At 48.5% G+C, this 121896-nt stretch overlaps 5 protein-coding genes and 2 non-coding genes across 13 annotated transcripts; 6 read left to right on the forward strand and 1 right to left on the reverse strand.

Annotated features, from left to right (window-relative positions):
• The first annotated feature begins 25135 nt into the window (after positions 1 to 25135).
• MSI1 (musashi RNA binding protein 1) lies at positions 25136 to 53779 on the forward strand. 2 transcript variants are annotated; one of them, XM_054288882.1, is made up of 15 exons: positions 25136 to 25316; positions 25580 to 25620; positions 25746 to 25827; positions 25941 to 26025; positions 30682 to 30723; positions 32358 to 32450; positions 42437 to 42485; positions 44467 to 44549; positions 45166 to 45283; positions 46845 to 46925; positions 48173 to 48229; positions 51012 to 51080; positions 51184 to 51356; positions 51804 to 51869; positions 52818 to 53779. In XM_054288882.1, the coding sequence occupies exons 1-14, from the start codon at positions 25258 to 25260 to the stop codon at positions 51843 to 51845; spliced, it is 1074 nt and encodes a 357-aa protein (XP_054144857.1). In that variant the 5' UTR covers positions 25136 to 25257; the 3' UTR covers positions 51846 to 51869; positions 52818 to 53779. The 2 variants fall into 2 exon arrangements, with proteins under 2 accessions (XP_054144857.1, XP_054144858.1); XM_054288883.1 differs by having other exon boundaries at positions 51202 to 51356.
• Positions 53780 to 57740: 3961 nt separating this feature from the next.
• Positions 57741 to 59607, forward strand: PLA2G1B (phospholipase A2 group IB). The gene is made up of 4 exons (XM_054289028.1): positions 57741 to 57774; positions 57862 to 58024; positions 58740 to 58867; positions 59486 to 59607. Exons 1-4 carry the CDS (start codon positions 57741 to 57743, stop codon positions 59605 to 59607), a joined length of 447 nt encoding a protein of 148 aa, XP_054145003.1.
• A 2986-nt stretch (positions 59608 to 62593) lies between these two features.
• SIRT4 (sirtuin 4) lies at positions 62594 to 70453 on the reverse strand. Of its 4 annotated transcripts, XM_054288715.1 has the most exons (6): positions 70153 to 70421; positions 67662 to 68167; positions 66778 to 67072; positions 65481 to 65684; positions 64876 to 65046; positions 62594 to 62694 (listed from the first exon to the last, which is right to left on the reverse strand). In XM_054288715.1, the coding sequence occupies exons 2-4, from the start codon at positions 68159 to 68161 to the stop codon at positions 65532 to 65534; spliced, it is 948 nt and encodes a 315-aa protein (XP_054144690.1). In that variant the 5' UTR covers positions 68162 to 68167; positions 70153 to 70421; the 3' UTR covers positions 62594 to 62694; positions 64876 to 65046; positions 65481 to 65531. The 4 variants fall into 4 exon arrangements, with proteins under 4 accessions (XP_054144690.1, XP_054144689.1, XP_054144688.1 ...); XM_054288714.1 differs by lacking the exon at positions 62594 to 62694 and having other exon boundaries at positions 63051 to 65046; positions 70406 to 70453; XM_054288713.1 differs by lacking the exon at positions 62594 to 62694 and having other exon boundaries at positions 63051 to 65046.
• Positions 70454 to 71797: 1344 nt separating this feature from the next.
• Positions 71798 to 71938, forward strand: LOC128945375 (U4 spliceosomal RNA). Its single transcript, XR_008483870.1, has one exon. It is a non-coding gene; the product is annotated as a U4 spliceosomal RNA (small nuclear RNA).
• Positions 71939 to 72600: 662 nt separating this feature from the next.
• LOC128945373 (U4 spliceosomal RNA) lies at positions 72601 to 72741 on the forward strand. The gene has a single exon (XR_008483869.1). It is a non-coding gene; the product is annotated as a U4 spliceosomal RNA (small nuclear RNA).
• A 4265-nt stretch (positions 72742 to 77006) lies between these two features.
• PXN (paxillin) lies at positions 77007 to 118946 on the forward strand. 3 transcript variants are annotated; one of them, XM_054288805.1, is made up of 12 exons: positions 77007 to 77069; positions 100881 to 101107; positions 101580 to 101695; positions 103581 to 103720; positions 104097 to 104298; positions 104763 to 104898; positions 112635 to 112715; positions 114833 to 115003; positions 115348 to 115521; positions 116064 to 116145; positions 116506 to 116654; positions 118585 to 118946. In XM_054288805.1, exons 1-12 carry the CDS (start codon positions 77057 to 77059, stop codon positions 118849 to 118851), a joined length of 1758 nt encoding a protein of 585 aa, XP_054144780.1. In that variant the 5' UTR covers positions 77007 to 77056; the 3' UTR covers positions 118852 to 118946. The 3 variants fall into 3 exon arrangements, with proteins under 3 accessions (XP_054144780.1, XP_054144781.1, XP_054144779.1); XM_054288806.1 differs by lacking the exon at positions 112635 to 112715; XM_054288804.1 differs by lacking the exons at positions 112635 to 112715; positions 114833 to 115003; positions 115348 to 115521; ... (1 more) ...; positions 116506 to 116654; positions 118585 to 118946 and adding an exon at positions 109013 to 110082.
• Positions 110898 to 112446, forward strand: LOC128945154 (uncharacterized). The gene is made up of 2 exons (XM_054288807.1): positions 110898 to 111116; positions 111642 to 112446. The coding sequence occupies exons 1-2, from the start codon at positions 110898 to 110900 to the stop codon at positions 112110 to 112112; spliced, it is 690 nt and encodes a 229-aa protein (XP_054144782.1). The 3' UTR covers positions 112113 to 112446.
• Positions 118947 to 121896: the final 2950 nt, after the last annotated feature.

Raw genomic sequence — 121896 nt, forward strand, 5'->3', positions numbered from 1 at the left:
CAAACACCTTGCCCTAATTTCCTTCCAAAACTAAGAGTGTTAATTTCTTAAGAAACTTCTGCTAATTGTAAAGTAAGCAGTCTGGGGAGAGGGGTAGACTCAGCTGTATCAGAAAGAAGATCCAGTTCTGCTTGTACAGAATAATGAAGATTTGGCTGTGTCAAAACCCTGCTCCCAAATTTTCTCTGGTGTTTTTGGGAAAGACTGCGCTGCTGTGGGAAGCACTGTTGGCCTGGGTGAGTTCCTGGCATAAAGCTGTTGATAAAAAATGCACTCTGTGCCATTGCCTGGGTAAAGAACATTTCATTTTCTAGTGGGCATGAGGAGTTGTCAGTGTCATTGAAATTTTGTAGCTCTGAATAGTTGCTGTAAATTTCATCTGGGCAATATCCCCAATTGTGTTAGATATAATTACATTCAAAGTTCTTTTTAATCATTTATTTGGAACATGTCCCAAGATTCAGCAGTTTTGGACTGGGACAGAAATTGAATTATTTATTATCAATTAGAGGTTGTCAGAGCCTTTGACACCACGTTGAGCTGGCATTGTTTGGTATCTGTATTAATGATCGTATAGATAAAAGCATGAAATTATTGGTTGGAAAGCTTTTATTCTAGGCTGAGGAGGCTAGTTTGCATACTTGGCTGGATGCTTCCTTACACTCACTGTCATTATGGCTCTGTTTAATCAAGTCAACGTTGCCTGTGGAATTGCTTGCCCATAAATTGATGTATTGACTGTAAGAATAATTCCCCCTAGATTGAACCCAGTTGTGACTTCCCCTGCCATCCCAGCCCAGCACATTTAGACTCTTCTGCTTTGGCTGTGGTCTGCTACAGACCCTGGAACAATCTTTGTCACATCTGTTCTTTTCTTAGAAGAGCAATTTATTGATGGCTGCTAGTGTTATGGCAATGCTGGGTGCTGAGCTTTTGTTCCCCCAGGTGAGGGGATGGAGCCCACAACCTCACAGGTGTTCCTGGCCTCTCTCACAGCTCTCTTGTGCACCCTTCTCTCATCCATGTCAGTCTTAACAATCATTTTTCTTATTGTGCTTTGGCACTTTGCAAGAAACCTCAGCTTAAGAGGGAGATCACATTGCAGAGCAGCATAGTGTGCTCCCAGAAACATCACTGCAGAAAGGGAAAGTGTCATGGAATCAGAGGAAAGGAGCATGGAGAAGATGCCACTTGTCTCCTTGAGTGGCTAAGGAGAGAGGGTGCTCATGTGAAATTGTCTCATCCCCATATCTTCTCAATTTTGTTGCCAAGGTTAGTATAGCCTTAGTGGGAAAAAGAAGGGGGGGAATCCCTTCTGAGGACAAACTTGCACCGTTTTTTGTAGCAAATAAGTTTTGTTTCTGCCTGCACTCTGAGCTGCTGGAAGCTGTGTGCATTAACCCTGTACTGAGACTGATCCAGCATATTACAGGGTGTGATTTGAGCAAGGTTATAAGAAGTTACATGCTAGATCTGCAGAGAGAGTGGGAACTTTTCATATGATAACAACAAAAATTCATAATTCCCTCACCAGTTCTACTCCCCATTGGAGTCAGTTTCCAGTGTCTTCTGAGAATTCCAGTTTCTTGAAATTTATGTAAATTCCTCAGTGGGATCACTGATCTGGGGTTTTTCTTCTTCTGATTTTCTTTTTCCTGCTTCACAACACACTTATCAAAAGCAGGGTTGTTCTACTGTCACAAGGAAATTTTTTGCATACACAACTTTTCCACTTATTTCATTGCAGTAAAGGAAACTGGGATTAAAGAAAGAGAGTTCTCATTTTACTGGGAAATTTTGAGATTTCAAAATAATTCCAGAGTGTATCACATTTTGATTCAAACTTTCTTACAAAATTCAACTCTGGAAACATTATCTTCTTTTAATCAGAACAGTTCCTCTGATTTCAGTGTCTTTGAACTGAAAAAAAAAAAGCCTAGCTTTTTATATAATTGTATATAATTTTTTTTATTTTGGAAAGCTTTCCTCAAATATGTGCAGTACATCAAAAATGCCAAAATAGGCCTTTTTGACATTATTTAAATACCACATTAATTTTGTTAAACAGAGAAATCATAAAGTTTTTCAAAACAGTTGGGCTTCAACAAATTTTTTCCTTTAGCATTCATCCACGCACAAACACTCATTATCTAGACAAATATTTTAATACTATGTAACTCTCATTCTTTTCAAATGGGTGACTGTGTGTTAAGAAGTTCCTCTTGCAGTGATCTCACTTGGAAAAGCCGAGGCTGCGTGTATCCAACCTCTCAGGTCAGTACTGATTTCCACAAAGGAAAGTATGCAACTGGAATTCCTGGAACAGACCTCTCTTGCAGTATGTGCTTTGTATCAAAGACGCTATTTCTCAAGGAAAAAATAAAATAAAACAAAGCCCAAGCCAACCAAAACCCAGCCCATAACAACAAATCAACAAAAGTAAAACCACTTTTGTTATAAATCAGTTTTTGTCTTGACTTGCAGAAGGTGCAATGGCTCCTTCATCTGCTCAAATCCTTCTGCTTGGAAAAAAAAAAGTGGAAATGGAGAATGTGGCCTGTCGAGCTGCGGTGTAATGCGCCTCAGACGCTACCAGCAAGCCTTGTTTCACAATCTGGTAGTGATGTTTCTGTCTCCCCGCCTCCCTCTCCAGAAGGTGACAAGCAGCAGCAACTCTCAACTGAGGCAGACTTGGGAAATGACTAATTAAACAATGATTGCAGGATTGCTTCCTGCCCTGGGTATCAGACCACAAGGGTGAAGCTTCATAAAGATGGAGTGAGTGCAGGAAGCGGGGCTGTGCATACTTCCACAATGGGGGCATTATGGAGACATGCCCCGGAGGCTGCCGGAGACCTCGCTGAATGGATCCTGATACCATCGGGGAATGGAGTACCTGCTAGTTCAAAGCGAGCCTGAATGCAGGTTTTAATCCTTTCTGACAATTGTTGAGAGGAAATGGCCTTTCCTCTGACCTTATCGTTGTAAACAACAACTAGTCATCAGGTTTGTCCTGCCGAGGGAATAGTCAAGGTCTATGCAAGGATTTGACTTCATATTTTTTTCTTCTCTGATTACAATGGTTTAATTCTCTAGACCTGAAATGCATTCTCACCCCTTAATATACTGACTTCATGTACATTCTTTCTTAATTATTGAGTCCATGCAGCTCGGCCTGGTTCAAATTAGCTCCTTGGAGCTGTGGGCAGACATCCCATGGTCGGTTTCGGTACTCAGCCCTGTGGTTGTTTTTATGATGGGCTGTTGAGAGATGCCTTTTCCATACACCAGTATCCCCAGAACCGGGTGTGAGACAAGCTGACAAACTCCTCTAGCATGACAGAGTTATTTTCACATTGGCCAAGAGGCAGGATGGGGATTTGCTGCGAGGCACCATTAGTGTGGCAGTTTTAGTATGATAGAGGGATGCAAACACTTCTGGAATTGCAGAGATGGGTGGATTTGTCTCTGTGGGTTCACATGGCTTTTAGAACTAAGACAATACAGATGACAGAGGAAATAACACAGTGGCTTTTCTGCTCCTGGAGTTCAAGCCAGCTGTCTGTAAACAGCTGGACAGAGTGACAATGCAGAAGAGGGCTCACCTGCTGCACTGACACAGTTTCGGAGTGATGAAATCCACTTCCCCCCAGATCTGGGCAGGATTTGCCTCTGGCAGGGCCCCGGTATTGAGATGCACATCGCACATCACGGTGGCCTGTAAGCATCCCCTTCCGGGTTGCTGCTCATCAGGTGCTAAGTGCTGTAACAGATCAGCTGTCAGAGCCTTTCTGAAGGGGAATTTGCAGAGCCATTAGGAAGGCACTTCTGTGCCTGGCCATAGACCTTGGCAGGGTATAGGAGGGTACTGATGCCTTTGTACGAGTGGCTTTTTATTTCAGTGGAGTTTATGGATAGCACTCACATGTCTGCTCTTTGGTCCCCTGTTCTAAGACAGAGAGCAAACCAGAAGAGATTCCTCCCTTGCACTGCACTGCCTGGCTGATCACTGCAAAATGAGGCATGGGCTACATAAGTCAGTGTGCCTAAACTCTCTGCAACTCTCAGGTTTTTTTACTGGAACTGAGGAGCATTCCTTTCCTGAGTAAAGAGGATGAATTGTAATCTTTTCTTGTTGTCCTGGTTGACCCAGCTTAATATCTGCTCCTCCAGCTTGTAAAGATTCTTGCTACATGTTTGACAACAGAAATGTGGTGTATTTGCAGCAGGCTGGAAGTCACTGTGTGTAGGTCCAGATTTCTAGGGAAAATCTTGTAAGGGTCTGCAAATGAGAACAGGTTAAAAGCCACTTTCCTTGGGTTTGTAGGAATGTCTGAGCGGGCTGTGGTAGGCTAAAGGGAAACTGATGGATTTTCATAGAGAAGATGTTTGGTTTTCACAACTGTGAAAACCTGGTGTAACTTTAGGCTGTGTTTTGTGTAACATATTTGTGAGCAAAGAGAAAAGCCTGAACACTGCAAAGAGCAACCTCTGAGCACCACATGCATCCTCTGCCAAGGAAATGATCAAGGTCAGGGTCTCAAGTGGTGAAGTAAACAGGCCTGGATCTGCCCTGTGCTTTGTCTCTGGCACCCACATGTGCTGTGGCCAAGAACAGGCTGTACCCAAGGCATGGGTTTCTCTGATTTTCAGCAGGATGTGGGGCTGTGGGTGGAAGAGGGTGTTATAGTAAACATTTGCAGTTTGTCCTGTAGCCACGTGAAGTTGTTTTTCTTGCTCCATACCAAAATGAGTTGGAATAATTTTGCTTCCAGTTTTGTTCAGAAAACAACTATGCAAGGCTGTGGCACATGTGTGCCAGTGGGATTGAGACTTAAATAAGTGGGAAGGATCTCAAGAAGATCTGATGTGATATGCCCGAAGGAATTTCCTTTCCTGGGGGCTGACCCCTGTGGCAAGGTTGTGTAATTAGACTGCTGGGAGATTGGTCACTGGGTGTGGTGTGTACTCTGTAACCTGCAGGAGGCCAGCAGGTTGGTGGGGCTGTCCCACCATCCCAGGTATCTTGTGTGTGCTCTCTCCATCACCTGTGCACTGTCTGCATCGGGGTCACATTGTCACAAAACTGAAAGAAAGGCTATTAGAGGAAGTATTCCCCTTTCAGTTGGGATGAGCACAGTATTTTATGAGAGAAATGCTCTCTGTCCATCCCACTCCTTCTCCCCTCTGAGATTTGTTTGTTTATGTGGTTGCAGGAGGTAGCTCTTTGCCTTGTTGTGGTATTACCTGTGCTAAGGAGGATCATAAAAAGCTCAAGCACTTATTGATTCAGTAGTGGGAGCTGTGTCAACAGTGATAAAATGGTGCCTCTCCCTCAGTTATGGAATACCTGTCAGGTTTTCTCTTTCCACCCTGAGGTTCCCTTTAAGACTTTTTGAATTATTTCCTCTGCTTTATAGAGCTGTAACAAAGGATGAGTGGCTGGATCACTGTGCCAGCTTTACCTGAGTAAAAGGGGCCACAGACAGGCTGAAAGGGCTCCTGTCAGCAGGCTACTAATTGCATGTGTCCATCAGCAGGTTGTCCTTCTATCAAAGAATGCTATCTTGAGATGAATCCATAGGCAGCACAGAAGGATCTTGTTGAGAGAGGCAGAGCAGGGAGCTGTAGAGTGCTGCTACTTATTGGGATGGTGTCTTCACAGCAGGTGCAGGAGTGAAAGAGCAGCACCAGCTCTGCAAGACCCGCTCTGCCTTGCAGTGATCGTGTTAAAAGGGAGTACACTTTGCTTTTCTTCCTCACAAGGGACCACTTGCATTTGTTTTGCACTGCTTTGCAATATTTCTGTAAGTCTGCAGTAACTGCTTGGAATTCTGTGGGGAATTAATGCTGCTTTTCCTTCTTGTTTTGTCCACACACGTTACACCATGCACTGGGTGTAAAGAAGAGCAATCTCTGTTTTGGAGCTTAATGAATGCTATAATGGACTGTCTTGGCAGCCTGCATACCTGAGGATTTTTTGGTTTTTTCCTGCATAGTAGTAGCCCAGTTTGCAGTTCTGCACAACTCCAGTTATGGACTTGTCTAAGTTTTCTTGTACAGTTCAAATGTTACCTGTGGCCTGTCTTGAAAGCCTCTCACTGAGGCCAGGGAAAAGGGCAATTACTTTAAAATATTTGCACGTGGTTAGACTTTTTTCTGATCTACTGAGAAATAATCACAATCACTTCCAGATTCTTTGACTCAAAGAAAGCATCACCAGAGCTGACAAGGTCTCATTCTCAATGTGTTATACATTGTAATTAGGATGTATATTGCCATCAGCACCCTGAGACCACAGGAGAACATGAGCTGAGGATTTTGCTTGTCTGCCCTTACTGAATGCATGTGAGTCTCATGAATATTTTTGAAGCAGGTCAAATAGTTGCTATTGCAAATCTACTGAGGCCTTAATGAAAGCAATCCTTTGGGCAGAAGTGAAGGTGAATTTCTCCCTCCTTACAAAAATGCTCAAGGAACACCAGAATAAGTTTGAAGGTGATGTCTGTGGAGTTAGTTTTCTCTCTGAAGTTGTGGAGGGGAGGCTCCCATTCATTCATCTGCAGATTGGCACTTAGCACATGTCTGGGGGCAGTGGAAGAGCCAGGCAGCACTGGGACAACAATGATAAAGTCCCTATGGAAATTGAGACACCTCCCAAAAGCAAGTTTGCTGATTATATGGCAGCAAACAAATTGGTGTTAAGGGGTAGGGTAGAATCCTATTTTTAAGTAATTGTAATTATTATTATTTAGAGGCAATTACATTGTTAAATGAACAAACATTATTAGCCATCAAAGCATTACATGTGATGCTGTGGGAAGGTGGGGAAAACAGTGAAACTGAGGCATGACACCCCCTTGATACCTCCAGAATGAGGCAGAAGAAACCCCAGCACTGCTGAAATTCAGCTTTTGTGGAAAAATGGTTTGTGGGATTCTCCTTAACCTGCCTATATGGATGTGCCTGAACCCCCAAAGGAGAGGGCTGGGCAGAGAATCAGTGTGTGAGGTGCAATTCAGGTGGAGTGATGATGGAAGCAGATAAGGCTATGCATCCTGTCCTTATCACTTCAGATCCTGCCTGCCAAAATGTCTGGTCCAATATTGGTCCCACTGATTGAGTGAGACACAAGACTACTAAAGATCCAAAAGGTCCTGAGCTCAGTGTAATTCCTGGGAATAGAAAGAGGTGTTGACAGAAGAACTTGCTGTCCTCCTGGACAGTCTGGACCATCTGCCCATGAGGACTGGAAGCCTGTATTTAGCTATTTGTGTCTTTGGATGTTGCAAATGGGCAGGAATTTTCCTGTGCTGTTGAACCAAGGCTACATCCATGATTAGGACCAAGGTTCATTCCATTTCCTTGAGCTCATGCTGCCATTCACTGACTTATACTGCTGGAGCTCATTTTCATGGTTTGGTGGCAGCTCGATGCTAACTCTGAGAAAAAGCCTGGTGAGATCCCAGATGTTGCCATGATCATTAAAGAAATTCCCTCCTCCTAAGGCACATGCAGGATCACAGTCCTTTTCCTGCACTCATGATGCTCAGGGGGCTGGAGCTGAGCTGCTGCAGCCCTGTCTGCTTGGGGATGGAGTTGTTTACAGGAGGGGCAAACCTGTGTTTTTGTGCAGGTGTGGAGGAGGCAGATGTCCTGCCTCCTGTTCTTCAGCAATCAGGTGGTTTCTCTATTCTTCAGGGCTACATACATTCAGCTGGACTTCTTTTTAAAAAAGTGACCTAATAACCTCTCCTCTGGACTCGATGGAGGAAAGCTTACCCCCAAAACTCTCTGTCCTGCTACTTTGCTTGGTGATGCCTTCGAGCCAGGGAGGACCTTTCCTGTAAACTCCTGCACAAGAGGAGGCCTGTTGCTGTGAACTCTTGCATAGTAATTAGAGGAAACAACTTTGGGCTCCCACCACTAGTTATGCAACAGGACTGGATTGTTTGTCACCACACAACCCAGCACCAACACGCTGGTGCCTCTGTTCTGACACCCCTCGTTTGCCTCCATCCATTCTCTAAGCATCTGCTTTGCAGATTGAGGAGTTTCTGTTCCACAGTCAGCTCCCAGGTAAATCCTGTCTGGGACATTTCGAGGGAAATCGTAGCTCCGCAGCAGAAATGGCCCCAGTTTCCAAGGCAACTGTCCCCTCACCCTGTTTTGAACTGCCTGGTTCCCATAGAAAGTTGCCCGTTAGTCTGGTCAGCAGCTGCTGCAGGAGCACGCCACCTCCAGAGGAGTTGTCCTGGCTGGACTCTTTATTTCCGTAATGAGCAGGCAGGGGGCCACGGGTGGCCTGAGCTGCAGCCCCGAGCAGGGCCTGGCAGCGCTTGGGCAGGGCAGCGCATCCAGGGGCTGCTCTTGAGTGGGTGAGGGGGTGATGGTTGTGCCTTTCTGCCTTCCCAGGGAGAAAGTGGTGCTTGGGGCTCCTGGGAGGTGAATGGAGCTGGAGGCTGAGGTGCTGATGGGGCTGCTTTTGGGGGTTTTTTGGCGAGCCTGAAGGTGACAAGTGAATAAGAGGGACACGGCATTTTATTTAATTAGAAAAACCAAACTCCCTAAAACTAGCCTCCGAAGGGCCTCCGTTGTCATCAGCCGCACAAAGAGCTGTGACAAATGAAAGGAACTGAGCAGAGAAAAGGCTGCTTTCTCTTTGTGTCTCTTTCCCAGCTTCTGTTTGCTTTGCTGTCTCCCTTGCTCCCATTGATCAGGCATGTGGAAACATTCCTCCTCCTGCACTCCCATTGTGGCCGCCCGGTTGCCAGGCTGCCGTTGGCTTGAATAACTTCACTAAGCCAGGCCTCTCCAAAACCATGCCATCCGGCGTGCTGGGTGCAGAGCCAGACACTGCCCTCCCATCCTCCTCCCCTCCCTCCCCCTCCCCAGCAGCGCAGGGGTGCAGTGAGAAAATGTGCCAAAGAACAAGGGAGGTAACGCGGAGCCCCAGCTGTCCCGATGCGGGGGAGAAGCACAAGCTTGCCCTAAGAAAATAGGGGCAAAAGGAGGGGACAATGGCCAGCCTGGGCTGCTGCCTTAAAAAGAGGGTGGGTGGTGGTGGTGAGGGCTGTTAGCCCAAAGTTTCTGAGCAGAGAGGAGACAAAATGCTACGTTTCCCAGGGATACAAGCTAGTAAAGTGCAGTGAGGTAAACCCTCCCCGTGGAGGGGAGAGGTGGAGAGGACAAAACAGGAGGCAGCAGGCAGCCGGCTGGGAGCAATTCATGGCCAACTCTCACTGGCTGTGCCACAAACATGTCCTTACTGCACACGGGGCACCTTGGGCCAAGCTTGCCACTGCTGCTGGCTTGTGCAGCACTTCTTGTTGAGGTGACACCACTGTCTGGTGCAGGTGACAGCTCTGGCACACAGTGTGGCTGCATTCCTGAGGAGAGTTCAGGGGCAGGCTGGAGGCTGTACCCCCAGGACTTGCTCCAGGGATTAACTTGGGGTGGTTCTGGTGCTGAAGACATTGGACTGGAGCACCTACCCAGTGGCCCAGGGACCCGGGGGGCTTGTGCTGTTGTTGCAGAGGGACTGACACCCGCCTGCAGTCCTGCTGCCTACAGCCATTATTATGCCGAATACGAATCTGGCCTATTGTTCTTAAGGCTGTTTTTCATCAGTGAAGTAGCAGTAAGCAATCTGTGCTTTCAGACATGCTTTTGACTCAGCACTGCTGGGGTTGGATGCTCCGATGGTGCAAAGCAGCCCTGGCCCATCAGCTCACAGCATCACCTGTGACCCCGTTCAATGGTCCCACCGCTGGCAGTTATGTCCCTGCTCTGGGTCAGAGGAGCTGTATGCCCACGGGCTGAGGCTGTGGCCAGGCAGAGGATCCTCTCCAGGTGCCACCAGGCCTGTTCACAGGGGTGGCTCCTACATCCCAGGCGTTGGAGGGAGATGTCGTGGGGCAGCTGAAGCCTGAGCCAGGCTGGGTTTGCTTTGCAGAGAGGTCCTGGGTTTGCTCCGGGTTTGTGCTTGTTTGAAGGGCAGGGACTGCTGAGCTCAGGTGATTAACATAACAATCCCGGAGCTCTGCCTTCATCCTGCGGCTAAAGCCTGGTTTGCTCAATCCAATTTCCAGCCTCTGCCCTTTCTTTAGCAGGCTAATTACAGCGGCAGGACAGTGGAAATGACCTTCTTAAAGTCACAGTGCCCCTCATCTACTTACCTGTCAAAACACAGGAGACACAGCACTGGTGTCATTCAGAGAAATAACATGTTTAGCTACAATGAGTGAATGTACCAAAGTGCAGAGCTCTTCCCTGAAGTTCCCAGTGGAAACTTGTGTGTTGTTACCAATAGTGATGTGCATTTGTAAAGCTCTTTCCAAGCAAGGTCCACTGACCAGCAGAGCAATGGAGGTGCAGGTTTGTTCAAATTTAAGGAAGAGTAAGTGTGCACTATCACACTGATAAATGTGCAAATGCTATCATCTCACACAGAAACCTGTGAGGGCACTGGGCTGGAAAGCTTCTGCAGTGCTGGCTTCTCTCATTAGTCATCCTAGCCTCATTCTGTCTGTAACACAGAGTGCCTGGCTCCAGTGCAGCTCTCCCTTCCTCCTGCACAAACTTGGATGTGGCCTGTGGGCCCAGAGAAGCTGTGAGTGCCCTGGTGGTTGGTCCTGCAGGTACTACAGCCCTGGCATGGGCTGGAGCAGGAGCCTGTGTATGGAGCCTGCCTGAGGACTGGAGCTTCAAATGAAGCAGCGTGAGAAGCTGCAATCTGCAGCAAATCCTTGGGCTCAGCACACGATGCTGATGTGGCCCTTGACAGAGCAAAGGATGGGTGCTCCCAGTGTCCTTCCAAGGGCTTGTCCAGTGGAGCAGAAACAAGTGATTTCCAAGGATGGCAGGGCTTGTTTTGGTTTGAACATTCTGAGCAGCTTTATAAAGACCTGTGCTGTACATGGCCTTCATATTCTTGAAACTGCCAGCAGCCACAGAAATCAGCCCCTTCACAGAGGATAACAGAAAGAAAAAGTTTGTGCCTGACCAGTAGCTTGGCACAGGATATTTCTGTTGTGGTCCTGCTGAAATTGTCAGTGATACCTTGTTAAGGCTAAGTTTTGCTTAAGATTGGTCTCATTTGGTGGTTTTAGTACTCAAAAAGAAAGAGGCAATCTCCTGGTTGCAGGAGGACCTGTGAGGTGAAGCCAGTCTAATCGTGGAGCAGCCGTAGCTAAACTGCTTCTGGAGCTGAAAGGATGGTTTTGCTATCTCTCCTGCCTGGAAAGGAGGAAATATGGTGAGCATCGTGAGGCTTAATGTAATGAAACGGGCCAGGAATAAAATTAACAGGATAGCTGATACAGATGTGTCAGTCACACTTTGCCCCAAAGCCACTGCTGATTACTGAGATACCTGTCCCATCAGGCACTGAGAAGAGGTAGCAAAAAAATTTTCAATTCATGGCAGTCTTGGAGACCTGCTGCACACAGCAAATTTGATGCTGTGATAACTGACACTGTTTGTGACAGACAAATCTGTGGCTTGTGTAGTGAAGCAGTTCAGAAGTGCCTGCTGTCGCATACCAAGAGGTTGTGGAAATGGTTCTTGCTAGGAAATATGTTGCAAGAGGATCCCAACTACCAAAGGCATCTACTGAAGGCCATAGGAGAGCAATGAGATATTTGAGAGTACTGGGAGATTTTTTTTCCCCTGTTATTTTTCTTTCCAAAGGCATAAATAGTCTGATTCTATTGAGAGCTACAAAATAGGGGATTCTTGAGAAACAAGGTGAAATCATGAAAACTAATATTCCAGCACTGAAGTATAAACTAAACATATCTGAAAAAGAAGAAAACAATTACAGGAAAGGCTGTTACTAGCAAACTGCTGGAAGGAGGGCAAATGCATCCAGGGCAACAAGTCTAGGATAAATATAAGGAAGAGTCTTGGAGGCATGACCTTGCCCATCCTTACTACAACAGCCTTTTCCTACATTTTGCTGCTGGGAAGATTCTAACAGGAGTTGTTCTATCTCTAGTGTGGAATGCAGGGTTGTAGGAAAACAGTACAATTGCTCAGTCCTGTGTAGAGTGATGTGGCTTTCCAACAGGGCAGGGATCTATGCACAATGAGATGGACTCACCCATGTTACTGTTGTTGATGGGGAGCAGCTAGTTGCTTCAAGTGAGTCAGATATGATTTGAAATTATGCCTGGAATTATATGAAGTATTTAAAACCCCTAAGATAAAAACTGAAATAAATCTGTTATCCGTAGTACAGGTGTACTCTGAGAAGAGACAAGCTGAAGCACACAGGAAACATTTATTGAAAAGGAAAAATAATGTCTGCAATAGGAATTTTTTTGTTTGTATTTTCCTATGTGAGCTGTCCAAAGGAGACTTCCTTGTTGGAGGAAAGCCCTCCTGCTGCTGAAGGGCAGGGCTCTCGTGGGTTGTCACTGGTCAAGTGGTGACAGTAGGCAGCTTGGCAGAGTCTGCATGTAGACTTTGGAGTACTAAAAATCAAGGCAAGTGCTGTTAGCTCTTCTCCATGTGTGGTTAAATGCTTTCTCTGTAGCTGGTGCCAGGCACTGTCATGGCCCACTGCTCACAAATGCCTTTGCCAGGTGGAGACCACGTCTGCTTTTAGCTGGAGTTAAGGACCAAATGAGATTTTGTTTTCTGTGGCACTTCTAAATGATTCTTAGGCTCCTCTTTCAGGTAGGAGGTTTAGAAAATTGAGTCCTATGACACTTTCAATGGGGGAATTCACCAATCACTCTTTTTTCCCCGTGCTCTGAAATACATGAATAACCAAAGTGTATGAGAGCTGCTCTGTACCACAGCTATGTCAGTGGAGCATCTTGTGTTTCCTTCATATTTCACAACACAGTAAGTTACTTGGATCAGTCTCTCAGAGAGAAGCCACCATGGGAATGCTGTTTTCAGCATCCCACACTGTCCTTGAACACAAGTCAGAGACCTCCCATTTGAGTTTTATAGTAATTGGTTGCTGTGCCACTGTTTTAGTGCCATGCTGTCTACAAGCAGAGATCGTGCAGTCTAATTTTGTAATGAAGAATTATAATAAAACAGTAGGCAGTGCTTCCTGCAAAAAATATCTCCTGCGTGTGGCTTTTTACAGGATAAACTGTCTGGCTTAAATATAGAAACAGTGTTCTTCTGTCAGGAACTCTAAATGAAAATGCATTTGAGTTGGTGTTTGCTGGCAGTGCATTTGGTATGTCATTCACTTACCTATCTAAATTCCAAGTGTAGTAGTTAAATCAACATTAATTCATTCTCCTATGATGTATTGGGCTGATGGAAATCATTACACATTTGGGAGATGTGTGTTCCACATCACAGCACAGCAGTTGTCTGTCAGGTCTGGCTCGCAGGTACCCAGGGTCCCTTCTGTGCACCAGGCAGAGTCCTGAGCCTCCTGCAGCGTTGGCTGTTCGATCTCCTCAGCTCATGATTACTCTCTTTTTTTCACTCACAAGGACCTTGAGTCAGCTATGTCTGTGGCAGGCTCTCAGTAACAAAACTTGTGTTTGAAAAGTGCTATGTCTGGCAAAACAAGCAGCAGCTCTTGTGAGGTCTTTCCAAGCAGGTTTCCCTCACTGCTGTCATTCCCCTTGCACATGCACCATGCTCCCCATACCCATCCCAGGATTTGCTTGCTTCCTTCTGGTGATTGACTCTGTTATTTTGAAGCACAGGCTTACAGAGCCAAGAGAGAGGATCTCCAAGGGAAGTTTTAAGTGTTCAATAAAGGAAGGAATGCAGGGAGAAAAGAAAGCACCGACTGGAATGGCATCATTCTCTTTCCAGCATCCCTTTGAGGTTCTCCTGTCTTCCCTGCCTGCCTGTGACCTCCCTCCTCTTCCAACCAGGCTCTTTCTTTTTTCAGTCTTCCTCCTGCCCCTCACCCTCCTCATTCATTGATCTCCCTTTAGGCTTTATTAGTGACTCTCCCTCCCACCCTTTCTCTCCCTCAGTTTTTCTGATTCTCTAACATGAGACAATTGAATGAGGCCAGACTCCTAAGCCGAAGCTGGGGGTGAGAGGGAAGAGGCGTTAAGATTTAATGATATTGCCTCTTTAAGGAATCCCTAATTCCTAACACCCATCTCCTCCCCCACCTGAGAACCAATTAAAACTCAATGAATTCAAGTGGAGGCTTTTGTGCATCACATGTGCTTGACTAACAAAGCCTTCTCCATGCTGGAATAAAAGCTTCTATTCAGCAGCCAGTTTGTTCTAATTCAAATCACTTCCACTCCAGCATCCTCTCCTTCCTTGCTGCTCCTGAGTTCCCAGGCTGGGCTGCCACCCGCACAGCCCTGCCCAGAGCTTCATGCTTCACCTTGCAGAGTCCTGCTGCAGTGAGGCAGAGGATGGGAGATGGCCTCCATATGGTTAACTGGGCAGTCCATGCCCATTGTGTCCCTGTTCCCAGGAGCCTCCTAGGCTGGGGATGAGCCCACGTGGTGCCCTGCAGGAGCTCCAGCCCTGGGAACTGTCTGCAAAGGATCTCTTGCTGTGCCCTTGGGAAACAGCTCCTATGTGCAGAGTCCTCTGTGTGTAGACAGAAAATTGCCCTGTCTGTGGCCAGAGCTCAGCCTTCCTTGAAATGAGTGAAAACCCTCTCTTTTTTCCTGTCACTGTGGGGGTCATGCCGATGCAGTGACACCTGAAGTAGCAGGGAAGTCCAAAAGCACACAAAGTCTGTGTGAATCCATGTAGTTTGTACTTTCATCTTCCTCAGGGTATAAATTGCACTACCTGGGAACCTGAGGGTAACTTCTGTCCTTTATTGTGCCCTGAAAGTGAGCTTGGATAAGGTCATCTGGGGGAGAATACACTTCATGTTCATGCTATTCTACTTCCAAATTTAAAAACCTCACTCAAAAGCTTTGCAGCTGCAGATCTGGAGCTTGGGTGGCTTTAAGTAGGGAGGTAATTCTCTGTCCAGATGTTAGCCAGGTAATCTTCCAGGTGTAAAACAGGCTCTGCTCAGAGCTTCTGCCTGTCCGTTACTGATCAGGGCTGCCTGAGCTGGTAGCAAAGCTGTGTGCATGACATTAACTGGGTTATCTTTTCTCTGTTCCTGCAGCCTCCTATTTGTAGAGATACTTTTGGATTTTTTTTTTGCTCTTGTGAGAAATCTCTGGTAGAAGCAGGTTGAGTGCTTTGCTGTGATGGCAATGAGGTTTTTACTGCCTCTAATCTCTCCTGGGAGTGAGCTCCTCCACTGCAGGCCAGCTGCCAAGGAAGCTATCTGCTCTGCTCCAGAGCCTTGTTCTGCTGGATGGCAGCTCCATTGCTCCTGGAACACGTGGTTCTCTCAGGGAGCCAGGAAGGAGAGAGCCAGCTCTTGGGTAGCTGAGACCTGTCCCACAAAGAGCTCTGGCAACTGAGATGAGCTCTTGGAAGCTGGTTTCATGTTTCTAGAGGCACCAATGCTTAGAGCTAACTGTACAGGCAGTTAGGGAATTGTGATGTCTGACAACAGAAATATTGCATTTTGTACTCATCTGTAGTTTGTGGTGCTGGTAACTCTTCCTGCCACGCTGCTTTCAGCCGTCCAGCATAGCAGGGAACAAGTGTTAATGTACCTCAAGGTGTGTTGCAGTCTTCTAGTCAACTTTTATGAAAGAAAGATTTGAACACCCCCTAGAAGTCCTGTTCCTTGCTATAGCTGTGGTTGCTCACATCTTACCAACAACCCCAACTCTGGCCATCAACTAGAGCTGAATATATTTTACTGTTTCCACAAAGCATGTTTGGGTCTATACTTGTCTGTTTCACTCATGTATTTATAGATTTGGACATGGAACCTTCTTTTGATGTCAAAAACCTCTTACTATTTTGTAAATTGGCACCAATTTTTCATCCAGATTTTTTTTTCTTTAAGTTGGCCTCTTGTTGCAGTGATGTGCAGAGTTAAAAGTAAAGAAAATGTGCTGTGGATGGATTATCCCTTAGCAAACCCAGCCCTATATCTACATAAAAGCAAAAGAACAATGTCTGACAACATGCAAAATGCTTGAGGTGCTCAGACAAAGACATAAATTGTAAAGAACTGTTCATTAAATAACAAGTTAATTTCAGGTAATGCCATGTGGTGTCATGACAGTAGAATCTTTCCATCAGTATGGTGAACAGGAAGAAGATCAGAATAAAAATCTGTTTTTCTGTTGAAAAAATACTACTTTCCCTTGAGTTAGAGAGGGCTGATTATTTGGAGAAGATAAAAAGTATTTCCCTTTCCAGCTTTGAGTTATTTTCTGCAGTATGTTCTCTCTGAAGATCTTGAAATTTTTTTTTTTGAGGTAGGGCAAAATCCCCTTGGTTTTCAAGTAGAAAAAGAGAATCTTCTTGGCCCAAATCACCTGGACAATTTGTGAGAAAGAGGTAGGAGCAGCACAAACAACTTATGACTTCACTGAAGAGCTCGCTCCTCTGGAGCCTCCTGTGAGATGGAGCAGCCCTGGAGCAGTGAGCAGTGCTCCAAGTGGGGTCTGACACTGCTGTTGCCTGCCCAGGGCCTGGCACGGCTTGGTTGGTCCCTAGGCCTGTGTGTAATAAACTCACTTAATTGGAGAGAGCAGGAGATCTGAGCTGCCGTGGTTGTGAGGCTCAGTGGGCAGAACAGCCCCTTCCTTCATGATGCAGCTGAACTCTCCCTGTGTCAAACACTGACCTCCATCTCAGGGGCCCTGCACTTTGTTCCTGTTTCTTGTTAGTGAAATGAGTTTGATGGTCTCAGACTTACTAGTAAATGGTCTCTACTTCAAAACAAAGTGCAGTTGGTTTGGCAGGAGAGTCCCAGGTCTGACCTGAAACTAAATTACAGCTGACCCTGAGACAGTGAGGCCCCTCCAGGTCAGGGACAAGGGCATTGTCAGGACACTGGGAGCTTGCACTGTAATTAGCAGCAAAGGTATCAAATACCTCTGTTTCCAGCATTCCTGTCCTTAAAGCAACACAGGCATAAAATCTTAAATTTTTTCCTACTGCAGCCTCACTAAAAACAAACCAAAAGGGAAGTAAGGCTCAACAAACTTCCATTGATTTGCTTTTTCTCTGTAAATCCCTCTCCATCTTACATTGTCTCCCACAATCCCTTGTTCTCCCAGCATCTGGGAGTGACCTTGCCACACACTGCATTGTTTTCAAGACTCCAGAATGACCAACACACTTGAGCATGCTCTGCCTGACAGCAGGAGTGTGTAAGAGCAGCTTTCCTGCTTCAAAAACTTGTTTTACTCCAGAGCTGCTCTGCTAGCAGCTGTCTGTTCTATTCCCAGGTTTCTTCAAACACCAGAGAGGCCCTTTTAGATTCACCCTTGAAAATGTGATTTAAATACACTTTCTGTTACAGGAACATTGTAGCATTTGAGAGAGCAAAACATTCCTACTGATTTCCTGGGTGTCCAGCAGAGTGGCAGTAAACAGAGCCAGGATGCCTGGCAGATAAAACCATGGAGAGGGTGTAAATTACTGAGCCTTGTGCTTTCAGCCTGGTCACCTGTGCCACTAACAATCCCAGACCTTGTGTGTGCACCAAGGGACACCACGAGCTTGTTTTGCAGAAAATGCTTTATGCTGAGAGCTTTCCCAGGCCTTCTTTGGAAGAGGAATGTTTACTCTTTCCCAGCTTCTTTCAAACATTTAAAATCAGTGGGAAGTTTTGGAAGACGCCTCACTGTTTCCATCCATCACAAGTGGGCAGGTTCCAAAGCCCAGGGTGTCTGTGAAGGAGTGCACGTGGTTACCTCCAGAAGGGAAAGGCTAGAGCAGGGCAGGACATACTGCACAGGGATTCCAAAACCACCCATATAATCAGATTACAAGCCCAGTGAGTCAAGATGTCTTAAACCAGAGTATGATCCCTCTATTTCACGTGTAACTCTTGGGAGTCCTTTCTTCTGATGTCTCTAAAAAGGCACTGATCATTCCTGCAAAAAGGAGTGAATAATTGGGAATATGGCATGGAGATGGAACTAAAATCTTAAACACATTTTTGTCTGAGCCTTAAGCATTTCTTAATGTTACTATACTAATATTACTTAAATATTTAACATTACTATTCTCCATTTTGATTAATGTATCTGTCAGAAGCTTTGAATTGTAGAGGTTATACTTTTACTAAAGGGATGGTTTCAGTATACATTTCACACCTCCACTGTGACAGGTTTCCTGCTGCTCCTCTGTGTCCCTGCTTTTGAAGGAGTATCTCCATGTTGTCTGTCCTAGCTTTGTGCTAAATAATGCCTTGGCCAGCTCCTTTGGAGGGGGCTGGTCCTTAGCACTGTTGCAGTGCCTTGGCCACCAGCCAGCTGGGAGCTCTGAGGAACAGTTTGTGAATCACTGCTTACTCCTGGTGGGAAAAGGGTCAGTGACTCAGTTTACTTCAGCTCATGGAACTGCATGGGCATGAGGTAGGTGGGGAAATTTCTGCCTGGAACCAAAAAAACCCCAACAAACCAAAAACCCAACAAACCTCCAAACATTCCCCCACACACAAAAAAACCAACCAACAAACCGCCCCCCCCTTCCCCCCCAAAAAACCCAAACCAAACAAAAAAAACCCAGATAAAAGAAAATGGCATAAGGACCCTAAGGCAGCAAAATCAGCCTTGAGGGAAATCCACAGCAGGCAAAGGCGTGAAAAGATAAATGCTTTAAGGCTGTGAAAAGTGAGAAAAAGATGGGCAAGGATGGACAAGTAGCAGCATGAGCAAAGTATTTCCCACTAGACTTTGAGCAGTGCAGAATGAGAGATTCTCTTCAGTTAGAGGTCAGCTCACAGGGTGTGTGGGCACGGGAGTCGCTGTGTCTTGGGACCAAAGAACAGATCTTGAGCCTTTTCTAGTTCCAAACACATTTAAAAGCTTGTGAAGGTTGCTGAAACTAGAGTGTTTAGTAACAGCCATCTCATTTCACATTCCCTAGCCTGGAAGGATTGGGAGCCTGTAAGCCTGAGTAAAGATGTGCCCTGGGGTGAGGGAAGCCCTTCCTCTCTGGTGGACACCACTCCTGCTCCAGAGCATCTGTGCTGGGTGCACTGGTGTAGAAAACCAGTTCTGAGTATAGCACACGCTGGGTGAGTTGTGCCTTGCAGTAGCCTGTTCTACAGCAAACAGGAGAGTGACCAGAGACAACTGACCACGAGTGCACCTGGACCCTGGCAGGCTCTCGCCTCCTTTCCCCTCCAGCAGGGAGGAGGCTCAGGCAGCAGTGACGTGTACACAGCAGCTAAGCCTCTCCTGCAATCTGAGCATGGCAGCTTTGCCTGGGAAGACACTGGTGTCCGTCTTGATTAGGATGTGTTGCCTGATGGAAGTCATGTGACAAGTACAAACAAAATACCTTGGCAAAACCTTGAGGAACCAGGACAGGCTGAGCTGCTTAGGAAGATTTACAGTGTGTATTTCTGTCCTGTATGCTTGCCTTGGTCTGAACCTTTCTCATCTCAGGAGCTCCAGCATGCACCCTGGATTTTAAAGATACTCTTTTCTGTTCTTTCCTCCAAATAATCTGCAAACCTTCTCAATGGTGTGCTGTTAAGTTTAACAGTTACTCAGCCCCAGTTACTTAACACCATCATAGAACCTGGATGCTATAATGTCATCCTCTGAGAAGTGCCATTGGGATTTGTGGAGCAGAGGTCCCATAATCTTAGATTAGAAAATAAGTCTTGAAGAAATGGGAGAGTTAAAAGCCAGTGCGAGTGCTGTAGCAGAGTAGGAAATCGATTATATCCTGAAAGAGAGGGGATGAAGAAACAGCTTCTGCTTGCTCAGCTCCTGTTCATGTGTTCAGCCAAAAGTTCTCTGTTTGCTCCTCTGAGTGCTTCCTTCTGGTGCTGCTCTGGGACAGTGCCAGGACCCAGATTTCTGCCTCCTGCAAGCATCTCAGCAGGGAATCCAGCCCTTCCCTTGAGTCCTGTTCTCCCCTTGTTCCTCTATTCCTTTGGACTCGACCTTCTTTAAGGCAGATTTTAGAGGTCCCTGACATGGTGCTGACTCCATGCCCAGATTAATAATTCACACACACGTCAGACCTGCAGAGATGTGCAGGTGCAGGGTAGTGCAGCATCCCTGCCTGGGGAGCTGCTGCTGGAGCCCAGCACCCCGGGCAGCCGGGCACAGCCCTGTCCCTGCAAGGAGACAAACGTGTCCCTGCAAATGTGTGCTGGCTGTGCTGGCGTCTTTGGGGCTCACCCTGCCCCTCTTCCACTGGGATACAGGATTTTATTTTAAATTCAGAACTTTAACAGAACTTTAACTTTAACTTTGAAATGTTAATATGGAAATCCCTTTTGTATAAGGTGTCTGGCATCTCTCAAACCTGACTCAGAACTTTTTCTGTTACCCCTCTTCACCCAGCTCTTTCCCAAATGTCTTCTCAGTCTGGTGGTATTTGGTCAGCCTGGCCCCATGCTGCACTGTCACTTGCCCTGGTATGAACCCATGGACCAAAGTCCTTAAATTTCTCTGTTATTCCTCTTCTCTAGGCACCATCTATGCATGTAATGTGCAAGAACAAAACAGGATATAATCACCAAACTGACATTTGTTTAATTTATTCTTCAAAATTTTATGAATGGGAATTCCCTGGCCTTCCTGGCTCCCCTCTCCCATCTTTAGCCATCCTAATAGTTGCTAGTTTCTCCTGATATGTAACATTTATCTCTTTCTGTGTCAACTAAACCCATTGCCTTACCTTCACTGAGCATTAGAAACAATTTAATCAATCTTCTTTAAAAGAGTCCATCACATCTGGTGGATTTTGCTTGCATCCATCCTCATCTCTCTTTTCTAAGGGTGGGGAAATGAGTCCCTGTGTATCCCACCATGGGAAGCTCTGAGCTTCCAGGTGAGGAGGGGAAGAATGGGAAGCAATGCTCTGCTTCTCAGCTGGGGAAGAGCTTCCTGACAGTGGATGCTCTAAGATAGGCCCCTTTCCATAGGAAGTGAAGACTGGGAAGGGGTTAGGTAGGAGAAAGGACAGAGCAGAAAGCAGTGCCTGATGGAAGGCTGGGACAAACTCTAAAAGCTTAGAGGGAATGTGGAGCTCAGGGCACTTTCAAGGAGAGAGGTCTCATTTTTCAAATCTGTTGTTGCTTTCTGTCACTTTATAGCAGTCTTTGGAGTATCTAAAAAAATAAATTAATGTGAAATGAAAATGTTTCCACCTGCTCCTTGGGGAGGGGGGTCCTTTGCAGGCTGCTGCAGGAGGTGGGATCTGGCTGCTGGGCACACTCCATGCATGGAACAGCTCCTGTGTTACAGCTCAGCAGCCAGGGCTTCCTCCCTCTTTGCTGGACTGATTTAGATAGGATCATGGAGACTAGACGCCACGTAGTAGTTTTTAGAGTTTGTAGAGAGGGAGAATAGCAGGCAGGGCTCTCTGATTTTTCCCTTAGCCATCATTTCCAGGACAGCGGGTGGAAGCCTGCAATCTCCTACTGTCCTTCAGAGACCTCTCTCTGGGTTTGCTGTTTTATGCTGAATCCCTACACTGAATTTACTACTCTGCAAGTTCTCTTGATGGTTTATTTTTCATCTCCTGCAGACTTCTTTCCTTTTTTCCCCCTGGTGAGGCTCCAATTCCTCTTGCTGCTTTGTGGTAATTGGGGTGGTCTCCTCCTTCCTTCCTCACTCCTTTTCCAGTTATCCCAGTTGTCTCTATTTACTCGTGCTATCCCCTTTCTCCTGCTCTTTATTAACACCTATGTTTCTCTTGCATGCCACCCTGTTCCTCTTCTGTATTCCCACCCATCCTGTTCTTCAGTGCTCTGCACCATGTAAACCTCCATGAATCTTGCTCCCTGAGGTTTCTTATATGAATTAAAGAAGTCCTTGGTGCATTTGCAGTCATTTGCCTCTTCCTATTGCTGACTCTGTCCCTCCCCCCACCTGAGTGGAATCTAAATAATTTAATTTCCCTAAATAGCTTCTCTCTGCCTGTGTGCCTGACTCTTGCCCCAAGCCAGCTCCTGCCAGGCAGGTAGCTGCTGGAGCAGTGAGTTCCCCTCCAGGTAGACACCTCTGGCTGCCTCATGCATGGACTGGCAGGGTTTTGCCATCAGCCCTTCCAGAGGGTCAGCATCCTTCCTAAAGCAGGCATGAGAACCACCAGAAGGCACTGCCAGAGCCAGGCAATGCCCCCAGGCTGCCCATGGTGCCACAGTTAACACCTTCCAGGTTTGCATCTTCAGCACTGTAATGCGAGTGTTACAAAAAACATTTCAATTCCAGTTCAAATTTGTTTATTAACTGTCCAAATGAAACGAAAAGCAAAACTTTTTGTGGTTCCTGACTGCCAAAATCTCCCAGCAAGAGACAGGTCTCCAAAACAATCTCTCCTCTCTCTCCTTATATGATGAGGGAGGAAAAGAGGCGGCTGCTCTCCCTGACCCTCCCCTAACCTCCAGTTTTTGGAACCTCCCTCTCACCATGAATAACTCCAGTGTCTGCCACTGGTGCTGGGCAGAGCTTTGCCAATCATCCTCCTCAGCAGGAAGTGGACATGATTTTGATAGTGTCACTCTACCACACATGAGACACTGAATAGCAGCAAGAAAACTGAGCAGTTTTGTTAATCTCGCTGGTGTTTGGCAACCTCTCAGCAGCAGCCACAGAGGCACTACAGCTGTCTGTCTGCAGCCCCAGGAACACAATGCTGCATTATTTTATATTCGGCAGATCATCTTTCCAATCATAAGGTCTGGAATGTTTTATATGTTTACTTCTCTGTGAGCAAAGCTTCCTACTGTCACTAATCAGCAGATTTTTCAAGACCCACTGTCCTGTGCATTACAGAGATAAATGAATTGATACTTACAAAGCACTTGGGGGTCCTAAGGTGGAAATACAAAATATCATGTGTATGTTTTGGAAACAACCTTGGAATAAGTTACATGGTAGGTTACTGTGTCATTGCCAGTGATGCAAGTCCAACCACATCCTCCACCCAAATCTTCCTGAAGGCTCATTTTTTTCTCTCTGGTCTTCACAGATGTTAACTCACGTTGATCCTGTTCTCCCCTCTCCAATATTATTTTGGTGGAGAAAAAGTAAATAAAATAATAAACATTAAAAAAAAAATGAAGCATTTTAACAGTGTCCCTCAGAGTGTTCAACTTGTACTGCTTTAAAAATAACACATTTAAAATTATAGTAATGCACTGGTAGCAAACCAAGACCAAGAGATGTTATCCTTTAGTGAGTCCAACACTGAGCTCTTGTTTCTTTTTTTTTTTCTCTTGTTTTTAATTAGCATTAGTAGTGTGCCTAGGTTGGGCAATAATGAAACATAAAACCGGTGCCAGGTGACTTGAAATTTTTAGTTAGCTCCCCCTTTAAAGTATTTGCCCTCCAAATGGGAGAGAGCAGGTGCTGGGAAGGAGCAAAACACCCCTGAGTTTGGGCAGTGTGGCAGGTGGCTCTGGTAGCCCAGCTTTGTCCAGGTTTCTCAGGAGGTGCAGGGGGAGATGGCTGGGGTGCTGCCCCAGCACCGCTGCTTCCACTGGCTCTGCACTGCTGCAGTACCACCTCTGCATGTCATTATTTATATTTCCCTGCTGCACCAGCCCTGCTGCCTCCCAGGGCACCTCCACCCAAAGTGATGACTTCAGCCCTGTGGAATGAAGAGTGGGTTATTCTGGAGAAGCAGCTCAGCCTGGACCGGTGGCAGCAGGAGCTGGGATGCTGCATAGCTCAGTTCCCGGGGGCAGCTACCTAGGCTCTGGTGCTGGGTGCGTTGCTGTGCCCAAGCACAGGGCCAGGACACAGGACAGGATCCTGAACCAGCTCAGGACATGGGGTGGGTGAATGGTGGTTTGGCAGAGCTAATGGGCAGAGGAGGAATTTAACTCAGAGTTGCGGCCCGTGTAACAAAAGATACTGTTGCAAAGTATTGCTATAACAAAGGTGTAGTGGTTCCTCTCGGGGAAGGAGAGGATGTGTACTGGGACGTGGAAAACAGTCATGAGAGAAGGGGAAGAATGGTCAAACGAGGATGGCACTGACCTGAGCTGTCAGTACCTTGCTCTAGGCAGTGAGAGGGTACAGGGGGGACCCATGCTGGAAGGAGCAGAGCCAGGGATGCCTGTGGGAAGTATTTGGCATCACAGTAGCATATGCCTGGAATCCAGTGATACCCTCTTGGCACGAGAAGGGGTCACAGCACTGTGACCAGAGGTTTTGAGCACTGCTCTGTTCTGATTTGCCACAGATGCAAACAAGTGCCTTCTCCCAGAGATGCTTGGTACAGTCAGGCAAAGTTTCGGCTCTCTTCTTGACTCCAACTTCACAGGTATTTCATTTGTTCCTTGCTGAGCTGCTCCAGCCACCCAGGCAAGGTTGCCCAAGAGCAGAGGCAGAGTGCACAGACCTGCTCGAGAAGCAGCATGTGAATGAACTTGTGTGGCAGTGGAACTCGAATGGAGCTCGGCACGAGTCTGTCAGCCTGAATGAGTAAGAAAGTGCGCGGTGCCTTGGGGACCAGCCTACCCCCTTCCCAGTGAGCCGCGGGCAGAGAAGAGCGGCCGGGCTGTGCATACCTGGTGCTGCGGGGCTCTACGGGGCTCCGCGGTGCCCGGCAGCAGCTCTGCCCCGGGTCCTGCAGCCTGGGCACTGCCGTGCGGGGCAGCGAGCGGCGAGGCTGGGAAGCCCCTGACCCCTGCCGGGTCCCCGCGGGCTGCCAGGGGACACGGAGGTACCAGGGCTCCGAGAAGGCGCCTCGACTCCCCGCTGCCCGGTCGGGATCCCGGGGTGAGCAGGGCAGTCCTGGTCCCGACCTGGAAGCGCCCTCGGCAGCGGCGAAACACCGGGAGGAGCAGGGCCGGGGTCTCCGGGGTCCGCCGCAGCGAGCCCGAGCGCACCGGGTCGGGCCTGGCTCCGTCGCCCTTTGTCCACCGCCCCGGGGCAGGTGCGGGCAGCGCGGCCGGGGACAAAGCGGCTGCGAGCTCCGGGGCTGCTCCTGCCGCCGCCGAGCCCGGAGACGGGCGCTCTCCCCCAGCGCGGTGCGGGCGCGGCTCCCGGCACTCGGCCCCGGTGCCGCCGGCGGGTTTTATGCGCAGGGCGGCCGGCGGGCCGGCGGGGGTGGGAGGAGCCGGGCAGGTTGTGCCCGCCGGGCCCTCCTCCCTCGCTCCCTCCCCGCCCGGCGGAGAGGGGTCGGGGGAGGGGGCAGCATGGCCTGTCCGTCCGGCCCCTTTTCCAGCGCTCATCTGCCCCGGGAGTGCGGCGCCGCTCCTCGCAGGGAGAAGAGGTCCGAATGGAGACAGACGGCAGCCAGCCCGGCCTCGCCTCCCCGGACTCCCCGCACGACCCCTGGTACCTCCGCAGCGGCCGCCACCGGCCACCCCCACCGCCCCCCCCCCCGGTCCGGCCGCGGCCGCCCCCTCCCCCGGCCCCGGCCGCCCGGCCCGGGCAGGCGCGGCGGCGGCGGAGGCAGCGGCGGCGGCGGTGCCGCTGCCAACATGGCCGATCCGCGCCCTCCCCTCCCCGCGCGGCCCCGCTGCCGCTGCCGCCACCCCCGCGGGGTGCCGCGGCCCCCCGGCGCGGCCCCGCTCACGGCTCTCCCCTTCCTCCCGCAGCAAAATGTTCATCGGGGGACTGAGCTGGCAGACCACGCAAGGTGAGCGTCGCGGGGCCCCGCACCTGCCGCCGGGGCCGGGGGTGGCGGAGCTGGGGCTGAGCCCGGGGGGGGTGCGGCGAGGCCGGGACGGGACGGGACACCCACGGTGGGTGCTGTACTTGCAGAGGGCTTGCGGGAGTACTTCAGCCAGTTCGGCGAGGTGAAGGAGTGCCTGGTGATGCGGGACCCGCTGACAAAGAGATCCAGGTGAGAGGCCGGGCCCGCGCCTCCCTTCGCCCCCGCCGCGGCCCGACCGCCACTTTAACCAACTTTCTCTCTTCTCTCCGCATCCCCTCTTCTGCCCGGGCTGCGGGGCTCAGGGGCTTCGGGTTCGTCACGTTCATGGACCAGGCTGGCGTCGACAAGGTCCTGGCCCAATCCAGACATGAACTGGACTCCAAGACGGTGAGATGACTTCTCTCATCTCAGGGGTGCATTTACCGGCGGAACGGCTGTGCTCGGAGCAGCAGTCGATTGTAGTGTTTGATTTCCAGTTAGAGGTTGTAAACTATTGATTCCTGATACGGATCGATCGTTCCCTTCTCTGTCCCACTTGCCGGCGGGTAGCCTAGCTGCCGCCCGAGCACAGGGCTCACCGTCTGCCGATTCCTGGTGTGGGTCTGTGGATCCTGGTGATGGTTTTCTTCTCGCTCGTTGGTTGTAAGGCCCATCTCGAGGCCCATCCCGGCAGTGACTGTAGCTCTCTTGAAGCTGGGACACCTGAACACGTTTGGGATGAGGATTTGCCCGGGAAATAAGACGTGGCTGCATTCCGAGAGAGGGAAGCCGCCCTTTCATCCTGTGTGCTGCTGAGCACTGATCCCTCCTCAGGGGTGCTGTTCCCCAGTGCCCAGGCCCTGCTTCCCTGGCCATGGTGGCCTGTGCATTCCCCCTTCCCAGCAGAGCCCTCATTCTGTGCACCCCAGAGACTCTCTTGTGGTTTCTCCAGGTGAAGTTTTTGTAGTAGTCATGGAGGTTCAGGACTTTATTGTCTCTAAGTGTGGCCAGTGTCTGCCCGTGTGGGCTACCACCAGCTTCTTGGAGTGGCTGTGGCTCCAGCCCTCACTCTGCAAGTCTGGGTGATGAGGACCCCCAGGTGGGTCAGCAGAAAGATTTGGTGGCTCACTGGACTAGTGGCGCAAGGTGGTGGGCCCTGCCTTATGAATCTGTGGTGCTCAGGAGATGTGCAGACTGTTTTGAGGGGTGGGGGTGAGATGTCTGAGTGGGAGGTCCCTTCTCTTTAGTTTCAGTGACTGGCCTTCCCCTGAATTCCTTTTCCTTATTGCTGCCCTGGGGTGAAGGTGAGGGTAGGGATAGGGGAGTGGCGGGGTCTGCAAGGGGATGACATGGTGAGGGGGCATGTTCTGGCTCCAGGCAAGGGCTGCTGAGGAGTCCAACTGCAGAGTTTTATTTCTTGCACTGCGTGGCCCAGGCGTCCTAGTCTTTATCTTGGCAGAAGGAGAGGGCGGGAGAGCGAGACCCTCTTTCTTAGGGTTTACGGTGTGAGTTGCAGCAAGATTTATGTCTGTTCCTGTTTAACTGCCTGGATCGCTCCCTTTGATGTGCACAGGTCCTTCCTCCCCACGGGAGCTCCTGGTTAAACCCACCCCAGCCTTCCTGGCTGAGGCTTGGTCCCCAGGACTCCCAGCCCTCCTCCTTCCAGGAGTGATGTGAATTTTGCTCTGGGGGGTGGGTTTACAGTAATGTTTTTTTGAGGAGGGCCCAGGGTTTTCCTTTTCTCTTTTTTTTTTTTTTTTCTCATTAGCCTGTGTAAACACAGTCTCTGATCAGCTAGTCCTGTCATGAGTCTGTGGGCTGGCATAGACCCCTCTTGCAAAGGCAAGTGATGGATGTTGGTTGTAGCACTAATCCTGGAAGTGTTTCAGGGCTGGGAGCGAGCTGAAACCCACGCCATCCATTCTCCTCCCCAGGCTGCCGCTGGCGGGCTGTGCGGCCCCGGGTGCAGCCCAGGCAGGCAGGGAGGGACGGTGGGCGCTGCAGGAGAACAGAAGGGCCTCGTGGCCATTGAAATTCCCTGCTGCATCTGCTCCGCTCGCCCCGGCACGCACAGAGAATGGGGACAGTTTCACCAGGGCCTTCTTTGTTAGGAACTTTGGTCCTCTTCCCCCTTCGTTCCTATTTTTTGTTTGGTGCACTTTTCAGCTGGGTCAGATGTTTTGGGGTGTTTTGCCTCATGAGAGGTTGATCTTATGGGAGCACATGAAACCTCCATATGCCTTTTCCCTGCTGAAGTGAAAGGCTTTGCTGTGAGTCCTGGTTAAATGACACAAACTCATCTAAACCTTAATTTAGAGTTTTATGAAACTTTGCAGGAAAAAGTCTGGTGTCCTGTAAGGACAGCCTTCTCATGGGGCTTGGTGTCTCTTGGCAAACAACATTTGATAGACAGTGTCTGCTCAACTTGTTGCTTCATTGTCTTCTGATTCTTCCTACCCTAATGAAGGCAGTTGGCCCAATTCTTCGGGGCAGCCTTGTTCTCTTCAGACTCCTCTTTGTTTGTAAGCTAGATAGCAGACTACAGGGTTATTTTTGAAAATATTTGATATGAGAATTGCCTTTACAATCTCAAGGTAAAAGATTTGCGTGACTTTGTAAAGCTGCAGCTGGCCGCTGCCTTGAGCTGCTTCTTTACGTGCTCTGGGAAGAGCACTTGGCAGTGCTGGGTCATCCCGTCGTTTCTTTGTTGCCGTTGTTGAGTTTTTGCTGGGTTTGTCTTTTGTGGTGGAGGGAGTGATCTGCAGCTCCCCTGCAGTGCAGACCAGCAGGGCAGAGGTAGTGACAGAGGTACAATGAAAGAACAAACCCGGACCTGATATCTGGCAGGTCCTTCCCAGCCTTCCCTGTGCTTTGGGACACTGGTACCAGCTAGGCGAACACAGCACTTACGAGATCCGAGCTATGAAATGGGGCTCTAGGTGGCCTGAAGAGCATTACTAAGGACCTGGCTGGCCTGTTGGTACACCTGCAACTTCAGTGGGATTCCTCATTACCAAAGTCTTGTGGGGTGAACTGGAAGCAGTTTGAGCTCAGGTGACTTCCATTCACTGCAGCCTGATCTGGGGTTTTGTTTTTTGGATACAATCTGAGCAGTTCTGAATGCTCTTAGCAGATTTCTATCTGGGTTTGTAAAAAGGATCCATTACGTCAGTGGGTGACACTGAAACACAACTCCTCCAGGGCTATTTGTTTTAACACCAGAAATGAGGGAATAAGGTACCGGTGCCTTTGCTTTAATTAGGAAAGACTCCAGCAGCCAAGGAGCAGTCCAGTTTGAGTAACTTGAGTCCGGCACCGAACTCGCTTCCCTCTGCGTGTTCCCAGGGCTGCGCCTGCAATCAGTCACCCCAGCCTCCCTCTACCTGCAACAATAGCTGGTTGTGCAGAAGAATTTGTGAAATGACTGCCTGCTCTCTCCAGCCAGGAGGACACGTTATCTCTGCCCAGTTGATCACACTCAGGGTAATGAGAAAATGAGGCTGAGCTTAGCATTGCTGAGTATGAAAGCATCTTATTGGCAGGAGCTGAATGACACTGGCTGAGAAGTAAAAGACAGTAGATTATTGTTTTTGCTTATTATCTGCCATCAACCTCCTGGTCTCCTGCCGTCCCCTGTCCTAAGAATTCGCTGTGGGTGTCTGCACTAGCCAGGAAGCAGTGGGGAGGGGAGGGCCTGGATGGTTCTGATGCCCCAGGGAGGCACCGGAGGGTATGCTAATCTGCCGGCGCTTGGAGCTTGGGGAGAGAGGTTTATTTTTGAATTTATTTGTGCTGTTCAGTTTTGCCTGTGTTTACCTACGTGCTGAGTTTATTTATGTTGTAAGCTGTGAGTCAGGATGGAGGTGGGGAAGGCAGTGAGAGGAGCCGGTGGAAGGGCACAGGGGGGCCAAGCTCCGGGGCTGTGAGACAAGTAAAAGGATGCGGGACGGGAGGGCAGCCAGGCTGGAAAGCTGAACAAAGCAGTGAGAGGAGCTGGAGAAACACAGCTTCCTTTTGGGCTGTTGGAGCTGCTGGGCTGATGGGACAATGCTCCAGGCTGCCCTCCCAGCTGCAGCCTGTCCAAGTGTGGGGATGAGCCAAACCTGCCTTTACCACAGGTCTTTGTAAGCTGATTTGTAGGTCTGGATCATCCCCGATGTGATGTAACTTTACAGGAGTTACTGTAAAAATAGGCTATAAAGAAAGAAGTGGTGGCTGAGGAGGAGAGAAGGCTTTGTGGGTGTTTGGTTTGCAGCTGCATTGGTGTTGTCCCAGCTTTGTGGTGGTGCTGCTGGTGGTGTGAGGCCGATGTGGGCAGGCGCTCATCCGTGCTGAGCCCGGCAGAACACGCGGCACCTGGATGGCGGCGCGGGCCCGGCTGCTCCGGCCAGCAGCAGGTTTATAGGGAAGCTGAACAGGCACAATGGAGGCTCAGCCCGGCGAGGGAGGGAGGGAGAGAGGGAGGGAGGCATCACGGCTTTGTGTGCAGCGCGGCCTGGGGAGAGGGGCAGCGCGATCCCTGCGGCCGCAGCCTCCGCAGCCGCCTGGCCTGGGCTCCTCGGGTTAATTTGTGCCATCCTGTCTGCTCTTTTATTGCTTCTTTTTGTCTGCCCTTCAGTCTGTGTTTGAAGGGATGAAATGTTTGGGGGTTTAGGCACTGCTTCTTTTCTGTCTTGTTACTACCCAGATGAACTCTGTAGTTGTAGGAAGAGTGAAGGGTGAGAGCAAAAAAGGCAAAAGAAATCACTTTTAATATGAGGCTGGTGATGCAAGGCACCCAGGGGCTGGCCAAGCGGGAGGGTGCAGCCCAGCCTGTTAATCCCAGCATGTGATGGGCTCTCAGTGCATCTGCCCAGTGCTCAGCTGGAGATGGACCGCTGCATGCTGGGACTTGTAGTCTCCCTGGGTTACACCTCATCAAGAGGGAAAGATGTCTGCAGCCAGCTTCATTTTATGAACCTCAGGTAGATTCTTTGTGTTTTTAGCAAGGTGCCACATGGGCAGAGACAGCTGCACCCAGGCAGGAAAAATGTGTTCACCTGTTCTTCTCCACATCTCTTTCAGATTGACCCGAAGGTAGCGTTCCCTCGCCGAGCACAGCCCAAGGTAAGCACTGTGGGCAGCCCTTGTGCCACAAGGGGCACAATTTGTGGTGGTGAACCTTGTCCTTCTGTGCAAGGTGGCAATGCATGCAATGGAGCTGCTCGCTGGGGTTTGCTCAGGAGTCACCTGGAGCACAGTGCTGGGAGTTTGCGTGGCACTGAAGGAACCAGGAGAACCCTTGGTTGTACTTCAGGATGCACTAGATAGAGCTGGTGGATTAAATGCTGCCCAGGGTGACCTTAGTCCTTCTGAGGCTGCAGTTCCAGGCCCTTGGAGATATGGAACAGCTCCATGCTGTGATGTAACACAGGTGGCAGAGTGTTGTGTGTGTGCACCTGTGTGTGATGAATAGGTGTGTGGCAGAGAAGGGGAGAAGGATTTCACTTTGTGAAATGCCCTTGTGTTCTTCGGCACTGGAAAAGGCAAAAGGAGTTTGGTGTTGGATCTTACCTACAAGAGGCTCTGGCATTAAAATGCACAGTGGCAGGAACTTTGTCTAGGTGTGCAGCTAGAAACTTTTAGCTAAGGAGCCAGCAGCATGCTGGAGACTGCCTTTAGACTTTGGGTTTCCTTTAACTTGGCTCTTGGATGTGAGTTTTAAAGTTTAGAGTCTGTATTCCAAGTGCTGTTAGGGGTGAAAGAGCTGGGGAGAAGCTGTCTTGAGAAGCAGAGAGGAAAGAGGAGACTGGTGCTGGGAGGGAAGTAAGGGGTTCAGGCACTGAGAACAATTGGTGAGCAGGTATCCCAAGTAACTGGAGCCAGGAAGCACATGGTAGGAATTGGGTTAATTCCATTAAGCAGTTTGGTGACAGAAGGTGCTTTAGTGTTAGAACGGGCTGCTCTCCAAGGCAGGGAATTGCTGCGGATTAGCCCTGTGCTCCTTGGGGTAATTAGGACCATGTGTTCCTCTGAGAGCAGGGGTGTAGCCAAGCAGCTAAGGGGAGGATGCAGCTGGAGAGCTGGTTCAAAGGATGTCGGTGTGCCTCAGCCTGGCAGCCATGGCCCCTCTCAGGGTAGTTAGTTTTCTTCCTTGTCCCAGCTGTATCAGTGACAAGTGGCACAGGGATCTTGGCTTTACCTTCTTGCAGAGGCAAAAGAGATTTAACTGGGTGTTGACTGGGCTCCACTGAGGTGCCTGGAGAATGGGAGTGAACTGAGGCTTGTTCCATTTCAGACTGGAAGGCTGTGCAATTTGTGGGGTGGGAGGGCAAAGCCTGGGGAACCTGCCTGTGATGGCTTCCTGCCACCCTGGGAGCAGAGCAGGCACCTCTGGGGCTGCCTGGAGGAGGCTGCCTGTGCAAAGTGGCAGGGCTGGGGAGGGGACAGCTGTGCCCCACACATTTGGGGTGGTATCACAGTGCCAAGGGAGTGGTGGCAGGTTGGTGAGGGAAGAGGATGGTAATTGTCTGACGAGGAGGTGGTGGCTGGGTGCTGGCACGTGTGGTGGGCTCTGTGAAGACAAGAGCAAGAATTTGGTGTGGGACAGATCTGCCAGCTGTGTTTGGCCAGAGGGCTTCAAGAGTTGGAAGCCCTTCAGCAAAGGGAAAAGCACTTCCCAGCAGCAGAGGGGAGTTTTGAGTCTCGTTCTCTGCTCGCTCTGGGTTTATTTGGTGAATTCCTGTCCTTCCCTTTTCCAGATGGTGACCCGAACGAAGAAGATATTTGTGGGTGGTCTGTCTGTGAACACTACTGTGGAGGATGTGAAACAATATTTCGAGCAGTTTGGGAAGGTAAGTCTCTTGAGTGATTTTGGATCAAAGCTGTTGCTTCTGGGGGAAAAGGAGTTTTCTGAACTTTTGTGGGGGCGGGATTAGAAGCTTGAGTCTTTTGCAAGGGTTAAGTAGATTAAAGGTCAGTTACAGATGCTGGCTGGCTGTAATGTCCTTGTAGGGGCTACAGCCAGTGACTCCTGCCCTGTGGTGATTTGAAACAGAGTTTATCCTTGTTCCCAGAGTTGCTAGGACCTCAGCTATGGGAAATTTTTCCCTATCCAGAAGCCTCTTTTGGCTCACAGATTTGCAGTTTGTTCAAATGCTGTAGACACTCCTAACAGAGTGGCTGCTTTATCAAACCTCTGATTTTGGCCTGTTTCTAACTCAAAACCTTGTGATTTATTTTTCAATAATCCTTTGTTAAAAATAAGTCTTTAGGTCCTGAAACTTCTGCTGAGTCTTGGGCAAGTGGTGGTGTAAGTTTTGTATATTGAAGAAAGTTTGGCACTAAGGCTGTCCCTTGTGTTGGTTTGGCTCTTCTGTGGATGGTGGTGGCTCAGGGAAGGGTGGGCTACTGTGGCTGGAAGTCACTTGTGCCATGGTCCATGACAGCCAGGTGTGTGAATTGTGAGACTGGACCAAATCTGAGCATTGAAGGGAGCTCAGTTGTGTCCTTTCAGCTGAGGAGGTTGTCAGCATCTCCAGGAGTGCTATCAGCAGGATTAGATTGAAGGATCCCAAGATTTTTAATGGGATTAGGAACTGAAGGGGATCATCGTACCCAAGGAGTGTGGTCACCTCTGTGGGCAGGACATTGTCACTGTTTCACTGTTGTTCAGTGGAGTTATGCATAGGTTTGCTCTTTGGGGCAGGAAATGTTGGATTCTGCAGCTCTTGGAACCTTTCCTGCCCAGTCAGGAGGGAAGAACATGGTTTGGTGGGTGGTGACCCAGCCAGAACGTTTCTGGTGGAATCATGGTCATAGAGGGAAGTACCATGGAAGCTGCAGTGTGGAGATGAAGGCTTGGTATTTTCTTTTGAAATTTCCTGCAAAAGGGTGATGTCATGTTAAGGCACACAAATTAGTGAAAGGGAGTTTTGTGACCAGATTTGCCATATTGCTGAAACTTTTGGGCAGAAAGTTTGAGACAAGGATCTGCTCAGAACCTTTGTTCAGCTTCTGAAGCCAAATTTACATGTGTGCAAAGTGGGACTCTGTTCACTTCTAAGAGAAAGTGGTTGGATATCCTTGTGTTTGCCAGTTGGTAGCTCTGTGTGGTTTCATTTTCTATAAGAGATAGGCAAACTCTGTTGTGTCCCCAAGAGCTGTTACATGGTACCCTGAAGGGTGCCACCACTAAAGGCGGTGGTGTTCATGTGTCTGTGCAGTCTCAAGGCTGTTTGACTTGCAGGTTCTCCTGTGTTGATGGATGTGTTTGATAGGAAAACAAATTGTCTTTGGCATAATCCCCTTTTAACCTTGACTGTATCCCTGCTAATTCAAAGCAGCATGTCACAGGGCACTCAGTCTACAGGCAGTTACAGTTGCTCTAGTCTGAGCAGTCCTCTCCAGCTCTTTTGGGGTGCTGTTATGTTTCTCTTGTTTAATGGTTGTGTGCTGAGAGGTGTTCTGATGTCAGGCAAGGAGTGGTTGTGTGAGACTGTTTTCTGGAGTGGGCAGGAGGGAGAGTTCTGCACAGCAATTCATTTCTGAAGAACCAGTGTCCTGGGCAACATCCAGAGCTTCAAGTCTGTGTGGGGCTGGAGCAGTTGTCCCCTTGGCTCTGGGGAAGTTCCATGGGGAAATGTTAGGGTTGGTCAGATTGACTTGCTGTTTTCAGGGCAATTTTCTGACTCATCTGTGCACTTCAGATGAGAGACTCTTCAGAGCTCTTGTGTAAAGCATCGTTCCTGGCCTGTAACCATCTTCCAGACTAAGCCTCAAATAATTCACCCATGGCCAGGAGAATTGTTTCCTGAGAGATTCTCTACAGTAGAGAGCTTGGATGGACAGGATCAATGGGAAAGTGCATTTCAGAGGAAAGCCTTGTGGCCTTCACCTCTGGTTTGTAGGGTTAAGCCTGTTGCCTTCAGTTTCAGCTGTTACTCGTGGAAAACATGATTTTGATGCACAGTCTCTTTTGGTGGCTCTTTATGATGTGCTTTGTGATTTCAGAGGTCTCCTAGAATCCCATCTTTATGGGTGTCCCAGACACCATGAGTGGTCTTCATCTCTTTGATTTATGGCATCTTTAAGTGGGAGGTGCTGAAGCTCCAGTCATGGTATCCTCATCTCAGAACATGTTTTTTCATTGAGACTTTCCAAGTCATTTGGGTCCAGTACTGCTTCTGGAATTGCACTGGGACTGTGTGGAAAGGAACTGTTAAGGATGCTCTTTGAAAGCATTTCTTTAGAGGACTTACCTTGTTAGTAAAGAGCTTTGTAACTGTTCCCTTCTCTTGGAAGTGGCCCCACAGTTACCTAGGACACGGCAGGACAAAAATTGCTCTCCTTTCCTCCTGCCTGTCCAGGGAAGGCATGGGAACACTTAGGATCTAGAGAGGAGCCAGCTGAGAGCACCAGGTCATCCTGTCTTGATTGCTCAAGGTGCCAGGGTCCCAGGGGTGATTTTTAGTCAATTGTTGAGAATCCAGTGGCAAGCTCAGTTTGGATGTTGGCTTTAGGGGGAGATCATGCTCTGCTTCTGAGGACAGGGGAGTCCAGGCTGCTGGATGGCTTTTGCATGAAAGTTTGTATGTCACCCTCAGGCCACAAGCCTGAGTGTGTCTCAGATTTGCCACCATTTAAGGTCTTTAAATTAGAATAGATGCTTTTGAAAAATACATTTTAGCCCAGACAGAAAGCATGTACATGCTGAAGGAATTACAAGAGGAAGTGCTATGGCCTGCAGAACAGATGAGGTCAAATTAGATTATCATAATGTTCTCTCCAGTTCAAATCCGTGAACTGCAGCTCACAAGCCTACCAAGGTGGTTGGTGTCAGTGCATCTCAGGTCAGAACCAGCACACCTCCTACGTCCATTAGCAGGGAAAAGAAATGAACTTTAGTTGGTCTGCAAAGGAAATGGTTTTCTATTTCATTAGACAAAAGTCCCAGATGTGATTTTTCCATTTTGGCATTTCTGCTTATTCTCTTTGTTTTGTTTTGTTTTCTTTCCTTGCTGTGTCCAAAACCTTCTCTCACCTTTGTAAAATGGAAGTGGCAAAAAAAAGGTGAAAATGTGTGAAAAGGAAATCCGTGAGTATTACTTAGTGATAAAACAAGAGAGAGACTGGCACCCCAGTTCTTCATATCAAAATTCTTGGTTTTAACAGGCACAAAAGGTGAAGCTTCAAAGAGGGTCCCAAATACAGTGTGTCTGCTTCAAAGAGGAATCACTTTGGGGTTTTTTCCCTTCCAAAACTCTGACTAAAATACATGGGCTGCTGTTTTCCTGAGAAAGAAAATACAAAGGTTTTGGTTTTTTTCTTTTTTTAATACAGAGAGAAAGGCTGAAAAGTGATCTCAATCTGGCTGTGGTTTGTCAGGTGCAGCTGTGAGGCTTTGAGCAAAGCTGGATCTCTAGGAAACACCTCTCTGGTTCCAAAACTTGAATCTCTCTGAGCTCCAAGCTCAGGCCATGCACATGCTTTCTAAAGGAGATTATTTTTTCAACTGTAGGACAGAAGTCTTGGAAAGACTTTCATTCACAGTATGTGTAGCCAAGTACTTTGGCTTAAGTTGGATGGTGTTGAAGATCTTTAGACAGCAAAAGGAATTATTTCAACAGCTTCTCTAGAGTGAGGCTACCACCCTCACTGAAACCTGCAAGAGAGAGAGGAGGAAGGTATCTTGCAGCTACCACCTCAGGCACAGCTAGTCTTCTGTCTAGTTCAACATGTATGAGAATGCCAGAGGAGCTCAAGTTGCAGCTTCCTCCTTTGCTACTTCAACCTGTGGGAACATGTTGTTCTGTATTATTTTTGGGGAGGAAAAGGAGTTGTCCATCAGAGTAATTTCTTTGGACTGTTTGGTCTCTGATCTTGTAAGCAAGGTTATTTGTTTCAAATCAAAACTGAAAAAACTCAGATCATGTTTCTAATGCAAGAGTTGGTCTGATGAAGTTTTGTGGTAGAGAAGGTCATATAAATTGCAAGATAAGAGGAGGCTTAGAACAAATAAAGTCATTTTATCGTGGAGCATATCTAAACTGTGAAATCTTTGCCGCAGGATGTTGTTACTAAAATTTACATAGGCTCCAAAATGATTGGGCAAATTCATGGAAGGTCTTTTAACAGACCCAGACACCTCTTTGAATTCAGGAAATCTCCAAATCATAAATAGCTTGGATGGGGATGTAGTGTTCTGGGCTCTGTGGTAATATCCTTACCTTATCTTTATGTTCTTCCAAAGTTGTCTATTGGTTGGTATCTTGGGAGGTTTTGGGCAAGGCAGAGCTCTGCTCTAACTTGATGCAGCTGGTCTTTTGTTTGTCATCAGGAGAGAAGCTGATCTTAACAGAAACTGGAAGTGCAGAGGTCCTGGAAGAAATGGGGGCCTGCACCTGAATCAGGTTTTTGAACTCATGGTTTTGTTGTGTGCTTTTACATTTGGTGAAGCAGCAGTGCAGGAAATACATTCCCAGTGACGTCTTTGCATGACTCACTAATCAGTTGCAGCACCAAGGGTGCTTGGAAAGTGCTTAAAACCAGTCTGCATCTCTCACTGGGCCTGAGGTAATTGTGTGTGGATGAGTCGGCCATGAAAGCTCAGCCTCTCTCCTGCCCAGAGAAAGAGAGAGATCTCCTCTCTAAAAATACCCTGGAAGCAAACGAGAAAAAAGATCTGGGGTCTGAGAGGATTCTGACCTTTAGGCTGCCATCTAATACTCCATCCAAATTCTGGACCTGAGAGGTCCTGAGGTCTCACTGGGGGTGATGGCTGTTACTGTGATTTTCCCTCATGGCAACAGTATCTGAGGTGCTGGATCAGGTGAGGGTCTGTAGGACTGTCACAAATGCCTGTTCATGTACTCCTGCCACAAGAATGGGGTGGTTGACTGAGGTGTGTGAAATGAGTTTTCCCTGCTGACTAATGGGAAAACCTTCAGATACTGATGGCAAATGCCTTTAAGGAAGACTTGTTTCTGTACTTACAGTGGCCATGATTTTTCTCACTTTAGACTGGGAGAATGTTAATTAATTAATCCTTAATCTGCCGCTCTCTGGAAATTTCAGGGATCAAAGCTACTTGTCAGCCTGCTGTGGATTTCCAAACTGGATTTTGGATTTTCTTCCACAGATCAGAGGGCAATTTATGTAAATTCTCACGCATAACATGGTTGCCATGAACAGATGGGGAGGGGAGGAGAAGGGGAATCTGATCACCTCTCTTGTGGCAGTAGGCTGTTTGGCCTGTGGTGACAATACCTCTGGAACAAAGGGTTCTCTGTGCTCCTCATCTGGTAGGCACACAGCCAAAACCACTCCAGCAGTAATGGTCATTCAGGTCTTCTGGGGTTCACCTGATATTTGCCAGGTGCCTGTGAGAGCGGGCAAGGACACCTGGACAGGCTGTTCTGCTCTCTGTGGCATGGAGCAGGCTCTGTCCCCTTGGCCAAGTCTCATTCCCAGAGTTCTGCAGAGCAGGGTAAGAAGGGTCTGAAAGGCACAGCACACCTGCTCCCTGGAGCCAGCCTCTCTGTCCATGCATCCTCCTCCTGGAATTGGCCTGTCCTGTTTGTGCAGCTGGGAGAACCTCACAGGGCTGTTAATGCTGTCTGTCTCTTGACAGGATGGCTGAGTGGTTTCTCGATAGTTTGGTTTCTATTTTCCATATGGAAGCTGTCTCAACAGTTACTATTTTTCTGCCTAACTTTACTACAAATATGTTGCTGTGATTCCTTCTAGGACCAGCTCAGACATTTTTATTTACAGTTCAGGTGGAAGATATCCATCTCCACAAACCCTTTGCTTTCAAAACTACCAACTTTTAAAATCTACCTTTGGGAAAGTGCATCCATATTTCCCATCAAACTGGTATGGGAAATTATTATTTTATTAAATCTGCATGAGGATGTCATTGGCTTCCCCATAGCAGATAACTAAAAATAAAACAGGAAAATTGAAAGATATTAGAGTGGAATTAAACCTCTGAAAACCCCCAAATATTTTGGCCAATGCTGGATGGATTATTTGTAATTATGGCACCTTTAAATGAGAGATGCTGAAGCTTCAGTTGTAGTATCTTCATCTCAGAAAATGTTTTTTTCAGGAGACTTTTTCCTGTTATTTGTGTCTAGTACTACTTCTGGAATTGCATTGGGACTGTGTGAAAAGGAACTGTTGAGGATGCCCTTTTAAAATATTTCTTTAGGGGACTTACCCTCTGAGGAAAGGGCTTTCTCTGAGTGAACTCTGTTCACTCTTCTTCCAAGTGCCCTCACAATTTTTTTAGCACCTGGCAGGACAAAAATTGCTCCTCATTTCTCCTGTTTGTCCAGAGAAGGCACAGGAACACTTAGGATCTAGAGAGAAGACAGCAGATTCCTTAAGCTCAAGGTGCCAGGTTCCCAGTGGTGATTTTTAGTCAATTGTTGAGAATCCAGTGGCAAACTCAGTTTGGATGTTGGCTTTAGGGGGAGATCATGCTCTTCTTCTGAGGACAGGGGAGTCCAGGCTGCTGGATGGCTTTTGCATGAAGGTTTGTATGTCACCCTCAGGCCACAAGCCTGAGCGTGTCTTAATTTGCCACCACTTTAAATTAGGATAGATGCTTTTGAAAAATACATTTTAGCCCAGACAGAAAGCAGGCAAAAAAAAATCACTTCTCTTTTTTTCCCCTTCTTATTTAGGGAAGGCATAGGAACACTTAGGACCTAGAAAGCAGGGAGCACCAAGTCATCCTGTCTGATCCCTCTAGCTCAAGGCACCAGGTTCCTGGGGGCGATCATTTACAAGAGCATGTAGTGTCAGGACAAGGGGGAATGGCTTCAAACTGAAAGAGAGAGAGAGAGGAGGTTTAGATTGGTTCTTAGGATGAAGTTTTTCCCTGTGAGGCTGGCGAGGCCCCGGCCCAGGCTGCCCACAGAACCTGTGCTGCCCCATCTGGGGCAGGTTCACGGCCAGGTTGGAGGGGCTGCAGCAGCCTGTGGAAGGTGCCCAGAGCCGCGGGGCTGGAACGAGGGCATGAATCCCTCGGGAACGCCGGTTCGCCTGTGCTGGGGTGCCGGAGGCCCCCGGTGGGTGCCCTCCGAAGGCCATGGCAGGCCGCGGGCCCGGAGCGCTGCGGGGCGGCTTTGTGAGCCGCTAATCCGGGCCCCAGCTGCCATGGCGGCCGCGTTGCCATCGCGACGGCCCCGCCGGCGGCCGCCTTTGTTGGGGCCCGGCGCGGCCCAGCCGGGAAAGGCCCAGCGCGGAGGGAAGAGCGGGGGTGGGGGATTGCGGTGCTTCAGCACCACAATAGCTGCCCACTGACGGCCCGTGGTGGGGTAGAGTCGGTGCAGGCAGAGCTTTGGTGGGTGCTGGATGTGGTGCCTCAGAGTGAGGGTCTGCCCAAGTTATCCGTGGCAGGAGACAGATGGATGTATCCCCTGTAGCCAGGGTTAGGGGGGATCTGGGCCCTGCTTTACCTCACAGGTGTGTGCTGAGACCACCCAACTCAACCCACAGGCTGCCTTGAAAGGAGACATAAAGATGGTCATGTGTAGGTTTTAATGGCAATAAAATATATCAGTTACAGCCATACAGAGTTGAAGCCTTGGAGTTGTGTGCATACACGCACGCACACAGACACACATAAATATATACACACACACACACTTATGTACTGTATAAGATGTAGTTTTTAGCAGGAAACAGCTTTCAAATAGAGTACATGTCTTACAACAAATATGTCTTTGCAAGGCAAGTACATTTTGGAGTGCTGGGTACACCTCAAAGCAGAGCCATTGGAAAAAGCGCAGAAGGAGGAAGGCTGCAGCTCTCCTCACAGCATACAGCATGGTTTGGGATGAAGTGGTTGCATATCTTTCTCTGAGTGCTTGAGCACTGTGGCAGTGCCCAGCCATTGCCTGGGATATTGCTGTGCCAGGAGTTTGTGTGGAAGTGCAATGAGCTCTGCCACTTGCAGTTGCTCCTGCTTCCCAGGCTCTGCAGAGAGTAGGGCTGGTCAGAGTAAGTCAGCAGTGGGCCTGTGCTCATTGACACTAGTTTGTTTTTTTTTTTCCTCACGCCCATCTCTCATTGTGATGGATTTGTGGTCTCCAGCTACCTGAGCTAGGAGTGGCACTGCCTCAGAGTGCCTTTGACACGGCTTTCCCAGTGTTTACTGTGGAGGACAGCAGCTATTTCTCCAGCCTTTTGTGAACTGCATGGGGGAATGGATCTAGATTTTAAAATGAGGAAAACCAGACAATAAAACCTGTTGAACTTTTTTAATGCCATGTCTGGCTTCCCTCCAGCACATAACAGTTGTGCTATGTCATGAAGGGAAATGGTGCAGATGTGGGAGCAAGTAGCAATGGGGAATGACAGCGTGAGGAGCTGCTCTCAGTGCCCATCTCCCTAACTGTGTGTCCTGGGAAGCTGCTGAGGAGCTGCTTCAGGTCTGTGTCAAGGCTTATGTCCCCCGTGGCTCCAGGCTGGATGCTTGGCATGTTTCTCAGGTGTTTGTTTACTTGGCCGAGGAGGCTGAGCCAGGATGGTAAGTGTGTGAGATGAGCAGGAGCCAGGTTGTCTGTTGTCACCTGGAGTGGATGTGTTAGACAATGCCAAGGGCATCAAATATGATCCCTGTCTGCTTATGATGGTACTGGAATTGTCAGTAAGGGCTCCTTCCATCCACCTGGCCCTGAGGTGGAGCTGGGTGTCCTGGGGGCCTGAGAATAGGAGCCTCTCCCTTCCTGACTGGGGTTGTGGGGTCTCCAAGGGCAAAGCCCGTGGCTGCCTGTGCCAGCGCTCTGCCCTGTCCAGTGACTGTTCAGGAGCAGCCAGCAATGCAGATTCTTCCTGGGGCAAGGCAAGGGGGAAATCCTGTAGAGTTGGGGGGCGTGCAGGGCTCGCTGCTCAGGGAGGGGCTGTCTCACACGGAGAAGGAGGAGGGCCAGGGCAGCTGCTGGCCGGAGACTGCTGCCACCTCCCCTGAGCACTTGCACGTCCAGTTTCATAATCGGATTAAGGCAGTGGTATTAGAGGAGGGATGGGTCAGTGGGACAGGTTTACACTGGAGCTTACACGGAGGGGATTGAAGTGTATTTTTTAACCCTGCTCGGGCTGACCTGCGGAGTGGATGCTTTGCTCCACAAGGCAACACCCGCGGGAAGATGGGGGGAAAAGTGGCACCAGGCGGTGATGTGCCGGGGAGGAGAGCAGCCCCAGGCCGGCTGGGGGATGGGATCCAGCCGCCCCTCCCCCCGGGAAGGCAGCCCTGCTCAGGCCTTGCAGTAAATTTGCTCTAATTACAGCCTCCAGCAGTGGGAAACCTCACTTAGAGGAAAGGCTCCTCATGGAGTGGGGGTGGGGGCGCCTCCCAGCTTTCCCAGGCAGGCTCTGTTGTCTGAGGCCTCCGCTTCCCCCACCGCTGGGAGGCCCCTTATTCCTCTCCCCTCTCCAGCTTTGCCTCTCTGCCCCCCTTTGATTCTCCTCTCCTTTGAGGCCGGGATTTGGGAACAATGCCCTCCCTGCTCCTTGGCCCCCGGCTGGAGCTGCAGGCAAACAATCGGGGTCGCTTGCTGCCAGGGGCTGGGCCAAAAGGGCTCAGCCCAGCAGCACCTGCCCTGGGCTGGTGGGGGGACCAGGACCACGCTGGTTGAGGCTTGAGGAAGTGCCTGGTGTGATAGCTTATGTGTACTGCATATGTGTGCATACCCTGTTTCCTTCTCGGGGACAGGATGTCTCATCTTGATCCCCTCAGGTTTGGGAAAGCCAGGGAAGCTCTGAACAATTGTGTTGGAGGATGCTTGTTGCAGCAGTAATAATCTGACTGCAGCCATTCTCTTTGCAGGTGGATGATGCGATGCTGATGTTTGACAAGACAACCAACCGACACCGAGGTGAGAGCTGTCTCCTGGCCCTAGCAGGGGTTACTGCACAGGATTTGCCTCCTGCCTTGCCTAGGGAGGGGTCAGTATCCAGCAGCAGGGGATGCAGGTCGCAGCTGCTCTCTATCTTGCCTCCAGTCACCCCATTCTTTTGCATCTGCATCTTTTACCAGCGGCCCTCACAGCACAGAGAGCTTTTGTCCAGTGTGTTTCCTGTGCTGTAAACTCGTCGAGTTGCAGATATGTGAGAGGAGACGGCCCCCTCCTCTGCATGCTCACCTCCGTGGCTCCAGCCTGCAATGTGTGTCTTACCTTGTCCCGAGTAATCTGAGCTCTGGGAAAGCTGACACGAGAGCCTGAAGAGTGCCTGCTTCTCGCCCCTTCCTCGGCCTGGAGCCCACTTGTGCTCCCAGGTCACCTTTTCTTACCCGAGTCCTGCTGGTGGAGTCTGGTTACAGGATGGAGCAAGGCTGTACTATTTGTGCTATACAGACCCAGCCCATCCATGGGTGTCCCTGCCTCCTGGTCAGTCCTCAGGCCGACTACCTGGTGGTGTGGCAGGGCTTGACACTTGCTTGGAGATTTAATGGCAACAACTTGACCTGCAAATTTAGCTTCAGCCTCTTCCCAGTCAGGGTCAGTAACAGCCCTGTGCTGGCTGCCTTCCTGTGTGTTGTTTGAAGCACTTCCAAGCAGTCCTGCCCCCAGAGCAGCGAGGGAACTCTCCCTTCTGCTCTTGCTACTCTCTGTGCCCTTCAGATTTTTACTTTTTTCTAAAGCCATTAAATCTACTCTGACTGCCAGGCCTTGGCAGTCCTAGGATATTGTTCCAGCTTCATCTTGAAAGGGAAGAAGCATTAGCCCCTGTTCCTCCATGGGTGCCTGCCAATTAGAGCTGTTGGCCATTTTGGGAGGCAGCAGGGAGAGCTGCTAGCCACTGTGTCAACAGTCAGGGGCTCAGCCCAGGGCATAGCCGGCCTGGTGGGGGACTGATGGGGCTCAGGACTGCTTTTGACATTTTTCTGCTGAATTCCTGAGCTCCTCTGCTAATGGGTGTTGAGGTGAGTGGTGTGAATGTACCTGGGCACAGACAGATGGAGGAGTTTATAGCGAGGTGTTTCTGGCAGTGTGGAGAAAAGGTGAGGTTTGGGCAGTGGATTCCCATCTGCTTTTGAATGTTATTTTTACAACACCAGCTCTGGAACTGGCCAGCTCTGGAAAGCGGAAAGTTCTGCTTAATCCCAGCTTGCTTGCACAGCGAGCTCTAAGACATCCTCCCACCTGCCTCAGTTCTCCGGAAGCGGTTGCAGTCAGCTTAGAGGAGTTCAGTCTGCCCACCCGAGCTGGGCTTTGCCAGAGCTGTCAGCAAAGGGGTTGGTGAGAGAAAGGAGGTGCGAGCGTGGGCCAGGGGCCAGGAACAAGCTGTCCTGTCTTACCCCAGATACAAACCTTACTTTGGTGAAACTTTGCAAATCACTGTGCCTGTGTCTGCTTCGCTCTGTGCAGCTGCACTGCCGATCTGTGCCTGCTCACACGAGGCTTCATGGCCAGTGCCTGCGAGGGAGCTGCAGGGTGTTCCTGCTGGTGGGGTGCGTTTAGCGAGGATGGTGATGTCCTGGCAAGCAGCTGTTGGTTTCCCCACTGATTCTTTGTGTGAGCATCTGCCCAGATCCTCCCCAGTGTTACCAGCCATGTGGTTTGCCTTGCAAATAGCAAAGTTTAAAAAAACCCAAAGAACAACAAACCTGGGTTTGAGACCAATTGGGTTCAGAGTGGGTGGGAAGTACGGGATGAGTAGGAGAGGAGAATCTATAAGAGGACAGTCCTGTTCTTGTGCATAAAAGTAGAATTTGCTGGAGAGGGAAGATGAGTGACAGCTGTTTTCGAAAGGGCTGATTGTACTCTCCTTTTCTCCTGCCAGTAAAAGGCTGTGAGTAGGGAGTTCAAACTGTGAGAGGTCTGACCTGATCAGGGAGTTTTGCTTTTTCTTCAGGATTTGGGTTTGTCACATTTGAAAGTGAAGACATTGTGGAAAAAGTATGTGAAATCCACTTCCATGAGATCAACAACAAAATGGTGAGTGTCTGGGGCACAACCTGGGGGAGCAGGGACTGAGGTGTGGGAGAGGCAGAGCGTGAGGCACTTGGGTCCTGATGCATCTTCTCTGCAGTGGGGAATCAGATTGAGTCTTTTCCCAACAATCACAGCGGTCAGTCTGGGGAAGAAACTCACTGTATGGGGTGAACAAGCATAATAGTGAGTTCTCAAGGAGGAGAGCTTGGTAAACAAGGAATTGTACTGCGCTTGGAGTTTTTGAAGTTACACTAAACCTTGTAGTGGCCTGGGAGGGGGCAGGTTTTACTTTATTCAGAAATGAGGAAAATTAGGCTTTGAGGCTCTGGTGCAGGGTCAGGTAGAACATCAAGGGTAACACCAGGGGGAGAAAAGCAGTGTTGGAGCTCCCCATTGCCTGTGGTGGCTGCAGAGCAAGAGGGAAGGCTGGCACCATGTGGGCTGGGGACAGCAATGCCAGGGAAGGGCAACAGGGCAGGCTGACAGAGGTGGCTGGGGCTGGGACGTGCTGTCACGCAGGCAGCCCTGCCTGACCTGCCTGTGCTCCGTGGCTGTGTCCTGTGACAGTCTGTGATCCAGCCTGTGACAGGCCCGCCTGATCCTTACTTTCCTGTGGCAGGTGGAGTGTAAAAAAGCTCAGCCGAAGGAGGTGATGTCCCCAACGGGCTCTGCACGAGGGCGGTCCCGAGTCATGCCTTACGGGATGGATGCCTTCATGCTGGGGATCGGCATGCTGGGTAAGCCCCGGTCAGCTCCGCCGCGCTCCCCCCGCTCCCGGCCGTGCCAGGCAGCAGCTTAGAGGTTTATTCCGGGAGCGCCGGGGCGGCCAAGGGCAGCGCTCCCCGTGCGGGGCCGCCGGGACCCGTTCGCGATCGCAACTTGCCCTCTGCTGGCACCGGGAAAAAACTGCAGACCGGAGTGCCACCACCGACTGCGACGGCCGGGCCGGTCCTGGGACACCCGAGCCGGGCGGGCTCAGCCCCTGCGGGGCGGCTCTGCCCCTCGGCAGCTCCTTCACGGTCCCGCAGTGCACGTGGACAGCAATTCCTTCATGTGGAACGGGATATAACTGCAGAGCTGAGTGTGGAGTAATCTGTACCCAGGCCTCTTCATCTCGTACAGGCTTTCTGATGAATTAGTTGACTAAAGAGCCGCTACGCTTCCACTTGAAGCAGTGGTCGGTGTAAATGTCCCCACTGCCATATACAGACTGTTAAAACGCCCTTTAAATTCTAGTTTAGTGTTGTCTCACTCTGTTCCCTCCCTCTCAGGTACAGTAAATACCTGGTATTGCAGGGAAAGTTATACATTATCATGGAACTGTAAGGAGAAGTTGGTGACAAGCAGGCTGGGTTTCATGTCTACCAATGCTCCCAAGACAAAAGCATTCAGATAAAAATTTAAAAATGAAAAACAAAAGTCATTTGTAGCCCTATCTTTTGTAGGACCACAAAACCTAATGCCTGGATCTGAGAGTCAGCGTGATCCTACCAGTGTGGGTGCTGGTCCTGGCTTCTCTCTCTTCTCACTTTCATTGGAGCCAGGACTGAGCTGACCCAAGAGCACTGTTTGCTCAGGATCATTGCTGGTGTTGCTGGGCAGGGTGTACTCAGCCTGGCTCTCAGTGCTAAGCCTGCTGAGTAGCAGTTAGTCACTGAACAAAACCCCCAAAAGGGCATTTTTCCACCAATGTTTTCTCTTGACTTATTGAAGGAAAATAAATCTCCAGCCTGTGGTTTTTGGTTTTGCCTTTTCTAAGCCATCTGAATTTTAAAGCAGCAAGACTCCAACTGAGTCACTGGGAAATATACGGACTCTTGTCTTGGGAGATCTCAAATTAAGCATTCATCTGTGAGTGAATGCCCTGCACTCTCACAGGCTTGTTCCTATAGGTGGTCAGCTCCCTGGGGAAGAGCAGGGCTTGTGCTCCTGTCGGCACCATGAAGAAATGTTCTTTGTACCTGCATTCACCAACCCTTCTAGTGCAAAAGTGACTCAGTCATTCAAATGCCTGATCTCCTGTTTATAAATCCAGCTGATGCATCAGAAAGCCTTAGTCTGCAGAGCTGTGAGTCTGAGAAGGAAATCTCCATGTCCTTACATGTTTGGAACAAGGAAAAATTAAATGGGCCTGCTAAAACTCTGCAGGCTCGCACGTGTTGTGCGCTCTGCCCAGCGCTCTCCTGGGGCTTCTGCTGCTACCCCTCTCTTCTGTCTGATGCCAGAGGATGCTCCTGCTGCTGGTGAGCAGCCAGACCTTGCCAGCTTGCAGTAACGGAGTCCTGTTCTCTTCCCCAGGTTATCCAGGCTTCCAAGCTGCCACCTACGCGAGTCGAAGTTACACTGGCATTGCACCTGGTTACACTTACCAGTTCCCTGGTGAGTGGAGCTCCCTGCTCTGTTCTTTGGTCTGCCTTCAGGTGATGGGAGCCCCCGGCATGATCTATACCCAGGCTCTGCCCCTTTCACTCTTTTCCCTGTTTGGTCTTTCTTTAAATTGGAGATGGATGTGGAAGGGGGATTGGAGAAGCCCTGGAATAGGTGGGAACAGCTTGTCCTTCATTAGGATTATCCTCACGCTGCAGTGGCAGGAAAAGCCCAAGGCTGCTCCCATGTCCTTTCTGCTGGCCTCCTCTGCAGGGCTGCTGCTGCTGTGACACAGAAGGGCCCCGCAGCTCTGCCTGTCTCACCGCCTTTGTGTGTGTCTGTCTCTCTTTACCAGGGTTGCCACCACTCTGAAAGTAGCACAGAATGTTAAACCCTGTGTGCCAGGGATCTCCTGGGCACGCAAAAGGCAGGTGCCTGCAGCACTGCAGTTGTGTTCTGAACAGTGCCTGGACCACTCACAGCCTTCACAAAGCATCAGGGGGCTGCAGATCCCCTGCAAACTGGGTGGTTTCTAACACTGCCATGTGCTGAGAACATGGATTCAGCAATCAGTGGCTGGAACCTGCTGTGTCCCAGCTCCTCAGAGCTGTGGGGCCTCTCCTCCTGCTCTCTGCCAGGCCAGGGAATGAAGCAGAGCACACTTAAGGGACACACTGTGCTATTGCTATTTTCTAGAGTTGTGGCAACTCTGAGCATCCCTTCCTTACTCCATCCCTCAGTGTGATGGTTGATATATGAAGTTTTGATATTAAGGGCTGGGAATGGGAAGTTTCCTCTTTGTCTGAGGTGAGCCCAGGCTAACTGGCTGAAAGTTGCTGTTGCCTCCTGGCTGTCTGGAAGCTCTCCATGAATCTAGCTGTAGTGGCTTCAAGTCCCTCATTGTAAACCTGTGCCAGGCTGAGTGTGGCACATACTGAGCACCCACTGGCCTTGCTGCTGAGAGGTCAGATTGGCCAGGTCACAGAGTGGTGCTCCAGGGCAGACCTGAGGCTACACAGTGATGCTTGAACTCGCCCTACCCTGGCCACATTTATTCCGAGATAAATGGATCCTTTCAGCCTTCAGGGCAGGAGTCCAGCACCTTTCAGCACCAGTTATAAATCAGTTTAAAGAAGACACTGGCCTGGTTGCAGTCTGGCTGCAGACTGCTCCCCCAGCAGACCCTGGCTGCTGTGTCTCTGGGGGTCTCCCTGGGGGCGTTTGATGAGTTCCTAAGCTGTCTTGCATTTCGTTTTTAGAGTTCCGTGTAGAGCGGACCCCTCTCCCGAGTGCCCCCGTCCTCCCTGAGCTCACAGGTCAGTCCCACTCATTTCCTAAACTCACAAGCTGCAAGGGGAGAAGGGGGCTTTGTGCTGTTTCAGTGGTGTTGCTGCTCCACAGCCTGGCGCAGTTAGACTGGAAATGTGCCTTATTTCCTCTTTCATCTGGATAAGCTCCATTCAGAGCTGGGGATGGAAAGATGGAGAGGCAATCAGAGCCATGTGTATTGCCTCTGAAGAGGGCCATGCAGGTCCTTTCCTGCTGCCTGCCTCATTTTTAACTCCTTGCCCCAGGCTGTATGTAAACCAGATATGGAAGCTGCAGAGAGCAGGGTGACTTCAACAGGTCTACAAATGGCTTTAACCTGAGCTGTTGCAAGGATGAAATTTGGAGTGCTGGGAGAGGATGTGGATGCACTCCTGGTTACTCTAACCCCATTTCCCTGGGAAGGAGGGGCTTCAGGGAATGCTTTCCCTGCTCTGAGTGGTGCAGTTCCCCAGCTACTCCCACACAGGCTTCCCAGGTAGGAGTGAGTGTGGTGGGACCTTGCAAAGTCCTGCAGTACTTGTAGGGAGCTGTGGAACAAAATGGGAGCAGAGGATTGTTCTCAGTGTCCTTCCTCAAAGTGCAAATGCCCTCTGGATCCTCAGCCCCTGGGGTGTGTGCAGTGTGTTCTCCCTACGTGATGTTCCTTCTGTCTACTCTCCCTTCCATGGCCATGTTTTCCCCACCTTTGTCCTGTCCCTGGTTTCTGTCATAGAAAAGCAGCTTTGTGTAGCACCCTGCTCCCCATGTGCCATTTCATTTCCATAGTGTTCCTCCTTCCCAGTGCTTCCTTGCCCCCACCTGTTTCAGGGTTTGAATCTCTTTGCAAAGGGGTATGGAAAACCTTCCAAGGAAGCTCTTCTGGAATTAGCAGTACAAACAGGCTTGAAAGGGAGTTTCTGTGGCACAAAACTGTGTTAATCCTCAGGGACTCTCTGTTTGTGAGGATGCTGAGGTTGGCAGCCACCAATGAACAAATTTCCCTGAGGGAGGTAGGGGAAAACTAAATCCCATTCCCTCATAACAAAACCCTTCCCTGACACCATGTATGCAGCTGCATAAGCACCTTTGAGCCTTCTGCTTGGCAAGCAAAGCAGATGTGTGTCCAGTTGTTTATTTACATGTGTGTTTTTCTGCAAAACCCATCACATTTGTAGAGGAACATTGGTGACTTGGTAGAATAGTTTCTCCGTTCGTGTCCATCCCCAGCTGTCCTGCACCTTTTCCTAGCAGAGGTGACTCACCCCGGGCCTGGCTGTCAGTGGTGCTGGGGGTGCACCAGAGCTCTGCACAAGAAGTTATTAACGCTGCTGTCCTGGCTGGGTGCCATGTTAGCTGACAGTCCTGAGTGTCTCGCTGAAGTACCAGCTGGGGATCGTGGCATCCTTCCCTCCCCGAGACGCTTCCCTCCTGTTAAGCAGGCACTGCACAGCCCTGGCTGGGCCGTGGTTGCCGTGCAGAGGCTGCAGTTGGCCCTGGGGAGGGCAGAGCCGTGCGCTCGAGGGCCCTCGTGCCTTGAGTGGCTGCAGCACACACGGGCTGCGCTCCACGGCTCTGGGAGGGGAGCCAAGGGGAGGGGATGGCACAGGCAGGGATGCACGCACAGGTGCTTTGTCACCCAGCACAAACCTGGTGTCTCAGCAGATAACACTGCAAAGGCAAGAAGGATTTTTTCTTGTAAAAAGGGCTGGAGCTTTTGAGATGATCTTGCCTCGTTTCTCAGTAAAACCACATTCACTCATGTGTTAGGGACTTGCAGGAGGGTGGCTGCCAGCAGCCTTTCTTTCCCAGAACAGCATCTTTGGGGTGATGTGGAGCAGCAACATGCCTGCGTTGGCCCAGGGCCTGTAATGAGCGGCTAACCCAGATAGAAGCCTCCTATGACGTTTGCTTGAAACACGCTGGTGCCTGCTACTAAATATTCCCTCCTAAGCTAGTCTGGGTTTCAGCCTTTACGCGATTGATTTGTTCTGACCTCTTTTTATGGTGCTCTAAACAGAATCACAGTGAATTTCACATTCAAGCATGAAATGCTGACCCAGTCATTTTAAGGGCAAAGAGAAACATACTGGCTAGATGCCTCCTGCCCCGAGGGCTGAATGCCTCTGGCAGTAGAGTTGGGAATTAGAACTGCTACATATAAATTAAGACTTACTGTTTTAATTAAGCCATTTCTAGTTCCTGCTCCCTAGGTATATGTTTCCTGCTTTTTTACAATATACAATGAGGTTTTGAGCAATCAGGAGCAAAACTCGGTGTGGGGAGAATGGTATGTGTTGAGCAAAGAAATAGGGAGAAAGAGGCTGTTAAACTGTTATTCAAGAATATTAACAAGAGACAGAGGAGGGGCTGAGCCTCAGGATGTTAAGCCTCAGCTGCTGTCCCTGAGCTGTTGCCATTCTCCACATTTACTGCCAAAATCTGGATCTGTAGCTTCAGATTAACTGCATCTTGCAAGCTTAGCAGTGACAGGATACATCTGAAATTGCCCACTTCTCATTCAGCTCTTCCACACCGTGCCTTTGGCTGCTCTGGGATGTGGGCTTGACAGAGCATGGCTCGTGCAATCCCCTGGACATTGGCTGTGCAAAACAACACTGATAAATTCAGGGCTATGCACTTCCCTGTTGTCATCCTTTAATGTCCTCTGTGGTGCACTAAGCCAATGCATACGTGTGAGCCCAGTGTTTTGCAATAGGAAATGCAGGCTCCCTTTGAGGAGTTTCCCATGTAGCCACAGTGCTCCTGAGCTGCCTGTTCCTTCTTTTGCAGCAATCCCCCTCACTGCGTATGGACCGATGGCGGCAGCGGCGGCTGCGGCAGCCGTGGTGCGAGGGACAGGTAACTCCACTTCCCTCCCCAGCACGGGCCCTGCAGGAGCTTTGCCAAGGGGCTGGGGAGGGGGGTGGGACGGGGTTGCATTTTTGGGATCTTCACTCCGCAGTTCTGCTGCCTGCTGTAGGTTCCACCCCCAGTCGCACCGGAGGCTTTCTGGGCACCACCAGTCCCGGGCCCATGGCAGAGCTTTACGGGGCCGCCAACCAGGACTCAGGGGTCAGCAGTTACATCAGCGCTGCCAGCCCAGCCCCGAGCACCGGCTTTGGGCACAGCCTAGGGGTGAGTGTTCCCTCTGTGCGGGGAGGGACGCGGGGAGTAGGCTGTGTCCCCACATGGTGAGGGAGGTGAGCAGCAGCGGGCAGCTCCCTCAGCCCACTGTCTGTTTTCTGGTGATGAAATACCACCCACTGCAGCATTGGCTGTGCCACTGCTGAGCCCCAGACCAAGATGGGCAGTGCAGAGCCCACATGCTTGGTTACTGTTGGCTCTCTCTGATCACCACTCAAGGTCCTGATCTCCAGTCCTTTCCCTGGTCTAGCCCAGGTTTTCCAAGAGCCCATCTTGGCCCTGACACAGCATTCTGCAAGGCGATGTGATCTTTAGACCTGGCACCTTCAAATGAAAACATTTACTCTGTCATCTGGGCCATGACTGAATTTGTTGTGTTAGCAATTCTTCTTCACTGTTCTTTTGTTTAAGAGTGGGGTTTTAACTCTTTCTTCACAGGGTCCCTTGATTGCAACAGCTTTTACCAATGGGTATCACTGAAGCTGGGGACCAAGGAGGCAGGAGGTAAGACAGCTTTGAACAGGAGCAGGTAATGAGAGAGAGGAGTGAGGTTCTGAGCTGGTCCCTGTGCTTGGGCTCTCAGCTGAAGCTGTGGATATTGCTGTGTAGCTCCATGGCCTGGCCCAGCCTGTGGGAGGAGTCCTGTGGCCTGCCTGGGCTCCCTCCTGAACCAGGAGGCTTGGCAGGTTGGGTTCCTACTGAACACTCCCCAGGCTGGGAGTGGAGAGTGTCTTAGGGTCTGGCACAAAGAAGAATAAAATGAAGCACTCACAAAAAGAGAAAACATCTGCAGGGTTGGCCACAGTCACAACCCAGTGGTGATCTGAGAGACAAGCTTGGCTCTTCTGTGGGGCTGGGGAAGCCTCCACCATGCAGCTGGTTGTTCTCACTGCTGCTGAGACCAGTCTCTGGGAAGTGAACTTTTTCATCTCCTGCCTGGGAAAAGGGCAGAAGGACAATCTGATCAGTTCTGGTATTGGTCCTTGGAAGGGCTGAGAGGGAACTGGTGAATAGTTTTTGTTTGCTTTGCAAATGTGACTGAAGTTAGCTGGCTTAAAATTTAAAATTTTAAAAAGTAAACAACCAGCTTTTCAAAAAGGGGGGCAAAACCTGGAGGGAGCAGTGTCCACAGACAGGAGCCTATGGCAGCCTGGCAGGGCTGGACTGAGCTGAGTGCTGGGGAAATGGCTGGACTCTGCTATGTCCCAGCCCTCCCAGGGACCAGACCATGTAGTGTGTGAGACCTTGTTCCCCAGGCCTGCAATTGCCATTGAAGACAGAAACATCTCTGCTGTGCCTTGTCGCTGTGCCAGTGATGTGCAGAGTAAGACTAGGTTGGGGCAAAGTTTGGGTATTGGGTGTTTCTGTCAGATCACACCAGAAGAAAGCCCCAGGAGGAGAGCTGTGGGTGTTCTAGACCCTGTCCCTTCCCTCCCCTGCTGTTTCCCGCAGATTCCCCAGTGACCTGACCGAGGACAGCGCGTGGCTGGAGGATCTGGTGAGCCTCGGGGGATGAGCCAAGGTTTCCTTTCTCTTGAATCAAACTGCACACTGCCGGCTGGCTGCCAGGCTCCTGCCGCCCTGCCCGATCTCTCCCTTTGACCAGACCACACTGGACTGAACCCGAGGAGATCATCTCGCTTTCCTACTAACCACCGACGGTTTACGCTTCCCCTCCCTGCCCCTAGCCCACTGATTCTTCTTTTATTTATTTTATTAGCTGTTAGTTTTATTTTTTTATTTTATTTTTTTATCTTTTTTGGGGGCTGCCCCTTCTTTTTGTTGTTTGCTCTTTCCCGAGCTAGTAGACATATTTTATGAATTGGCTTTGTGATTGTGTTAGGTAGTTTTCATTGAGGAGTATTTTTATTTGGCTTTGAAACTGTTTTGAATATTTTCAACTCTGTTGTTGTTGTCGTCAGTGTTTTTAAAGCACGGTATGTAACAAGAATGCAGTTCTGAAGGGAAGAAAGAGACAGAGAGAGAGAGCAAAGGCTGAGAGGAACTGCTGTATTTCTATTTTTTTTAAAGAAACTGTTTTTAATTGTTTCTGTTTTGTAAATGTGAGGCTTTGAAAAGTGTGAAACTCCAAGGATCCGAAAACGTTGGACATCGCTATGGAACAAAACAAATGTATATTTTGCTAAGTGAAAAACACTATCCTTACAGCTGAAAGATTTTTTTTCCTAGGTTTAGTTTTACGTGGGGTTTTCTTTTTCCTCCTGTATAATATGTAAATATCGTGAGCTGAACCTGGCTGCTGCCTGCAGCCTGGCTCCAAGGAGCAGCTCCGGGTCCTGGACTTGGTGCCGCAGCGTGAGCAATACTCTCCAGCAGAATCCTGACAGGACTTTGTTCTTTTTTTGTACACCTTTTACTGTAAGATTTTAAGACCTCTGATGAGATGAGATGAAAGGGGGGCGGGGGGGCGGGCGGGGTGAAACGTACCAGCCATCGGCTGTTTTGCTGAGCGGGTTAAAGCTGCTTCCAATTGCTTGATGTACAGACTCCATCCCTGGGCTCCGTAGCACCGGCTCTGGGCTGGCTTAGGGAAAGGGCTTTGCCGCCGTTGCTTGTCTTGGTTACTTTGAAAGGAATTCACTCTCCAAACTTTATCGCTTGTGTCAAGATTTCCTGGGAAAGGGGATCCTCCTCCGGAGGCGAGGGTATCGAAGGGGTGTCAGCCAGGGGGAGATTTGGGTAGTTGTTCTCTGAAGGGCAGGGCTCTGGGATGGGGATTCATTAACAGGGGAGAAAAGCATTAGGGTGGTGATTTGGGGGCGGGTTAAGGGCTTCTCAGGGATTATATGAATTATAGAATTGCAGCTTCCCGTTTGCTTTACTCTGTGTTCTGAAGACTGTGGGAATTTGTCCGTTGTCCTGTGCGGGGTGATCTGGTCCCTTCTCCAGAACCTGCTGGGGCTTCCCCTGGTATGGTCCAGGCCTCTGCCAACCAGCACTCTGCCAGGGGAGACCTCCAGCAGGAATACATGGGGCAGGTTTGGGTCTGGATTTCAGTGAACCAAAGACCTTGTTAAGGGGGGTGATTAAGCCTTTTATTAAGATGCAGCCAAACTCTTTTCCCAGGGAAATAAAAGCTTCATCTTAAGTTTTTAAAAATCATTCCCTCTCTTCCCCCAAACTGAGCCCCTGTAAAGGAGATGGGCATTTAGAAAAGGACTGGGAGGGCCACAGTGCCCACAGGGCCCTTTTTCTCTTCTATCTCTCCCCCGTCTGCTGGAACTTGTCCTGACCTGGGCGATGCGTTTGGAGAGTTCTGTTTAGGTAAGAAGGTACTTAACAGATCAGTACTGAAAACACAAAGCAATAATTTTTGTTACTGAGACAAGAGTCTGTATGTCTGTTTTTTTAAATATTTCCTAATTAAAGAAGAGCTGCATTTTATTGGGTTTATTTTTATTCTATATACTTCAAATTTGGGTCTGCGGACAGCGCTTTCCTCCCTCTTGGTGTATGCGCTGAGCTGCTTCCGTGCCCCCTCCAGACATCCCGGGCCAGCTGTGCTGCTGCTGGGCTGTGAGTCACTCTCTGGCCACTGCCTGGAGGCTGGGGCTCTGGTTTCAGGGTGGGCATTTTTTTTAAAAGAAATAAAGCTGTGTTTTTAAGCCAGTAAGTTATTACACTCCAGTGTTTGTTCTCTCCACACCTGTAACCCTTTTTCCAGATTTCAGTTTTAAATTCCTAATAAATTATTTGAAAACTGTCCTTCTCTGTCATTATTTGGGGGTGCAAGGTTTTCCTGTGGGGGAGATTTCAGGACCTGGCAGGAGTTGCATCCTGCCTTGAGGATAAAAGCCCCAGGCAGGTCTCTGACTTGCTGTTCTGCTCCCACACTTTGGCAGTGGCCAGTTTATAATGTGAGGCAGATCTGGTTTTAGTAGAGATTGTGTCTCTTTACACTACAGAGGTTTTGTGTAAGTATCTGTAGGTTCAGAAAAGGAGATGATGTGTTGCTTACAGGTTTAGCACATACCCTGGATTCAATTGACTGTGGTGGACCAAGGAAGCTAGACATGCAAGGAAATATAATGTGGAGATGGGAAGTAAAGTCCTTAACAGACAAAAGAGAGAAAGGAGAATTTTAACTGTGGAATAGTAGGGAGCTCTGCAATAGGGCTTATAAAAAAGCCTTAAAAATAATTTAAGGCTTAAGCCTGTAAATTTGAACCAGTTATAGGTTGAAATGTGCTCACAAGTGTACCAAGGGACCAATGATTTTGTATACAGCACAGGTTGGGGGAAACCAAAAATAGCATTGGTGGAAAAATCTTTACCCTGCTGGGATTTTTCTCATGAGGCACTTGTAATACTCATGCTTGCTTTCCCACACTTGGTGATCCTTTTGTTGAACTAACAGTGTAGGAAATTGTTGACTTATGATTTTAAAAAGGCCAGTTGACTGGAAACTTTATAGGAAACAATAATACATCATGTACTGAGAACAGAGAAAAAGGAACCAGACTCCTAATTTTCATAGGTAAGAAAACAATTTTTTTTTTAAAGGCAGTGAAGACAGAGAACTCTTGAATAGATATTGAAGGGAAAGTTGCCAGATTGATCTGTGGGCAAAAGACAAAATTATTTTTTCTGAACTAACTGGTACAGATTGTCCTTTACATCAGCCTTTAATGTTTGTTCAATACTGGATTAGAACACTGAGAATCTTAAATCAACCCAGCCTCTGTTCAGCTGTAGGTACCCATGAGTGGGGAGCCCCAGCATGGGAGCACTTGCAGAGATCAAAGAAGTTGGAATGAATCTGGTTGTTCAGCACCATGTCTAACTTTCCCTAGATGTCCTATGGATATGTCAACATGCACTACTGTGGGTACTGTGGGTGCCCTGGTGTAGTTTCAGACCCTATGAGGAGGAAGGTGTCCTCATCAACCCTTTGGAACCTGCTGGTGGGATGTGAGCCCAAAGATTCCTGCATGAGCACCCTGGTGCATGGGGCTGTTACAGAAAGGTGGCCTTTGTTTCTTTGGTGCTTTGTTTATCAATGCAGACTTGACAACCATGTCTAGGAACTGTATCTTGAGTGTTCAAAAATGCCAAACCTGTAGCCCTGAAAATGCCAGAGCCTCTGGGGTCTAAATATGAGTGCACTGTTTTACTTACCCCTGACTGATTCCAGGAAGATTTTTCTTACCCATTTTTTTTTACTTCTTTCGAGGTTCCCAACTCTCCTCGTCCTATGGCATAGAAAACCAAAGGTTCTTAACTGGGTTTTGCATTGGTGTTGGAGAAACTGCTTTAAGTCACCAAAGTCTGCTGTGTATGTTGAAACTTCTAAGCCTGGTTCATTTCCAATGTAGATTGCTTAAGGCCACATAAAACCAGATACTACTCCTTGTTTAAGCCACCTAAAGGTTTTCCAGGTCACTCGGCTCCTATTTCTTGTCTAGTAGTACCTCCCTCTGCTCTGTGGTTTTAAAGTAAAGAATAGCTTGATTTTTTTCTTTCAGTTGAGTTCATGCCAAATGGTCATTTGATATGAGTGGACAACCTGTACCTTATTCTCTGAATTATGCCAGGAGAACTCATGGAGAGATACAGGATTAATGATATGTGGGGATACCATAAAAAGAGGATGCAAGTATTAGTGTCAGATGGTTATTAGTGTGCCAAGAAACTCACAATGAAACTGCCATATATTACAGCGACCTGAGGTGGTCGCTGGGGTGAGAGAAAGATGAGAATCTTGTTTCTTGATCAGAAGGCTGGATTTATTGATATATGATATATAATACATTATAACTATACTAAATAGAATAAAGAGAGAAGTTGCAGAGGTTGCTAAGCTAAGAATAGAAAGAAAGAATTTAAAAACAAGAGAACTCTCTGTCTCTGTGTTCCAGAGAGCTTGCTCTGTGATTGGCTCTAATATTGTAGACATGGAACATGAACTAATTACAGGTGCATCTTATTGCATTCTACAGCAGCTGATAACAATTGTTTACATTTTCTTTCTGGGGCCCTTGCTTCTCAGAAAACGAACAAGTTTCAAAGAAAGATTTCTATGAAAAAATGTCTCCAACAGCCATACTGCTATTTTTTTAGTAGAGAGCCCTTAAAAATATCCAGATCTTTCAGGCTGACTTCTAATAGTCATACTACAAGAATTTAATAGCAAAATCTTAGAGAGCAAATATTTGCCTTTCCAGCTTTTATGGATTTAACTCAATTGGCCTTCAACTGGTCACGCCACAACCTGCTTCCCACAGCCCCCGATGGAAGAAGTCTGCATTTAGTAAAGTAAATACTGGCTGGTTTATCTCGTACCACGTCAAGGTGAGCCTGCTGTATAAAGACTCATTTCCCTTGGCACCAGTGTTTGTGTCAAGAGCTGCAAGGATGAAATTCCTGGCCCTGCTTTTCCTGCTGTCGGGTGTGTAGGTGCCCTCGTCCTGATGCAGGTAACCCCGAGCCTGACTCTCACCTCCCTCTGTCTGTCTGTCTGTCTGTCTGTCCGCAGTGGGCGCAGCCAGCGCCGAGGAGGTCTCGCCCCGGGCCGTGTGGCTGTTCCGTGAATTGATCAAGTGCACCCTGCCCCAAAGCCACCCCCTGCTGGAATTCAACCACTACGGCTGCTACTGCGGCCTGGGGGGCAGCGGCACTCCCGTGGACGACCTCGACAGGTACAACTCTGCTTTTACAATCCTCTTGCCTTGCTTGTGCTTTGCTGCTTCAGCTTCATCTCACCTGGCCCTGCCTGTGAACGTTTACAAAACTCTCTGACTGCTGTGAAGGAAGCTTGCTTGCACAGATGGATTCAGGGGAAAAGGATGTGTTCTATCACACCTTGATGCCTTATTACTAAGATAAAATATAATTACAGTAGCTCTTCTCTTCTATGGCAACAAAGTGTGCTCATTCCAGCTTTTGTTTTGCAGCAGCAGCAGTGCTGGGCCAGAGCCTGGACACAGCTCTGCACACTCTGCCTGGTGCTTGACCATCAACATGTGCAGGCTGGGCTGCAAAATGCTAGGAAATGGCATGGGCAATTTAGAGACACACAAATCTGGCAGCCAAGTCTTGCATTGTGTTGGCTGAGAGCTTGTCAGCTACCAGGCACTGAGGGGAAGTGTAGGGTAAACACTGGCTTTGGCTTTCCCTGTGCCCAATGGACACCTGTGAAGATGCTGCCATAAGTACTTATTTACCAGTACTGGACCATGAGCTGGCACAACTCTATCTCTCTGAGGTCCTTTGTGTCAGCCCTCTTATTACTGGGTATCTTTTTTTTTATTGTCAAGAGCCTTGTCAAAGCAAATCTAACGTATTTGTGTGTCTTACAGGTCAGTTGAGCCTGTGATTCTGGTATTTTCTAGCCTTTTTCTCCTTGTTTCCCAGGTGCTGCCAAGCCCACGATAACTGCTACACACAGGCAAAGAAAATGGAATCCTGCAAATTCCTCGTGGACAACCCGTACACTAAGCTGTACCACTACAGCTGCTCTGATGGGCAGATCACATGCAGCAGTACGTCCCTTTCCACCTCACCCCAGATGTTCTCCAGCCTTTCTCAGGAAAGAGCAGGGCTGTGTTACACTCACACCTCTGTGGCAGGAAGGCACAGTGCAAGTTCTTGCCAGGGGACCTGGTCCTTAGAAAGAGGGCACCTCACACAGGGACTGGAATGAGTATTCTCTATATAGCCCACAATTCAAAGTTTGTGAAGATATATGGTACAACAGAATATAGAAAAGCCTGTTTAGTCTTCAGGGGATTGAGTAGTATTCTGGGAGGCATTCTAAAGGCAGTATGCAAGAGATCAGCATGTTAACTCGGCATTGTTATACAGTTTCTGCCAGACACCTCTGATGAATTGTGGAGACTTTACAGGGCTCTGGAACGGAGGTAAAGAGTAGAGAGGTTGGCAAATAAGGCTGTAGGGAAGGGAAGAAAGGGCAAGGAGAGAGATAGCTTGGCAGGAACACACAGCTTTCGCGGCACTGGGTTAGTGGGCAGAAGCCTGTTCCCCCCTAGAACGACGGCAGCAGCGAAATGGGCACACCTGACAGCAGAAATACCAGCCCGAGCCTCTGCAGCGCCTGGCGAAGGAGCCGCGGGCTCTGACCGCTCCTCTCTCTCCTCCAGGCAAGAACAGCGAGTGCGCCGCGTTCATCTGCAACTGCGACCGCACCGCAGCCATGTGCTTCGCCAAGACGCCCTACAACCCCGAGCACATGAGGCTGGACAAAGACAAATACTGCAAATAGTCACCGTCGTGTGGTTCAGGGCGGCCGCAGGCCAAAATAAACAAATAAATAACCTAAACCGATACTCGGGGCCGCCGCTCGCCGCCGCGCTGAGGGGATGGGGCGGTGTGCGGGGCGTGAGGGAGGGAAGCCCCACTGCCGCTGCTGCTGCTGCTGCCCACGGCCCTGTGCGGCGCGGGAGGCGCCCCCGCGTTCTCTGATTGGCCCTTGCAGGCGGCGGGGGCGGGGCGCACCTGCTCAGGGCCTCGCGTGCCCCACCCCTCCCCTCAGGTACCCGCGGGCTGGGGCTGCGGCTTCCCGCCCTCACCCTCCCTGGGCGACCGTCCCTGCCCGCCGTCACCCTCACGGGGCTCCTCAGGGCGACCGTCCCTGTCTGCACTTACCCTCACGGGGCTCCTCAGGGCGACCGTCTCTGCCTGCCCTCACCTTCCCGGGGCTCCTCAGGGCGACCGTCCCTGCCTGCCCTTCACCTCCCGGGGCTCCTCAGGGCGCCCTTCTCCCCCTCCCTCACCCTCACGGCCGCCCTCACTCTCCCGGGACTCCGGAGGGCGCCTTTCAAGCCTTCCCTCAGCCGCCCTCGCCTCGGCCTGCCCACGCGGCAGCCGCAGCACAGCTGTCCCTCTTCCCCGGGGCATCGCTACGTGAGAGTCTTGAGCCCTTTGGTTCTCCTTTCTCCTGAGGGTCTCTGTGTGCTTACCCTGGGGAGCCCTTCCCCTGTTCGCAGTCAGGAGCTGCAGAGAAGGAGGTAATGTCAGCCTGGAAGGCAGGGAGCCCGTCTGAGGGACAGTATCTGTTCCAGTTTCCGAGCCCTGCCAAGGTCCTGTGCCGAAGCTGCCCCCCACCCTTGGTACGGGTTTTGCTGGCAGATGTTTTTGGAAGTGTGGGTGAACTCCTAGGGCAGGGTCTACACACACCCCCTGCTTGCTGGCAGGGTGTGAGGAGTGTCCTGGTTCATCATCAGAATGAACTGTATCCAAACGTGGAGCAGACCCCAAGGATCTGAGAGTCCTCTGGGAAATGAGAAACAAAAGGAGAAGGAAGAAGCTGGCTTGGTATGTTATTGGAAGGTACTTGCAATGCCTTTGTTCTGAAAGTAAATGTATCTTTCTTTGAGGGCATTAGAATGACATTGAGAAAGGATAGTGAATTGCATTTAGTTGCTCTTTTCCTTGAAAAGGGGAAGGGATTGTGTCACAGCCAGACACATTCCATTTTATGGTAGATTGAGTCCTGGGTTTTTACCAGTATTGGCTGCTTGTTTTTCTCAGGTGTTTGTGTATGAGAATTTTCTGGAAACATTGAGTGCTTGGAGTCCTCCACAGAAATCTTGAGGATCCTGGATGCGATTCTGTGATATAGCCAAAATGAATCATTCTTAGGGCTGGAAGAGCAAGATGAGGTCTCTTGTACTCACTCACTAGCTTAGATTCTCTGAAATTATTGTTTATAGAACAGTAAAGCTCCTAAGTAAATGTTACTATAATCCCCTTGTGATAAACCTCATTGTAGAGAAAAAAAGTAAAATATCACTATCTGGAAAGAACACTGCACTTCTGAGCTGTAGAGAAGATTGCTGGGGTACATTGGAAGCATTTCAGTAACTCAGTATGAATTCTGCTTGTAACAGGAACTCTAGATTTGAGGTGAGCAGTATTATCTACTCCTGCCATTCAGCATTTGGAGCATGCTAGCATTCCCTAGATAAACCCCATAGATAGATAAAGGCTCAAATTGATTCCATATCTGTCTTACTCCATACAGATTTTGTAAGCCTGCACTTCTGTTTGGTCCCTTGATCACACTTCTCATTTCCATGCCCCTTTGGTGGTGTGAAAGACCCACCATTAAACACAAACATTCCCCATCCATGGGGAGCCTTCCCACACAATGCAGTGTCAGGCCCTAATGAAGGGCACAGGTGGGGAGGCTGAAGGGGTTGTGCAGAGCTGCTCATTAGGGCTTTGAGGAACGTTGTGGGAAGAGTAAGAGCAGAGCTGGTGACTGCTTGAACTGCCAGCGTAGGGAGTACAAGGAGGGTGTGAAGATCTCCCATGCTGGTCTGCACCTCTGTTCCAAAGCAAAAGGGATTGCCTGGAATGCCAGGTATCCCTGTGCTCAGCAAGGGGGAGCTCTGAGACCCTACACAGCTCCACAGCTGGTGCATGGGTTGCTGGAGGGACAGCAGCTCCCTGGGCTCACTGCAGAAGTGAAGCCTCAGTCTCTTATCTTTTCTCTGTTGTTGTTTTCTATGCCGAGATTTTTCACTTTCTGCAGGGAGAGCTGAATTACTCTTAACTACATGGGCATTGCACAGATGAAAGAGAGTGCTCCAGCTGAGGTGAGACGTGCAGAGAGCAAACAGTTCTGCTGATGGTAATGATCCTGTGCCAGTTTCTGCTTGGGCCTGGAGACCAATTCCAGACACTCTCACTGTTGCTCATCCTCTTCAGGCTCAGCTTCTCTTTTTCTCTGCCATTGTCTGGTTAGTGGTGCAGAAGGGAAGAAATGCACTGGGGTACTTTCCTTGGTGGGAAGGGAGATGGCAGGGAGCTGCACACAGAATTGCAGGAACAGTCTGGAACAGTGGTATTAAAGCCCATCTGGCTTGACTCTGCTGTTTCCCTGCCTGCTGCAAAGGCTGGGAAAGGGCGACATCCAAGGCAGTCACAGGGGAAGAAGCACACTCTAGATGGTGGATTTAGTCACCTTCACTCCACTGAACCTCACAAGTTCTGCATGCCCAGGGTTTTGGGTCATTTTCCAGAAGTGATGAACATGCAGGTGTGTCAATAGGAGCAATCTGACTGTAAAATGTGGGAGGCTGCACTTGTACCACAGACACCAAACCCTCTGGGCATTGCATTCTGTGCTGCCCTCACTGGAGCTCAGTGTGTGAAATACCTTCCTCAGGCTGCTGGACTCAGTTACAGATGGCTCTGAGAATTTGCCCAGAAACAAAGACAAGATTTGCCAAATAGGAAGTAACTTTTATTTGCTTTGGGTAACTCCAACCCCACTTTCAGAGGAGCAGAAGAAAAATCCATTATAAGGTACTCTCAGCTCAGCTATCCAAGCTTCAGGAGGAAGCTGTAAGAAAAAGAGAAGAGCAAAAGCTGTTGATTCAGCTAATTTCATGTCATGGCTTTTGGTGTAGGAATTTTAGGCTCTCTCAGGAATTTCTCATGTGAGCAAACTTAATGGTATCTTGGGGAATATGTTAAGAACTGAAGTGCTCTGATACTGTTCTAAAAGAGGTCAATTTTAGTAGTGCTGGATCAACTTAGCAGAAAAAAGAATGAACTTCTTCATCTCAGCCTCACACAGTTGTTGTAGATACACTCATTACCATATAGTAATAAACCATGCACAGGAAATTTACTGTTATTTTCATTTATTGAGTCAATGTCCTGGTGGCTTAAAAGTACAGTCGGTGGAGAGTTGGGGTAATGATTCATCTGAGAGTGATGCTGAAGGGACACCCTGACTCCTCTCCCACAGGAGAGCAGGCAGGGGTAGATGTGGGAGCTTTAGTTACCTGTCACAGACCTCATCCCAAGGCTTGTTTTAGACTGCTTGGCAATGTTCCCACACCTCAAAATGCTGGCTCTACTGACACTGAACCTGCAGCCTCTGGTTTTGACACAGCAATGTTGTGTAAGGTTCAAGGAGGGGGAGAAGATGATGTGGATAGTGAGAAACTCAGCCCCAGCTCCTCTGCTAAGGAGGCATCAGCATCCCTTCTTACAGGGAAAGCCCCTACAGGAAAACATGGTCTATGTGGAGACTCTGCTGTGCTTTAGGCACGATTTCTGCAACAGCTGTACTGTGACAGGACTGCTAAAGATGGAGAGAGATCTGTGAGCTTTGCTCACTGCCAAGCAGCAGAAACCTGAGTCACTGGAGAGTGGAGTCACCGCTCAACGTGAGCAGAATGCAGGTGAGAGTCCTGAACTGTTCTTGTTTGGCTTCAAACTGAACCTGTCTCTCCTCTAACCCAATACAGCCAAATCCTGAAATGTGGCAGGCATCTTAATGCCCTCTGCCTTCTGCAGAAATTGGATGATTAACATATCCCTTAGATTCTCTGCTTTATTTGCTCTCTCCTGGCATGGATTTGAATCGACAACAAAGCAAAAATGAACTTTGCATCCTGTGGTCAGCTGTCCTTGATTTGCTACTTGACCTTTTAGCAGATGACTCTGGCATCCTTGTTTCCAACTGCTTGTTACAGTTCTTGTCAAAATATTAGTCCAGGATGTGTTACTTGGAGTAGGAGGGGGCACTTGGAAAACCCCAACAATTCAATCCCTCAGAGCTAGGAGGAGGAGTGGTGGTTTCATGAAGAAGGTCAGGTCAAAAAGTTAGTGCTGTAGTTTGTGCCAGGTTCTGTATTTTACTCTGTGGACAGTTTGACAGAGCTTGCAACACCATCCTGAGGATCAACAAAAAATCACTACCCAGTAGTGATGGATCTCCTGTTAGGAGTGTGGAAATTGCACCTTTCAACAGAGATTACCTCCTGAGGGAGACCTAATGTACAGATTTAATTGTATTTCTCTCTTAATTCATCAGCTGCTAGTAAATACAACCTGCATTTCTGCAGTGGGAAAAAAATAATCTAAACTGGCTATTGAGAATGTACTTAAATAAATAATGGGAGGGAGAGAAAATTACAAAGCAATTAGTCTCAATCTTCAAACAATTTTAATTGATTCCTTAGCTATTTATTATTTAATAATATCTTGCATTATGGAAAATGTAGTGGCCTCACTCAAAGTAGTGCTGGTCAGATTAGCTTCAAGTAACTCCTGTGGCATCCCAACAACATTTAATTTTTAAAAGGGTCAGATAGGAAGCAGTTTAATTTGTCAACCAACAGTTGAGAGAAATGCTGACTTCCCCTCCTTGCTGGAAGACATCAGCCTTATAGCCTGTGCTTCCAAATAATCTGTTACAGGAGCAGTGTTCTTGTTCAGCTTCTATTTTGAACCTTTTTTTTCTTTAAAGTGACCATTGCAGTTCCTCCTGCCTCCTTTTCCTCTTTGCACACTCCACAGTATCCCACCAGTGACACTGGATCCCCAGCAGTGTCCCACATCGCCCTCCTGTGCTACAGCCTCAAATTACCTGGTCAAAATCCCTGTCCCCCCCCTTCTCCTCTGGGGACAATTATAAAAAAGGTTTTTTTGTCCTCAGACATGGTAGTCAATTATCTGTCCCAGTGAATGAAAAGGCACTGTTTAACGGCAAGGTAAGGCAGAAATGTACTTTTTTTTTCATCCTCATTCTGTTTCCTGATACGTGGAGATGGTTTCAATGGAGCGCTGGTGAGGCTGACACGTGTGAGGCTTGCTGCCCTCTCCTGGTGCCCTCAGCGGCTGTGCCCTGCATCCCTCAGCTGCCTCTTGCATTGGAGTTTTCCCTTTTCTGAGGTGAGTCCTGCAGGAGAGGAAGAAAGAAGCTGCTTTATCGACTGAATTGATTATTTTAAACAGCAGTGCTTGATTAGGATTAGCTGGACCAGTTCAATCAGGAACAGCTTTTGAATTGTCAGTTGCAAAGGGAACAGTTGTGATCAAGTGATCCCCTGTAGTTTCCTGATAGTAACAAATGGATTGGAATTCTACACTGCTGAGTCTTCTGGATACTCCTACCCAATTCTCTGGGAGTGCTAGCACTTAGTATGTTTTTTGTTTATGATCATGGAAAACAGTATCATGGCCCATCAGAACAGACCAACGACAGATTAAAATTTACAGCCACCTTTTGGTGCAGTGAGGGAACATTTTGTCAGTCAGCACATCTCAGTCTCAGCATTTGTCAGGAATTCATATTCTTGCCCTGAAAGGTGACTGAGCAAGGAAGGTACTCACCTTGTAAGAATAACTTTAATCCTGATGGCTACTAAAGCTCAGCTGGTGGGGTCATGTGCAGACAATCAAAGGCAGCAGCTCTCCACAGCGGAAATTCAGCTTCAAGGATGCAAAGTGATCCAGCCTGGTGGGCCCAATGTTAAGGACTGCAATTGGCAGCTTCTTCTCCCGGGCAGCAAGAGCAAACCTGTAACCAGAGTACACCTGCAGGAGTAGCAGAAAACAAAATTACAGGCAGCTTAGGCAAAAGAAGAGTTACAGAAAGGAATAAAATAGCTGGCAATGGGAAAAGGGCTGTACATGCATGCTGTGTTAGGCTGCTGCACTCAGCTCAGGTAGGAAATGTCTTCATTCAGGAGTGCACAGAACAGTTTTTAACCTCTGTCAGTGAAGGATTTGCAGTTTCATAGAAACTGAAACTTCAGAGCAGATTGAAGGGAAACGTCCTTGTCTTTTAGTAAATCTCTGCAGCAGTTTTTATTAGTTATCACAGGTACTTAAATGCTGCACTTTGATGGTTCCTGCATAGCCCAGCTAAGGTAGTACAAGAACAAACCTAAGGCATTTCAATCATTCCTGTACAGAGGATTATAAGCTTAAGAAGTGCAAGCTTAAGGAATTTGTATCTAGTATCCTAAAGCCAAGAGAATCACAATCAGACAGCCTTGGTTTTATCTCCTTCTGGGAGGTGTTAAGAGTAAGGTTTTTTATGTAATAGAACTTGTTCCTGGAAAAAAATTATCTTACATAAACACCATTACAAAAGCTTCTATGGGTTTAGAAACCCCTGTTGTTTAGCTACCTTGCCTTACAGATAAGAGGCTGGTGGAGAAAACATCTTGTGATACAAAGGACAATCTCAAGCAGCAGAGATATTTCAGCTCTCTTATTGAGAATTTAATAAAGAATGAGAGGTCCTAAACCCTGGTATTTTACACAGTGTGCCATGAGGCCTAAAAAGCTATCAAAGGCTAAAAATTTCAGGTAAAAAAGTGTGAGGAATGAATTGTATCAGGTATCTTGCCTTCATGGACAATTGTGAGCTGATGGAGGAGGCAGCAGAGAAAGGTCTCAATGGAGGTATTTACAGCAGCATGAAGTAGACTGGCAAAGAGTGACAGAGAAGCCCAAACAGGTCACCCATAAAGCCAGATTCCAACCACAGTAAAAATGAAATACAAAGAAGCTCTGCAAGTGCTGGTCTGACCCACAAGCCATTTGTAGTCCTAAGCTGTGGGACTGAGGATCATTGCAGGCAGAGAAGCAGGGATGCAGTTTGGGGGGTAGAGCTACTTACCTGCATAGAGGATCCTGCTATCAGCATGGAGTCTGACTCTGCCAGGCGCTGGTGTACAAAACTGACTTTTTCCTGGCTCACTGTGTCTCCAAAGAAGGTCACATCAGGCTTCAGGATCCCACCACACTTACGGCAGGCTGGGACTCGGAAATTGCGCACCTGCTCGTCCGTCAGGAACACATCCCCATCCGGAGCCACCCCAAAGGCTTCAGCTTTCCAAGTGGGATTCAGAGCTTCAAAGTGCTCCTGGAGCTCAGCACGCAAGATTCGGTCTCCACAGGCCAAGCAGAAAACCCTGAAAGCCAGAGGAAAGTCTTAATGGAGAGTTTCATGTCAGCTGAAGATCTGGAGACTCTAACTTGTTCCTTAGGAGGCCTGTCATTATTTTCCACATTTATTTACCAAATAAGACAGGTCAAGGAGATGTCTTTCTACTCTGTTGCTTTGTAGGAATGCTCTAGAGGAAGTAGTGAAGGAATTCTTTTAACCCTGTCATGCATCCTCCCTCTCAGTTCATGCTGTGCTTTTTCATCTAGAAATTTTGGGTGATCCCAGACAGGCTGTGATGGCCCTTCTCCAGTACACATATCCCATGCAATTCTGGCCCTATCCACTCTGCTTAAGGTGGATAATCCTTGTATCCTCATGATTCCCTCATTCTCTATACTAAGAGGATATTTGCTGTACCAAAGAAAGGGAAAATGGATCCAAAAAATGGAGTGGTGGTCCTGTTTCTTAAACACCGTGCTGCAGACAGCACTGGGTTGCGATCTTTTTCTCCACCCCAGCCCAATACCACCTTTGTGCCTGTCATCTCCAGGATTTCAGCATGGATATTTTGCCTCCTTTCTCAGCACTGACAGCCCCAGTGCCAGCAGCTGTACCTGTGGGTGCAGCCGTGCAGCTCCGTCATGCGCTGGCTCCCGGCTTTGGTGTGAAGGGCGTCCACGTTCTGGGTCACCAGCCAGTGCAGCTTGCCCAGCTTCTCCCAGTCCCTCAGCACCAGGTGTGCTTTGTTTGGCTGGTGGGAGGAGAACTGGGGCCAGCCCACAAAGTTCCTTGCCCAGTAGCGCTGCCGGGCGCTGGCGCTGCGGACGAACTCGGCGTGCTGGACGGGCCGTCTGTCTGTCCTGGCGTAGAGCCCCACGCCCTCAGAGCGGTAATCGGGGATCCCTGACTCCGTGGAGATTCCAGCTCCAGTCATCACAAACAGCCTCTTGGAGTTAGAAACAAAGCGCTGCAGCTCCTCCACTTCTGCAGGATCTGGGGGAAGGCAGGCTGGCACGAAAGTCAGGTTTGGAGAGGCTCTGGATACAGAACGGGATCTGCAGTGATGCAGTCTGACAGCTCTGCAAATGCCACACCACTTCCTGGCAGAGAACATGTTCAGCTAAAAGACAAGAACAGAACACATGGCAGGTAACACAAAGCAAAAAGCATGTCCTTAATGCCATTTGCTTGTGATTCTCTGGGAAATTATGCTGCTAAGTATTCTTTGCTCTCTGTTTAGTAAAAAGAAAAAAATTATTTTGGAAACATGAACTAAAGCCCACCATCCAAGTATGTTCTTTTGGAAGAGGGGAACACTGAGCACAAAGTTAACAACTCTGACTTGCAGGTTCCTGCTGTTCTACCCTGGTGTGAAGAATGGCTGCCTAAGAGGACTTGTAAAGAGCCCAGAAAGACCTCTGCATGTGAAGCCTTTCCCAGGTATGTGCAGCAGGCCAGAGGAAATGGCAGGAAGGCCAAGCACCTCACCCCAGAGGCACTGCCCAGAAGAGACTTTTGTTCTGCATTTGTAACATTCTGCCTGCTCCAAATCAGTCTTTTATATTTACCCCATCCTTAACACATGTTGTAGGAAGGGAGAGAAAAACAAGCTCAAAATGTTTTTTTTTCCCCCAGCAAAGGCCTTGACTGGAGTTACTCCTGTGTGGCATGTTTTGGTTGGTTTTTTTGTTTTTGCTTTTTACAAAGGCCCGGTGCAGAACAGGCCTTGAAATGGGACTGAAGATGATTAGGGCACTGGCTAAATGCCTCTGGCACCTCCTCTTCTGTGGGTGCCACATCCCAGAGTCAGTGGGGAGCAGGATGGGCACTGCTTTGCTTCTCCAGCAGACACAGGGGCTTTCTGAGAGAGAAGGGATCGTCCAGTGCTTGGGGGAGAAGGAGCTGCCTGGCAGGTAGGAATGGGAGGGACACCCTGCTTTAAGGGAGGAATGGCATGCCCTGCTGGGGAAGGCAGGGTGGATGGCTTTGCTGACTAAGTAGCCTGGAATTGTGTGCAGGACCTGTTCAGACACGAGTGCATGGGTTTGGACTTTGATTTTGTTTGTGCTTTTGAGCAGTCTGCAGTTCTGTCTCCATTTCACTGTTTTAAAACTACTCTTTCTGGGCCTTACTATGGTTTTGCAAAGAGTGTACAAAAAGCTTTGAGAGCAACAGTCCTGACAATTGACTGTCTGATATTTCTACCTCCTTGAATCTCCCTAAGCAGGGGGGCTTGTACAAGATGTGGAAGATGGAGGAAGAACTTTATTTACTGATAAAAGGGGAAGATCTCCTGAACACCTAAACTTCAGATGTATTTAAATATTGCTCCATTTACTGCAAGACCTAGTGCTGGTGGGTAACTGAGGGCTTAGATACAGCTGAAGTTGAGGTGTTCAGCTCCAAGCACTGTGATGCTAAATGTTTGCTAGTGGCAAAGGATAGATTTGGCTCAGTTAGTATTCAGTTCTCAAGGCTTTTTGTCATCATCAGTTGAAATGCAGGGAAGATTGGACAGACTCCATAGTCTGAATTGCTTTTTGTATGTAAGCAGTGATTCTGTTTGCAATGATTTTTGCTTTGTTTTGCTGTTTAGCAGGAGCTGTGTTGGGCATTCCCTCTAAAGAGGTTTAATTTCCCATATGAATTCATTAGAAGGGACAAAGGCTCCCAATAAACTAATTTGCTTTGAGAGTAACTTGTGTCATGATGCTCCCCAAAGGCTGTTAAGCCAGCTTGATGGTAATTAAATTGCTTTAACTGATGAAAACTCTCCATTCCTGCCCCTTATCATCAAAAGATCTCTCAGAAGGAAATGTTCAGAGGCAAAATGAAATAGAAATGTAATAGGGGTTGGCCCACAAGAGAGAGAAAGCAAAAATTACAGATACATTTAGATACATTTGAAAGCTGCTGTGAACCAGGTACGGACTATGGAAGAGAAAATATTAAAGGATGGAATATTTCTTGTCAAATACAAAGCTGCTTTTAAAATGAAAGTGCTGAGATTAAAAAAAAAAAAAGAAAGAAAGAAAAAAAAGAAAAACAACAAAAACCAAAGCCACAAACCTACTTTACATAATAAGTGAAACTCTTTAAACGTACCTACGGAGATCTGAGGCTAGAGTTTGTTTTTAGCACACACCCAAGATGCTCCACAGGAAAACATCACGCAAGGTTAAGGTAGAAGAGAAACAGGATCCGACAAACGGCTACAGGCCAGAAACCCAAAGGGACCCCGCGCCATAGGGACCCCGACGTGTCCCTCGTGCTGTGACAGCGGCGGGGATTCGGTGACAGCCGAACCGAACCGGGCTGGCGAGAGAGGAGCGGGGCGGTGATAACGCTGAGAACTCACCGGTCATGGTGCCGCCGGCCGCGGAAGGACGGGGCGGGCCTGCCGGAAAGGCGGAACGGGAGCCCTCTGGGAAATGTAGTTCATGGGGAGAAATAATCCCCGAGCACAGAGACTACAACTCCCATGAGCCAGAGGGGGAGCGAAAGGTGTTCCCAACATCCCAACACCCGAGACAGGTTGGGAACGCTGAGAGCTTCATAGCAGCCCTCAGGGAAACGCGTGAGGTTAAAATCCGAATTCATTTGATTTGATTCATTTGGTACAAATGCATGCGATAGCTTTGATAAAGTGCATTGTAGATGCTTGTCATTATAAACATGTTTTAGACTTAAAATGTGACTAAATAAATTACTGAAGAAAAATCCACTGAGGGCTGTTAAAGACACCTCTAGCTTGGGAATTAGGCAGTGCCAACCTGTCTGCTGCTGACTCTGTGCACCCTGGCAGGAACCCATCTTTTTGCCTCCCTGCTTGGTGCGGGTTTCAGTCTCAATAATCACCTGGTAATTTGTTTAGTTTGCATGGCAATAAGGAGTTTCTGGTGTTTTGTTGCTTGGGGTGTTTTTTATGTTATTTTTTTGTTTTGGTTTGGTTTTGTGTTTTGCTTTGTTTTTCTTCAAGTGAGGCTTACATTTCTGAGGAACAAATAATATGAGGAAGGCCAGATGGCTGTATGGTGGCAGCCTGGCACACTGGATGCCCAGCAGTCTTACAGACAACGGGTTCTTTCTAAAGATTTGGACTGCTTTTCAAATACATTCACCAAAGAGCTCTTGCTAAACAGGTCAAAACATTGCAGAAAGTTTTAATCCTTTTTCTTTTTTTTCGGTCTTGTACAGTTATTTCAAAAACCAGGTGAGCCTGAGCGTCTGTGTAGCAGTGTGTAATTCTGTGATCACGAGGAAGAAAAGCATCCTGCAGTGCCACCCTGCCTGTCCCTCGGCCCTTGGGCTTAGCTGTGGAGTGCAGCCTTCTTTTTGGCAGTGTCGTGAGTCTAAACGTCTTTCAGTGATTTATACTTTACGAGTTTAAAGGTGTTTTAAACCGTTGGGTGATGACTTTGCCTTGGTGGCTCCCGGCAGACGCTCCTCGAGAGCGCCCCCGGCCCTCCCAGGATGAAAACGGCGATTTTTGGGCAATGCCCCCGGCTCCAGCAGCGCCTTCCCGGCGCTCATTACCATACTGCCCTCCCGGCAACCTCCGCGGGTCCCGGCGCTGCCGCCGGCCCCCGGTGCATCCCGCCGTGGCCCCCCGGTGCATCCCCGGGTGCCGCAGCGCTGTGCGGGTTGCGGGCGGGGAGCGGCGGGCAGGGGGCACCGGGACCCTCCGTACCCGCTCTGAGCGCGGCGGGGGCGCGGCGGCCCCGGGCCCGGCAGGGAGCGGCGCCATGGCAGCCTTGCGCAGTGGCAGTATCGTAGCCGATGAGGGTATTCCGAGGCGCGATTATTGCTAATTGAAAACTTTTCCCAATACCCCGCCGTGACGACTTGAAATATAGTCGGCATTGGCAATTTTTGAGAGCCTCTTCGGAGGCGGATTTTGTGTGGTTTAAAGATAGATTTAGAGAGAAAAAAACGAGCATGGACTTAGGAGTCTTGTTCTCAAGTGGGGATAACTCGGCACCGATCTAAGAGTCTTGTTCTTAGAAGTGGGGATAATTCAGCAAATGGGTCACTCCACGTCTAGTTTCATTGATCATGTCTAGTTTCATTGATTATTTATCATTCAGCACGTTTAAAAAAAAAAAAAGACACCGAAGTCTTTATGAAAAGCGCGCTCAGTTTATTACACGCTGTCTCTTGCTGCAGCAGGCGGGGATGCTGGGCAGGGACTCGTGCTGGGATGGGCTCCCCGGCGCTGTGGCCGCTCGGGGCGGGCCGGGGCTCGGTGCCCGGGGTGCCCGGGCTCGGTACACCGGGGATGCGCAGAGGGCTCCCCTCGCTCCGCGCCGGCTGCCCGCCGTGACGTCACGCGTACTTTGCATATTCCTTCCCAGCAGCCCTCGCGGCTGTACCGGGGGCCCAGAACGGAGCGCAGAACGGAACCGCCCCCGGTTCCGGCGGGGCGCGGGGGGCTCGGGGCGGGCGGGGGGCACGGCCGGGAGGGTGCCGGCAGGAGCAGGCGGGCGGCGGGACTCGCCACGACCTTGGCGGCAGCCCCGGGGCCAGTGGCGGCAGCGGCGGGGTAGCCCAGTCAGCTTTGCGCAGTGGCAGTATCGTAGCCAATGAGGTTAATCCGAGGCGCGATTATTGCTAATTGAAAACTTTTCCCAATACCCCGCCATGACGACTTGAAATATAGTCGGCATTGGCAATTTTTGACAGTCTCTACGGAGACTGAATTTCCTGGTGAAAAATAGATCAAAATCGCTGTACATGGTAACCTCTTAGCGGTCGCGATAGCTGACCTCCTCTTCTCTCCTACCTCACGATTGGAGAGGTCGATTACATCAGATAATGAGGTTTTTGGTCTTACAGCGCTGCCTGCGTTTGCCGCCGCCAAAGCCTCGGTTTAATTAAATGAGGGCCCTGTTACATGGAAAGCTCGTTTCTTTTTCTCTCAAAATTACTGAGAAATGAATCGGTCTGCGAAAACGTCAGTGGAGGGGCTTAGGAGCTGGAGGAATGTTTCTGGAATAGCTCTTGTAGAGCAGGATCCTCGGGAGAGGTCAGCCTCTCAACAGGCAGGGAGGAATCCAGGGGGAGTGAAAGTCTGAATCGTGCTTCCCCAGCTGCAGAAGTCCTCTAAAACCCATTAGGGAACACTTAGTGTAAAGTACTGTAAACTCCATTTTGTGTGCGGTTCTTTATTGACATTACTTGCTTTAAGAAAAAAAAAAAAACCAATAGAAAAATTATCTTTATTGTCAAAGAAATCACAACCCTTTACTCTGGAAAAAGCAGCTGCTGGTGCCAACTCCTATTATATAAGTAAACCCCATCCTTTCCTAATTTGCAGCAAGTGAGTAGGTAGGCAGGCCCTGCAGAGGGAGAATAGTGACCACTGCACACCAGCTCTGCTTCAGCTGGGAGCAGCTGCCCTGTGTCACCCTGTGTGAGTGAGATGAACCCTCTGCTGCTGACAGCCTGCTCTGACATGCTCTGGATGGGCAGAGAATCAGATCCACGTGTGCCATCTGATGTTCCTGCCCTCCCTTAGACCCTGAGTTGGGCAGCTACTTGAAACTTTGGTAGAGTAGAAAACTTAAGAGTGAACATCAGTGTTTCCTCTTAATGATTATTTTTTTAAATAGCATTCAGTCATGCTGGGGTATTATACACAGCAGTAACCAAGAGTGACAGTGAAACCTCACAGATTGCCTTTGTCCCCCAGTTTGTTCCTATTGCCAGCAGTATCAATTGAAATCAGACCCTGAAGCATAGGGATGCCATTGCCCTTTGCAGAATAAGCCACACTGGTAAATAGCAAAGGCATGTGTAGTTTGCAGTGTCATACACTTCAGGTAATTTCTTTATTCTTATAAACTGTGTTGATAAGTATTGGATTTATCACTTGATTGTTTCTCATCTTTGCTGCCAGAATTGTCTGTAATAATGCCTTGGAGTGGTGCTTTCAATCTGCATTGCAATGTCCTACATCCAGAAACCAAGTTTGTTAATTTTGCTGTAATAGATCCTTTCAACAAGTGTGAAGCTGGACCTCGAATGTGGGAGGTGCATGTTGTGATTTACTGCTATTGCTTAAAGCCTAAAGCTCTGATTGAAATTTTTTCCTTGCATTCACCTGAAGAAAGAGCAGAATGCCCTTGGTTGATGTTCACGTGGCACAGCACAGAGGGCACACACTGCAATGAAGGCGCTGTCGTTGCTCTGCAGTTTGAAGTCACTCTGGAAAGTGCACAGGTAAGTTCTAAACATGCCTCAGAGGCCAGAGTAGCTTCATTTCTCTTCTCTGACACTGATTGAAAATAACCATGCTTTTCTTTGGTGGTGTTATGAAATGAGCCTGGATCACTCCTCTGTTTGGCAGCCAGTCTGAAATGACAGGGCACAGGTAGATTTTAATCCATCACCTCTGAGGGTCTTGTGTGTGGTCAGTGGGTTAAGCTGCCCTTTGAGGGACTTGGTCTGTAACTGGTAAATAAATGACTCTTGGACAAGAGGGAAAGAGCAAGTGCCCTTGAGCAAGTACTCTGGCCACAGATGGTGTGGAGTCAGGAATACTCTGAACATGGATTGTGTGGAGACAGGAAGCCCTAAAGTTCAACATTTTGTTGATGTTGAATTACTGTCTAACTTAATTTTGAGTTCCCAGCCCTGTTTCCCATCTGCAAATGGGGGTGGTAACTTCTTGTTCCACCTTCTGTGAAAGACAAAGGTAAGTCATAATGTCTCAGCACGGGGCAAAGCATAAGAGGAAGGCTGTGTATTTCTAGCAACAATCAGGTGTTTGTGAGTCAGGGAGAGTCTGAGGCAAAGAGCAGGTCAATGGTGAGGGAACAGGAGTTCAAGGCATTGGGAAGGACAGGGCTTGAGCCCACACCACTGAGGAGCTGCCTCTGCAGCTGGGGTTTTAACCTGCCCCTACTCCTTCAGCTCTCATGGGAGGGTTAGGGACTGGCAGTTTTAAGTAAGAAATGCCAATGTGTGAAGAATTCAGTTATGAGCAGCACCTGGCTGTGAGCAGGTTGGTTTAAAAGCAGTGTGCCTAGAGGAAAGTGTCACTCATGGGACAGCCCTGCCTCCCACCCCACCGACCCTTTCAATGCAGTGCACAAGCCATAGGCAAAGCTTTAGAAACAGTTACTTTATTTTTTTGTTTTTAACACTGAGCGTCTTGGACACAACCCATTTCTTGTGGGTGCAACCCTAACTGGTTCTATGACAGCTTAATTGCAGCCCTGAGACACAATAGAAACTGCTCTCTTGATGTACATTCACTTCCAGACTCCCAAAGGACACCGTAGGAAGCTGAAAATAAAAACTGCGTACCAGGCTACAATATGAGCAGAGCACAGTAGGCACTTTATTTATGCAGAGGTAAAAATACAACCCAAGTTGAGGCACATGCTTGTTACATGTTGGTGGAGGAAACAGAGACCCCAGGAAAGGACATGTTTCTAATGACTTTAGGTCTGCTCTGTGACCAATCAGTGATAGTGGTTTATGCTGCTCCACCTGGGACACGCATCCTGAAGTTGTCATTGTACACCCAGGGATGGATTTTGAGAAAATTTAACAGTCCCTCCAAATAATGTTTTACATTTTGCTGAGGAAGACCAGCAAGGGGGATGTCAGGTGAGATCTTTGGCATGGATGGTGAAGCATACAGTGAAAGTTTTTACTTACATTTGTGTTGTACTTAGATCTCAGTAAGGATATTATTTTCTGACAACTCCTGTATTTGGAGTGAAAGCTGGAATTAATTTCTTGGAGGTTTTTGACTATTTGTAAGCATTGGCTGGGATGAGGGAGGAGATATTTCCCTGCCCCCCTAGCGATAATTCCCATTAAAGCATGACTTAACACAGGAAATAATGATGTCTGACTTGTGCTAGCAGGGGAAACTGGGCATGTTTGTGCCTAGAGAGTGAAAAATACAGCACTGGAGATTGCTCACAGCTGACCTCATGGTCTCTGTTTAATGGAAATACAATTCCGTAATCTCAGCTCAACAACAGGACATGTGCTGTTCAGTTCTGGGAACATTCCCTGACTTGGTAGTCATTTTGTAAGGAAAAGAGCTACAAGAGTCATGTTTCCTGGATCCTCGGCAGTTCCCACACTGATAGTTTTTGGTGTATCTCTCATCAGATTAAGAAGTGAACATTTGGGCTGAGCAACTGCCTTTGCTGCCATGTCAGCTTGGCTGGAGCACAGTGGGAAACAGTAGCTCTGGTGAGGGTTGAGCTGTGCTGTGGCTCAGACAAAGTGAGGACTTTGCTGCCTTGGAGTGTTATTTTATAGAGGTTTGAAAGGAAAAGCATGTGGGAAATGATGGTTCCAGATCATCACATGAGAAATCCGGGTGGGCTGTTATAGTCTTTGAACACAGCAAAGGAGAAGTAGGTGAAGACTTTCCTTTATGGTGGCCACAGCTTATGGAAAATTGTTCAGGAAAGGTTTCTGCTGGGTTTCGTCCCAGCTTCCCTGGGATGGGGTAAATCAGCTGAGGCTCTGAAATGTTTGTTTGAAGGTTTTAGGGCACAGCCCTGCCGCAGCACGCAATAAGCTCGGTGCGGCTGCATCAGTGCCCCGGGAGGACAATTCCTGTGGGAAAGGCTCCTGTTCCTGCAGGGCACAGTGCGGGGCTCGTGTCGTGTTCCCGCTCAGTCCCGGACGCGGGCGAGCGGGACGGCTCCTGTGCGGCAGGGCAGGCTTGGTCCCGGGCACAGCGCCCCGCGGGTGGCGGCTCAGGGCGCTGCCGGCTCAGGGCGCTGCGGCCTCTCCCGCCAGTCCCGGGGCCGTTTCCCAGCCCGGGCCCGACCCCGCTGTCCTGCCCGGGCCGGGCTGGCGGTTCCCGGGGCGGCCGCCAGGGGGCGGCGCGGGGCGCGCGGCGGGGGCGCGCGGGCGGGCGGGCGCGCGCGGGGGCGGGCCGGGAAAGTTGCGGGCGCTGAGGCGGCGGCGGCGGCACCGGCGGGGCGGGAGCGGCTCCGGGCGCGGCGGCACCGGCAGCGGGCACGGCGGCACCATGGACGACTTGGGTGAGTTCCGAGCCGCGCGGGCTCCCCGCGGCGGGGGCCGCCTCCCCGCCGCGCCCCGGGCGGCGGCTGCCGCGGCCCGCCCGGCCACGCTGCGCCCCTCAGCGCCCCTCAGCGCCGCGGGTTCGGGCCGCGCCTGTCGCTCCGGGGACGTGTCGCTCCCCGCGCACCGCGCCGGCCGGCCCGGCTCCCCGCCCGCCCCCGGGGCCCCGCGGCTGGGCTGTCCCGGGGCCGCCCGCCCGCCCGCAGCCAGGGCAGGCGGTGGCTGTCCCGGCCGGGAAGGGCGCCCGGCGCTCCTGTGCCCGCAGCAGCGCGGAGCGTACTCGGGTTTCAGCAAACATCGCCTCCCCTGCCCCGCCGCAGCCTCTCCAGCCCGCTCTTGGGCGAGATCTGAACTTTGCGCGGGTATGGAGTGGGGAGCCCTGGGGGGATAAGCGGAGCCCAGCCGGGCTCGGAGCTCATCCTTGTCCTCCCTGTGCTTCTCCCAGGTGTGCTGCATTATTCGGTTTCCCGAAACCGTGTAATGGAGAAATGTCAGGCAACTGGTCTCAAGGGAAAGATCTAGAGAATTTGAGTTCCTTTGGTACCAAGCCGGAAAGGGTGTGGATCTGCCAAAATCCCTTGTGCTCTGGGAGGCATTAGGACGACTGAGTTCCGCTTATGAAACTGATTAAATCAGACACTGGGGAGGGGCTGTGATCCGTTACTTCCATCCTACCTTTAATAGAAACCAGACGTTCTGTTGACATACAGTCTAAGAAAATTGCAGGTTTATTTCTGGACCTGGAAGCTCACATTACGGTGCTGGCATGAAGCTGGTGATCACACCTTCAGAAAACAGACTTTGAATTGGACTAATGATAAAACTTGCGGGGCAAGGAGTCCATCTGCTGCGTGGCTTTCTGATGAAAGGTGTGCCCAGGGAGGATTCATCCCTGGGGAGTGAAACTTCCTGCTTTGGTGAAGTAGCTGTTGGTGGAAACAGAAGTAATTTCTACCGCAGTTTCTTCTCATGGTTATTGTTCCTTTAAGTGGAGACAGCTCTGTTTACCTTTTCTCATATCCCTCATTCTGGTTATCTCTTGGAGATGTGGTGCGAGTTCCTAGCGTGTTCAGGAATGCATTGCTAGTCAGAACAGGATTCACCCAGTCTGTGTGTTGACTTGGTGAGCAGCCCTTCAAGGTCAGCATACAGGTCTGTGTAGGGCCAGTTTGGTGTCTCGGCAGCGAACTATGGGAGTGAACCATGGGAGCCTCCCTGTGCCCACTGCAAGGGCTGCGTTCCTGAACAGCGGTGCTGTGACTTCCCACTTGTTGGAATAGGCTGCTGCAGTCCCTTAACATTTTTTCTTTCCTCTGTAGGAGAATTAGAGGTGAGCTGCAAAGCAATTGTGAAAAAGATCTGAAATTGTGCCTGGCTTGTTTTTCTGAGCTCTGAAGTGTATTGGGATAACCAAAAGCTAGAACTTTTAGTCTGACCAACTTGATTTCATCAAGTCTTAATTACACTGCGTCTGTCTCAATTTTTGTACAGCCTTTCAGACTGGACAAGATCTAATTAACAGTAGGCAGCTGAACAAAAACAAGTGTGACCCTTTCTCTCTGTAAGCTTTTCTGTGGTGTACAGAATTCAGCACGGAAAAGCACACCAGCTGTTTTCCCTCTGTGAATCATTGTTAGCCCAAAATGGCTCACTTACTGCTCTAAAGCCATTCACCTTGGGATGCACACATAATGAACTGTGTGTGCTGATAAAACCCCCCTGGAATAAGTCAGATTTCGAACTCAAGTGAGAGTTGTTTGTTTTTCTTTCCCCATTATCTATGGGTGGATTATCTGAGTTGTGGATTAACTGTGCCATGGATACAGACGTCTGCACTGGCTCTGTCCAGAGTCAAGCTGGTTAGGCAGGACTTGTTGGTTCAGGCACAGTGCCATGTAGACAAAGCTGCTCTGCTTCCAGGGGCAGTTTTGGCCCAAAAGAAGTTTGATATTGAGCTGGGACTTGCAGGTTCAGAGTTGATGTCAAGTCAAATCAGCTCAGATACTTCCACGCCTTGCTTCTGAATCTGTGTGGTGCAGAAATGAGCAGTGAGTGAGGGGCCTTGCTGGGCAGGAGTGAACCCCTCACAGAGACATTGGTGTGTCTGTTCTTAACTCCCTGCCTTTATCAAAAATCTCCCTCTCCCTAGAGTTGGGAGATTTGATCAGTGTGTACATGACCACTGTAAAATGGAGGTCCAGAAGTTTCTCAGTTTGGTTCTTGGACTGGAGAGTTTATGAAACATAGGAGAATGGATTTGTCTTGCTTTGAAGTTTCATTTAGAGTTGAAAAAAAATTTTCGTTCCCTTTTCCCCCTCCCCCAGTGCTGAAGAAGCTCACACAGGAAACTCTCTGCAGGCTGGAGCTGTGCACCCTGGTGTTCTGGGGGAGCCTCCGTGGCCCAGGACACGCAGGGCTGGGGCTGGTGGGAACTGGAGCAGCCGAGGTGGGAAGGGGGAGGAGAGCAGCTGGCCGGGCTTGTCTCCCTGCAGTCCCTCTGAGGAAGCCTCTGCGGATGTGCTTGGAGTTTGACAGGAAGTTTGCTGAATGAATTTGCCGTCCTGCAGTGCTGTAAACTGGCACAGAGAGCACAGCTTTGTCCTCAAGAGTGAGAATCCAGATTTGGGGTTCTTACCCCTTTCAGGGGATTGCCAAAGCACAGCCTGTGCTTCCAGCACACGAGTGACCATCCACACATTCTCACTTCAGACAATCTGAGATGCTGAATGAGATGTTATGGTTCTGTGGTGCTGCCTTGTCTTAAGTATTATGAGGGAACAGATCCATTAGGACTGCTTATTGCAGGGGAAGAAACCTAATTTGTGTTACCTGTCATGTATTTATGGTGAGAGGAGTAGGAGAAGAGAAACTTTACATTTGTTTTAGTCAGAATACTGTTTGATTTTGTCTCCAAAAGTTTTTTACAGCCTTTTTCTGAAAGGGTTGTTTGCAAATACTACTGGGAAACCTTTTGGTGACTCCAGAAATGGCTTTTAGAAGCTTTCATTTGATGAAATTCTCATTTCTCTACTGCTGTTTAAAAAACAAAATTGTTTTCAAAGGCTTCAGGTATTTTTAAACTGGATTTTGCAATCAAAGACAAAACCGCATTCACCAGAGCTTGTAAAAAGTGTTTTACAAAGAAGTTTTATCTGTTTAATGGGGATGTGTTTATGGCAGTGTTTTGCTGTCCACCTCAACTACATTGTGAGCTGGTTTTTTAAGGTGTGCTTTTTCACTTCTAGAAGGATATTTCTTTTGCATAAAGTTTTTCTAGCAATTTGACTTCAAAATTCTGGGTGCAGAGTTCAAGGGCACAAGAGATTTTGCTTTATTAGTTGTTTTCCTCTGTTTTGGGAGCTCTAATCCGCCCTCTCTTCAGTGCTTAATCCTCTCAAGATTGACTTTAAAGGGAGCAATCTTGCCATTGATTTTTCATGGGAGTGTGGAGGGAGGTGCATGTGTTTCCATCTGTCATCTGTCCCAACATTTGGAAGATTGCTGTGCTCTGCAGGGCGGTGCTGTCCATCCCTCTCCAGAGGGGGATGCTTGCCTGCTTCTGACTCAGTTCCTTTCGTTTGGGAGTCATATGCTGTGGGGTTTGGGCTCACTTGACTAAAGTTTGCTGTGAAATTGCTTAAGGTCAGCTACGCCCAGGAAATGGTATTGGGGGGAAGCACTGGTAAAGTAATTTGGTGCCTTGGCTTTCTACTGGCTCAGATTTCTGAGTCCTTCCTGCTGCTGGGCGAGAAGGCTGTAAACAGAACTAATGCTCTGCACAATGGGGTTCTGACTTGTTTCAGCTCCTTAGCTGTTGTGACCCCTCATGAAACAGGGACTTCATTGTCCTGAGCAGCTCAGACAGGGAGTCCTCTGCCTCAAGCAGTGTGTGATGCAGAGAGAGGCTTCTTTTCTTGCTGCTCTATTTCCACGGAAAGGCTGGACTCTGTGCTGTCTTTAGCTCCTTTGTCCCTCTCTGGGAGAGGTCAACTTATCCTAAGTGTTCAGCTGCCCTCCTGGTTAAAACTGATCCTCCAACACCATCTCTGCCACGAGAGAAACAAATGGGAAACTTCTCATACATCTTCATCTCTCTCTCTCTCTCTCTCTCTCCTTTTTCTTCCTTTCCTGGGGATCATGATAGTTCAGTTTTCTGGATCCCTTTTTCCTCACCTCCTGCCCTTTGAAGTCTGTTATATGAAACAAGTTGTGAAACTGTAGAAATGACAGCTGAAATTTTAAAGTCTGGCAGCAGAATAAGGACTAATAATGGACTTCTCTTTAGATCAGAGTTGGTTTTCTGATCTGCTGCTCAGACAGACAGATAAATCCTTTATAATAAAACTCAGTAACTAGAGGAGGGGAAAGCCTGTCCATGGCCACAAAACAAATCTAGTTTCAATCAGACTAATGTGTTAGTTGTGATACCCAGAATCTGATGCAGCTTTGGAGACAGCCAGAGCAGATTCTGAGTGCAGTTTTGAGTGCTAGTGGAAAATCAGTGTGAGTGAATGGGATCTCTGGTCCCAGTTTCCTGCTCTGGTCTCAGCCTGTGCTTCCCTCTTTGTGCTCTGATCCTGTGTGTCCCTTTTTGTCTGATGCGGAAGCTGTTAATGAAGATGCTCTTCTGTTCCAGCTGCCTGAAAGTGACGCATTGTCTGTGGGAATGTCTCACTCTGTGATTAGGGAATGAGTTCCTTGCTCCCTTCAGGCCTCTCCTAACAAACTGAGGTTTAGGAGCAAACCCTGGGAGTACAGGTTATCATGCCTGTTAGGATATTGCATTGTAAAATGTTGAGTAGGGAACTGTCTCATCTGTGGCAGGATTACTACATCCAGCAGTGCAGAGTAGAAGCAAGAAGTGGCACCATTGCTTTCCACTTTGGTGGAAGTTGAATGGGTTAGAGATTAAGTTGTGGTCTCAAATTGGTTTCACTTCATTTAAGCTGGCTGCTGAGGTGTTCCCTGTGGCCATTTCCCTTGCTTGTGTCCACATTAACTGCTGGACAGTTAACTGCATCAGCGAGCTGATTCTTCTCAAAGTCATTTTTTACATGGACAGTGCACTGGGAAGTGAGGCTACCTCCTTCAGCTGTGGGTTATGTTTAATATAGTATAAGGTCACCATTGCTCCACAGCCTCAAAAATGTACCCTAACTTAAGGCACGTTGTTTCTCTGTCTGTGAAACAGGGATAATTACTCCTTACCTGCAAAGTGTGGTTATGTTGGTTGAGATCTTTGTGTTTCTGAAATAGCTTCCAGCTGAAAAGCTTCTTTCAAGCTTTTCTGGTCACCATTGCTGGAAAAGTTTACAGTGGCAAGTTTAAATTAGATGTACAAGTTTTTATTCCTTTCTCAGGCCTGTTGAGTATTCCCTCTGTGCCTTTCTGATTGCTCATCCTTTCTGCACCCCCCATTATGACAGGCTGTGAGTAGGGAGAAAAGATTTTCTTTCCCTTCCAAGTTCCCCACAGTGGCTCTGCCCTCGTCTTTCCCTTCACCACAGAGCGTCGTGAAGTCATTCAAGGAATGTTGTGTGCTAAAGATATACCATCAAAATAGGAGGTGGGTGATGACTTCCTCATATCAGTTTTAGCTGTTTTTCCCATTCATTCTCTTTGCAAATGGCCCCAGAGCAGCAGCAGCAAGCAGCTAGGTGTTTAAATCCATGCTTTCTCTTTTGTGCATGTGTGTTTTTAAATCCCAGTGAAACAAACAAGTTGAAATGGGAACTGGAGTGCTGCGGAACAAGTTTGGTGTTGGTGTTTCAGTTACAGGAACTGAGTCCCTGAGGTTTTGTGTTTGTGCTGTTTAGGAGTCTGGTAAACTTTTTCTGCTCACACAAATGCAGCTTTTTCTTTTAGCAGACAGTAACTGTTCTGAATTTACATGGGAAATTTATCTCAGCAGTTTGAGACAACTGTAAACTGAGGAGCCAAGAGAACTTACGGCAGGCCACAGGGGGAGGCAGCCTGCATTGTTAGAGCTTGGCTCCTTTTTCCCTGGGCTGGACTGTCTCTACACTGTGAACAAGTTCAGTTCAAGTTATTTAAATGATGATGAGATAGTCTGAAGTTGTCCAGTGCAGCTTGTTGTGCCACTTCTCACAGTGTTCTTATTACCCTGTGCCCATCTGTGTAGATGGCACTGCTGGGTGAGGCACTGAGTGCCTGGCTGGCAGCGTGCAGTGCAGTGTAGCTTCATTTCTTGTGGTTTTTTGCTGTTTATTGCACATGTTTAAACCTCTGACATTTTGCAAATCATTTGAAGAATATAAAAAAAAAGGTAAATGGCACTCCAGGGAATAAACCTTCTGAATGACACTCTGCATGGGGAATTGTGCTTTAAATGGCTCAGCTATAAATCAGACTGTATGGAGGCTCCAGGAATAAACCAGTCCCGTGTTTTTGTCACAGAACTGAGCTGGCAGACAGAATTAATCCTGTGTCTGTCTAGATGCCTCAGAGGATCTTGCTTTATTTCCATTGCTGAAGAGGAAGGTGAACAGAGAATTTCACTTTGTGCTTTGGGGAAGTTTGTGGTTGTTCAGGGACTGTGGTTAGGTTGAGTTTTAATAAGAGCAGGAGATGGTAAAAGAAGCCAGAGGTAAAAAAGGTCATGGGCAAGAGGGCTGTAAATAATTTGCCATGGATTAGGGGCTTAGTATTCCCTTGTTTTATCCTCTTTCATGGTCCTAAACCAGATCAGGGCTTCTCTGTGAAAAGGTTTCTTTTGGGTTGAAGCCACTAATTTCAGCTGGGTCAGACCAAGAAGCCTAGGGCTAACTGCATGTCACTTGAGGTTACTGGTGCCCTATGAGCTGGAATAAGGTGATGGCTTGGCTGCTCTCTGTTGCTCATCTTATTTTACCATTAGTTGCACCCATTGCTCCCTGTTTCTCAGCACCAGCAGCTGCCTTGGGATTAGATTTGGGTTGGTTTGTTTTGTTTTGTTTTGCTGCCTTTTGGACAGAGGTGATCCCCAAGAGGAAGGTGCCTAGAGTGGTACTCCTGGTTTGAAGCTCCTGTTCATTATGGTTTTATATGGGAGACATTTTTGGGCTGTGTAGGGCTGGTCAGGCAGTGTGACACACAGCTGGAACCATTCTGCCTGGCTGTGAGCAGCTCCAGCAGTTAGACAGGATCCCTGCAGAGAGCTGGAGCACTGGGGGAGGGAGTGAAATGCCATTGCATCCACGTCATGAAATCTCTTATCAGTGGCCAACTCAGTGTTGTGAGTGGGTGAGCTGCACTGGCCTGAGGAAGCTGCCTTTTATTTCTCCTGTGAAAGATGAGGAGCTCAGCACTGTCAGTCAGGCTGAGAGCTGTGCAGTGGCTGTGTGGAGTTTGAGATGAATTTGTCAGTCAGGTTCTTATAACCCTAAGCTTGTGGTTTTCAATCAATCCTGCTTGTGCTTAATCTGAGATTTGCTGCTTGGCTGTCCTGAGCAGTTTGCTTGGGCAGTGCCTCACAGCTGCTCTGGCATGCTGCTCCTGTGCTTCTTAACTGCTTAAACCCAGTGCCTCCAGCACCTTCTGTCTTGGGGTCATGCTTAAAATGGTGTGAGTTTGAGAGAAAATCTGTTAGGTTATCATTCATTTTTCTACTAGGGTTGGTTGGGGGCTTCATGTATTGAATGCTACTTTCCCATCAAAGGCAAGGGAGAAATCTGCTTGGAGCAGATCACCGTGGTGTGGCTGTGGTGATGTGAAACTCTGGGAGCCTCTGGGCTGGCTGGATCTGCTGAGCCCCCTGACTCTGTTGCTTGGCTCTGGAGAATGCTGTGTGAGGGGTGGCAGAGCCAGGGGGCTGTGAGGGGTTTGGAGCAGTGTCTGTGCTTGGTCCTGTCCCTGCAGGGGTGGGAGGCTGTTTGTGGGGAGGAGGGGCTGAAGGAAGGGGCTGGGGGTGGTGCAGGGAGGAAGCTTTATGTAATTCTTGGCTGGCTTTTGAATAATTGTTTTAATGAAATGGAATGCAGTGTATTCAGTACTTGCTTGGCAGAAACAGCTTTTTTTTTTGTTTTTTTTCTGTTTTCTATCTTGGAGGGGGGGAAAGGAGTTGGAGTTGCTCTATTTTCCAGCTGCTTTAAACACTCTAGGCTTGGATTTGTCACGAAGATAGAAGTGGAATATTGTTCTTGCTGAGGGGGCAGTTGCTCTGCTGTGCATGTGTGGGACATTCTGTTGGTACATTGGGTGTGTAAGTGGCACAGCCTGGTCCCTGGGTTTGTTTCTCTGAGGGCTGGGGATGCCAATGTGGTTTGAGGAGGAGCAGGTTAATTTTAAAGTACCCAACAGTAACGGGATGAGAGTGATGTAAGTACACATCCATATAAAATGTGAGTGCATCCAAGTACTTGATAAGAAAATTTATCTCTTTTTCTCTGTGCCCTAGTTCAGAGCATAGTGGGGAAGAACATGATGAGCTGAGACAAAGAAGTCAACTTAATTTTCAGCGAAGCAAATATGTAGGCAGTGGGAGTCTTGACTTCTCTAGACTTGTGCAAAATGGTCTCTCCAGTCATCTTAAAGGATTGGTGACTTTTATCATAGCATTGGGGGAGGGACAATCAGAGATCATGCTGAAAACCCTTTTTTAGAAAGCAATTTGAAGAAGGATTTATTTCATGTACCTCTGAAAGGGAAGTTTATTCTCATGCTGCTTCTATTTCAGTATTGCTGCCATTTCCATTTTTGGTCAGTGCTGGAGATCGGTCTCTCTTACTCATCTCTACCTCTCAAAAATCTACTTTCTTTTTAATCCTAGGATTTTTTTTTCTCAGTTGTTCTTTTCTGCAGTCAAGAGTTCTCTTGTGAGTAACAACCTTTGGTTGATAGAATAAAATTTTGCTTTATCAAATAATAACAACAACTTATGTTCAGGGCACTGAGATGAAGAAGCTATCATGCATTTAATTGCTTTATTAATACTGCTCTTGGTAAAATATCCTCACTGTTTCTGTTGCTGCTGCTGAAACAAGCAAGAGACTTGTGAGTGGTACTTGTGTCATGATACCAGATGACAGGTACAATGATGGGTCATCCACCTTCTCATGTAAGAGGAGATAAGAAAACCTTAAATATTCTCCAGCTCTTCTCCATCCACTGGCTCCATACTCCAGTTTTAAAAATGTTAGTTTTCTATCTAGATTTAACAGTTTTCTTTCTTGCAGTGGGCCAGTGTCATGACACTGTGAAACTCTTGAGCCACATTCCTCTGCCAATGCTAAAAAAAACCCCAAAAACCACCCCTGAGTCAGAGCTCTGCAGCTACAGAGCCATCAGCAGTCTCCATCCAATTGCCACCCACACTCCCAAAGTGGACTGGGGGACCAGTTCCCACGTTAATTTCTGAAACACTGTCCTCCTTTCATTCCCAGAAGCTGTTTCTAAAGTGGAAAGAAGCTGCTTTAGCTAGATTTTTAACCATGTGCTTCTTGGGCCCTTGTACTCTGTTGCCTTTCAGAGCTGTTGCTTGCCCTCTATCTGCATAACTTGGTTATTTTTAAGTTACAGTGCAGAGCTCATCAGACTGAAAGCTTCATTTTAAAATTTTCTACCTATTATAGTTATAAGTAGTACCAACATTCACAGGACTGAAAAATGTGAAATATTTTGTTGTCATTTCCCCCTGCCCTGTTCTGTGAGTTTACATTGTGCTTTTGGCAGCGCTTTGTGTAAAGTCAGTTTTTGATGATGACTTACACTTTTTGGCTTACAAAGATTTCAGTGTTGCTTCCAAGTCTGCTCCCACCCTGCTGCAGAGAACCTTTGCAGAAATGAAAACTTCTTAAAAGAAACATCCACCATTTTGAGAGTACTTCTTTAATAATTAGATTTTTAACAAGCCAGTTAAACCACATTTGACACAAGTTCCCATTTTATAAAATGGGAAACAACCCACTTCAGAGTGGTTGGCAGGTCAAGCCAGCAAGTCTTTATTTATATTTCAATATATTAACTTTTTATCTGGGTGAGATTTGCTGGGACTCTATCTCCTTACTGACACAGGCTTTTAAATCATGAGATACCTTGGTTTTTTAAGGGTAGATTTGCATTTGTTGAATATTCTTTGCATTTATGCTTTTGGGAGCTATGCTTGTTACTTCCTGAATGGGAAGTTGCTGAAGCTAATGAAAAGTATGTGTTTCAAGGTCTGAAATCTGTCAAGTCTGCATTCTGAATCCCATTTGAGCGCCTTCAGGATAGGAATGCCTCAATAAGACTGTACTAAATATGGGTATGATTACAGAGTCTCTGTAGTGTCCCCATTCTTTACTACTGGAGTCCTCCTTCTGCTGGTAGCCAGGGCACTCTACATCTCATTGGCAGAATTGGTTCTTCTAATGCTTTCAATGAATTCAGAATTCTTTTAATGAATTCAGAATTTACACTAGTATTTCAGTCCTTTATTTCATCATCTTTATGAGTGTCTCAAATTTTGTGACTGGCACTTTGCCTAGATGGGTCTATACTCAGATCTGTTTATGCTGCTTGGATAGGATTTCCACAGCTTAAAAGATGCTGTTTTTCTCCCCTCAATGTCCATTATTGCATAACCATGCAAATCCTGCTCTTCCCTTTATTGGTAATAGGGTCCACATGCTTTCCTGTTTCTGTTACTTTTAAAAAGGCAGCTAATTAACTTGGAATGTGCAAGCTCTGTCAGTATTTTGTCTGTGTCTGTGTCCAAACCCATTTTTACATAAGCAGATGGAGAGGATCACAGGGATCCTTAGCAATGCTGTTCCTGGCTGTGTGGTACCTGTGTGCTGCTGGGGTGTCTGAGGTGCTGCTCCTGCTGCTGCTCAAGGAGGAGAGGGCTTTACTTTTACTTATCTTTCTCCTTCTGTGTTGTGTGACTGTTTGACATATCCCTTCCTGCTGACTGCTGTGCTCGTCTCTTCCCTGACCCAAAAGAAGACAGTTCAGCTTTTTCCCACTGGGTGTGTGTCCTGTTGGACTGCTTCACAGAGGGGTCCTGTGGGAGCCAGAGCCTGCACAAGTAAGTGGCAGCAGCACATGTCTGGAAGAGGGAGTAAAACCTCTCCATTTTTGGCAGTGGTGAGCTGTTAATTCGCCTTTCTGCATCTTATGAAACTGTATCCTTCACTCCAGGGTGCTCACTGTCCAGTGGAGCTCCTGTGCTCCTGATGTAACATGTTTTCCTTCCCTAGATGAGTTAGAATCAACACTTACCAAATTATGATCTGCAAGCTGAGGAGTGCTTTACAGCTGTTGTGAGGGGTCCCCTTGAGAGGTCAAACCCACGCCCTTCTCATTTCCACCTGAGGGCTCTGGGGCACAAGCACACCAGGATTGCTGCTGCCCAGAGACGTGGAGACCACTGCTCTGTGCTCACAATGTTGTGATTTGCCACTGTTGGTTTCACACTAAGCTACTGCTTAGAAGCTGCTTGGAGGAGTGATCCAGTCCCGGATCAGAATGTGTTGTAACCTCAGTGCTTTTTATGACAGCTTTCAGTTGTACAAATTTCAACCAAATGCCAACACAGGGCTTAAAAAATTGCCCTTTTCTACCCTCTTTGCAGTGGGCATGCATGGGCATGTAAAGGGTCGCTTGTTGTAGCTGGGTGCTGCACACCTCTGCATTCAGGCCTTGAGCTTTTGTTACCAGAGCTGTGGTTTAAAATCTAATGTCTTTTTTCCTGCTGGTTCTATTCCCATCCTTGGACTCTTTTGTCTAGTGGAGATCTCCTTTGTACCAGATTTGTCAGATGTTTGTAGAATGGCAGGGCTGTGTTTTGACCTGATGCTTGTGGAGTAGCTGCAGGCTGGTGTAGCAGGAAGGGTCTGGTTCCTCAGATAGCTGCCTTGGCTGAGCCCCTCTTCCTGTAGGAATACAAGGCAGTTGGTATTTTATCCAGAGGCCTTGGCCCTGGAAATTTTCCCTGAGGGGTCAGTTCAGTGGCTGCTTGTTTGGTGTTTGTAATTTTTTGTTTTGGCAGAGCACAGCAAATCCTGTTCTACTTCTAGAAACTTTCAGAGGGAATCCAGCACCAAATGAAAATTCTTATGACATGCACAAGAAGGGTCACTTAATATTTTGCATGTGTAAGGATAAATGAAGGACTAAATAAGACACTGTATTGGTTACTAGTGGTTTTGGCTTTATTAAGTTCTTTTTTTCCCATCTAGAATGTTGGCTAAAATCCAGCCCAGGTCAGTAGTGAGGTGTTAACTGCTTAGTTGTTTGTGTAAAATGTTTACACTCCCTCCAGTCTGTTCCTCCCCCAAACTGGCCAGGATGCCTGTTTCATTCCTGTTTGTACAGAGCAGTGTCCCTGGCTTTAGTCTGAGCCAACTCTCCCTCCCAGAGACTGTTGGGTCAGGATTGGCCATTTGCTGCTGCCTTTGTCTGGGACTTCCTGGAAATGCCTGAGGATGTGTTTGCTGTCAGGCAGAGATCAGAAATAGATCGTGCATAAGAGCCACTCCAGGAGGAGACTGTCAGAGGCTGTGCTTACCCTCCTTGGAGTCCAAAGCTGTTTCCAATTTCACAGCTGACACGCAGGGAGAGAAATGGAGACTCTAATTTGTGCAGATAGTTGTTCCTTGTGATCTTTTACAGGGCTAGGTGTAACTGCCTGCTGAACACCAGTGAGTTTGCTTCCAAAAGGAGAGGATTCTGACAAAAGACTTGGTGGCAGGTGGAGCTCATAGCAGACTGCAGATTCAGGCTGAGAAATTCCAACTTAAATATTTTTAGTACAGGCCTGAGAGTCAGATTTGTTTTCTATTCTGATATAATAGGGACTTGCCATGTTATGTTGTGCTGTTCAGGGCTGCAGCTCAGTTCTCCATTTCTGAAAGGTACATTTCTTTTGTGCTGTCAAGGAAGTGTGAATGTTAGGGTGAGGATTCTGATTGGTGAGCCTTGTTGGGATTCAGGTGCAGTGCTGCAGACTTCACTGCCTGCAGTTGCTGCAGGCCACAGCCAGTTCTATCACTATAAAATGGAATATGTGGAGATTGAGGTTTAGGGTGTGGAACTGTGACAGCTGTGACTGAAAAGCTTCCATGTGATAAGTGCTGTAACTTGTGTGTGGGAACATCATCTGAGGACAGTGGTACTGAAATCAAACAGTCTGAATCCCTGGAGGCCAGGAGCTGGAGTACTGGGGAAGGCTGGTAAATTTTACAGCTCACCCTGTGATCCTTCCCTTGTGCAATCTCCAACTTCTCTGTCCAGTGAAGCAGAGCCCAGCTTTGCTCTTCAGCATTGTGCAAACGTTGAGGTCAGATCAGCTTTTGCACACACAGTGTCACAGGATGTGCCACAGCTGTGATGTACAAACCCTTGACAAACTTTTCCTCATTCTCCTGAAGATTGTTCATGGAGTAGTGGAAGAATTTTTTGTGCTTATCCAGCTTTGGAAATGATTTCCTGTTATTCAGGACTCTGCCAGCCCAGTGAATCTCGGTAGAAAGGAACCACACAAAGGATTATCTTCTATTTAAGCTTCACACAACCATGAATCTGGAGGCATTCAAGGCTTGTGTAGCTGCATCTGGCCTTCTCAGGAGCCTTTGGTAGCTGTGAAACTGAAAATATTTATTTGTTTGGTAAGGAACATGGAACATGAATTCAATTTTCGGCAGCCAGTCTTAGCATAAGGTGTTTTTTCTTGGCATGAGCTGTTTGCTGCTCACCACTATAAACAGAGGGAAGTAAATATAAGATATTTCTTTCCACTTCAGGTGTGGAGAAAACCATGCTATAAAAAAGAAGATGCTGTATGTGGCAGGAAATAACCCTTCCTTCCATTCCAACCCCCTGATCTAGCGCTTCTGGAAATGAGAAATAAATGGGAGGACACACCCTTGGGAGGGAGCAGCCTCTGAAAGTCGCTGTCCTCTATGCTGCCCTTGGATCTTCAGTGCCACTGAGAGTTTGTTCTTCCTGGTGTTTCTGTTGGCAGCTTTTGAATGTGATAGGCAAGGCAGTGGAGTGCACAGCTGAAGTTAATTTGAAGAACTTCAAAAGGTTACACTTGGTTTTAGCAGCTTTTTCTCTGAAAACCAAAAAAACGTATTCAAACCATATTTTGTTTCTCTGGAGCATTTTCCCTTCTGATAGGAGAAGGGACTTGAAGTACAAATCACTTTCAGTGTGAGGATGCTCAGCACACTTGTGACATATTGAGGAATATTTATCTCTGACCACAAAAGCAGTTATGTACCTTGTGGGACTTCCATTATCTCAGCCATCTGATGAACTGTTCTGAGACAGGGGAAAGGGGATGGAAGTTTGGATCAGGAAGCTGGAGAAAGGCAGAATAACTGCATGTTTCTCTTTTGTAGGTGGTGGTTCATTTCTCTCACTCAGTTTAAGCTGCAGTCTAGTTCAGTGTTCAGAGAGCTAAGTGGAAAAATTCTGGTCCTACGGGAAAATCATTTGTGGTTCCTTCACACAGCCTGGACTGTAGGCAGGGAGTGCTGTGAATTTGTTATTTCATCCAGGAAACGGTGCTGACTCAATCTTCAAGCACTTGTGGTGTCTCTCAGCCAGCATGCTGAGCTGGTGATCCCATGCCCTGTGGAACTGGTTGAGATCAGGTTACCTCCCTGCCAGCTTGGTGCTGTGAACAGAGCCAGCAGCCGAAGGATTTCCCAGCCTGTTGCATCCAGGGTGTCAGGAGGTGGCTCTGAGGTGCTCCTCGAGGAATGGGGCTGTGGCTCCCAGGCACTGCTGGTGCCAAGCTGCAGACTGGTCAGCTGCTTCTCCCACAGTGTCCTTGTGCCCTTGAGAGCCCTGCAGCTGCTGGTCTGCACAGGAACCTGCTGACTGCACGTGATGCTGCCCGTGCTCCAGCATCCTCACCCTGCAGACAGACAGACAGACAGGCCAGTGCAGCTCTGGGTGTCACAGAAATGCATTCATTTGCAAGAACATGGTGTGGGCAGGAAGGATCTAGTCGTGACATTAATGGTTTTTCAGCAAAGCCACACACAAATAGCCCTCCTGCCCATCTGGGGGATCTGGTGGAAGCTCTGAGCTCACATGGTGGCTTCTGTTGGGTTTTTGTAGCACACAGAGTTGGCTTATCCCCACTTTTATGGTCAGGAGTCTGTCAAAAGCTCACTCTTCAGCTCAGCAGCACAAATGAGGCATCAGTGGGTGCAGAGCATGTGTAGCCCTAGGGACTGAGCCATGGCACAATCCTGGGGCTGAGAAGCCAAAATAAAGTGTCAGTGTAGGTTTGGGTGGAAGCAGCAGATAATGGTGAGGGATGTGTCCAGAATAAGGAGCATTTCAGCTGGAGCTGTCTGCTGGCTGCATCTTTTCAGGCTGCCTTTTCTTCTGGTCTGCATCTGAGCTGCAGATGAATTATGGGAATCTGACAGGAGGGTAGGTGATTTCTTTCAACTAATGGCAGGATGGGCTGGATTTACAATTTGTGTTCTGGCCTAAGTTTTGAAAGTAGAACATTTCCATTTAAAGCAGAAATTTTATTCACTTACTTGAACAAGAGCTCAATTCTGCCATTGGTCTTTTTAATATATTTTCTAAAAGCTGCTGAAGTCATAGAGTGGTTGGAGCTGTTCTTCCAAGAAACCTAATGAATTTATCTAAAAAACTGAAACCAACACCTAAGCAAACTTTTATTAGATTAGTAAGTTGAATTAGTTTAGGAAGGGGTGATCAGCAGGGCAAGTTCCAGGGACAGCCTGGGTTTGCATGCTGGGGAAGGGAGGATCCTGGGCCTTTCCCTTACACTGGTAGTGCATGGTGGTGTCAGCTCTGCTGGAACTACAGCCAGAGCACTCTAGGGTTTGCAGTTCATCCCCAAAAGTGCAGTGAGTAGTTACTGATACACAGTTTCTGAAATTGCTTCACACAGGCTGCATTTGCACACCCTTTTACAGCCCCAGGCTTGGGGTGGGAGCAGTGCCTGTTAGCTGTGACCAGTTAGTTGGCCACAAGCTCTGGAATAAACTCCCCAGCTTGGGTCGCAGTGGTTGGGAAAGGAAGCCACAGTCCCTGCTGCAGCTGCTCGTGCAGACCACATCTCTCACTGCAGTGTCTTGTCTTTGTTTGGGTGTTTGCTGATAGTGGTCAGAGCTGGGTGCATGTGCTGCTGTGCTGGGCCAGGCTCACGGCTCTGGCTGTCAGTGCTCCAGTTCTGGCACAGAAGGGATTCAGGGTGGCTGCCACCCCCTGGTTCCAGCAGCAGTTCTGGCTGTCACAGGATGGATCCTTGCTCAGTCTGTCTCTGCAGCCTGGGCTAGGCAGGCACAACTGCAGCTGGGAGGTTGCCTTTGCTTTTTGGGAGCACCCACACAAGTTTGTGAATCAGGGCTACAAATGCAAAGTTTTGCTAATTTTAAGGGGCAACTGTGATCTGAAAGTAGAGAGAAGCTTCAGAATGTTAATGGTTGTTGTCTTTACATGGTAATTTACCATGCCACATATTGATATTAGTTTGGACATTTGTTTTGTTAAGCAGTGACACAAGACATGACTTGCACCAATACTTTGATAGTGAGAAAGCACAAGGCTTTAAACATTAGTACATTAAAGAGAGAGCTGAGTGATTTTACTGACCATGCAATCTGAACTTTCTCTAAGCAGGTCTGGGCAATGTGAAGTAAAAATCCCAGTGGCTGCTCTGTACTCATACTCCAGCAGTTGTTAGGTCTGGAAAATGACTTACCTTTTGTGGCTTGGATTTTTGTGTATCTTAAATAACAATCTGCCCCTGCTTCACAAGAAAGCTGAGCACTTTTATGTGTCCTGTGTTCTAACCACTTTCTTGACATATTGATTACATTTTGGAAAACTTTTAGATGTCATCTCAAAATGTCTTAGACAGTAAGCCAAACTATTTTACATGTTTTCTATATATGTGAGCTGGAGAACTTGAGGATTTTAAGAGCATATAATTGTACTTCGAGTTTTTAAGGTCTCATTTTGAATGTAGTCTTTGTATTTTATTGCTTTTGTAATCTCTGATCTTTTTGCATTTAAAAGCATTGATTGGAACCTGTTAATCAATGTCTTTTACCTGGAAGTCAATGCCTTTACCTGTTCTTGATTTTCCTATTTCTGATAAGGCTCTTCCATTTTGCTGAGAAAAATCAAAATGGGAATTCCAGCCATCAGTGTTTGGGGCTCCCCACACCTGCAGTCAAACTCCAGGGCAGTGAGAAGTCCTAGCAAGGCTCCAGCAAGTGTTCTTGATGCAGGTCTTGTAGAGCACTGCAGATATTTCTTTTGAAAGGCTGTTTAATAGGATAAATATACCCAGGCTCCCCATTCCTCTGCAGTTACTCATAAGGTAAAACTGTCATGCCAGGGATTGGGTTACTGCCTTGAGCTGTCTCCCTCTATGTGAGCTGGAGCTGCATTTACTCCTGGAGGTGCTGGGGAGACTTATTTGAACCTAATGAGATTTTTAAGGTTTGCATTCAGGGGTTTTGCAAAGAGGTGCCTCGGATGAGGCTGCAAGCTCAAACTGCAGTTCTGGAAATGCAATTCCCCTCCCCTCACTCTCTCAGGGGACAGCAAAATCAAGGATTTGAATTCAGCATCTTGCAGGTATTAAGAAAAAAGGGCTGGAGAATGGTGTGTGATTCTGCCAGTGAGAGGTCTGCAGTTTGTCTGATGCCAAGAGAGACATGATTAGCATGTAAAGTCCATCTCATTGAGAGCTGCCCTTAGGGATATCTTCATTTTTATTTCTATTTGCCAATCCTCTAGGAATCCTCTGCTGCCTAAACCAGGAAAACTTGCAGCACTTCTACTTGTTTGGGTAAATAGAGGCAGAGGGAAATAGGGAGGTGCAGGTACCTGTTCTGTGCAGCTGCAGCAGAGGAAATTCTGTAGTTTGTGCTCTGACATCTCATCCTGATTGCCCAGCGTGCTGTGTCTGGGCTGTCAGGGACATGTGGCACCAGAGATGCTGGGGAGATGGGGCTCTGTGGCTGAATGCATTTGCTGTGTGCTGCCTGGGTGAGGAATCCTGTCTCCAGTGCTACTCACTTTCCAGATGTCTCCTGCAAGAGGCAGAGCTACAGGCAGTGTGTGGTTTGATACGTGTGCAGATGTGGCTTTCAGCTGTTGAAAATGAAAGGCTGATATCTGAGGCATTTGAAGTATCTTGCTTCAGTTATGCTTCCATTTCCTCCCCAGCAGTAGATGAGATGGGGAAGAAAATTGACCACCATCCTTTTGATCTACTCACTGTCTTGATAATGCTGTGATTTGCTGTGTCAGCATGGCTTAATAATCCTCAGTTGTTGAGAGAGATGAACTGCATATGGAAATCCTTTCTCCAGAGGAAAGCAAATTTAGATTTCTCTAAATTGCCTCACTTAAAAAAAAAAAAAGGAAAAGATAAATTCTAAACCGCTTATGAATAGTGGAAAATTATTTACTGCTTGAGGAAGAATTAGCATTGAAAAGCTGTTTGATGTCAGTTGGCAAATGTGAATTTGTCGATGCCTTGTCATGTAGGTTTTTTCAGAATTAATCCATGATGTGTTCTGCTTCAGTGTCACCTTAATCCAAGAGCATTTTTGAAATGCACAGGAAAGGGGAAGTGCACAAAGTACGCTTTGATATGCATGGGAAGACACATCTAAATATATATATAAATATATATATTTCTTTTTAGTAACTTCACTTTACCTATTTAAAGGGGCTGAGTCCAGCTCAAATTCCTAGAAAGGGGTGTTGGTGTGTGCATCAGTACAAAGGGTAGCTATTGCTGTTGCAGACTGCAGAGCAGTGCTGTGCTCCCTGGGCTGGTGCTGCTGCTGTGTCAGGCAGAGCTGGGCTGTGGGAAGCTGAAGAATGTGCCCCTGGCTGCTCGGAGGATGCTGCATCTGCAGGCAGCGAGTGCTGACACGCAGCCGTGCCGAGGGAGCCCGCCCTGGAGCCCCTGGAATGCCGGAGCTCCTCTGGGCCCTCGGAGCTGTGGGCTGGGGAGATAGCACAGGAATGTGCACTGTAGAGCTGGGAATTTTCAGTGCAGCTTGAACTGGTAAATGGGGCTCAGCCTGACGATTTGTCCTGCTCTTCTGCCTTGCTGCTTTGCTGGTAGAAGGGATGTTTTGTGAGTGGCTCAATGCACTGGACATCAGCATGAGAGTTCTTGCCCTGAGCTGTTGAAATGACCAGCAGAGCTTTGCTTTTGCTGGGAATTACCTTGAAGCAAAGCAGTTGGTGTTAAAGGGCTGCTTGTATATACCTAATTAATGTGCAGAATGGTGTGGAGGATTTGTAGACCAGAATACCAAGGACCTCTTAGTTAATAATGATCTTTGGCAAAAGTGAGGAAAGGGAGAGAAGAGCAAACTAATGTCCCTGCACCTCCAGGTGTCTTGGAGTGCTTTTTAGTGGTAAAGGTGTCTGATGTAGCATCATTCTTTAACTGTCCCTCCTCCACAGGAAAATCTTTGTAGAAAACCCACCTGAATTCAAACAGCAATGTCCTCCCATATGGGGAGGATGTGGTTTGAGTAACCCTCAGGACTAAATGTGATTTCAATTGAGTGTGTAATTTTTGGGTTGTCCAGTGGAGGGGATTAAGTCTCTGTCCTTCTGTTTCATGTTTTCACACAGCTTTGCCAGGTGGTTGGCCAGGTTACCTGAGCCTGTGGAGGACCAGCTGTGCTTATGCTGAGGTGCTCAGTGCTGCAGTGCACAGGGATTTAGGGTTTCCTTGGCTGTGTAACTGCTCCAGAGTACCCATGACAAGCAGGAGTGTCCAGGTTGGTGATGTTATAGCAAGTGTCCCTTTTGCACCCTCCTGAGAAGCACTCTGTGAATGGAGTGGAAAATACAGATTTCTATATGCACAGCCCATAGATAGTTGACCCCTACCGAGTCTTTGGAAACTGGGGTGATTCTGCTCCGTGCACGTCTCTGGGTTGACATTTTGTCTGTGGGTTGTGCTAGTGGCTTGTTGTAGTGAGAGTGGAGAGAGGGGTGATCCTGGGGAGGAGCGATGGTTTGAAGGTCCGTTGTAACTCTGGTTTACTTTACTGCTACAAAATGGTTAAATCTATTCTCTTGAGATAACTACATGTATGGTCTTTATCCTCGGGAAGTTCTGCCTCCTAGGGCTGTGTCTGTGGTGTTCAGCGAGTATTTGTGGCAGCGGTGAGGCTGTGGTGGGTCAGGGTGTGTGGCTCTTTCCGGAGCTCTGGGCGGTGGCTGCAGTGAAATTCGCCTCTCCGTGGGGAGGTGCAGCACACGTGGCACGGCCGGGAGTTCCTGTGAGCCTGAAACAGGGACAGGCTCCCGGCTCCTGGGGGCTGAACAGGTGGGCTGGAGGCGCTGCCAGGCTGGGCACTGCCGTGCGTTTCGTCCCTGTGAGGTGTCGGTGGTGCCCTCTGATGGATGGTGGGCACTGGCCCGAGTCATTGCCTTGCGGTGGCACAGTCTGCTGCTTCCTACGGGCTGATTCACACGTCCCGCAGCACTGTCCCTCAGGGGTCACCTTGGGCAGGAACACTTCATTACCCACTAAATCGATCGAGACTGTAATATTTCTATTTAAGCATTTAATATTCCATTTAAGGAGCAGTCACTGTTGTGAACTCATTGTGTGACGAGAGGTGCAGCACAAGGCACAGCATCCCTCTCACAGTTCATCAGGTTACAGATGCTGGTCCCTTTTGCAAAAGAGAGAGTGATGCATCTTTTTCTGTTAATAAATCTCCATTCTTTCCCCTCATCTCTTATCTCATATTGTCTTCTGCTAGTTGTACAAATCCTAAATGAATGCACGGTGCTTTGGGACCTCTTGGGATGAAGTGCTTAATGGAAAACAAAATGTTAATCCCTTTGGTTAATTTTTGGTTGGGTTTTGAATAATAGCCTCAAGTCACGCTCTGGAGCTCCTTGGGCTGACCTCCACAGGGACCTGCAGCCCTGTGCACTGGGGAGCCGCTTCCCTCTGGCAGGGTGATGGCTTTGGGGTGGGACGGTGCCGCTGCCCCTCTCACCCTGCCCTGGCCGGGGACGTTCTGCTGCTGCTGCTGGACCCTTTGAACGGGCGCAATTTCCCATTTCAGCCGAGTTTCAGGGAGCTGTGGTTGTTGATGAGATTGGATCCGGGAACAGCGACGGGGAGGGACGCGAGTGGGGAAGACCTTCCCTCTGTCATGGCTGTGAGCCTGGAGGAGCGGGGGCACAGGGAAGGGAGGGAGGACAGGGGACTGCAGGATTTGGGGGCGAGCGAGCACTTGGGAGAAGTCCTTTCACATCGGGAAACCGGTGTGTGAGCGCCTTTGCTGTCCCGCCCGCTTGGGGTGGTGCCTTCGTGCAGCTGCTTCAATATCAGTTGTAAAGTTGGAGTTGAGTTTGAGTAACCGAGTAATTCCTCTCCGGCCTTTTCTCCTCCCTCCGCTTGCCGTTCCTCGGCTTTGCCTTGTTTGCTCAAGTCAGGAAGAGGGAGGGCATGGGGGCGGTTAATCATTAACCTTAACTCCTTCACCGCCATGGGGCTCAGTGATCCTGGCATTTCCAGACCTCCCTTCTTCCTCAGACCTGAAAAGTAAATCATTGCGTGTAGCCGAGCTCACTGTGTGTGTGCCATCAGCAAAAGGCAGTGGGTGTCTGTCCCACGATCAGCAGCACACAGGAGCCGAGCAGGGCAGTGTCTGTGGTGAGATGGTTACAACTGCCGCTCCTGCACTGAGGGCTGGTGGAGGGTGGAAAAATGGTTTACGTCCCCTCTGCAGGGCCGGAGGAGCCCAACACCCTCGCGGGATTTTCACTTCCTGGTGGAGTTTGAATTGCCTTTGTCATTGGAGGGGAGAAGCAAAAACCACTCCTTCTAGGCAAGCCCTTCTCTGGGAGGTGGTGTGCGTGAAACCTCCAGTCGCAGGACCTGCCTGACTGTAGGAATTGCGGTTCATCGGCAGTTCCCTGCAGGTATGTGCCTTTCACTCTGCAGCCCACCAGGTGTTCCTTTGCTTGAAAAGAAGATTCAGTTCATTTTTCCCCAGCTGTGGAATACTTGTCTTCCTTCAGAGAATCTGCTTCTGGGATATTTTGGTCCCTTTAGGAAGATAGATCCTGTGACTTTAATGGTTTGGAGCATCTTTGGTGTATAGAAATAATTTAACACAGCATTTAATTTGCTAATGGCTGTATTCTACTCTCTGAGTGCAGGACTGCTTATTTTTTCTTTTGTGATGCTTTAGTTTTTTGAAAAGAGTGAATATAAAAGCAGCACCTCCCTCATGTTGTAATTCAATAATACTGTCCTCTTCCAGTACATTTTCCTGAAGGCTTGCTAGGTGCAGTGGCTGCTGTGGAGTGCCGTGCTCAGGAAGTGGCTCAGGGCTGCAGGTGCTGCCTGGGGAGCTGTGGGCAGCCATTAGTGTGAGCAGTTGCTCGGTTGCTATTCTGGTGCCACCAGCTCCTTGTGAGCTGGTGGGGGACACTGCAGGGTGGCCACCCTCAGGCTGAGCCCCTGTGCCCACACCTGAGTGTCGGGTACCTGCTGTGTGCAGGACAAGGGGTCTGCTGAGTCTCTCTGGGGACAGCTGGGTCTGTGCAGGGGGAAGGGAGATCCAGAGGGGGTCACAGTGTCCCCTCCCGATTCTCCTGAAGTGTGTTCCTGTTTTCTCGCTGAATTCCACATCTCCAAAGGGACCTGCCGGGTGTGTCCTGTGAACATGGAGAGTGCTGATGTCTCCAGTGAGCTGACTCCTCTCTAACAGCCTTGCAGAGGTGTGCCCTGGTGCTGCTGCCCCAGTGGAAAGCTGGGCACGTGGCCAGGGAGGCTTTATTTTGAAAGGCTCACTTTTCTTTGGAAAGTGAGCACAGCACAGACCTGCAGGTGCTCACTGGAGTTTCCCCTGCAGGAACTGCAATGGGCTCTGCAGGGTGGGCACACGGGCTGGAAGGTCCAGCAGGGCAGGATTTGCCTTTGAGTCACCCCCAGAGGAGTGCAGGGTTGGGAATGGGCAGAGGATACATCTGCAGGGAGAAATCCAGAAGGCTGGGAATTTTATGCCTAATCTCTGATAGGACTGTGGGATTTTTGAGAAATGCTAACTGTGTGATGTGGGTCCTCTGCCTGGCATGAGTGACAGTGCTTCTAGCTGCTGGTGGAGGTTTTCCTTCTCTTGAGGAATTTGTGAGCAGTCTCCACCCATCTAGTTAAGAATTGTTTCCAGAAGAAATGGCGTTTACCTGGCAGCCTCTGGAAACTTGTTAACTGTTTGTATGATGTACTGAGGGGGATTTTTGTCAGGAGAACTGAAATACATCCTCCTGCTGCTCTGATGGACCGCTCTGAACATTTCATGCTTCTTCCCTACCTTTGACTCTGGAGAAAACACCTCCTGAGATCTTGTTTCCTGCAGAAAACAGTGCCTGCGGCCACAGTAAATGACTCTGTGATGATGTGGGGCCTGTAATTAGTCTGTGTCAATATCCTGTTGGAGTAGATCTCTGGACAGGCTTGCCTAGGTTGCACTTCTGCAGGGTACAGTGAGACTACAGGTTCCAGTTGTTGGGTGTTTTTCCAGTTAAGGCAGAAATCTGAGACTGACACAGCTTTTCTGGCTGCTTTGCTACATCTTGGTGTTTTCTTTGTGGTACAAGTTTGATAAACTCGTTCATTCCTGAGCAGCAGTAGTGTTTTTAAAGGCATTTGGTAGATTACCCAAGATGAAAAGTCCTCCCAAAAAACTTCTGACACAGATACGTTAAATGAGAATAAAGAGACAAAGCTCTAGTCCAGGTTTTTACCATTTTGTTGGGTTTTTTTTGCTTTCCTGCAGATGCCTTACTGGCAGACCTGGAATCAACCACCTCTCATATCTCCAAACGCCCAGTGTTTCTCACGGAGGAAACTCCTTACTCCTACCCAACTGGAAACCACACGTACCAGGAGATTGCTGTGCCACCCCCGGTGCCCCCGCCGCCTTCCAGCGACGCCCTGAATGGCACCGTGATCGACCCCTCAGAGCAGTGGCAGCCCAGCACACCCAGATACGGCCACCAGCAGGTGAGTGGGGCTGTGTGGGTGGCAGGGTGCTTGTTTTGTGAGTGCAGAGTCTCTCAGCAAAGTAAGGAGGAGGAAATAGGGAGAAGTGAGGATGGATTTGGCTGTGGAGCAGGGAAATGGGGGGGAGCTGGGAGTTTTTATTAGAATTAACTGGTTGGAGCAAATGGCAGAAAAGAATTTGAAAGCCATCGTCATTTTGCTGACAAAATGGTGGTGTGATGAGATTAGTGTTAGTCATCTGTCTTGAGCCTGTGGAAGGCAGACTGGGGGTTTCCAGCACAAATCTGTGACTCATAGGCAGGTCTGAAGTAAGGGGAAAACTGTTCCTGGTGTAGCCCATCTGATAGAGACCGGCTTGACTAAAGAGCAGATCATTAATTTGTTCTGCCCTGTCAATGCATGGGTTTGCAATGCAGTAGTGTACATATTTGTTTTGTATTCTCTGTTTCCAATGCAAATCTTGTTTCCACAGCCTCAGTCCCAGTCTCCTATATACAGCTCTAGTGCCAAAAGCTCCAGTGCCTCCGTTCCTAGAGACGGGCTCAACTCTCCTACTCCCCGTGCCAGTGAAGAGGAACACGTCTACAGGTATCCTGTCCCTTTTGAGATAAGCCTGACCCACAGCTTGAGCTTGCTGAGGGTCAAGCTGCTTTCTATAAGTGGAAACAAACACTGCTCTCCGTGTGTGTTACATTGCTTTGTGTCAGTTTTGATTGCCTCTTTTGTAACACACCACTGTAACTTTCACACTCACTTCAAACTTTGACCTGGCCCTTGGGCTTGCTCAGCTGCAAGAGGTTAAGGATCCATCAGACACAGCAGGATCTGGATTGTGTTGTGAAGGATATGATCCAGACACAAGTGACAAATCCACCCCCCTGCTAAAGAGCACAGAAGTTCTTCAGGAGGTGGATGGCCTTGGGGTTATTTTCCCCTGGGAACTCAGTACTTGTGGCCTGGGGTGTTGTGCAGGGACTTGAGTTTTCAGGTAAATTCAAGCTTCTTAAACGTTCCCTCTCAGTAGGTGATTGACAGATAGCAAGTTCACACTTGCAAAGGCAGCTGCTCTCACTCTGAGAGGTTGGAAGAGTAGTCTGCACAGCAGGACAGACCTTTCTGCTGATACAGGGAGGAGTGATGCAGAGGCTGTCAGAAATTCATCCTAGGCACCGTTTTACACTTTGGAGATTGGTGTTTCTTTGGAGTCGTAATCAAACCACGCCAGCTCTTTCTGCTGAGCAGGAAGTTGCTTCCAACCAGAACTAATTCTGGTTGGAGCTCAGCTCCTCTCTGGGCAGCCTAGCCAGAGGTGGTCCAATGGAGATGGTAATTGCAATTTTTTCAGATGACTGCATGCAATTAGTATTAAATGAAGGTAATTAGAGCCCTAAGTCCTCTTGAACAAGGGTCTGCCATGGCTTGGTTCTGGTGTTAGTTGTAACTGGTGTGTTGTTTCGACGTGAAGTATGTTCTCCTCAGGTTGCAGTTGTGGATCTTGTTTTACAACCTGAAGAGAAGGATAACTTCCCTTATGGAATTCATAATTGTCACTGGTGTTACAGGTGTCAGCGTCCTTAACCTGCTAGGTACTAACTTTTTGAGCATAATGTGGTCCTGTGCACAAGGCAGAAGTTCCCATTTTGGGTTTGGAAAATATCTTTTTGATAAAATAAGAACCTCTAGAGCATTAAAAGTTATTTGTAAAGTTCATTTGTAAAACCAGGAGAAAAAAATGTTCCTGCCACTGACAATAGAACAACTGTTACTACAGTGTAACCACTATAAAAATCACTGCATTTATGTGAAGTTCTGCTTTGGAACAGTTTGCAATTCTGTCTGGTAAATGATATCACCCATATAAGACTAGCAGTAATTACAGATAGTGCCTTATACATGCATGAGTGTTTAACACAGTAGAAAATAATACCAAGTTACTTTCTTATTAATTGATTAGAATTCCCCAAATTAAAGGTGTGAGGACTTGGGGAGACCTTGAGTGTTGCAAGAGGCTGTGACATATCCTACTGCTTTTCAGTTTCTGCTTCTAACCTGAGGCTTGTGCTTTGCCTCTGTCTCCAGTCTGTGCCAGCCCTGCATTCCCTCGCTCAGGGAGGAGGATGTTGCTGCTTGGTGTGGTGTCAGCAGAAACAGGCCATTTTCCCGTATGTGAGCTAATGGTTCTGCTGCTGTTCTGTGCATTTTGGATCTACAGACAGTTAACTCTTTCCTACAGGGCTGGGCAGCACATAGTCCTGAAATCAGAGGCCCTGTCCTTCAATGCTATTTTTCTAATTTACAAGAATAGCAGTGGCTGTGTTTAATTGTGTCACAAAGCATGTGTCTTCTTTACCCCCAGAGCTAAAAGCATCAGCCTGAAAAGACCACAGCACATGTCTAAACTTTGGGAACCCAGTGAGTTTCCCTCCATCCTTCTGCTGTATCTTGAAGTTTCACATTTCCCTTTTATCTTCAGTTTCCCGAACAAGCAGAAGTCTGCGGAACCGTCTCCTACAATGACCAGCTCCTCTCTGGGCAGCAACCTCTCAGAACTGGACAGGCTCCTTCTGGAACTGAATGCTGTCCAACATACCCCTGCCAGTGGCTTCACAGCAGGTAAGGAATAGGAAGACATTTGGTATGAGTGGATAATTTGGTTCTCAGAACAGTACCTTGCTTTTTCTTTCCAACAGCCTTAGTGAGGGGGACCCCTCCAGCCCTTAATCAAAGATTTATTTAGTGAGGGTGGGATCTCCTGAGGTCTGAGCTGCAGCACCCTGCTCAAAGCAAGGCCAACTTTAAAACTGCCTCTAACTAAAGTTTCTGAGTTAGTTTAGGTTGCTCAGGCCCTTGCACTGTTATGTTTTTAATATCCTCGAAGATGGATGTTCCACAAGATTTCTGGACAATGTTTTGTACTTGCCTGTGATTAGCAGGTGTGTGTGTGTGGAATGGGGCTCTGAATGGCTCTTTTCTGCTCCCCTTTCTTCAGATGAGGCTGGCAGAAGCCCATCACTGCCCAGCGTGGCTGGCCCTCACTATGTTGTCCCAGAGAGCAGCAGCTCAGGGGGAGGGAAGGCTGCACCCCCGACAAAAGAGAAGCCAAAGCGCAATGGTGCCCGTGGGATTGAGGATGTGCGTCCCAGCGTGGAGAGCCTGCTGGATGAGCTGGAGAGCTCCGTGCCCAGTCCAGTGTGAGTAATGCTGGGGTGGTTGCAGGCTTGGGTGGGGTGGGATGGGCTCCTGGGGGAATGGTGACTGTAGTGTAGGGGCAGCTGCTGCAGGACAGTGATGGATGGAAGATGGGCTTTATCTAAAGGGTTAGAAGTCAGGCGGGTACTGGTGCTTTGTAATCTACTTCTGGATGGAAAAATGCAGAAGCCATCCATTAGCGTGTAGACTGTTCAAGCTCAGATTTACAGCTGACCACAAATAGAAAATGAATGTTGAGGAATCATCTGTTTGTTAGTGGATGGGATGTGTGTGCACACGTGAGCCAGGGTCTGTACGTGCTGGGGAAGCTGGGCCAGGTTGGGCTGTGCTGAAACTCCTCATGCTCTGCTTACTTGGGGGAACAGTGGGACTTCAGTCTAGGAGTGCCCTCCAATGTTTAAACACACTCTTCTTAAAATTTTATTTTAATTTTCCCCCTGGTCAGGCCTGCAATCACTGTGAGCCAGGGTGAGGTGAGCAGCCCCCAGCGTGTCACGGCCAGTCAGCAGCAGACCCGAATTTCTGCTTCTTCAGCTACACGAGAACTGGATGAGCTGATGGCATCTCTCTCTGACTTCAAGGTACCCTGTCATGGCAGATTAGTGCTTCATCTTGTCCCTGCCCAGCCCAGTCTCTCTTGCCTGTTAACCACATTTGCTGACCTCAGTTGGTCTCCAGAATGCCTCCTTTCCCTCTCACATTTGCTCTGATAAACTTCCTGTGGTGTATTTGTGCTTTCTGAGTGGGGCTGTTGGTGTCCTTGACTGCTATAAATTGTCATCACTGGCAGGGGAAGGCAGTTCTGGGATCTGTTTTTCCTTCAGTTCTGCAGTTTGTCTGTTTGCCAGAGATAATGAGCTTTGTTACTGCTCAGTAGAGTGAATTATTTTGCTGTGCTACAACTTAATGAGAAGGAGAGGCATGGGACACCACTCTGCTTTCTGACAGAGACCAGGCCTCTCTGTTCTGTGGGATGACTCCTCTCTGGAGTGTGTTTTTACCCTGATGTGCTTTCCCTGAGGAAAATGGTTATTCCAGGCATTTGGTGTGAGCACTGAAGCGTTTACCTCAGACAGAAGGAGATTTCAAAGGTTTTATCTTAAACCAAAATCTCTTATTCACCTCAACATGGGATTAAAGTTTCAGTTTCTTGTGGGGGCAAAGGACAGTAAGTACCATTCAGTGTCAGCATATGTGCTTGAATAACTTTTTCTTTATTCATGTGGGTGTGTTACCACTCCTGGGCTAGATGATGAACTATGGAGGTTGTTCTCATGAGATTTCATTTACCCATACTCATGGCAAAATGAAAAATACTTTCTCACTTTCTACTTTCAGCTGCTTTGCTTATAGTTTTACTGAACTGTTGACTTGGATTTCTTCTGAGAGAGATGGAGAAAGCAAATATTTCTTTGTTAGCTTTGCCTTTGTTACATACCTATCTGCTTTCTAATCCTAAATCAGTTCCTAACTCTCTTTATTCCTGTATGGAAGATTTTGCTGGATGCTTGAAATTTCTTGTGTGTGCTGAACTCCATCCGATCCTAGATGACATTAGGTGGGGCAGCCAGAGCTGAGCAGTGTTTTGTGAGGAGAGGTACAGAACATGCAGTGACAGCTTTTTCTGTTTGCTGTTCTTTCTGTGCTTGGTGAGTCCCATGGAGATCAATACAATACCCAGAGCTGTGACAGGTGTGAGTTCAGAACCTTGCACTGAGCACACGTGTTCTGAGAAGCTTCACTTGCCTTGTCCTTGCTGGAATAGGATTCAGTCTGCCATTCCTGGCACATGCACCTAAATCAGTGAGAACCTGTGAGTTCCTCAGTGTTTTCTCTAGACTTACTGCAGTTGTGTTTAGTCACTTGCAAATATGGGCACCTTAGTGTTGCCTTTTTACTCCTTCTGATGTCCTAGGGTGTAGTGCAGGGTAGCCACAAGCTCTGCTCAGCCTGGTTGGAGCTCTGCAGTGTTGTGAAGCTGGAGAGAGTTCCCACTGGTGCTTGTGGCATTCCATGCCCTGCTCCTTCCGTGTGCTGTGGGAGCTGAGCCCTGTGGCCTTGTGCCCCTGCTGCTTTTATCAGAAACCAGCTCAGGGTGTGGCCCAGCCTTTGCTCCCAGGTGAGCTCTTGGCAGCTCAGAATGACCTTGCCCAGCACAGGTTTCTTTGATGAGAACAGGGAGTGGACATTTTAAAGTGTGGGTGTTCAGTGCTTTGCACTCTTGAGAAGTATTAGAATCTCCGCTAAAACCTGTGTGACAGAAATGAGCTGCTGTGGCTACCACTGCCTGCCTTCCTGGCTTAGTTTTCAGTTGACCTCAGAGACCAAATTGAAATGCAGCAAGATGTTAAGATTTGGGCTTTATTAAGCACAGCATTGATATTTTTGTGAAGCATTGAGCTCATCTGTGCCTAAACATTCTTCCTGCAGCACAAGAAACATGGCTTCTGTGATCATTTCCCTTTTGCTGATGATGTCATTGACTGTTTTTAAGTTACTTTCCTTTTCTCCTGTTGTCCAGGTTGCTTCATTTTCCCTTCAGTCCTTTTTGTTTGGTTATACCTCTCCTGTTTGTGCCAGCTGGGGATGTTAACTTGGCTGTAAAAATGTATTCTAGTCTATACCAGTGTCAGAATGTAAGGGAGACAAGGGGAGCCCTTGTGAAGGTGGAATATGAAAGGCTGCTGTTGGAGCATCAGACCTGTGTGTGACTGCAGGATATAGGATAAAAAACCCAAATACGATCTGTAATTAGCTGGAATTGATAGAAGTTGCAATAGATGAGGATGGGAGGAGTGGAGGGCACTGGTGCTTGATTTGCCTTGTACCCCTGAGTAAAAGGTGATGATTCATTACCCTTTTATTATATTTTGCTCACCCTGAGTTGTTGCCCCTCTTCTTGCTTACAGAATCCATTTGATTTTGGTTATCTGGTTAATCGGTCATCAGGCACTGAGATTACTTAATGCACTTGTTTTTTTACCCTCTGCCATTTCTGTGTAATGTGATGCCTGCTCACTGCATAGCTGGATACTTGCAGTTAACTGTTCTGTTACTGTAGAGTGCTCACCCATGGCTCTTACTTTGGAATTAGTATGGTTTCAGTATGTTGAAAATACTGTTTGAGCACAATGCCACTCTTGCCTTGAAAGTGACTGACTTCATTTTAGGAAGTCTGGAAACCAAATGTGAAGTACAGCATCAAACCAGGTTACTTTTACAGGTGCACCCAGCTTAGGCAGAATTCAGGGAGAGGGCATATTGGGATATTCCCTCATTTTAATATACTGGCTAGTAATTTTCCTCTCAGCTGTGACTGTGGTCACAGTACCCTGGCTGTGCTACTCGAAGGGAAGAGAATCTGTAATGAAATTTGGTCTCTTATTGCTCTTTCCTTTCTGAGAACAGTCTCCTTGTAGCACTACTGGTGTGACTTTGCAAGCGTGTGTGTGTGCCAGCTCCTGGCCCCTCAGCATGGCAGGAGCTCAGATCAGCTGAAAGTTATTATTCTTCCATTTACTGACAGGTTTTGTGCATGTTCTGGTTAATTATATAGTTTTTTTCATGATAAGTATCTCAGAAAGGTAAGTGGAGACTGAGGTAGCATACCTGGGGCTTAGGAAGTTACATGCCCTTCCACCTCAGAGCCCAAGCATCTGACTTCTTTAGGCTTCTCTGGAAAATATGATGAAGAGTTAGAGCAGGTCTTGATAGCTCTTGGATTTGGAAATCCTTTGTGGGTACATTTTTAAAAGTGAGAAGGCACAGTCTTGGTCTCAGGTTGTCCAAGTTGCTGTTCTGAGTCTCCCTTTCTAAGGAAAAGGAGTACTATTGCTTTGTCTGCTAGAGTTTAGTCAGGAACCACTGGAAGTGGAGAAAGAAGGACCCATGATCTTTTGTTTTCATAAGATCCTGTAAGTCAAGGAAAACCAAAACCTCTGTATTAATTGTTCTTCTTAGAATGTTTGTTGGATCCAAATTAATACTGATTTTATTACAATGTCAATGTGGAGTCTTTGGCCTAAGGGGAAGAGGCTAATCTGCCACCTAAGCAATGCTCACAAGGGCATGGAATGACTGACAGGCTCGTATAGATTCAGTGTGTGTCATTTCCAAGGTGAGATTAGTGATGTGAATAGAACAAAGCCCATGTCATCTGCTCTTTGCTGTGAATGCCCTGAAGCTTTGTTTTCATTGCCATGTACTCAGCCAACTGGAGCATTTTATTAAGTGTATCAAGAAGAAAATGTCATGCTTTGTTCTATTCATTGATTGAATTTTTTGCAGCTTTGGAATACAAAATTTCCATGTCTGACTGTGAGCTAGTTTACATGACCTTTATTCACAGTCGAGACACTCCTGGGTTTGGAGCTGCACTTCCCAGCAGTGGCAGTGGCTGTGCCACGTCCCCATCACAGCTGCAGGTGAACACTGAGCTGTCACTGAGGAGGGGGGCCCAGGAAAAGGATCCCAGTGGCTGTAGAACTCGTGAAGATCAGTACAATGTCATACTGGTTCTGCTCTTTGGTGTTTCATTTTTCTTCCTTAATCTTGGAAGTAAGGATTTGGGTCAACATGGGTTTTTGATTTGTGAGTCATGATTCTTATAATGCTTAATTCTGTGCCTTTTTTTCTTCTCCTTATCTCTGTCATTATCTTTTTCTCTCCTTATTCCTTCTATCTCTTTTTTTGCAGACTAGTTCCACTATGTCTCTGATTTCTGAATCTTCCCTAGAACCGGTTCCCAGTTCAGCAAATGCAGACTCCAGCAACACTCCTCACAGTTTAGCAGTGCTGTCCCATTCCAAACACCCTTCTGCAAGTCACAGTGGGGACTCAACAGTGCCAACATCTGTCCCCCCAGCAGACACCTGCATTGAGGAAGGCAGTGACACTGCAGTTCTGCCTTTGGCAGGGCACCCTGCTGCCCCTCCACCTGTGCCCCATTTAGCACAAGCTGTCCCTGTGCCCCCACCACGGAGCTCCTCTGGTTATGCTACTCGTGGGGAGCAAGTGGCCTCTGCCAGCTTAGTTCAGCTGAACAGAAAGCCTGACTCTTCCAGAAATACTTCCCAGGCTGTGCCAGCTTCCAGCGTGGAGCTTCTCTGTAGGTCTGCTGCTGTGGAGGCACGGGGCTTAGGTTATGATGCGGCAAAAGAGACTGAGAAGAAGGAGCAGAGAACTGACCCCAAAATCTCAAGTGTACCCATTTTGAAGAAGGGGAAGATAGCCAAGGAGCTGCATCAGCAGGGAGCAGCACTCAGGGACAACTCAGCTCTTTCGTCCCAGGGCAGAAGTGTGGAAACAGCTTTAGATGAGCTGTGGCCCCTGGAGCTGCCTGCACATGTGCCAGAGGTGCATGCAAAGAATGACAGTGTTTTGGATTCTGTTAATGAACCTTCTGTTGTTGCCCTGGATCGGTGGGATGTCTTCCCAGACACTAAAAACCAGTTGGGCTTTGTAGTGAAGCAAGGACAGGAGCTAAAAGCTGAAGTGCCACATGAAACCAAGGTATACCACAGTCCTGATGTGGGCAAGAAGAGGCAGGGCAGAGACAGAACTCCTAGGAAGGCAGGTGCTGCTAACACGAACAAGGCCAGAGGAGACCAGGAAAAGGAGCAATTCAGAAGCTCTGCAGTCACTCCGGAATCTCCTGAAACCTTTGGGAAGGCTGCATGGGATCTGCCATGTGTCTCCAAACCACCCATTGAGAGGATTTCTGCATCAGGCCAGGCAGGCACTGAGTGAATGTAGGAGCAGGGCGAGTCCTAGCCAGGACTGTTCTGCCAGCGCACTCACAGTGTGTGCATGCAGTGAGTGTGCCCCAGCTCACCCCACTAACAGCACGAGCTCTGAGCAGTGTCACTGACAGCTGCATCTCACAGGGCTTCACAACCCCCACCTTTATCTTGTGGTCTCTCCTGCATGGGATTCAGCAGCACAGAACGTGGCAGTTTGTAGGGACTTCCTTGTGAAGTGGACTTTCATTCCCTAACTGGGGTAAGGCTCAGTCCACAGAGACCTCCAAAAATCTGAAAGGGCTGTTTCATGCTACTGATTGGGATGGCAGCTCCTCTGCTCTGTTTACTGTTTTAGGTCTCATTACTGAAGCTGTCAGTGTTCTTTCCATTCTGGAAGTACACTTTGTGCACCAGACATCTCTGACCAAGAGCCTTGTGCCTGTCAAGGGCAGACACAGAGGCACAGCTCTGTGCCCTTGTGATGCTGAGGTTTCTGTAATGCTCAGTGGAGTGCTCATGCTGCACCTCCTATCTTGGCTTCCCACTGGTTAATCTTTCCCTTCCTTTTCTAGACAGTTATTTTTGGCTGCTGTGATTGTCCTTACAGGGTTTTTCCTTGCACTGAGTCACTGTTCTGGGCTGTGCCAAGAGGAATTTTGGCATGGTGGAATAAATGCCATCACTCTTCCTGCTCACAATTGTCACTAATGTCTTTGAGTTTGTGCTATTGCATCTTGGGGCTTGCTCTGACTTTGCTCTTCTCTGCTGATACTATTGCCTTTGTCATTTAGATAAAATCTTTAATCAAGAGGACAAAAGAGACTGCAAATGTGCATCCAATGTCTCGGGACCTCTCTCCAAGGCGCAAACTAGGTCCTGCCGTATTCCACAAGACTGAGTCCCAGGATCGCTTGATTGAGGAGCTTCAGGACAGACTGGGCATCGATAACCAGGAGCAGGAAGAATGGCCAAGCCAGGATGCCTGGCTGACAGAGGGGGTCATTGTCACTGCCAGGCCCCGGGGGGAAGAGCAGAGTGGTGAACAGCAAGTAGAGAAGGTAGAAAGCAGGGTCACACATGCTGGGAAACTCCAGCATGTCCCTCTGTCCAGATCCCATTGTGTGGAGGTGCAGATTGAGTTTCTGAGCATCCTAAACAACACAAAATGAAGAAGTAACTATTCACCCTTGTCTGGCCTGAGAGGGAAAGCAGCACAGGGTCCTAGTTCTGGATGTTTAAGAACTGCAGTGGGATCTGAGGGAGCTGCTTATGGTATCTGTTGATGCAGTCTGCTGCTGTCACATCTCAAATGTCCATGTGAGGATTATTTTTAAAACCCCACTGGGAAGCCTGACACACAGGCTTGCTTTGTTTTGTCCAGTGCTGTACCTGTGCAGGCCTTTCTGGGGATGAGTAAAATGGTGCTCTTCCTTAAGCTACAAAGAGCAGCACCTTTTGTAGCTCTTGTTGCTTTTCCCCCTTAGATAAACACACTGGTAGCAGCCAGCCTTCCTGTTAAAAGAAGTGCTTGTTGGTTCCTCTTTGGATTTATTCACCTTTCTTCTTCCTCCCTGTCTTTCTAGGTGGTTTTTCCTCCCGAGTCCCCGCTCCTCTCCAGGAGGACAATCTCTGTTCCTGTCTCTTCCCATCTCCAGCCTTCCAAAGAAGCTGCAAAGATAGTCCCTGCTAATGCTGCTCCTTCTCCTGCTTCTGGCCCTGCATCTCTTCTCTCACTCCCACCTCAGCCTTCCTCTGTGTCATCTACCCCAGCTCCTAGTCCAGTCTCTTCCTCTTCCTTCAGCTTGGCTCCCCAGCCTCACTTCCAGTGGGAAGCTTCTGATAATGATTATCATGAGGTTTCTGTTGTGGGCACCCCTCCTAATGAAGATCCCAAACATTCCTGTTCTCCCCAGACCTGGACTCCTAGCACCAAGGCAGTTGTCTCTGTTGGCTGTCAGACTGAAGATGAAGCTTTCTTCCCAGAAATGCAGGCAGGCTTCTCTATTCTGATTTGTGTTTTTAGCAGTATTTTCCAATCCAACTACTGCTTGTAATTTGACAGCTCAATAGATACAGTGTTCAGGTAAAGGCTGGTATGAACTGCTGGATGGGAGGGAGGACTCATGGACAATATCTAATCCCAGCTGTAGTACTGCACAGTACACGTCTGTGCAATAACTTGCTGGGATATGTGGGTCCTGTGTGTCCTGACAGTCACTTCATGCAGCAGGGACTCTCATTTCCCTCTGAGATTAAGAAGGTAACTCTGAAACACAGCCTGGAGCTCTCCCTGCCACAATCTCTCTGAAGTGGGGGGAATAAAAGATGGCAGAACATGCATACTGGAAGGAGCAACTCAGCAATCCTTCCTGTGTTTGCCCTTTTATGCAGGTGGATTTGGGGGAGGAGATGGCATGGTCCAGACCTGGGTTCTGCATCTCCTGCCAGGGAAGGGCTGTAGCTCCAGGATGGTGGGGAGTCTTTAACACATTTGTGCAGTGCAGTGTTAGTGTGCAGGCAGCTCTAAAGCAGTGAGCAAGAAACATCTCTGCATCGTGACCTGTTGTACTTTGCAGGTGACCTGTGCTCCTCCCCTAGGCCGCAGTGCCAGTCTGTTGGCCGCTCCTGCACCCTGGGGCCCCACAGCCCCTGACAAGGCAGGGTCCCCTTTCTGTTTCCTCAGCATGGAGTGTGCTCTTTGGTTGATGAGTGTGCTGGGATCTGCTCCTGGGGCTCCCAGCACTGTTAATGTGGATAATATCCTGTATTGCATGGTTTGCTACTCATAGAGCTCCTTTCTGAACTTGACTGATGGCAGATCTCATAAGGGTGGGAGTTTGAAGGGCCTTTGCATGATCAGTTTGCATGAGGATGATGTGCTGAGTGTCCCCTACAAACAGCATGGATTATGTACAGGAGGTGGAGACAAGCCTCTTTCAGGTGGGGGCTCACTTGTGAGTTGTCAAGAGGGCTGGATGGCCAGGCCAGCTAGAAATGGAGGTGTGTACAGGTATTTGTGCCTGCTCTGGGGTCAGCCATGACTGGCAGGACGGTGTGCTCCCTCCAGGTCACTACAAGGGTGAAGTGCTCTGTTGCTATGTGTTAAATTCATCTCATCTCCTTTCTCCCTGGATGGTATTTATCACTTGTGTATGGCATCTGTGCCTGCCTTGCGTGGCAATAACCCCTGGCTGGAGCAAGAGAAGCTGTGATTCCTTCCACACAGTGCCGCCCTTGTCTTCCTGCTGCACCATGCAGGAAGCCTGGGCTTTATCCTGGGGCTCTGGACAGGCTTTGTCTCCAAACACTGTTGTCTCTCTCTGTGAGAGTGTCCTTGCAGGGGTGTGTGTGCTTTGCAGGCAGTCACTGTAACAGTTTTTGGTAGCAAATGTGTATTGTGTGGTGAAGGGTTTGTTTTAGGCTGAGGATGCTGGGGTGTGATGGGGCTGCTCTGTGCTGCTGCACTAGGAGAGGTCAGTTGAGAGAGGAGGGGAAAAGCTGTGTGTTAGGATCCACTGGGAGTCACACTGCCTGTGAGGCAAGGCTCTGGAGTGTGTGGATAAGCAGCTACATTCATGTGTGTCATGAGACTGTTTATACAAATGAGCAGAAACCAGGATTTATCACTGAATAAACTGGTCAACTGCAAGGACAAGCAGCTGCAGCACAGGGAATACAGCTCCTCCTGTGGCTGGAAGAGCAGGGTCTGCCAAGGCTTGGAACACTTCAGCATGTCCCTGCTCCTTTGGCTATGCTGGCAGCAGGCTGGTGGGTTGTTCATAGGCATAGACTTTGTCTGTTTTAATTTACTCTCTTAGTAAAACAAAATGTGCTCTAAACCCAACTTTGTGTGTCCCTAAACCTGACAGTAGCTATGGCAGTGCCAAGTCAGCTAAAATAATCTCTTATTTCCTTGCTGGGGTTTGTCTGTAAAGGGGGCTGTGGTGGCCAAGGAGAACATAAAGCTTTGTTTATAAATTACAAACTTCAGTAAAACATTTCTCCCCTGCTCTGGAAGCCTTTCTAAGCCGTGTGTGCTGTGGTGGTGTGAGTTTCAGAAACAGCCTCTGAGACAAGCATCCAAATCCCCTTCCCCCCTCTTGGTGCATTTCCAACTCCAGTACACCGAGCAGCCCTGTCTGCTGGGGATGCACTGCCCTCTCTGTAGGCAAACAGCAGCCAGCTGGGAGAGAGTTCCTTCCTTCTGCTTCCAGTTGCTTAGCTCAGGCACAGGGTGAGAACCACCTGAGAGTGAAACTTGGCAGACGGATGTGCAGATGGTGGTGCAAAGGGAGAAAATGTTCTAGCTGAAAGGGAGATGAGATGAAGGAGAGAAGAGCATCTCTATCAGAGAGGAGAGACAACTGAGAGCAAGAGCATAGGAATGGAGAGAGGTCAAGGAGAAGGGGCCCTCTGGATGGTGTCTGCTTTGTCAGCTGGCCAGGAACTGATGAGCTAAAGGGAAATTTTTGGCAGAGGCTTAGAGAGCACTGTACTGAGTGCCTGGGATGTGCTGGTGACTGTTGCTGTATGTGCAGTGAAAGAAAATCAAATTCTCAGTTCACAACTCTGCTGTTACATATCTCAGTTCTCTGCTTGTCTCTGCATGGGCAGAATACATGTGTATACTTGATCCTGGCTCTCACAGCTTCTTCAGAGAGTGTAGCTGACTCCTGTCTGTCTCTGCAGGGGAGTCACTGGCAGCAACAGCAGGCATTTATCTGATCAGCATAGCAGCATTCACCTTACAGTATTTGTTTTGTCTTACCTGCAGTTCATGGCACAGGGAAAAGCTGGGAGCAGCTCCCCTCCATCCACAGCCTCCAAGCCTGGCAGTCAGCTGGATACCATGCTGGGAAGTCTTCAGTCTGACCTGAACAAACTGGGTGTAGCTACAGTTGCCAAAGGTGTCTGTGGAGCCTGCAAGAAGCCTATTGCTGGGCAGGTGAGTTGAAGGTGCTGCCTCATTGCTGGACCTTGGGCTGCAGCTGGGAGTAACGGGGAGGGCTGTTTCGTGAGGCTGGAGAGACTGGAGATGCTGGAGAAACTGAAGTACTCTATTTATCCACTGGCTAGGTACGCTGTAAGCTCCTCCAGTGACCTCTACCCTGCCCCTGAGGGACTGCCCTCTCCTGAGATGATAGGTAATTCAGTTTTCATGCTACCCCAGTCCAGGGCTCACTTGAGTAGTAGAACTTGTCATTCTTGCTGACCTCCAGCTGGTATCTTGTCATGTGGTCTAGGGGAGGGAGAGATAGAATTGTTCTCCAAAATCTGTTTTCCCCACAGGTAGTTACAGCCATGGGGAAAACCTGGCACCCTGAGCACTTCGTCTGCACCCACTGCCAGGAGGAGATCGGCTCCCGGAACTTCTTTGAGCGGGATGGGCAGCCCTACTGCGAGAAGGATTATCACAACCTCTTCTCTCCTCGCTGCTACTACTGCAACGGGCCCATCCTCGATGTGAGTTCCTTGGGGGAGCCACGGTGCTGGCGAGCTGCTGCAGGCCTGGGTGTTAAAATTCCACTTCACCCTGTGTCCTGGGTGGAAGGTTTTGTTCAGAGATTTCTGTAGTTGTTCTGGCCTTCCTTTGAAAGGGAAACAACTTGGCACAGTCGAATTCTTTCACCAGTGAGTGGAGTTTGTCCCTCTTACCTTTGCTGGAGTTCCTTCAGAACTCCACAAAGCTCTTTCATTCTGGCAATGATTTCTCAGCTTTTGTTGTTGGCAGCCTGTGGTAACAGGCACCAGTGCTGGTCCTTAAGACTGGGTGGGGCCCTGTATAAGGAAGCAGTGCCTAAGATCCTTTTAGGGTAAAAAAAAGTGTGCAGTGGGAAAGCCTGAATGAGCCAGAGGCAGGAGCAAATTGACTCTGCTCTCTAAAGGACAGTCTATTTTAATGCTTGCTCTTGTCAGCACCAACATTCATGTGTCCTCTCTCCAGCCCCCCTTACTCACCTCCAAGTCATTTACATGACCTGCACTTTGTGTTTTCTTCTCAACAGAAAGTGGTGACGGCTTTGGACAGAACATGGCACCCTGAACACTTTTTCTGTGCTCAGTGTGGAGCTTTCTTTGGACCTGAAGGTATTGCTGGTTTATGCAAGGGAAAAGCAATCTGTCTCCCCTCTGAACTCCTCTGAATCAGAGGAGGGAGTGAGGCAGAGCTGCTTCCAGGGTACAGCCTGAGGCATCACAGGGGAACTACTGGAGTTCCAAGGGAGCTGTTTGTGGGGGAAGGATGGTGCCAGTAATAATGGCTTCTCCCTGGGGAGGAAGAACAGGCCTCTGCTGGGATGGGAAGGGAACAGAACAAGAAACAGCTCTGGCTGCTCAGTGTGTTAGCAGGAGGAAGGGTGATCCTACCCATGGGTTACCCTGCACAGGTTGTGTGGCTACAGGTGAAGATGAGGAGCTGATCCCTTTGCCTCTCCTCTCTTTGAGCAGGGTTTCACGAGAAGGATGGCAAAGCCTATTGCCGCAAGGACTACTTTGATATGTTTGCTCCCAAGTGTGGAGGTTGTGCCCGGGCTATCCTGGAAAATTACATCTCTGCCTTGAACACCCTGTGGCACCCCGAGTGCTTTGTCTGTCGGGTAAGGAACCCAAGGTCCTTTGCTGCTGCTCTGTGACCCCTCTTGTTTCCACCCTGAGGCATCTGGCCCCATATCAGGGTAAGGTGTCTGTGGGGTAGTGAAGAGCAGCAGCCCCACAACATAAGAACATGCCAGCAACCAAACATCTTCTTGTTCTCTGTTTATATTAAATTTTGGAGTTGCTTTCCTCTTTCTGTTCCCAGCTTTAACTATGGGCTTCTGCAGCAGCTCACAGATAGAGATATTTCTGTGACCTTTAAATAATTATAAGCTAAGCTTCTCTCTGAGCACTTGCCTCAGCAATCAGATTTTGAGGATATTCCTCCCATGCTCCGTCTGAAAATGTAAACTAATGAAAGTGACCTTGTTCAGACAAACATGCAAGTCAATGAAATAGTGGCAGGCTCCATACAACAGGCATAATAAACAGGAATACTGCAGATTAAATGCTTGGCACTCTTTCAGAGAGCATTGCAAATATTAACTCTTACCATCCCCAAGAGATGAGCCAAATCAGCCACTGTTTCCTAGAGTGGGAAAGAAGGCAGAAACCAGATCAAGCAGCCAGAACCACAAGCTGCTGATTCCTGTTGTGATGCTCAGAGCAGACAGTCACCACCCTGTTGGGACTGTCTGTGGATCCTGCAGTGGTGTGCAGAGTGAGGCAGAAGCTGTGCCTGACTGGGGATGGGGGGGAAGCCTTCTCATGCAGAGATTGAGACTTTATCAAGCAGTTCTGTTTTCCTTTCCCCCTGCTGCGCCCTGAATTAGCGAGGCCAGAACAGATTTCTTTCAGACCATAAGATGTGATTCTCTTACTGTTTCTGCAAAAGCAGAGCAAACTTTTCAGCTGCTCTGCTGACTGAAGTGACTGTCAGCATTGGTAAAGTCTTGGACTTGCTGCAGGCAAGCTGCATTCTCCTGGTACTGCAAGTGTTCAGCTGCCCGTGGCTCTGCGCGCTGTTTGCTGGACTCCTGTCCACACGCTGGGAGCCAGCTGTGTGTGATACTCAGTGTCCTCCCTGGGGAACAGGACAGCAAAACCAGGCTTCAGGAAACTGCCTCCTCTGGGTCTTGCTGCTGATGTATTTGGTAAATTTGGCAGTGCCCTAAACTCCCACCCTTATTCTGCTGCCTCAGTTTCCCACTTTTACAAGGAGAGGAGTCTCCCCAGTCTGGTGGGGATAGTGGGTGCTTCTGTTGCAAGTTCTGCAGTGAAGTGTCCTCAGATGCTGAGGCGAGGGAGCAGCTCTGGACATTTATTAGCACACAGCTGATGTGTCCTCTTCCCCATATCTATTCAACATCATTAGCACTATAGAACAAGCCGTTTCTCCCAGCAGTGACCCATGTGTAACTGGAAATATTTCAGGCTGGACAATCTTTTGCAGAGTGTACCTGCCTAATGCCAGCCATTCTGGAGAGGTCACTCATAAAGATGAATTGTGCCTGATTTTCTCAGCTGGAACCAGTCCCATGCTCATCAGGATTCTGCTGCATGAAAGTCTCTTGGTCCTTTCTTCTGCTTGCCCTTGTGGGGAAGCTGGAGTGAGGGAAAAAAAAAAAACAACAACAGGGAAAGGTGCTGCAGTGTTTCCCATCTCAGGGCATGAATTATTTTTTTCCTGGCTGGATACTTTCAGTAACTCATCCATAGTATTTTATTTGTAGAAGTGAAGCCAGCTGGGCGAATGAGCTGATTAATTTCTTTGCTTGTGTCTGTATCTGTCCATTTCTTAGTCTTTTTTTGGAAGCTCTTCCTGATGGGCTGAGTTTGGCTCTGGATACCTGGGCAGTGCTGAAAGGCAGCAGTTCACCTGCCCACAGCACGGCTGGGCTGTGCCGTAGAGCAGAGGATGCTTGCAGAGCTGCCCCTCCCCACCAGCCCAGCTTCTCACACAAGCTGTCCCTTTGCTTTGTCCTGCTGCAGGAGTGTTTCACCCCGTTTGTCAACGGCAGCTTCTTCGAGCACGACGGGCAGCCCTACTGCGAGGTGCATTACCACGAGCGCCGCGGCTCGCTCTGCTCCGGCTGCCAGAAGCCCATCACGGGACGCTGCATCACTGCTATGGGCAAGAAATTCCACCCAGAACACTTTGTCTGTGCCTTCTGCCTCAAGCAGCTCAACAAAGGAACCTTCAAGGAACAGAACGACAAGCCCTACTGCCAGAACTGCTTCCTCAAGCTCTTCTGTTAGAGGCACCATAGACGGGCGCTCAGGCATCTTTCTGCCACCCCCTTGGCAGTTCTGTCTCTCTGAACATTACTGTGATTTAGGAACCTTACCAGGCAGGGGAGGAGGGGGGTGGGGGGTGGGAGGTGCTGCTATGGAGGGGCAGTAGATCCAGAGATGAGATGGACCATTAAATTGGAAACGCCCTTGCTGTGTCTCAGAAGAGAGAGGCTGAGATCCCTCACTGTGGTGTGTGTGTGTCTGTGTGCGTGACTGACAGCTGAGCTTAGCTCGAGGGCTCTAACAGGGAGATTCTCCCAGCCCCCTCCTGGCAGCAGGAGGCTTTGCCAGTGCATTTCAGCCTGTGTCAGCTCTCTGAGCAAATGGTGACACTTGCAGACAACACAGCCCTCTGCTTTGACACCTCATTCTCAGGCTTTTGCCTGCTCGTGTGCAGGGTGACAGCACAGGGAGGCCACCCTGTGACCTCAGTGCCACCCTGGCTCTCCTCGCAGAGTTACACGGTGTGTGTGACTTGCTGAGGGTGGAGCATCAGCACAGGCAGCCAAGACCCCGCAAGGGTCTCTCCAGTTCCATTACACTGTAAGGAGATAATACCACTTACTCTTGTTTTAATTAAGAGGAATCAAGATGTTACTGTGTGGGGTGTTTTTCTTTTTTTCCCTAGTTTGTTACTCCCTTTCTCAATGCCTTCTCTCAGCACACTGGAGCAGGAGGTGCGGTAAGCCCCAACCATCCCTCAGCACTGTTGTGCTCTCCTGTGGGGACATGCAGCTCCATAGGCACCCAGGCCAGCTCAGGGAATCTGCTGCCCTCACCTGCTGCTCCTGGGAGAGGAAGAGGCATCACCCCTTCTTTAAACACAGGTGCAGAGAGGTTAGAGCAGCCTTTTTCATCCAGCCCTGTCATGAGCGAGTGTGACGTGTGAGTGTTTATCTGCCCTGGGACTCTCCCATCTATCAGGGCCTCAGTCTGTCACAGGAGTGGCTGCAAGGAAGGGTTTAAGAAGCCAGGAAAAAAAATTCCTAAATTTATATCCTTTCTTCTTCCAGTTTGCTAATGAGACCTATCAGCCCCTTGGTGTTTCCCTTTTCTGTGCTCTTGTTAAACATGTTCTACTGAGAGATGCTACAGCAATAACCTTTTATATTGACTGTTACTGGTATAACAAGTCCTGGGGGGTCAGGTGTGCATGACACACTTGGAGTTTTAGTATCAAAGTGAATACTGTATCCTGTCTTTGATAAGAACTGTAGATTTCTACACTGATTTTGAATTCATATCTAATTTACTTTTAATCCTCTTATACAGAAATTGGTTTTGAAGTGATTTTAAGAAAGCAACTTTTATATCAAGCTGTGCTGTTCTAGGCAGTGTGCCAGTTGTGCTGGTTTACTGCATCTGTAATCTCAATGCTTTATTAAGCCTAACTAACATTCAATATTTCCTTTTTGTTGCGGGTTGGGAGGGGCTGGAATCTATGGGCAAGGGAACATGACTTGTATTTTTTTTTCTCTAGCACAGGCAGGTGAACTGTGAATAGATTTGAGGTTTTTTTTTCCTCCTCTGGGTCACCTAAAAGTATAATTTCGGTTTTATTGTAATCTGTAAACTGCTGTATTTGAATCACCTGCCGTTCTCCCAAAGCCCAGCTTCCAGGATGTTAAAAGTGAGTCTTAATATGCTAGGGGGGAAGGAGTTCAGATCTTTTACCTTGGTTTCTCTTCTTCAGCTGCCTGAAACCAGAACAGGGTTAATTGGGGAAGGGGCTCCTTTCTTTCTGTGGAAGAAAGGTCTTGTGACTGAGGAGAAGAAAGTGGGAGACAGAGTCTGTTCCTGACTAGCTGTGCAGCTTTGGGCCAGTCGCTAAACCTTACCGTGCCTCAGTTTCCCCATCTGTAAAATGGGGGCAGTTTAGCCTGGATTTGTGAGGTTATTGTGAGACCTAGCTGATGTTTGGTAAAGCACTTTTAGGTCTCTGGCTGGAGGGTGCTGTGGAGAGGGAAGCACTGTGCTGAAATTCCCAGTGGCATTCTGTGGTACCAGCCCTGGGAGCAGTGTTTGGAATTCCTGCTCCAGAGAGCTGCAGCTCTGTCACCATTGCCATCTGGTTGTGTTTGCAGCTCGGCAGGTGCATTATAGGGCTCCAGGGGTGTCAGAAACCAGCCCTGAAACCCATGGGTCACTGTCCCATGTAACCTCGTCACGGTGCTGCGCTGCCCTGCTCAGGTCACTGAAACTGTGCCACGGATTTCCCCCAACAAACAAACCTCAGTGTGTGGGTGTGAGGCCAGAGGGAGCTGTGGGAGCGCTGGAGCTGTGTCAGCTGGGCTGAGCACAGCTCTGGGAAATTCTTGAGGCAAGAGGCCTTGTGCATTTTCATCTTGTAGTCTATTTGACTTAAAATGGATGTTCCTAAGCTGCCTGTGTTTGTCTCTGGAATGGTCTACTTCCTTGGTGCCGCTGAGGGGACACACAGCTGTTGTGTGCAGATGCTGGAGAGGGGTGAGATGTTTCTGGCGTTGCCACTTTATGTGACACCTGCAAACTGTGTAATCCTGTGCCTCAGTTTCCCTGTCTGGGGAGTTTTTAACCTACCTCACTGCTAGCTGAGGCTTTGTCAGTGACTCTTGTGGCACACCTGGGTGCAGGGTGCTGTGTAGGGTGTGTGGTGCTGAGAGGAGGCTCCTCTGGCCTTAGTGCTTAACCGAGACGATGTCACGCTCACCTTCTGCCTTCATCTGGTGTCTGATATGCTGGGATGCCACACCGATGCTACTCTGCCAAATAATGCCTGGTGGTGGCTGTGGCCGCTGTGGGTGTCCAAAATGCCTGTTCGTTCAGTGCAGATGCAGTTTTAGGGCAGCACAGCCGCTGTTGGGCTATGGGGGTGCTCCGGGAAGGTGTGTGGCCCCCCCGGGCCAGGCGCTACCCTGGGAAGGCCTTTCACATCTGGGCTGGGCTGGGGGAAGCTCCGCTGGGTCGACAATTATTTGATTCTTTCCTCCCTTGTAAACTTCTAACTCCGCTTTTTTTTTTTTCTCTCTC

Source organism: Melozone crissalis, unplaced genomic scaffold (assembly GCF_028551555.1).
Source record: "Melozone crissalis strain CALT ecotype California unplaced genomic scaffold, PUWL_Pcris_2 ptg000063l_1, whole genome shotgun sequence".
NCBI classification, from domain to species: Eukaryota; Metazoa; Chordata; class Aves; order Passeriformes; family Passerellidae; genus Melozone; species Melozone crissalis.

Excerpts from the sequence above, each read along its gene's own strand:
- SIRT4 (XM_054288715.1), bottom strand. The coding sequence starts at position 68,161 with ATGTTCTCTGCCAGGAAGTGGTGTGGCATTTGCAGAGCTGTCAGACTG. Across the intron at positions 67,073-67,661 it reads CTGCACGGCTGCACCCACAG|GGTTTTCTGCTTGGCCTGTG; the intron begins GTACAGCTGCTG and ends TCTGGCTTTCAG. Across the intron at positions 65,685-66,777 it reads TAGCAGGATCCTCTATGCAG|GTGTACTCTGGTTACAGGTT; the intron begins GTAAGTAGCTCT and ends CTACTCCTGCAG.
- MSI1 (XM_054288882.1), top strand. The coding sequence starts at position 25,258 with ATGGAGACAGACGGCAGCCAGCCCGGCCTCGCCTCCCCGGACTCCCCG. Across the intron at positions 30,724-32,357 it reads CTCGCCGAGCACAGCCCAAG|ATGGTGACCCGAACGAAGAA; the intron begins GTAAGCACTGTG and ends TCCCTTTTCCAG. Across the intron at positions 44,550-45,165 it reads ATGAGATCAACAACAAAATG|GTGGAGTGTAAAAAAGCTCA; the intron begins GTGAGTGTCTGG and ends TTCCTGTGGCAG.
- PXN (XM_054288804.1), top strand. Across the intron at positions 103,721-104,096 it reads TGCCAGTGGCTTCACAGCAG|ATGAGGCTGGCAGAAGCCCA; the intron begins GTAAGGAATAGG and ends CCCTTTCTTCAG. Across the intron at positions 104,899-109,012 it reads CATCTCTCTCTGACTTCAAG|ACTAGTTCCACTATGTCTCT; the intron begins GTACCCTGTCAT and ends CTTTTTTTGCAG.
- PLA2G1B (XM_054289028.1), top strand. The coding sequence starts at position 57,741 with ATGAAATTCCTGGCCCTGCTTTTCCTGCTGTCGG. Across the intron at positions 57,775-57,861 it reads CCTGCTTTTCCTGCTGTCGG|TGGGCGCAGCCAGCGCCGAG; the intron begins GTGTGTAGGTGC and ends GTCTGTCCGCAG. Across the intron at positions 58,025-58,739 it reads CCCGTGGACGACCTCGACAG|GTGCTGCCAAGCCCACGATA; the intron begins GTACAACTCTGC and ends CTTGTTTCCCAG.
- LOC128945154 (XM_054288807.1), top strand. The coding sequence starts at position 110,898 with ATGTCTCGGGACCTCTCTCCAAGGCGCAAACTAGGTCCTGCCGTATTC. Across the intron at positions 111,117-111,641 it reads GTGAACAGCAAGTAGAGAAG|GTGGTTTTTCCTCCCGAGTC; the intron begins GTAGAAAGCAGG and ends CTGTCTTTCTAG.